Source organism: Neolamprologus brichardi, chromosome 7 (genome assembly GCF_056152115.1).
Source record: "Neolamprologus brichardi isolate AB-2024 chromosome 7, ASM5615211v1, whole genome shotgun sequence".
NCBI classification, from domain to species: Eukaryota; Metazoa; Chordata; class Actinopteri; order Cichliformes; family Cichlidae; genus Neolamprologus; species Neolamprologus brichardi.
This window is the reverse complement of record NC_142110.1, coordinates 56,148,983-56,293,161: the sequence shown is the minus strand read 5'-3', so window position 1 is coordinate 56,293,161 and position 144,179 is coordinate 56,148,983. Positions and strand designations below refer to the sequence as shown.

The window sequence follows — 144,179 nt, the reverse complement described above, 5'->3', positions numbered from 1 at the left end:
CATCAGCACATTCCGGGAACTTCTGGGAACCAGGGTAAGGAAAAAACGGCGGAGAAAATCAAAGTATCCGTCTGTTAAATCGAGTGTTAAATTCGGGGTCTCGGAGAATACCTGGAGAAAGACCGTGTCTGTAGTTTTTGTCCAGTTATATATATAGGGTCAGATCCTGGGAGCTAGGCTAATTCATATCCGCCATTATTACTAATGTAAAAGAGCGCCATCCGCGATACAAGTCGGCGGAGAAACACGGTGGGGATGTGAAAGGAGTCGGCGGCGGTTCCTACAGTGTCGATATCCGTCGTCCGGGGTCGCGGTCCCGCCGGGTGGGTGCCGTTACACGGTGACAAAAATGTATCACTTATGTCTTCTTGAGCCAGCCTTGTTCCGTTTCCTCCATGATGCTCCTCGGTCGGAGCTGCCGATTGATCTGCCTCGAATTTTTTTTATGTCTCTTCGAGGACATCTCGTGTTGGAGGTTGAATATTACAAGCGAACAAAGCGACAGGGGAGCGGTGATTATGGAGGTGCATGTGCGTGGATGGAAGTGTTCAGATCCCCAGTTTCTTTATGTTACCAGCCTAAACATAAAACAATACAAAAAATCAATCTGCTCAAATTAAAGGTATGTGTTATATAGAGAAATGTATGGAAGAGTAGTGGGAAGAGTTAAGAGTTAAAAGAAAGAAGAAGGAAAAAAATAACAATAGGAATTGTCGTTCCAAGTCAAGCTAATGGTGGTGTACAGATTGCTATGTAGGTATTTGGTAAAATCGTAATTCAAAAATTCTATTAGTAACAAGTGAAATAATTTCTATTTTTAGCACATGAATAAAGTGCAAAAAATGATTTTTTTTCCCTGACAGACATTCTCTTATGAGATTGTTAATATTGATGTTTCAGTGCTTTTGCAACATTTTACCCATTTTACTTCTACTTGCTTTACTTTAGTCCAGAGGTAATGGGTCCAGATAAAGGTTGCCAGATACATCTAAAGGTCAATCCTTCTAAATTTCATCACCTCTCCATTTTCATAAGACTCTGGCATACCAAAAATGATATCACCTATGTCCAACATAACAATTTTTAAGTAGTTTTTATGGCTTCATAAGCTGCTGATTAGCTTTATCTTTAATAGGACTGACAATTTTTTTAGTAGGTTTATATTAATCTACTGTACTGTAGTCTTAAACCACCCCTCATTTCTTTATATTTTGCTAGGAAAATGGGAAATGGATGTAGAGATTTATTGAATCATGTGCAAACATACATGGGGATACAGTATATAATGCAAAAAGAGAGTTTATATAATTCCAACAATCTCGAAAGTCGAAGCTTTGTTCTTCAACACAGCCTTAACTCTCATAGGAACTAGGAACATAGGAACACTGCTTCAGAGTAAGGGGAGGTCAGACTGACTGTGTTCCAGTAAATGTTTTTGTATCCAGGTATGCTCTACTCCAGTGTGTTTGGAACAGTATCCTGGTGAAAAATGAAACGTTTGCATAGTGGATCAAAATCTGATGGTACTTTTCTCCGTTCACAGTCCATTAATTTTGACAAGAGCCCCAACATCACTGGCTAAAGTGCATCCCCAAACCATGACAGAGCTTTCATCCTGTTTTATAGATGGCTGTAGCGCTCTCCTGACCTCGGTACACAAACTAAAATTTTGAACGCCCTGTTGCTGGTGATTTTCAGCCCAGTTCTTGTGTAACTTGGCATACTTGAGCCTTTTCCCCCAGGTTCCCTTCCTTAAGAACAGCTTCTTGACAGCTACGCTTCAGCTGAGCCTGTTTCTGATGAGGCTTTGGTGAATAGTAGGTGGATCACCTGAAGGGCCAGATGCATCTCTCCTGTGACAGATTTTTTTTCTCCTTTTTCTTAAACACATGACATTCAGATAAGATAACCCAGGCCTAAAAATAGCTCTTTAGGCCTTTGCTCCTCTTTTGTCCTCTAAGTTCTCCATATTGGTGTAAATATACTCTAATATACCTGACAAACTGTGTTATTGTTGGCATTTTTCATAGTCATCTAAAGATGTTTACTTCTGCAGCAGGCTGCTGGTAAAAAAGTGCCTCAAGACAGAATTTAAATTGGTTCTTTGCTAAGTCCTCTGTCATGTAGTAACAAAACTCCTTGATAATTTAAGTTTTGTGCCTTTTTTCAAGCTTGAGTGATTCATAGATCAGTGTTAGGTGGCTTTACAAAGAAAAAGAAAATTCCTTTGAAGGTGATCAGGTACAAGGACTGGACTGAACTTTAAACAACCTTCATTGTTCAAGATGACTTGATAAAAATACTTATCAAAAATTTGATAAAAATGATAAAGTCTGTCTTCTTGGAAGAAAAGTATAAAGATTCATTGGTATACTCATCTCTTTTCTTCATGTCTGAGGTCACTGAATGGGTGGTTTGATAAAGGTTTTGAGTGTGATGACAGTAACAAGCACTGCTGCTGCTGAAACTAGAAAATCACTTCACCCCGCCTGGGCTCACTTTCTTGCGGCGTTGTAATTTTAATGTTTTGTGTGTGTGTGAGAGAGAGGAGATACTACACCTGTGAGAAGAATAATTGTGGTGAATGCTGTAGTATATTTCATTCGCACACATGTTCCTAAAAACCTTTTACAGTGTATGCATCTTTTCTTTAACTGTAATGTGAAACATATGCACTGTCAAGCCCTGCACCATCAGCATCACCTCCCTGCTGTTTCCCACACCACAAACACTGAAGAGCTTCCTTTGTGAAACAGCTGACTATAAGAAAAAAAAACAAACCCTGCTTTACTGCTCTGATAATACAATTTCCATTAAAAAAATCTCTTTAATGGCAAACAGTTTCTATTTGTAGTGCCTTTTAACCTTACAGGTTCTCTAAAGTGCTTTAAAAGTTGAGCAGTTGGCTGAGGCTTCTCAGCTGTGAAAGTTTTCTATTTTTCGAATATATTTGATTTGTGTGTCTATTTTGATGTTGACAGGAGTTGTTTTTGAATTGTCCACAGTTGCAAACCTTCAGTCTCCCTCAGCAGCTAACCTGGCCACGCTGCAGTCCTACAGGCCCCTTCTGAGTGACTATGGACCTCCTTCTCTGGGATTTTCACAGGTAACTACTAAACTCACTGCATACCCCAGCTCGTAAAGGCAAAAGCAAATAAACATACTTTACCAGTTTTTCCATTTCCTACCAAGTATCAAACTGTACTGTGTCGATAAGGCTCCATTTTGCATACCAGAAACCAGTTTAAATGTATTGAACCTGACTGATTTTTGCTTTAACTTCAGGGCTCTACTGGCAGCCAAGTGCCTCAGAACAAATATGCAGAGCTGCTGGCCATCATTGAAGAGCTCGGAAAGGAGATCAGACCCACATACGCTGGAAGTAAGAGTGCAATGGAGCGACTGAAAAGAGGTAACCTTGATATGTAGAGCAATACAAAAGCAGCACGCAAGCATTAACATTTCTCAGACTAAATGTGTATTTGTTCTTCTTCAAAGGAATAATCCATGCCAGGGGGCTGGTGCGTGAATGCTTGGCTGAGACTGAGAGGAATGCAAGGTCCTAGCTAAAAACGCCCATTCCTCCCTGCAAGAACTACCTTTCATGAGGAGAAAAAATAACTTGCATGGCGTTTCCTTTGCAAGGAGGAAGTAAATGAACAAAGGATGGAACAGCAAGCTCCTCGAGGGAGAGAGAGAGAGAGAGAGAAAAAAGAAATACAGTAATGCAATTTGTGACTCCTGAGAGCTCTGGAGGATAATTTCAATCATGTGTGGGTTATTGGAACTAAAATGAGAGATATCATGTGTTTGTTTTTTTTTTGTTTTGTTTTGTTTTTTGGTTGTTTTTTTTTTTATGCCCCATTTTTTGGATCATAGTTTTGACTTCATATTTAAAGCATTGGTTTATGCATGCAAATGGGCCCATAGGTTAATTGTAGACACTGCATGGAGTATACAGGTGTAGATGGGGAGGACTTTTTCTTTGAATTTTTTTTAAACTTTGGGGTTTTTTTGGTAGTGGTTGGTCTGTTTTTCAGACCCCTTTAACACCTAGCTAAGTAAGGGAGGGACAGAGACGTGCCAAATGCATCAGTTGATTCGTGTTGAGGTTGGTTTTGGTATTAAAGGGAGGGAAAAAAAGGAAAATGCTGTTAACTTGCATCTTTGTATGTATTTATTACTCAGTGTAATAAATTGTATTTTCAATATAGTTGTCAACATGATTCATTGTACTCTGGGTTTAATAAGTACATTACTTTTTCCCATGTACACATGGTTCAAGAGACTACTGGTGTATTGTACTATCCATCCATCCATTCGCTTCCGCTTGTCCTTTTCAGGGTCGCGGAGGGTGCTGGAGCCTATCCCAGCTGTCACAGGAGTACACCCTGGACAGGTCACCAGTCTGTCGCAGGGCTAACACATAGAGACAGACAACCATTCACACTCACATTCACTCCCACATTCACACCTATGGGCAATTTAAATTGATCAATTAACCTATCTCCACTATTGTACTAGTTATAGCTAATTATAGAGGCCAATGATGGTCTGTCAATTAATTAAATTTAACCTACTAATAAATCAGCACCTACCTATAATGACACATCTCTTTGGATGAATGGATGATGGACCAGTAAACCATTTTGGTCCAGGTTGAAATATATCAACAGTTGGTTTGTTTGCCATGATGATGGACATAACCGTCATGATATAACACATTGTAATACTATTAAAAGCTAGATGAAAGTAGGCTGAATCAGAAAGTCAACTGCACCGAGTGCTCATGTGGTGGTGACCTGCCAATCACAAGGTAGGTTGTACGCCTGCCTGAGTTCTGTAGACTTATCCATGCCAAAAGGGAGAAAATATTTATCTCAAACATTTAACAGTTATTAACAATTAATCTGCTATTCACAGAGCATTAATTGACAAATATTTTGATGACAAAGTGCTTCTGAGACCTGATGAGTTACTTCTGTATGACAATAAATCACCCCCAGCTTTATCTTTAAGCAGTATTTTTCATATTCTCGAAGGCCTCTAATATATAAAATGAATTCTTGTGTGACATATTTTATGTTCACAGATATTGTGAAATACCCATAATTAAGAAACCTGCAAATTAATGCCTAGCCAAATGGGAGATGCAAGATCGGAAATCAAAATAGAACATCTGACTTGTTGTGACAGTGGACATGGGGTTCCTCCACATGTTTGAATAATTAAAATTCAACCAAACAAACAAATAAGTACAAAATTTCAAATACATTTCAAAAATGAGAATGTGATGAAACTTTTTACTCTGGTTGTTCCACAAACACACAATATGATTTGGTGTACAGGTCTGTGTTGAAACCAAATTATATTATATGCAACTGTATATACGGTAGTCACTGTTTTACATTCAAAAGTACTTTAAAAAGGAGCGACTCTCCTGAGTAAAATGTGTTTTGTTTGACTACTATATAAGTTGCTAGTACCCTTGAAACAATACTAACAAAACTATATTTAAAAAACAATACAATCAAAGATGTAGTTTAGCAACGATGGAAATCATGCATCGTTGCTAAACTAAAATAAATGAGAAATGTCTAATATGAAACCCATCACACACTAGTTCAAAAATCGAGCTAACTGACTTTAAAACACAATAAGGCGTATAAAATCAGAAACTCTTCATGACTTAAGTTATCTGGCTTAAAAGCCACACTTTAAGTCAAATAAACATTTTTCTTTTTCCCGTTATCGATAATTTACAATCCTCATGCTTTTGGTTTATCTACGGTCCCAACAGATGCGTACGCCTCTGTCCCCCACATTACCAATAGAAACACTGAGTGAAAGTAACGACCAATCACAGCTCTGTATTTCAGATAATATTTTGACCAATAGCAATGTGGGCTGTGAACACTACAGCAGCCAACGACCACTGCAGTGCAGTAGCCAACCAGCAACCAGCTAGCCAGCTAGACTACTCACAGAGAAATATGGATGAAATAATGATACAAGTTAACGGGTAGGTTAAATGTTTATTATATGTAGCCAATCAGCGTGACACAGTTTTCTGTTTTATATAATTTATTATATACCCGCGTGCGCTATCGTTTCACCCGCGCTCTCCTGTGTGCCTACGCTGTGCTTACAAACCTGTCATAAACCAACTTAACCAAACTGAGCTAGCTAGCTAACCATTTTGAACTGCTAGTCAGAGGTAGTTATTGTGCTAGCTTGGTAACTTAGCCTGACTGACCCAGGCTCCCGTGGAGTTTATAGGCAACTTCAACCGTCTGCAGCATCCGTTGCGCTGGCCGACACCATAGCTAAAACAGCTAATGTAGCTTCTTACTAAATGAACCAGCTCACCGCTTGTGGATCTCTATCTCTGTTGATTATCTTGTTGTTGGCTAAGTTAATTAGGTGTCCAATCAAAGCTGCCCATGTTGGACGAGCTCTCACATATGGCAAACACAGGTCATGACAGACAGACTGACAGAAGAGGCTAAAGCAAGAACAATTACATATTATCTTAAAAATCTGCATATTGTGCACGGCTTTTGTTTATGTCTTATTTATGTTGCTTATATTTATGTCAGTTACTGAATGTTGATAGTAGATCTAAGAACAAAACTAAGAGTTGATTTGGTGTCTTTTCTTGGCTTTTACATGTATTATACATTAACGTATTAATGCATTGTCGTGTTCACAGTTCAGCAGCACTTCCTGTTGTTGAAGCTGGAAATACAAGAAGTGTGATTAACAGCACTCTGAACTTTTCTCCTTTGGTCCCTAGCTGTCAGAGTGACTCCCTCTGCATGGGCCCATAAAAATGTCCACAGATGACAGTATCTCAGAGGATGTGTCCAGCTCAGGGGCTTTGAGCCATTGCCATGTCAGTGCTGATGGGGATGTGGGCAAGGAGAGCGAAAACTCGCTGGTGTCTTCTGAGGGGACATCAGCCTCAGGACTGGCTGTCTCTGAGGGGAGACGCACAACCTCCCAAACAACAGGAGGCACTGTGGAGTGCAGGCCCATGGACATCACACCAGCATGCAACAAGATCAGGTACCGTAACTCTAAGTTCCTTACTGTATGAGGAAGTGTCTGCATAAAAAAAGAAACACTTGCCCCTTTTAAAATATTAAATATTTGAATATTTTTTTCCTAATGCAGGTGTGTTGTTGCAGTTTTTTTAAATTTAAATGCTTAAAAGGAAATTGATTTACATTTACTACCTATTTATGCAGAAGATTTTCTCCATTATTGTGACAGCTCTCTTTAAATGCTTGTGGAAATTTGAACATGTGTAGGAGTGTTGAATATGAAGATGCATTGATTGCAATTTTCTGTGTCAATTTAGATTTATGGTCTTTTAAAACTCCTATTACAGTTTTTTCTTTCTTTCTAAGAACTACAATTGACCGCATACATGATTATTTCTCAGATTTCAATGGAATGGAAAATTGAATAGGTGCTGATATTACTCTGTTGTGTTCAGTGGACCTTTTTGTGTTGTGTTTGGAAAACCTCTGAACAGATTGAGTTTAGACATGTACAGACAAAGCTATCTTTAAGCAGTATTCTATCAAAAGTAGTAGAGCACGTGGATTACTGGATCTTTCTATACATACAATATACATATTGGGTGGTATTTATTTATAGTTACACATGTAGAGTGTTAAACTGGAAGAGGAAGTATAGGGCTATTTTGTTAATTTCCACCAAAACATTTCAAAGACTAAAAGATAACTTCCAGTGCTTGACACTGCCTGCTGCTCAGCTGTGACGTTACTCTGCTGCATGTACTGCAGACAAACGTGTCAGAGCTATTCTTCAAGATATACACTGTTTTTAAATATACAGATGGATATTCTTCTGCCTTATGTTGCATAAAAATATTTTTAATATTGGCGCATGTTGAACAAAATATCAGACACTGAAAAGTCTGTGATAGGCCAATATCTGCTGCAGATATTGGCTGCACTAAGAAGTAGAGATCTTTTTTGACTTTTATAATTTTATTTAGTTGTCTCTAAAATACTGCTCAGCTATAATAATAATAATAATAATAATAATAATAATAATAATAATAATAATAATAATAATAATAATAATATTGCCAGACAGTATAAAATAATACTGGCTGGAGAAACATATCTAATATATTCTAATCTAATATCTAATATTTTAATACTTGATACAATATTTTAACAGTATCCAATTTGTTTTACAGGAGCCTATGTCTGAGCACAGATGAAGCCTTTGAACAAGGGAAGACCCTACCATTCATCAATCCAAGCTCCCTGGAGACCCTTAGGGCCCTGGTCCAGGAGATCCAGAGCAGTGGAGAGACAGACCCTGAGATCTGGAAGGACTGCGAGGTAGGAAAATACCTATTGAGACTAGAAGACAATAGGTCTTGTAGAAAGGCTGATGATGAAGTGTAGTTAGTGTTTGCTGCTTTAGCAGTTTGTTCTTGTGTGCTGTATTTGGCTGCTGGTAGCCTCAGTTCAGACTTGTCACATGTATTTTTTGATCAAATCACACCTGACAGTAAGATAGATGCACACATACACATTTACAGACCCCAACACCCACACAGCACCACTCCACAGCTGATCTTTGCAGACACAGGATGTGATTTGCAGAGAACAGACAACTGTGATGCTCTACAATGTGAAGGCACTTTATGGCACAGTTCATCAAGCTTGAAGGCTTTCAGTTTGTACACCTGGGTATAACACACTCTGTTCTCAATCTTTAATTACTGTATGGGTAGGTCACAGGGAAATTAAATTCTTCCTATGTCTTATTTCTCTCTAATGGAAGTTTGTATCATAATTGTTGTGCACAGCTTGGTTCTCTGGCACCTTCATAAATACACATAGTATTGCAGTCTTCTAGTGTACATAGAACTATTTTTTTTGTGTTCTCAACTCTACTCAATTCAGATTTATTTATAAAGAGCATTGTTTGTCTCGGTGTAAGTTAACCCGTCCTCATGTGTTTCATGCTGCTCTGGATTCATTTTGCCTTTGTGGATATTATATTCTTTGGACTGCTTAAACAACCCTATTAAAAATGTATTTTGAGTTTAACCCTTGGCTGTTTTGGTGTTGTGCATTTGGGTCAGTATTCTGCAATTCATGGGAGTGGGACCTGGAAAGGAAGCAGGTTTGTAGGAGGTTGGTGATGTAAGAAGGGGTCAAACCATGAAGGGCTCTATTGACAAAGAGAAGGATCTTTAAATCAATGAAATCAATTCTAAATTTTTCAGGAAATCAAGAAGCTAAAACAGGTATAATATGATGTCTTTTTTGAGTCCGTGTGAGGATCCTAACAACAGCATTTTCGATAAACTGAAGATGGGACAGAGAGGACTGAGACAATTGTAAAGTGAATTGCAGTAGTTGAGTGGGAAGAAATCAGGGCATGAATAACAATCTCCAGATCTTTCACATACAGAAAAGGCTTAATTTTTGATATGGAACAGAGATTAAAAAAACAAAACAAAGACGTTTTAACCACTGAGGTAATTTGCTTGTCAAACTTAATCAGAAAGTGGACTTCTCATTGGGGTTGAGGCAGAGGTGCAGCTGAATAGTGTCAGTATGAGAATGAATAGAGATTGTGTTTACTCATGATTTGTCCCAGAGTAAGCAAAACTGGGAGACCAGAATAAGCCCTAAGATGGAATCCTGAGATACCCTACAATAAGGTGCAGCTGATGTAGAAGAATTGTTTTCATTTTATACTTTTTAAAGATGTTGTTTTTCTGTATGCAAGGAATAAGTTGCTGAAGAATTTTGGTAGTGGTTGATTGTAGAGGTTGGTAATTATTAGGTAATTTGGAGTCTAAGTTGTACTTTCTCAGCAAGGGCTAGATTACCTGCTTCAAGAGAGATGGAACAGTACCAGTAGATTTAGAAGTGTTGATAATGGAGAAGGTGCTTGGATCAAATACATCTTTCAGAAGAGTGGAAGGCACAGTAACTAGAAAGCAAGTTGTAGATTTCTATGAGAAATCTCTGTCTTTGTAAGAGCGGGTAGTGTTATCTGTTTAAATGTCTGTCTATTTGAGAGAGTCAGTTAAACTGTGAAAGGGGTGGGAATGCTATTAGTCTCAACTTTACTAGTAAAGAATTGTAGAAATTATTCACATTTTAAGAGTTGATGGGAGAAAACATACATTGAGCAATCATCAATCATTGAGTCAGGATGACTGTTTAAGTCCAGACTTTCTCAATTTATACAGAGCAGCAGTATCCATAATTGAGGAGCAAGTGCTTTTGAATAAGTTAGTAAAATCTTCATGGCTGAGATAGAGCAGGGAAGCTGCTACGGACCAAGCATCTGTTGCAGCTTTGAAGGACTCACCAAAATAGTTAGCAGTGGAAGAATTAATATAATGTGATTGGTGAAAAGGTAGATGCTGTGTGGCAGGGGGAAGAAGGAGCAGCATATCAAAAAGGATAATATAGAATTCAAATGAAAAAGCATCAGTTATATCCAGTTTACAAATTGAAATACCAAAAGACAAATCTAGGTCTAACATACGGTCCGGTCTTGGAGTGGGTGCAGTAGTGAGCCAAGTGAGATTAAAAGAATGAAGGAGGTGCATTAAAAAAAATTACCGTAGGTTTATCAGGACAGCAAACATGGACATTAAAATCACCAAGAATTAAAACTTGATCAAATTTTGTTATTGTTCTTGAAAGAAAATCACAGAATTGATTGATAAAGCCCTTCTGAAATGGCAAATGGAAGCTATCAAGAGCAGATTGACCATCAAGTTACAATCAGCTGGGCAGAGTTTGATGAGCGGAGAAATTTTCCGATGATTCAGGAGGTCTGCTTCACGAAGTGGAAGGAAATCCAGAAGTCAGTGGCTTAGCCCCTAGGGATAGGTTGGAGTAGGGTTTACCTGGGCGCAAGAATACAGTGGTAGACAAGTTGACAAGGCTGGTCAGATTTGTCTTCTTTAATTAATCAGATAAGCTGATATCAGTTTGAGACGTGCATTCTCAGCTGAACACTTCTTGCACCTTTCCTCTGATGGCAGCCACAGGGGTTAGCGCAGGGCCCTCTAGGTATACTGAGGGGTAGTTAGCGGAAAGGGCATTTCTGACTAAATTCAAATTTGTAAGTGTCCCTGAAAGAAGAGAGTTGGGCAGTTATAAACTATGGCAGCTTGACATTATTTATTCAAATTTACATAAACAGAGACCTGACAAACACCAAGGGCAGCAGGTGGTGAGACGCAGCCATACACAAAGGCGCGGCCATACTGATATGGTGGATGTCCAGAAAGCTGATTTCTTGACCATGCAGTATAATAGCGAGTATATAGATTACACATGTGGTTATGTTCATGCTGTTTCTTCATACATATAGCATGTTCACACATGTTTGATTCACATAGGCAGAGGTTCATTTTCATGTCATGAGGACCTTAGTGGCACATGGAAGCATCTGTCTGACAAGACATATTTAGGGGAGGGAATTTATGTTTTATATGGGTTTTCTTTGTTTTAAATAAAAAAGTAAAACTTGAAAAGGTTAACTTATACATTTTCTTTCATGGAGAAATCTAAAATTAATTAATTAATAAAATCTCAGAAATAACTGATGGACTGTGGTTTCAGTGCCCATATCTAATTGTGTACGCTGTATACTGAACAACGGTTGACTCCTAAACTGGGTTGTAAGGTTGGGCAATTGGATGAATTTATTTTTTAGTCTTTCGCTGATCATTTTTACAAGAGCTATTTATTTATTTGCCCATGAGTACATTTGCTAATAATGTTGGTTGAAGTTAAGAGAATCAGTCAACCGAAAAAATAATAGTGCTGTTTTAACGGTCCCCTCTTCCACCTGTGTGCAAATGCACCCACAGTGCGCCTAAATGCAGCGATTCATTTACTTAAACTCATAACAAAAAGAAAAGTAAGCAGCAGCCTATGTTCAGAAATAAACAAAAACATTTTATTTAAATAAAAATTCCACAGTGGTGGGGAGGGAAACAAAGAGAAACCGGCTTCTTTTTTCCACTATAACAGGCTGTGTTTACAGGCCGTTCCAGTGTTTATCTGTCTTACACACTCGGCCAAACAACAAATACAAAATTAAACAAAAAGTAAGTTAAAAATAAAAATGTCTCTTCCAGCGAGCATTAAAAAAACCAAACCAAACTTCAATGTAATGCTAAGTCTTTTGTGCGATTTGGCGCTTCTCAAATAAATAAATTAATAATACAAAAAGTAGCTATATTAAAACTGAAACAAACAAGAAAAGAAAGTAAAATATTCCCTCTAAACAAAACTATAAATTCTAAACACAGAAATCAGTCTGTGCATGATTACATTGCTCTGGCCATCAAAAAGTCACCTGTGTGGACCTATCGGCTGTCGTCAGTTATTGGACTGAGAAATGTCGGTTGGAAAAATTTTACATATCGCCCAACCTTACTGGGTGTGATGTCAGATGATTGCAGGTGTTTGTGTAGAAACTATGAACAGACGCTTTCCCTTAAACCAGGCAACTCCAGGACTCGAGGGCCGGCATCCTGCAGGTTTTAGATAACCATTCATTCTGCGGTTTTAATCCCTACTTGCATTTTATATACCCCCAAAACAGTTATGTACAAAACGAAGGAGAACACGGCAGGTCCGTACAAAGACAGAATTGACGAAGAGGTTAAAAAAAAAAAAAAAAAAAGGTACGAGGAAAAAATCAAAGGAGTGAAAGGGTTAGACTCATACGAGCATACAGAGTAGACTAAAGACATTAGCTTGCTGCCCAACTTTCATCACACTCATATTTATAATTATATGGTCCTAAGTGTGAGTCCATACACTCATGAAGTCTTTAGTAACTTCAGGTCCCTGCAACAAGCCCAGTTCCAGTTTACTGACGGATGGGTACAGGACCTTGAGATGTTCCGAGTAGCCAGATATGTAGGTGGACACCATGTTTTATTCTAAGTGAAGGGCAACCCTTCAAAAAACGGACAGAGCAGTGGAATAGCCAAGGCAATAGAACAATACAAAACTTTGTACTAAAATATAATGTATTTCACAAAAAATATTTAAAACAGATAAAAACATCCCTGGCCAGGGGGAACACACAGTAAAAACATAAAAACAACACTAAAAGTCCAGTGGTGTCAGCCACAGCATTAAAATCCACTTAAATTGGAGCGGGGCAAAGAAAACCCGGCAGCGACCCCGGCCATCCTGTCTGTCTCTTCGCTCAGGAGTACTGGAAGAGAGAGGGGGCAGCAACAGTCACTGTTCTTTCCAGTGAAAGGGATTTCTTGTAGCACAGTGTGTCTCGGGACTTACCCTGCAATCCAGGGGATCTGTCGCCTCTTCGTGACTTTGGAAAGATGACTTGAACAATTTTTCTTCCACGAAGGAATCTGATAAAAACCGATCTCTTTACCCGTCGGCTTCCCGTGGCTGTCATGCAACTGGCTATGGCAGTTAGTAATACAACAGCTTCTTGCCATTCTTTGTGTCTCTGTTTATCTCTGTGTGACTGTTGTCTTGTAATAGCCCGCGCTTTTATTCAAAGTAAGACAAGTAACGATGTTTGTTTTTCTGCAACAGGGTCGATGGCTGCATCTGTTTCAGCTGGTTGAGAAGCAATACCAAGAGCAAATACTTGCTCAGCAAGAACAATACCAGTGCCAAATACAGGTAAGCCTGCATTTAACATCATGTCCTGTTTTATGAAATTGGACCACCTCAAAAAAGAGATGGTGGATTACAAGGGGACTATCTTAATAAGTATATTGAAAGCAGTTTCTTACAGTAAAATAATTCCTCTTTTTCAGTTGATTCAGGATGAAATTAAGGCCCTGGTTCAGCTCCAAAACCGCCAGGCTAGTGTCCAGCATGGGGAGTTCTCCCCAACTCCTGTGAGCAAAAGTACCACAAACATGAAGGACTATATTTTCCCCCCTGTCTCCAGTGAATGTACTGTTCCCAAAACTGTGTCCAGTGACAATGACAGTCTGGCAGCTCCCGTCCATACCCCTTTTAGCTCCCCATCGCCTCCACTCCCTAGGTCTGAGACCACAAATCAGCGAGATGAGCGTGCAACCACAGTGCTCAGCAGTGGATATGGGACTCTTTCTACTTGGGAGTCAAGTCTGGAACCTGCAGGTTCACCGGGAGAAGATGAGGTTGTTGGTCAAAGAAGCGAGAAGCATCACTGGTCCTTTAACTTCCAGAAAGACACAGAGACAAGTATGCTTGGTTGCCAGCAAGATTTCTCCAATGAGAGGATGCTCGGAGTGAATGAATCACTAGTTTATCAGCAGAAAATCTCTGGGTATGTAAGGTCAAACACATCCACGCTAAACTGAGTTTGTAAGGATGTACTGTGGTGTTTTCTCAGCTTTTTCAGACATAAACGTCTATCTGTTAACCCAAGAGCATCTGAAAATGGCTATAGACAAAGTCTGACACTAGTCCATAAACATTACAGACATGGTAAAAGGCACGGTTTACACATGTTCAGCTGGCCAACAGTTTATTTTATATGTTGAGTGTTTAAAATAATGGCAAAGTCTTCAATGTGATAAAGACAGAGTTTGTGACAGGCCAAATTAATGAGATTTAGTCGGGAGCCAAAGTTATTTGTTGCCTGCAGCTGCCTGTAGAAGTCTTGCCTCTGAGTTTCCAACACCTGCAGCATCAATCATTAAGCAAGAGAGCTGAGCAGATTTATGAATGTGACACAACAATAGTAGCTTTTACTATAGTAGCGCCATTTACTTAAAATAAATGGCGCCCAACATATAGACACCATTGATTAGGATCAAGCAGCTAGTGACTGTGTACTTCACTTCAGATCTGTCACGCAGTCAGTTTATACCCAGTTTATACCCTACAGTGAGGAACATGAATGTAAACATGACCTAAAAGAAAGACACTGATGAAGCCATCAATGTTAAGTGTTCTGTGTTTGAAACTGGTTTTATAAATACATTTAATATCAAATTTAATTGCCTGTAGATGTTTTCTAAAACATTTTTTGAAACTAAATGGCCACCCAACATGACATTGTCACATGAGAGTCTCTGGCTGGCAGATGATCGGAAGCCTAAATTCAAACAAGAAAACAGGAAATATGTCTCAAAAATTGAGCATATCCTGCCAAATATCTAGATCATCATATGTAGATCATCCCCCCTATCACACTAGCTACTTTAGTAATACTGTTAGGAATTAGTAACTTAATCTGGAAAGTACTAACACAGTATTACAATATAAATGCACTTGGTAAATGGCTCTAGAATAGTGGTTTTCTTAAGTTTTGATAAATGAAAACAAAATTAAAAATGTAATTAAGGACAAAAACATGTGTATGTGTGCTTACCCAATTATTTTGGACATGTTTGCGAGTGCGAGTCTTTACTAAGCTTTATTGGAATATATCATTGTGCTAGTGTTTCCTTTCCCCGTCTCACTTGTGTGTTCACCACGTCGCACTCTGAGTGGAGCAGAGGGCACACAGGTGACTCATTCTCAACAAGCGTTAAACTGAACATACTGTAGTGAGAGAAAGAGAAAAAATGCTGTTGTCAGAGCTTTTCAGTTGTGTCAGCGTATGCAACCAGTGTTTTAATCACAAATTGTTACAAACAAACAAAGAAATCTTTGGAATGCCTCCAAACTGCTGACCCTTTGCTGTAATATTAAATAAATAGTAAAGATAGAACAAAAAGGCACTGAAGTGACTGGATTGGCACCAGTATGCTTGTTGTAACAATACTCATTCAACCCTTTAGATACCCTGCAAGAATCCTGTTGAGGTTTAGGCAGCATTTGTCTGAGAAATTATAATTTTACTTACCCTAAGCAATTCTGTTGACAGCACCAGTCAACAGTTGACCTCCTGGGCCCAGAGGCAGAAACTGAGGCCCAAGAAGAGCAAAGCAGGACAAGCGTCATCCCAAATACCAGAGTACCAGGAGCAGCCTCGCAGCCCTAGAGAATCCCACAGTCAAAACACTGTGGAGAGCACAGAGTCCCAGGACCAGGTATAACCCAGGAAGTGGTGACAGCCTCTTCTCCAGGATTAATTGTCCAAGATTTTGCATAGATAAAATAAAATAAAACAAACAAACCCAAAACAGCAACAGTGCATAGTGTTTATTTGTAGTATTTTTTCTTTTTGCTGTATTTTTCTGTTTTGATTACTTTCCTGCTGCTGAATCTAATCCACTCATCTCTATTGGTTTTCAGCATCAACCAGCTGGGCCGTCTTCCAGCTCTTTTCCACTGAGGAGGAGTGATAGTTTAGCATCTGAAGCCTCAGGTAGGAATTCAGTGACTTGAATTCAGACACACAGTGACTGGATTTGGCTGTAAAGTATATTGAAAGTATATTGAAATAAATCAAATACAAAACATGAAATAAAATAAAAAAATACAGGATATTACACTTTTTCTTTTAGAAGATGAAGTCCCTGGTCATATCAAAAATTGAAAACATACATCTCTACACATACCTGGAGAGCTAATTTCTGTGTTTCTTGCAGTTAAACATATAGTAGAGTTACAATAGAGTTGCATTTTTCTCAGCCAGTCAACCATTTTTTAAACAGCTGTTCACTCCAAGGTTTTTTGTTTTTGTTTGTCTTTTTTTTTTTGGGGGGGGTGGGGGGGGGGGTGTTACTCCAACACTATGGTGCAATTATGTGTTTATAATATTATGTAGATTACACTAAGGCTCAGTGGAACAACAATAAGATATTTTATGTAGACATACACACATATTTTTCAACTAAATTCTTTCTTTAGGTGTAATTTTGGTACTTTTAATAGCTTTGCTAGTAACAAAGAAGATATAAAATATATGTCAGCTGAATATTGGTATTGGAATTGATCCATGTTGGCTATATCCCATCCATATTGATAATGGGATATTAACAATCTTTGGTACAGAAACAAATAAAAAATGAATAGTATCAGCACTGGCTATCAGCCAAATTGTTATTGTAAACATTGCCAGTGGTGTCAACCAATTGAGCAATTAACTAAATATCAGACTTCTTGTTTATATTAAAAACATATATTTTAGGTTGGCCAGCACTGCCAGAAATATGTGATAAAATTGTAGTTTCAAACAATGTTTCCAAATTATTGCATATAGCAATTAGAGTAATCCTTTTTCTGTTTTAGGCCTCACGTATTGGCGTCTGAATGAGTGTGATCTCTATCACCCACTACCTGAAAGCTTTGACAGTGGTGCCTATCTACTTCTGCAAGAGGCATCCATGAGTCTGGTGAGTTACGTTACGGTTTACTGTGGCTTCTGAGACTGATATAAAATACATGGTTTGCTTATAATGCGGAGGTTTGATGCCTAATTTGGTCTTCTTTAGACTCCGGGAAGCCAGGAACCTCAGCTGTCTCTCAGAGAGATCTATCAGAACAAGCAAAGAGCAGATTGTAAGCGTTCAGATTGGGAAGGCTCTGCTACTTCTTTTCCGTTGTCACCGCAGGTATGTCACATGATGCAAACTCTGCAATCCCAAGATTGTAGAAGTGATTTACAGAAGATAGATAATGACACGATAAAACATTAATTATTAAAAAATATAATATTTTTAAAAATATAACTGACTGGTGACGTGTTAATCTTGTAATCTTGTAATAAATTTTACATCCACAAGTTTAAATTTTCTTACAATTTGTATTTTTGTGCTTCAGATGTTGACACTGGATCCAGCAGCTAACATGCGGCAGTCAGATCGCACCTCTGGCTTCACTTCACCCTCTCATTTCAGCAGCCCATCATTTGCCAATCAGCCCCACCGCTACCCTAGAGTCGGGACCCCCATAACCCCTGACAGCATGGTGGATTGCAGCCCCAACCCTGGAGATACAGACTGTATCTCTGATACCTCCAGTGTCTCTGCCCCATCTAAAGTGCAAAGCCCATGGGGAAATACAACCCAATTCCTGTCTACCTCCCAACATAAGGCTCAGCCCTCCCAAACAGACAGCCATCAGCGCAGAGCCAGTGCTCCGTTAGCCAGCGAAGAGGAGGGTAGTCACACCCACACCAGCACCCTGAAGCCTTGTTCAGCCTCTGGTGCTTCTCTGCGACATGGAGTCAGTCCACACATGGAAAGAGCATCATCACTAGAGGATCCTGTTGTCCTCTCTCTGTACGTACATATGTTATAATGTATAATGTTCTGCTCAACCATTTTGTTGAGCACATTTTGAGTCCCTATATCTTTCCAAAAAAATGCACTGATATTAACTTTAACTTTTCTATCACTTGTTTTTGATATGTTATTCTCAAACAATCCACTGAGTGTCGATCTGTCTTTGAGTGGTAGATCTTTTCAGTTTCCGTTAGCAACGCCACAGGAAAGCTAGAAACGCTCTGTATGGTGAAATTTTTTTAAAGTTGGGTGGTTTTTTTTTTTTTTGGGGGGGGGGGGGGGGGGGGGGCCATGACATAACGTTAGAGACTTGATTGAACAGAATTAAATAACATGAAAATGAAAAAAAGTTTTATATGTGTCAAATAATAAAAAAAAAAAACCCCAAAATAATTTCTAAGAACATCTACTCTAATGCCTGATTTGGCCCTTTATGGTAAATGTTGACCTGAAGCTAAAGAACTGAAAATGTCTGTTTATAAAGTATAAACGATTAGTATTTGAACAATATGAATCTCTAAAGACATCAAATAAATCCAAAATACTGCCAAACACTATTAGCACTTTAGCTACACTTCATGTTTTCTGTCTAGAGGACCTGAAATAAGGACATGGCAGGTCATGTGTTTCATAGGACCCAGAGCCAGTGAACAGAAATCTCATGTTTAATAGCTTCATTTCATAACAAGATTGATTATGTTAGCACATATTTAAAACTTTTTACCTTTGAGGTTGGTTATAGTTCCCCTTTTATTCCTTTATTTACAGGTGAGTATAATCGTTTCTGGCACTGTCCAAGAGGCTTTAGCCAGCCCCAAAAGGAAAGCTGCTCTCATTCCTATTTATTGCTTCTTTTTTTTCCCATTATCTCTTTGTACTTGTAAAAGTGGAGGTATGTATTTGTGATTATCAGAAAGTCAGAAGTAATGGATAAATAAGGTAACAGATGAATTCGCTTCACTTTGCATCGTGATCACATTACCATGCCCAGTCACCTCCCAGAGAACCAAAAACTACTTCAAGTGCTGTGAATAAAGTAACATTACACATGACCAATCTTCTTTAAAAAAGTTTAGTTTTTCTTCTCCTGTTTTTCAGACTAAGGCAGAACCTGAGAGAGAAGCATTCTCGGCATGTGGCTGACCTGAAAGAATATTATGAGTCTGAGATCCAAACCCTGCGAGACAAACTCAAGCTCAGAGATCTGCCCCAGGATTTAGAGAAGAGCAACCATGTGCTCACAGAAAGGTTTGCATTTATGGACTATATTTTCAGTTAAAATATTATTGTTCATTATATTGAGTTGGAGTAAAAAAAATTTGTTTTATATGTACAAGAAAAATAAGCAGGGATGTTACAGTTAAATGTCGAACCAAATCACACTCCCCCCCAGCGGGTTAACAGTCACTTTTGGTTAGGAATAGCCAATAAGTGAACTGTTGTTTTTGATGTCAAGGGGTTCAAAAGTTTAACACATTTCTACATCTGTCAGTGCATTAACAATAGGGGACATTAAAATAGGTACTCCATTTAGGATGATGCAAAGTTGTGGTTAAGATGCTGAAATTAAAGGGGAAAAGGTGTCAAATCAAACTTGAATGATATTGAATTCATATTCTGAAATACCAAGATGCATAAAATCCCGTAGTATTGCTTTTTAGATTATTTTTATGCTTTCATTGTTTATTGCTATTTATTTACAGGTGCAGGCATCTAGAACAGGCTTTGGCTGAGGCCACCACCCGTATTCAAGAACTAGAGGCAACAAACAGCTCACTGGAAAAAAAGCTGGTATGCTTTGCTATTTATTTTATATCATTTTTACCCCTTAGCCGTAAAAAGGTGATGTGGTATTGTCATCACCCAGCAGGGGACATGGACACCCAAGTTGTAAATGCAATAACTCGTTAACCAAGGAACATAGAAGTTTCAAATTGATACCATAGGTACACTACTATTCTCAACAAGTTTGGTCATAGGTCAAATTTTTTGAAAATCTTGTGAATGCATTTATATTTATTGGGTTTCAATTAGAATGTCTTTTTAATTTGTCACTTCATCAAGGATGTTTTCTAAAAATATGTCAATGGCTATGAAAGTAATCTTTATTCCATATCTTCATTTTGATGTCCTTTTTTTGTCATTAGGCAGAATGGCCGGAGCGCTATGCTGTAGCAGGTGCCACTGTGAAATCTTTGCAACAGCGACTGGAAGAAAGCAAACATTCGGCCAAAGAAAAGGACGCCCTGGTGGCGCGTTTGAAGAACCGTCTACGGCAGCTGGAGGAGGCAGCACAGAAAGCCTGCAGAGAAGCAGATGAGAAGGAGGCCAGGAGGGAGAGAGAGTACAAGATGCTGCAGGATGTAAGTGTGAGAGAACAAAATGACATGAAGACATGATAACAGTCAGAAAACTGTCACATAAACATAAACATCCTCTTATTCACTGGATGCTGTTAGCATCAGTACTGAGGTATTTCCTTTAATCAGGCAAGTGCACTGTTGTTAATGGACTTGATAATTTGTGATAGTTTACTTTATCCGCAGTCAGCTAGCTCTAGGTGTTGAGGAATTAGTTTGCAGCTGAGGATGTATGTAAGAGTTTTAAGAGTGTTTTTTTTTCAAGGATGCACCAGTCAGGTTCATCTGATTACTATCTGCTCCAGTATTGATCATTTTAACCTCATGTTGGCTACAGCCAGATGTTCTCCAAAGCAGGGGAGTACAAGCAAAAGTCTTTCACTTTATAGTCTACATATAATTTTCGTGTAATACAGTTTCTGCCACTTTCATGACTGGTCTTTTGAAACACTGGACAGTGTAGTATCGGTAGATTTTTTTTAAAAACATAATTCTGAAAGTACTATTAAAAAATATTAAGTCTGTCACACAACACAGTTAGAGAACTATTTACACTCACATTCACACTTTTGGGCAATTTAGAATCACCAATGAACCTAACCCCACTAGGTGCATGCCTCTGGGCTGTGGGAGGAAACCAGAGTACCCAAGAGTAGAACATACAAACTCACACAGAAATGCCCTGGCTAGATGGTGGATTCGAACCCTCATATTTCTGCTGTGAAGCAACAGTACTAAAAACCATGTCACCATGCTGATCTAAAACAAAAAGTAATTGTATTTTTTGCATTTATTATCAAATTATAACATGTTATAAATCAAGCTCACATTATTATTTACAGAGGTGCACTTTTTGCACTAAAAACTAAACTCCCCATCAACCAACAGACTATGTGGCTAGATAACTTATGCGTAATCTATCTAACGGAACAAATGACATACTCCTTTAGATTTCATAAAGATGTATTCATTTAGTATTTAAACAATGAAGAGGCAGTGTTAGAAATTGGTGGGGTTTTTTGTTTTGTTTGTCTGATTTTTTTTTTAATATTATTTTAAAAAAGGACATTTGCCAGTGCTATAGTATGTATAGAGTGTTTAAAAATTAAGTTAAAAAAACCCAAACTATTAAATGACCCTGTGTTAGCCATCACATCCACCTCATTTTTCATTGATTTTAATATTGATTTTTCTTTTGTCTGAAGTATTGTCAGTACTACTGTCACATTCTCAGAATTTTGTTTTAAGAGCAAAAAAATAAATCACTCTTTGTCAGCACTGCAGTAATGCTGGCGTCCAAGGTTAAGATGTCTGTGGTTTTGTTTCCTCAGCTGCTTGGAGAATATGATTCTCTGATAAAAGACCATGAAGGATTGAAGGTAATGATTCTCTCACTGAAATTTACATTTAAAAAATTACTGTGATTATTTGATTTGTTTGGCTTCATGGAGTTTCCCCATTTATTTATCTACAGAACAACCTGGTGTCAGCAGAGAATAGGCTTGTTGATTCCAATGATCAGATATCTGAATTAAAGAGGTGAGTGAAGAGAGTGACTATATGTGAGCTGGATCTAAAGGTTAAAAAGTCAAGACTACCAGCTTGTTTAAAGGTCACTTTAGGTCAAGGTCAAAATGTTACAGTGTTATTGGTCTCCGGCCTGTCAGTGTTTCATTGTCACTTGCTGGTTTGAGCATTTTTGTGAAAGGGCTGCAGTGGTGGGTGGTATTCAGCAGGGAGACGGAGAAAAGAATATTAATCGATAAAGCCTAATGATGATCCTGTTAAAAATAGATAATAGTGCTGGCCTCCAATGCTAGACAGCATTGTCTCCTTGCAGTTTCCCCTTTGCCTGCTAATTGATGCCTATAGAGGGAGCACATTGATAAAGTGTGCCAAGTCAACAATAAGAACAGATGGTAGTTATAAATTGGAGTACTTTAGCTTATCTGTTTTTGAGTTAATAACCTAAAGGGTAAGGCCTACATCAGCATCCACTGAAATAACATATGCCCTTGTGTGTAAAGAGACTTTGGGGAAACTAAGAAATGTTTTATTTTTTGAATACACAGAAGACTTTAAAAATAGAAAATGTGTAAGCTGCTCTAAGCGTCAAGGACTAATGGAGTCACAGTGCAAATGTTAATTACTATGATCTGTAAAACAGAAGAGCAAATTACAGCCCGGCCTTGATGGTTGAGAGAATTTTTCTTGCAAAATGTTGACATTAAAGAGGACCTAATATGCTCATTTCCATTTTCATATTTTTATTCTTGCACTGGACTAGAGTAATGTTGTATGACTCACAGTTCAAAATAATCCTACTTGAGCTTACAGAGATGTTGTACAGCCCCTCTGTCCATCCATTGTCTGAAGTAGCTGTCTGTTCATGTGATTGGTGGACCCTTGATTTAAAATTTAAAAAGCAGATGGGTGAAGCTGCTGTGTGTTTTATAGCCTCACAATAAGTACAATTTTTTTGGAATTTATTTACAGTCATATATTATCGTTTGCACTTATTAACATTGTTTTCTGTTTTCTGATCACAGCTACTGATTGCACATCTCCATCAGTCATTAAAGTAAACAGCCTTGTGCTGTGTAGTGAAAAAAGAAATAAATGAGCCAGCATGGCTTGTTGTACCTGCCTTTGAAATACTTCTATAACTCTTTGAATCTAAACAGCGTTGGTTTAGTTATTCCATGTGTATGTTTGTGATTAAACCCCTCAGAGTGATCTCTAAGCTGGAGTCTCAGGTGAAGCAGTTGGAGCATGAGAACCAGGCCAGGGCCCGTTATGTTTCCCACAGTAACATACAACCTTCTGGAGCTGGGTAAGCACAAAAAGTACTGAAATCCTTCACAAGGTGTAATCATTAATGTCAGGGACTCCACCCATTAAATAAAATCAGAATCTTTACCTGGTTTAAATTTGTTTGATTTCCTATCAAGGCCATCTTCTCTGATACATTTGACGAACAGAGGTGGTATTTTTAAAGCATTCCATGGACGTCCTGTTGAATGTGCCACTGTGATACCTTCTGGTCTCTGGACGACTATTTTTAGTGCTGCTATTTTTAGTCCCCTCTACATATGCCCTACTTATGTCCTTTCGCCACCTGGTTTGGCCACTTTCATTGATTATAATGTTGCAGGATGTGCTCTGCAAACATTTAGATGCTTCAGGACTGTACAGTAGAACTCCAATGTGATATGGAACAGATTTGATATGGGACTCTGTAACTGTTAATAAAACAGTGAGCATGCTCCTTTGTATTGATCGCCATCTTGGGTCTTTGACAATGTGAACTCTTCTACTGAAAATTCTTGTTTCAGATGTGGTTTTTGCTTTAAATTGCCAGGGTCACAAAACTTGATGATTTGAGTTTTGAAAAGCACAACCAGGAACATAGATTACGTGAATCTTTACTTTTTTTTACAATAAACAAAAGTATGCCATTAGAATAAGAATGATGAACTAATAACTAAAGATTTTCTTTAATGTTTTTAATCATCTCTCTCTTATTATATCTTTCCAATTTAAGCTCAAATATTTTGTAAGTGCAGTGCTTACAAGGGGTGTATAAACTGATGCGTGCCAAATTCTTAAGCTTTTAACGTGTCCACAGCCTTTTCCACCATCCGGACCTCCTGCTGTCACCCAGTAAAGGCAAAGCAGAGCCAGATGTCACCCACAGAACGTCTCCTCTTCTATCAGACCAGCTAAAAAGTGTCAGAAGACCTAATCAATCAACAGTCCACAAAAGGGCATCGTATCCATTAAATGATTATTCATCGGGAACAGGAAGCTCCGTGGACACCCCTTCAGCTGCTGGGAGCTGGAGGTGTGTTTCTGATTGTTGAGGATGTTTTTTTGTTTTGTTTAGTACAACTGTAAGTGATTTACAGAGATCTTCTCCAACAGGTGTGCATCTCCTCCAGAGTGTGAACAGTCTGTTCTTCAGATCAGACACCAGGAGCAGAGTGCTGGCCACCAGGAAGCTAGTCACAGAGAAGGATCCTGTGCCCTGACACCCATGATGAGGGCCCTGATAGAGCTGGAGGAGACTAAAGCCACAGATACCCGGGCACCCTGTAAGAACAGCTCCACCAACCATAGTATGACTCTCACTCACACATTTACAAAGGCCACTTTATACTGAGGGACTGTCTGAAATTCTAAGCAGCTAACCATGAAAAAAAATGTTCCTCAGTCCTGTAGCTTAAATCAGAAAGAGAGACTCCTGGAAAACAAGCTAATTGAGAAAAAATTAGAAATGATACAGCTGCTATATAGCCCAACATGTCAAACGAAGATTTGTGGCCAAACAGTTAGGTCAGACCTCAGTGTTGGTTTTACAAAAGCAGCTACAATTAAAAGGGGGTTACTTACTGTAATCATTCCTCTATTTAGTACACTTTCAGTACATGTGACAGAGGGAATGTTTTTTTTTTCCCCCATCTCCAGGCTGAATATGTTCACGTGTTTTGATATGGATGTTTATTTAATTTGTGGTGATTCACATTAAGTTCCAGGATTTTATTCTTTACTTTCAGGTCTTCTGTAGTCACTTGTCATTTCTTGCTTTTCTGTCTGGAGATGGCTCAGCTTATACCTTATTACACATCCTGTTGTTAAATCTTATACTGGATGCACTTTTTAAGCTGCTCTTGGATTATGTTTTATGTTTTTGTCTCTGTAGGGGTCAGTAGCCAGAGAACCACTGTTGGGTTTGTGGAGAGGAGATACAAAGAGCCAATTCAGGAGCGCGCTGGGCTTCTTCACAGAGAGAAGGAGTTGGTTAAACCTCGAGGAGTTGTGGCTGGAGCTGAACATGGAGGATCGAAAAGTCGCAGTGGAGCAGAAAGAGCTGCTGCTCTGCTAAGAGCTCAGAGGAGTCTGTCTCCAGAGGGCCACAGATCCTCCTCACTGCCTCCTCCAGCACACCGAAGCATACCCACAGCTACACCCAGTAAGAGCTTCCAGTCATTCTACCTCCATTTAGGGGTGACGGTGGCTCAGGTTGTAGAGCAGTTCACCTACTAAATGGAAGGTTCAACCCCCGTCTACTCCAGTCTGCATGCCAAATAGCCTTGGGCAAGATAAGAACCCCAAGTTGCTCTCCGATTCATCCATTGGAGTATAATTCTGTGTGAATGTTGGATAGAAAGCACTCACATAGAAAAACATATATGAATCAGGCAAGTTGTATTTAGCGAGTGCTCAGAGTAGAAAACAACAAATATAAGAACAGTTACCATTTAAAGAGGAATCAAAAAATGAGTAAAATTGAGTGTCTTGTTTAATATTTTTTGGTATGACTTAAGATATTTATACTGTGTCTGAACTTTATGGTAGCAATCAGATGGCTTAGTTGCCTTTGTTTTCTGTATTGGCTTCACTACTTGCTGCTATAATTGGTTGACTGGTATTGTGATTACTGTAATAAGTTGTACACTGCTGGAGTCCACTGTTTGTCTGTAATTTGAATTACTTTCATTAATTGGAAACACAAAACACAAAGACATTGTTGTTGGCTCTGTCTCCTGTGACACACTCAGTGTGATAGTGTTAATAGGGCTGTGTGAGCTTTACTTAGTGGTACGCTCTTTTCTTCCATTCAGCAAAGAGGGAAACGTTACTCATGCCTCTGTCTGCGAAGTCCAGCCCTAAACGCAGCCCGACTGAAAATTACTCCACTGCTTTTGGTCACCCAATGCCAAGAGAGGAATACCTTCTCCACAGGTAAGAAACATACATCACATTACCTTGTATTGTTGCGCAAGTTCTCCGTAAGCCGTGTTTGAACAGCATTAACATTACAGGGAGAGGGGGAATTAAGTATTCACTGTGCTTCACAATATTTTAACTAGTGATTCTTTATTTTAAACCATCTAGAAATAACATAATATGAGCTCTCCCATATGGGCACGTTTTTACATGACCTGAACTTTCTTTATGTGCCAAAATTGATGTCACAAAAAGAGCACAACAAAATAATTCAAAAAAGATCTCAATAAATGAAAACCTAAATAAAAACAATAAAATAAGTTATTCTGCATCTGTCCTTAAGTCAGTGGAGTTGAAACAGATATTAGGGAAAGTGTTCTGCTGCCTGTGCAGTGAGCTGTACTGAGGTTACACAGTTTATTTTCTATATCCATTCATTATACATTCACTACCTGCCTTTTAAGTCTGATGTCATTAGCTGTTTCTGGGTCCAAACTCCTCTTCAGTTCCCAAACTCAAACAAATACTGTGGCATCACAGAGTTAAAAACTGTCGAAATTCCTTCATCTTTAACAAAATGATCAGTGTGGCAGTTCTACTAGGTGTAACAAAGTGTAACATCCAGGCGTCCATGAAAATAGGATTTCTAAAGTTTAAAAGAGTTAGAAGTTAGCAGGGAGTTAGCTTGCTAGTTTCTATTTAAAGGTGATATACCATATTCTGACTGAAGGATTTCTGAAAAATTAAAACATAAAGCTCTACTATCACTTATCACATAAATGAAGACAGAAAACTAAACAGCAGTGATGATTGTAGGGGTACTGAAGTTGGGGCTAGCTGGAATATGCTATGGTTAGGATGATATAAATACATTAGCACAGTAAAGCTGGAGGATGAACACTATTTCCCCCTCATTAGAAGGTAACGTGAGGGTCCCCGATGGCTAGAGACAAATGCAATCACATGGCAGATAAAAGACGCTGAAAACGGGCCAAACTGAGATAATCCATTCACAATATGAAGTTAGTCATGTGAGGCCGACAGTGATCGCTGACTGTTCAGATTAAGCAGAACAAGATACAAAGCATTAAAACGTGTTAAAAAGACAACAGCTTTTATAATCCCAATGTAGTTTGGACCCCGAAGCAGGGTTCATATGTCATCACTTAACAACCGGATAGCCACAGTGATTCTCTGATACTTTCCTCTGGGAAGTAATATGGATGTATTTTACAGCCTGTAGGTCAATATTCAGGCCACAGAAAAGTCCCATTGCAGTAACCTGTCTGGTGTTGCACCATTTTTCTCAAGTGGTGCAGTCTCTGTACATTTCTTTGTGCTACTCGGATTAATATGACTATCATTCAAAATGTTCTGAAGCCAGGTACAGTCATAATGTGGTCTGGGAAGCAAGTGTAAGATCTGTATGAAACACATCAAACTACACTCAATATGTTCCCTTTGGGTCCTAAATTGAGCTCACCAAACCAAATGATAGTTGGAATACTGGAAAAAAAAATTTCACTGCTACTACACAGTGGCAGGCTAAAAAAAAAGAAAACAAAAAAACCCCCAAAGCCAAATGCTCGGTTATCTCAGCTCGGATCTTAGTCAGCTTGGAGAGAGATGTGTCAAAGATTTTGGTGAGGGTGAGCTACCGTCGAGAAATATTAGCAGTGGAGCTCTGGCATCTATTAGTGAACATTATTAGTTGCACCATGTCACAGAGGACAGAGTAACCCTCGCGTCATATATTTGTCGTAAACACTGCCTGCTGAGATTTACCACCAGGTGTCATCCCACTGCTCCCTACACACATTAAAACCTTGTAAAGAGTGTCACACAGAACAGGTTTGTTCAAAGTCAGTTAGAGCATGAAATGAAATATAAACACCTCACTGCTTCATCACATAAGCCCCTGAACAGCAGCTGTCACACTTGTTTTTTGTTGAATTAAAACCTCATTGTGTGCTGTCTACAGGCCTGACGGACAAGTTGACAAGAGACGTCACTCATTCCACAGCAGCAGTCCCAAGAAAAGACTCCAGTTTACATCAACAGGCAGAGAAGATGGTAACATATTTATACGTACAGATACAGTTTTTTAGAAAATTCAGTTAAGTACTGCTTTTTTGTTGTTTGACCAGATTTATTGCATTGTTTTGGTGCTGTACTCCTACCATAAACCAGTTTAAATGATACTGAATAACAGGGTGATTATTTATACTTCTTATCTTTTATTGTAAGAATGAATGGAGGATGACTCTTTTAATATGCGATGTAACAATAAAAATTGATGCTTGATTGATTTGAATTGATTTTCTGTTGGGCATTATTTATGTTAAGGTTTTGCTTTAGAGTGCGAGAAGGTACATTGTAATTAATTTGTTATATTAATTACACTAATCTTCACTACTTCTGTTATTGCTGTAGTAACACTTCAGTAACTTTCTTCTTTTTTCTTCTTTTTTTTTGCACACATAGCAGACAGTAGATCTAAAACAGTGACCAGTGAGTGTATTTACTGGGAGCATATTAATAATATCTTTTTTTCCTCTCTCTGCCAGAGTCCTCTGGTGGTGAAAACCCACAGGATGAAAACTCCCAGCTGGGTTGGGAGGAGCAGGGAGGCTTTAGTGGACCTGACCCGCAGAACCCCTGTGAAGACTCAGCCTCACTTGACAGAATCCAGTCACTGGCGGAGGCTGAGAAACTGTTTGACGAGTTGACGCAGGAGAAACAGCAGGTGAGAGTTCAAAGGCATGTCACAATATGCAGTAGTATCTGCTTTTTTATCAAATCAATGTATGTAAGTGGAACACTGGTGTCTTTTCAAAAATGGTGTAAAAAGGTAAACATGTGCGTGAAGTTTTCTGATGAGTCTGTAGGTGTGGGGGGGCTAGTGACTGGTATTTCTCAGTGTTATCCCATTAATGAACTGGTAACTAGTTAAGGGTGTACTTGGTTTTACCCTAAGATAATTTAGTCTCCCTGCCTCTAGATTGATGGTTATTAACAAAAAACAAACAAACACATGAGCGTAGTAACATTCCAAATTTTAGCTTCCCTTATAAGCTTGTTGGGACATGGCAAACATTGATATTAACAGCCTTTATCTCGCCACTCTACAACAAAGAGTACATGGGGGAACACACCCAGCACTGGGAGAACATGAAAACTCCACATAGAAAGTTCCCAGCAAGCCAGTGGATTCAAATCAGGACTTTCTTGCTGTCAAGCAACAGTGCTAACAACTGTGCCACCCTGTTTGCTGTCCAATTAACTAGAACACCTGTCCTTCTGCTTTGTTATTAGGATTTCCTCTTCCTCTCATTTTGGGCAGACTTTGTACTTATCTCTTTGATACACTTCCAAGTCATAGTGATTGTTTCATCACATTCTCCTGGTAATTACAAAAGGAAATTTGCAATTATTTTAAAAACCAGAATGTCCAGTAGTTACCTTTAAAGACCCTTGCATCTCTTGACACAGACCAGGATTCATTGTTTTTACAGAGCTGCTAAATGACTTGTATTTTTAGGAGGTTTATATCCGCCCAGTCCCCCTCCCTCCTGTCTCTACCTTGCTGACATGGGAATATTACTCTGCGTTACACATGAGTCCATTGAATGTGTTTCATGTGAGGGGTATTTAATTAATATCATTATTTTGGGTCATACATGATTAACCTCTGAATGTGTGATGTACAGATTGAGGCAGCTTTGAGCCGGATGCCTGGTGCAGGCGGCAGAGTGAGCCTACAGACCAGGTTAGATGAGGTAAGGCTCCACGGAAACCATCCAAATATTTATTATTATGTTTCTAGGATTTATTTATGGTGGTTGTTGTTAAGCAGATGGTGTTTAGATTCTTTATTACAATCTTTTTACTAACAAAATTTTGCAACCTGTCACTAGTTCTTAAATTTGAACATTTGTGTAATGCAAATCACATGATTTGAGGGGTTGGGGTTTTTTTAGGTTGTGGTTAAATAGAGTGTTTTCACAGTTTATGAGTTTAAAAGGCTAGGCTTACAATGTAAATCTGTGGATACCAGTCTACCACTTTGGTGCAGATAGTTCAGCCAGCTTATTGATACATTTTAGATTTAGCCACCAACTGCTAAATGTTGTTCAATACTTTGTTTTTTATTTTAAAAAATAAAGACCCAGAAAACATTGCCATCAGTCTGAACTGTGTCGTATGCAGGGCTTTTTAACAAACGTTAACATACTGACACTTTAAATAAAACTGCTAAACCTCAACATGTTAGTATGGTAGTATGCTTTGTTAGCATTTCGCTCAAAGCTTACCACTGTGATTAGGTAGAGACTCTGAGCCGCTGTCAACCTTGTTCAGTAGATTCTGCTTTGTGGACCAAACCAAATGCATTAGCCAATTAGAATCATTGATTCTACTATAGGGCTGTTCGATATAATGATATGTTTCGGATGACAATATGAAAATGTCTATCATTTCATATTACACGATCGTTTGTTTTGTGGTGTCACAAACTGTTTATGGCAATACTTTTTCATTGTTTTGATGGTCACTGTAGTGGCTATATAATTTTTTTTTAAAGTTCTATCTTTCTCTTATATTTAAAATAACCACACTACAGATGGAAAAGCGACGTTTTTTATGCTTTGTCGTTAGCAACCACAATGGTAAAACATTATGCAACCAGTCCCAACCTCAGAATCAAACATGGCAACCCTCTTCTATCACCTACGCAAGAAATACGTGAAAGCGTATGGAGAGAGTTTACGGATGAGAAGCAAAAAAGAGCCGTCAGGTGCTCAAAATAAACCTTAGAACTTAGAAGAACTTAGAACGTTTATTGCCAATGTTCATTTGCTTGCACAATGAAATTACGAAAAAAGACCACAAAGGTGTGAAAGAAAAGAAAACAATATACAAGAAAGAAGAAGAAAAACAATATAAGAACACTATATACACAATGTTTGTGTTACAGGAAGCATTGTGGGGGTGTGCACAAGGCGTTGTAATAAAATATAATAAATAAGGGTAGAAGGCCTATGGTTGTTAAGGGATGGAAATTGCACATCTGCTGAAACATTGCAGAGGAAGAACAGAATATTGCATGGAAACAAAAAGACACACACACACACACACACACACACACACACAGCAACATAATAAATAGCAAGTAGCAGCAACAGAGTGATTGTAAAAAAACTCTTAATTTGCATTTATTTTTCTGACTGCCCACGGGTAGAAGCTGTCCTTTAGTCTGTTGGTTTTGTACCTGATGGATCTGAACCTTATTCCAATTCAATTCAATTCAATTTTATTTATATAGCGCAAAATCACAACAAAAGTCGCCTCAAGGCGCTTCATAGATACAGAGAAAAACCCAACAATCATATGACCCCCTATGAGCAAACACTTTGGCGACAGTGGGAAGGAAAAACTCCCTTTTAACAGGAAGAAACCTCCGGCAGAACCAGGCTCAGGGAGGGGCGGCCATCTGCTGCGACCGTTTTCCAGAGGGCAGGATGTTGAATAGATGGTGGTTAGGATGGAGGTGGTCTTTTATAATTGCCCTGGCTCACGAGAGACATCTAGAGCTGGCAATGAAGACCAGGGTGAAGAGTGGTCAGCCGATCACCTTCTCTGCAGTTCTGATAACCCTCTGGGGTCTCTTCTTATCGGCTGTTGTGCAGCCAGCGTACCACACAGGGATGGCGTGCACCAGCACACTCTCGATTGTGGCATGGTAGAAGGACACTAGTAGGTCAGTCTGCAGCCTGTTCCATCTCAGAAATCTCGGGAAATGGAGGCCCTGCTGGGCTTTCTTCACCAGGGCTGATGTGTTAGTTGTCCAGGATAGGTCCTTGGAAATGTGGGTACCGAGGAACTTAAAGGAGGACACCCTCTCCACGTAGCCACCTTTTATGGAGAGGGGAGGGGGATCAGTTAAAATAGTTAAAAAAAATTCTGCTGGGACCTCCCAGACAGGTCAACATCCCTAGAGTTAATAAAATTGCTTAAATCAGATACTAATGTATTGAACCTGCTAACTTACTTTTGAAATGGCTGCCACTGAACTTTCTGCTCCACTTCCACCCTCAGGTGGCTTTAGAGAATCGTCTGGAGAGGCTGAACCGTGAGCTGGGATCCATCCGAATGACCCTGAAGAGATTCCACGTCCTCCGTTCCTCGACCAACATATAGCAATGTCTGTCTTCTTACTTTAGTATTGATTCTACAACTTAGTGTCTTGGTTTTATACACAGCACTGATTGTCCTCCCATCTTTTTCTGTGCCATAAGCCCATCTGTACAGTGACTCCACAGCATCTTTTTATACCTCTTACTTATTACTCGGGGATATTTTGTATATGTATGAGAGATATAGCAATTTTTTGGAGTATATTTTTTAGAAAAGCACAGATTTGTACAGTCGTTTACTTTTTTAGCCACAGAAATATCAATATTAATATTCTTTACTTGCCATATTCAGGAGTAGATTTTTAAATCGGCTCATGTTTTAGAGTAAATGTGAACAATCAAAACAAATGTTTCCAGCAAAGTCATTTATCCACTTTGGAACTATCACTGCCTTTCTTTTTCTTTTTTTTCTTTTTCTTTTGTTGTGGCTCTTTTGTTTTTTAAGTTTTGAATGTTTTTCCATTTGACATGTGTTAAGGTAATTTTCTTCAATTTGTTGCTTATTTATCTTTTGCTTTGGGCCAAACTTATTGATCTTGAAGGAAATATTTAATTGAGCCAAATCAGGGTTTTTTTGTGTGGCTTTCTTGCTTTATGTCTGTAAATTATTTTACAGTAATGGTCCATTCCAAAATCGAGTGAAACCAGCACACACACATTTCCACAGAGTCAAAACTCGAGTCAGCTGTTTTTCAATGATGCTTGTGCATGGAGGTTCTTGCACTGCTTCCTTGTTGTCCTGGTTTTCCTACAATGATATGAACTTCACTGGAAATGTAATATTGTTGCACAATAAATTATGCTTTTTGTTAAAAATAAACCAGTATTTCTCTTTGTTTATGCCTCATCATATGCATAGCCTAGTGGCTGTTATTCAGTATTATTTACAAAATTTATCTCAAGGCACTTTATATTCTCAGGTAAAGAACTTACAATATTAGAGAGAGACTCTCCGTTGATCTCCATTGAGCATGCATTTGTTGATGGTGGGGAAAAAGAACTCACTTCTATGAGGAAGTGCTCAGTGTACTGTGGAAAGGCCCCTGGCAACCTAAACCTATAGCAGCACGATACATTTCAGGCTTCAAAGCTCGTGCATAATGGGGTGGCATCATGTGATGCTCAACGGAACTGTAGAGCTGTTGGTTCCAATGATTTGTGCCGCTTGTACTGAAAAGTTAAAATTTTCAGAGGCAGGAATCAGCCAATCAAATCAGATTTATTTACTCTAGTCAATCAAATCAGTTTATGATATCGTAAGAGAGTGAGGTAATTGCTCTAGAAGTTTAGTGTCAAAGAGGAGATTCTGGCATTGAGGATTCACTCTATTTTGTATACAATGAATAACAGGCAGTAATTTAAGACTAATGAAAGATCGGTTAGCTTGCCTGATTAGATTGTTGTTGCTAGGATTACTGTATCTACAAAGCACCACCATCCCACAATTAAGCACTGAGGAAATGCCTATATGCCTCCCGAGTTTAACTAGGAGCATGGTCCACGCCATGGGGGCCTGACAGTCGTATACTCTGTGCCATTCATTCTCACTTTTGCAGGGTTCCTATGTCCTTAATTTCTGTCCTCCTTTTAATTTTCATCTATTTGCAGCATACTCACTGTGTCTAAACCCTATTCTTACACATCAGCTAAAATTTCATACTGTTAGTGATAAGAAGTGTGGGCACCAAGAAATATGTTGCTTTCTACCTGTGGCACACTTTGTATTTTACCATTTTGTAAAAGTCAAATATAAAATGATGTTCTAATACTGTCTGGATGAGAATACAGGGCTTCATATAAATACCCATATTTTCAAAACTGTGGTGTCCTAGTCCCCTTGTTCTTGGTCGATCTCGTGCCACTCCACTTAAGAAATCCTGGAAACGCCCCTGCTTACTTGAACACTCTTTCAGCAGTAATTTCGCAGCTGGCGCAGGTAACCCACTAGAGGACGCCTTTCTCCTCTGTTGCTCTGCAGAAAAATGTCCTGTTCTGTTATTACTATTTACCCGGCATGTTATCAGCAGCCACCGGCAGCACACTGCGCTGCAGCGGAAAGCCCGAACAGGATGGCCGGGTAGTCCGCTGTGGCGTTGACAGCAGCTTTGACAGGCGGAAACACACCGGGAATGAGCGCTGTTTGTGGGGGAAAATCAGCAGAACGAACACCGCTAACACTTCACTGTACAATATATGAAAGATAACGCTGTAAGCCGGCTTGTCTCCTCTGAAAATCCTCTGAAAAGTACGGAGATGTGCGCGATATGTTGTCTGCAGACAGACCGTGACTGCAGGTGAGCCGCCGATCGCCCTGATGCCGCAGTTGTTGACCGATTGTACGGTGTCACTGCTAATTAACGCTCCTATCTCTCATTAATTCCACTAATGGAGGCGATACAACGTTTAATTTAATTAATTTGTGGCAGCATTGATTTGGGCTGCAGAGGTCAGGTGGTGTCCGTCATAAGCAGTGCAAAACAGCTAAGCAGCATAGTCTACATATATTATGACGGTGGTGTGAGGGGAATGATGTTAGTCTGTCTACTGTGGCAACTTGCATGACATAAGGGACACCTGTGGAGACACATGTAAAACGTTGTAAGAGCTGCCCCATGGCTGCTGTTGTGTTGTGGGTTGATCTCCTTCCATCTGCAGTCATTTTGTGTGTCTTCGTGACTATCTTTTTTCTCGATTGCATCTCTTTTTGGTCATTTTGTGTAGGTGCTTTGCATCTATCATCATCGTTATTTAGTGCGTTGTTGTGGTCATTTCCCTCTGTTTTTCTGTGTCTACTTGTCGTTGTTTTGCAGGTTTTTGTCTTCTTCTTCTTCTCTTATTAAATGCGTGATTGATTAGATGGTTTTGTGTTTTTTGTGCTTTGTTTTATGCGTTCTTGTAGGTGTTTAATCTCTGCAACAGTTTGTTGTTTCTTTGCACACCCTTTGCTTCTCATAGCTTTTACCTCTTTGGATTTGTTTTTGTTCTGTGTGTGTGTATATATATATAATATATATATTATCTCTGTGTGTATGTTTGTGTCTCTTTTTGCCTCCATGAAGCTTTTTGGAAGCTCTGATTTCTTTGCAGTGTTTTCCTTAGTTATTGTATCTCTATGTGTCTCTTTAACATCTTTTGTTACCTACTTTAATTGCTTTCTGTGTATTTCTCGCTGTTGGATAATTGGGCATTTTTGTCTATTTTCTTGCTAATCAGTGAATTATGATATATCTCTCTTTGGCTGTCTCTCTCTCACTCACATATACACCTTTACATTACACCTGTGAAAATGGAGAAAAATGGATAGATTAATGGAGGCCAGAGAATGTTTTTTTGGCCATGGCAGCAGCATAATGGTTCGAAACGTTTTTGGATTTCCAAAAAAGTTTTGAACTATTATGCTGCTGCCATGGACAAAAAACCCACAAACAAATAACCCATCTGCTTGTTATCACTCCTATCAGCAGATCCAATGCCAGATGCATACTGGTTATGGATGTGCTCGTCCTATTTCCTCCCATTTTAGGTTCATTTTGAATGATTTGAGTGTGTTTGTTAGTGTGTGTGTGGCAGGGAGTGAAAGAAGATGGAGCCTCAAAGGATTTGATTATCTAGCCAAAATGATTAGGTTTGCTTTAATGAATGCTGTTAGGAAGTAGCCACTGCAGAAAGAATGAGTCATATTATTGATTGCCACTTGCTCCTTCTCCTCCTCCCTCTCTCTCCCTGTCTTGTCGTCCATCCATTCACTCTTCCTTTCTCTTTTTCTTTATGTCATCTCTAGATATTCACATTATCACTTCCTTTTTTTCTTATCATGTTCTCCTCCTCTGTTTTAATTATTCGTTTCTTTCAAAGGATATGCCACATTCCCTCCCTGTCCTATGTCTACAAAGATTTAATGTGAAGTGTCATGTAGCCAGAGTGACAGTTGCATACCAGTAAGGTGGGAAGAGAGTGGCTGGGGAGTCTTGGAAGAAGGGGGAGGCTGGATGGGGGTCTTGTCACAAGATGCCACGTCATCACAGTGTGTGAAATCTATTTTTAGCAGCGTAAACAGAGGGATTCCAGCCCACTGATCATGGCTTTGCAGTCAGGGCTTTGATGTGGGAGACTGCCAGAGCGTGAGATGCTGGATGTGAATGAACGACACCTGTATTAAGCCCTTTTTGTCTGCCTCCACCGTCACTCCCCTCCCCTCCCATCACCTCGGCCTGTCATAATGAACACTGCACCACAAATAGACCAACAATTCTTCTGGCTACTTTTGCAACACTGTTTTGCTTTACATGCATTCACATGCAACATCCTTTATGTTTTCGACTGAAAAATCTGTCTCAGTTTTTTTTTCAGCACTACAATCAGTGATGAATCTACCATCACTTGCTTCCATTTTTGTGCACACACACTCAAGCCCAGGGATTATACGAGCACACAGTTGCCAATATCCCTGGCTGTTTTGTAACTAACTATGTTGTCTGGCATGGATTTATCAGTTTCTTTGCCTTGCAGAACCATAAAAGTACAAACATAAAGAAACAATCCAAATGCATTTGATTTTTATTACCAGGAACACAGTAAAGTGTTTTGCCAAACAACACTAGAGACAAGCTGAGGGACAGAAACCAATGAATAAATTGGACATAAAATAATATAGAACCAGTTGCTACTTTATTAACAAATAAACATGTGGTATTATACCATTACAGAAGCCATTTTAGTTTTGATTTTAGTTTTTTTAGTTTACTAAAGTCATGCTGGTGAAATGTGAGGACTTTTACTCAGAACTATTTCTGTATTCTGGTGTTAGTATTTCACTGACATAAAAAAAAACCCTATTATTACACAGCTGACACAAACACACATATAGGAAATATTCAAAGTAGCCTGACATTGTTAGGGTTTACAGTGAATTGATGGTTCCCTGAACACATCTGAGACCATGTTGGCAGGCTAGAGAGGGGGGATTGTTCTGGGAATTGAAAGCACTCAGACTAATTAACAGTCCCCCAGCTTTGTTCAGATCTAGTGAGGCGTTATGTCCTCGTTAAATATTCACACAGGTTCAGGGGTACGAATGAGACACAGAAAAATCAATAGATTTTCAATACACTCTGCTACTTAGTTAAGAGTAGTCTCTGTGAATCAGTTTTCTCAAAGCATACAATGAACATTCTGTTTTGCATTTGGCATAAATAAGGATTGCAAGACAGAATTATGGGGTGGCTGTAGCTCAGGTGGTAGAGCAGGTCATCTACTGATCGGAAGGTTGGTGGTTTAATTCCTGGCTCCCCCAGTCTGCATGCCTTGGGCAAGATGCTAACCCCTCACTTGCTCTCCAATGCACTGAGGAAGCATAGGGTGTGTATTTGTATGGATGAGTGTGGCGTATTGTGTAGAGTGCTTTGAGTACTCCAGGAGAGTAGAAAAGCGCTATATAAGAATCAGTCCATTTACCAATTACAGCTGTTTTGTTATATAGATTGAAATTTATTTTTACTGTTCTGTCTTATTTTCCTTTGGCCTTTTATCTCCTTAAATCTTCCTGTTGTAATAAATGCCTGTTACTACTTGGATGAGGTTGTTAGACCAACTAAACACCAAGAAAAATAATTCCCTATCCAAGGTGCCTTGGTGCCTTTAGGGTGATCCTGTGGGTTCCATGATTGTGGATACAAAAGAAGGCTTTTACCACCTGGTTGGACTAGATGAAAAGTTGGAAGTAACATCTGGAGCTGAACAAAAGCAAATGCACAACTGGCAAGAACTGCAGTTCCTCTAGCAGCCACTAGAGGCTGACTCGAAAAGGGAGTTGATTGGCATAGACTCCCATTACACAAATGTCCAACTTTACAGTATTTTTGGCAGCAATAAACATGACAGTTTACTTATTTTAATTTAAGACATGTTTTATCTTAATTAAGTTTAAAACTTTTTTATTTAATGTAAAATTATATTTTGTTTTAATTTACTTTCAAATTCTTCAGTTGCTGAAGGGGCTGCATAGTTTTCATATATTGCATAGTTCAGAATAGCTATAATTGTACCAGATAGTTGCATTCAGTTAAGATGGACTAGACTGTAATACAAACCGTTCAGTTTGTCAACAATAAAACTGAAATGAGAGAAAGACTGAGTGCGAGACTGTGATATTAGATAAAATGAATATTGATAAAGTTTACCTTTATGTACAGAATCTGAATATCGCAAAATATTTTAAAAAATTGCAATAATATCGTATTGTGCGTTAAGTATTGTGATAATATCATATCGTGGGATGTATGGTGATTCCCACCTCTACTATCCATGCAATTTCCCAACCAAGCTTGCTAGCACAGCAATTTTTTATCCATATGTAGTCACTTCTGGTTTGAAAAACAAAAAACAACTTGGTGGTGGCTAAAAGACAAATGTTGAGTTTGGTCCTGGTGGCTACGTCCATGTTTTATACAATGAATGCATAAATGTCTGGAGAAAATTTCAAGTTGGGAGTATGACATCGTCCAAAATGTGTTGGTATGCTGAAACATTAACAGTTCCATTCACTGGAACTAAGGGCCCAAGCCCAAATCCTGGAAACCCCCCCCCCCACCCCCCCACCCCCCCCACACACACACACCCTTCACCAAACTTGGAACAATGCAGTCAAGCAAGTACTGTTCTCCATCAGACTGCCTGATGGAGAGGCAGAATTCATCAATCCAGAGAGCTAATTTTGAAGCCCACATGAATTTCATGACTGGACTTCCTATCACAGTATCCGCACTGGAATTTACTTCCATGATTAATGAAATAGTCATAGCTCATGGAAGTGATTGGAACACCTGAATACAATGATTTGGATTGGCAATATAGTGTAGGTGTGATCTCTGTCCTACCTGCTACTGCTGCTCCGTGTCACCCCAACTTCAGCATATTAGTCAGCCTCTAAAGCTTGGAGGTGGGTCAAATGCTAATGGCCCTGTACCGAGGTATACCATCCTCTTCCCTTAATCTGTAGGCTTTCAAATCTTAACAGCAACCTTGCACTTCTATTTTCTTTTCTTTTTTAGTGATATCTGTGATCACCCAGCTACCCCCTCCAGAGCCTTACACTCTCTATCTGCAAGTAAGCCGCAAATCAACTTCTCACTAGTTACTGCTCTCCCTACACTCTCCCACTGTCCTAATGCACATCCGGGAGGGGATAAATGGAAGAGTGCATTCAACGCAGCCCTAAGTCATTTCGAATATCTGGTTATGTTGTTTCACTAATGCCCCCTGTGGTTTTTCAGACACTAGTTAATGATGTATTGAGGGACAACGCCTCTTGGAAAATTGGTTATATTTCAAGGTAAATGTGAGTTCCACTTTGCTTCAGTAACCTTTTTTGGTTATATTCTGGCAGAAGACGGGTGAAGACCGACCCAGCAAAGATTCAAGCAGTGAATGAATGGCCCACTTTCGCTAACTTATACCGTCACTTCCTTCGGAATTACAGCTAGGTAGCTGCACCACTCACTCACCTCACCTCCACCAAGGACCATTTCTGGCCTCCTGAAGCTGAAGCAGCCTTCATTGAATTAAAACATTTGTTCACTTTGGAACCCGTTCTGATTCACCTCGACACCTCAAAACCATTCATAGTGGAAATAGCCTCAGATTCAGGAGTTAGAGCCTTTCTCTCCCAGCGTTCAGGGCCACAAGCCAAGCTACAGCATTCTTCTCACATCGCCTCACTCTAGCCAAGCGAAATTATGATGTGGGCGACTGAGAGCTGTTTGCAGTAAAATTAGCCATTGAGGAATGGTGTCACCTATTAGAAGCAGCCGAACAACCATTTACCCTTTGGACTGATCACAAGAACCTAACTTAACTAAGAACCGCCAAGAGACTCAATGACAGCCAAGCCCGTTAGCTTTTTTTTTTTTTATTGCATTTTCTCTATTTCTCTACTTCCTATTGCCCAGGCTCCAGAAATGTCAAGCCTGATGCCTTGTCCCGCCAGTTTGCCACCAACAATGACCCACCCGAGACTGCCACCATCCTACCTGCCACCTTCTTGGTGGCTTTGTCTCCTGGAACGTCAATCCACCAGGCTCTTCAGGATGAGCCTGACCCAGGTACCAGTCCACCTAATCACTGCTATGTCCCCATTCCAGCCCTTTCAGCAGTCATCCATTAGGTTCACACCACCAAGTAAGTAGGTGTAAGTAGGACTATTTCATTAATCAAGTGTCACCACTTTTGATGGGGAACAGAAAGAGATGTTAAAGACTATGTGGCCGCCTGCTCCATCTATGCATGAAGCAAGAACAGCACTCAAGATTCAATTTAATTCTGTCACCGGCCTGCCTTCCTCCAGGAAGTCCGTAATTCTTTCAATATTTAATAGGTTTTTCAAGTCAGCCCATTTTATTGCTCTGGACAAACTCCCTTCTGCCTCTGAAACTACCAGGCTCCTGGTTGGTCATATTTTCAGTCTCCACAGTTTCCTTACATAAATTCTCCCAGACAGAAGTCCTCAATTCACTTCACAGGTCTAGTAGACCTTCTGCACCGTTCTTGGAGCCAAGGTCAGCCTCAGCTCTGGATATCGCCCACAATCCAACAGCCAGACTGAGATGCTCATCCAGGAATTTGAATTTGCCCTCCACTGTGTCACCACACTAAACCCGGTAACCTGCTCTTTGCATCTTCCTTGGGTAGAGTGCGCACATAATTCACTTATCTCATCTACAACTGGTCTCTTGACTTTTGAAGCCTCTCTAGGTTATCATCCACCCCTGTTCCTTCAGAATGAGGTTGATCTCGCTGTTACTTCTGTTCAACACCACTTGCAACGCTGTCGTCACATTTGGACTCGGACTCGGGAGGTGCTGCTAAAGGTTGTTGTTTGAAAGCACCGCTACGTGGATTGACTAAGAAGACCTGCCTCTAATTTTACTCTAGGAACATTCCCCTCAGGCAATTTTCCAACAGGCTCGCCCCATGCTATATTGGACCCTATGAAATCGAGTCTGTCATCAGTCCTATGGCAGTTAAACTTAAACTCCCTGCATCCATACGCATAGATCCCATGTTCTACTTTTCCCAAGTCAAGCCGGTGCACTCCAGTCCTCTGTCATCTGTTCTTCACCAGTTTGTCAGCTACCTCATGGTGGTAACCAGGCCTCATTCCATGTTTATGCTATGTGCTTAACTTGATCACTTTGTGCCTTCAGTAACCTCGTCAAGCCACTGCATAACTCCTCGGAAGTTAAACAACTCACCTGCCTGCCAGGAGGCTGCCCGCTGTCTTCTCAGGAATATAGGAAAAGAAAGGTCCTAACCACACTCTCCCTCTGTTACTGTGCATCCACGTCCGAGATTCCCCACCAAGTACTCACGTCTTGTCATTGCTCATCTCTGTGTTTATAATAAAGCTTTTGAAAACCTTAACACTGTTCTGTTTGTGCCTGCATTTGGTCCACTCCCATGTACTGGCCTCTGGGACCCTTGACACCTAGTTTCTTTTTAGTACATCTGAAATGTAATGCTGATTTGTAGACTTGCTTTGACTTTCTATCTTTATATTAGTAGTTTTGTACTAACTGTGTGCATTGTATGTGCTGTGATTTCCATGCTGCGTGAATTTCTCCTTTAAGCATTTCTTTCAATTGCTTCTGTGGTATTTTATTCATACTGTTGTGTCGTGTTAATCACTAATGTAACACTTGAAGATTTGTGCTTATGTGAGCACAAAAATAAGCAGAAGTTATATTTATAGAATAACTAGAAACAAGGGGAAAACCAAACTGCACACTACCTCATACTGCTACTTTGCTCAATTTCATTTGGAAATACCACCGTTTATTAATCTATTGCATTTATTATATAGTCTTTTTAACTCTATATAAATTCCACGCAGAGAATAATAATGACATAAAAAACCAATAACATTATTTTCATTCAATGGTGTGACTTGATGCATGCTCAATCATCCAGGTAAATAAATCCCATAAGGTTGATTCTGTTCATTTGGACATAGTGTTTTCAGTGGGAGAAACGTTTGTTCACTCATCCAAGTGACTTCTTCAGTCTCTGGAGACTGAAGCCTCAGAAATTGCAAGGTAACATCATCTCAGATTACAGCCCAGATAAATGCCAAACAGACTTCCAGTAGCAGCCACATCAACTGTTCCGAGGAGACAACGCAAATGAGCCTTTATGATCTAATAGCTACTAAGACACCACTACTAAGGAAAAGCAACAAATAGAAGAGATTTGTTTGGGCCAAGAAACACAAAGACTGGACATTAAACCAGTGGAAAGCTGTGTTTGGTCTGATGAGTCCAAATTTGAGAGCTTTGGTTCCACCTGCTGTGTCTTTGTGCAACATAGACAAGGTGAACGTATGGTCTCTACATGCATGGTTCCCACTGTGAAGTATTGAGGAGGAGGTGTGATGGTGCGGGGGTGCTTTGCTGGTGACAATGATGAAAAAATTGAAGGCACACTGATTCAGCATGGCTACCACAGCATCCTGGTTTGCATTTAGTTAACCCTCATTTATTTTTCAACATGACAATGACCCCCAAACACACCTCCAGACTGAGTAAGGGCTATTTGACCAAGAATGAGAGTGATGGAGTGCTGCGTCAGATGGCATGGTAAATGGACTGGTTTTTATATGGTGCTTTTCTACTCTCCTGGAGTACTCAAAGCGCTCTATACAACACACTGCATTCACCCCATACACACAAGCACTATTATCTATACGGTGAGCGCTTTTCTAACTATCATTCATACTCTGGATGCATTGGAGAGCAAGTCGGGGTTAGTATCTTGCCCAAGGATATTTGGCATGCAAACTGGGGGAGCCAGGGATTGAACCACCAACCTTCCGATCAGCAGCTGACCTGCTCTACCTCCTGAGCTACAGCCACTATGGCCTAGCATCCGTAGTCACCCGACCTAAACCCAGATGGTTTGGGGTGAGATGGACCGGAGTGAAGGCAAAAAGGCTCAGCATCTCTGGGAACTGAAAGGCTGCTTAAAACCATTTCAGGTGACTACCTCATGAAGCTCATGGAGAGAATGCCAAGAGAATACAAAGCAGTAATCAAAGCAAAGGATGGCTATTTTGAAGAATGTAAAATACAAAGCATGTTTTGAATTATTTCACGCTTGTTTGTTAACTACATAATTCACGTGTTCATTCATAGTTTTGATGCCTTCAGTGAGAATCTACAATGTAAATTGTCATGAAAATAAAGAAAAACCATTAAATGAGAAGGTGTTTCCAAACCTTTGACTGGTAGTGTATGTCAATAATTTACTGTAGGGCAGGGGTGTCAAACTCCAGGCCTTGAGGGCCGGTGTCCTGCAGGTTTTAGATGTGTCCTTGATCCAACACAGCTGATTCTAATGGCTAAATTACCTCAGCAACATGTCTTGAAGTTCTCCTGAGGCCTGGTAAAGAACTTATCATTTGATTCAGGTGTGTTGACCCAGGGTGATATCTAAAACCTGCAGGACACCGGCCCTCGAGGCCTGGAGTTCGCCACCCCTGCTGTAGGGTCAATCCATGAAAAATCACTCTGTGATTTTGAACACAGTGAGCTGAAATTTGTTGGTTTGGTCACCTTTTTTGTCAGCATTTTTGAACCTTTGTAACTTCTTAACCATAAGTGAGAGCCACATTTAACATTCAGGACTAAAGAAAAATGTATGCAATTTTACATCAACTCCAAATGTCACTATCTAACGTTAAAGATTTAGATTTTAGGTAACCAATTAAAAGAAACTACTTTCTAAACCCTGGTTATGGCCCTGCTTCTGTTGTCCAATGTTGACAACTCTGTGTGAACTTGTGTTTTCTGTTCTTAGCTGATGGGATTGGCACAGGCGTGGCCTTCTGCTGTAGCTCATCTGCTTCAATATTTACCATGTTGTAGGTTCAGAGATGCTCTTTTGCATACCCCGATTATAACAACTGGTTATATCAGTTACTCTATAGTCACTCTCCTCTGACCTGTAGCATCACTATTGTATTTTCACTCAGAAAACTGTTGCTAACTGGTCATTTTGTCTTTTTCAGATCGTTCTCTGTATACTCTAGTGATGATTAGATATTTGTGGTAACAAGCAGTTGAACACATGTTCCTAACAAAGTAGCTGATGAGTGTATATGTCTCTGTATATATCCAAAAGGATGTTAACAGTTCAGCTGTTTGTCAGCTGGTTAAATGACACTTTTTATGAGATCTTTCATTTCATGAAGTCGTTACAGTTGAACATGGGGCCGCATCTAAAGTTATTTTTTTTATATTCAGTCTGTGGCAGTGATTAATATTCTGCCCAAAGGAAAAAAATTAGCAGTTTTCAACTTGTGTTTGTTTTGTTTGTAGCTGCAGCTCTGTGGCATTGTTTAAGTGCACTAAACAGCATTGCAAAGACTGACATGAACTAAGCAGAGGCTCAGATGAGTGCTGAGAACACTGATTAGCTCCCCTCCCTCCTCAGGCGGTGATGCATTGCCGTCATTTACAAATGCACAGGAAAGCAGAACAATTTGAGAAATGCCACAACTAACTCCAGCTACAGCAGCGCCATCACTTTGATCCCTGGACCCGCATCACTTCCATTTCCCCCATGCCCCCACCTCCTCCCTCTCCTCTGACACCCTCATCTAAAAATAGCTTCTCCTCTTTCATCACCCAGCCATCACGTCAGGGCTGCTCTCATTTGCTGCCCATGCCTCGTTTTTTTTCTCTCTGCTGTGATATTTTGACAGTGTCAGATGACCACATTAGCTATGGATGAATACATTTGGCGTCAAGGAAAATAAACCTCCAACTAATTGCAGACACCCAAATCACTTTTTAAATAATGTAATATGCAATGCTTTTGCAACTAAGCATTACTCAATACTTTTAATGCTCTGAAACTGGATTGAGGAAGGAAATGGTTTAAAAACAGTCACTTCTCCTCCGTAATGTGATATATTTGACAGCACTCTCTTTCTTGTGCAATGCTTCTGCATTGTAGGTTCCTTGAAACACACACCTGCTCTCTGAGTCTCATTTCAGCTGTTTCTCGTTCACAGGAAGAAAGGTTGAAACCTCCACTGGGGATGAACTGCAGGTCAGTGACACCATCTTCTATCCGTAGTAGTTCTGCAAACCAAACCATCAACTGATGGAGGAAGAGTGATAAAATATCATTTTTGTTAAGTAAAAGGAAGAACAGAACACCAGCCCTACTTACCGTAACTATTCAGAAAAATCAAAGTACTCTGCACTATAATGTCCTTTGCATTATGTGTTGTTATTAATGCTGACTCGTCATGTGTAAGCAGCATTATTTTAGTGTTTCCAAGTCCTTTTGTTTCCACTCTTATGATTGGAACTGTAAACAATCTCTATAAAAATGATTAACATATTGACAGTAGTAAAGTGATCAACAAACACTGCCGGGACTGGTAGGGGGGAAGCACGCTGTAGAAGTAATTTACACTAATAAATAGCTTTTAGCTTTAATTTTGTTTTTAAATTTTTAAAAAGGAAAAACAAATGGACACCTCAGGTAGCGGGTTCTTTGAATGGCTACTTGAGGTCACTCCAGTGTATCAATCCTCATAGATTCTCTAGATTCTCATGTTAAAATCAAATTTTCACCTTCATGATGGCTGTACAGTATAGGGAATTTCTGCACACTTACTCCATCCATTCATTGTCTTCCACTTATCCTTTTCAGGATTGTGAGGGGGCTGGAGCCTATCCCAGCTACCAGAATACAGAGAGACAGCGATATATACTAACTTATATTTTTAAATTGTATTAAGGCTTAAAGTTATGGAATATTAAGGGTGTGGACACTTTGAGAGACGGAGAACTGCCTACTAGGTGGGGTCTGTCACATTACCAGCAGCTTCAAGTCACTGAACTACACTACTGAAAACCTATGGATGAGAGGGTGTGCACATTTTGGCAGGCTGTTTCTAGCACTAAGAAAAAATGGATAAAATGTAATGTAAATATAAATAAATAAGTGCCTCACAATTGTAATTATGTAATGCTTCAAAGGATATAGTGTTGGAAATGACTCAGCCGAGATAAATGTGAAATATAAATGCAAAAAGTCTACTTGTAATGCAGCCACACACATGCTCAAGTGACGTCCACATAAATGCCGTTAGTTGCATCACAGCAACTGACAGTGAGTAGCCACACAGACCTCTTTTTGATGAGTGCAGGATGGGTAGCAGGAGTATCTGGTGAGGAAAGATGTGCTTGACAACATCACAAATTAACAGTCACAATGACAGCAGATGTTCATGTTGGGTTGTGCGTGTGTAAGTGGTGTTTGCTTAGTAGGGGTTGTTTCTGTTAGCGTCTGCTCTGCTGATGCTCAGATAAAGAGTGTGTGTGCAGCGGGCGGAGCACCCATCAACAAGTCATTTCATTCTGAGGATGTGGATCCCTGCAGCTCACAGATAAAATGCGAGGCTGAGAGCAGTGAACCTGCTGCTGGTGTGACTGTACAAGCCTCGAAGCTTGTTTTCAGTTGCCACTGACTGTAAATTAATTTAGGGGTTGGCTTGGCTTTTGAGATCTCCTGTAGTGAAATGTCTCAGGATGTCTTTCCTCTCCTTCCTCTTGTAAGTTATAGTCTTTGAAATGTCCTTTAAGCCCAAGCAGCAGCTACATAGTCCCCTATAGATCACTACGAGCTGCAGGTGGAGTATTTTAAACGGAAACCCTCTGAGAAAAGTCATAGATAAATTGGTGTTAACTTGAAGCTCAATGGGGAAAGTGCAAAATAGTTCATAAAATGGAGCGTTAGTGGATGGAAATGCTTATTCAGACTGGCCAAAAGCCAAACTGAGCCATGGTCTCTGCAGATCAACTTACTCAATGCCAGCTTAGGCAACATCCTGTTGCAAGTAGGGTTACCACACTGTTTAAGCTTATTTAACCTCCACATAGTTGCTAGAGGGGCAGAGCCATTGGTGGTGGTGGTGGTGGGGGAATTAATAAAAAATAAAAAAAAAAAAAGCTTAGACACTGCTAGCATAATGGACAGGTTTTCTGCGGGGCTCCCACACAAATGCAAAGCTGAGGATGAGGCATCGCCAAATACTAGAAAATATGGTGAAGCATATCTTCCCTTTGGCTTCACCTGCACAACTGCCAGGGTAGGTCTCCCCGACAGAATTGGTTTTCCCTGCGTCGGAAGCACACGCTGGGAATTGTATTGTATTAATAGCAATGTTGAATATTATTACACAGGAAAAAAAACAACTACATGTAAAATAATTACACCACGACGAAATTCCTCTCATGTAAACAGTAATGTGGCGCAGAGTGTGAAAAAAGGCACATACCTTTGACGTTGCGTGATGAACTCTGTATTCCTCGTCCACACATAAAGGCAAAAACTGAGTTTTCGAAAAACTCCAACCTGGCAGGAGTTTTAAAAAAAATCTCAGTTTTCGGTGATTTGAAACGCCGTTTACGTGTGGACAAAAAATGTCTTACAGGCATATGCCAAGCCAACGAGCGCAAAAAAACAAACAAACCCTTAAAAGCCTCTGGAATTAAATAATGGGACAGAAATAATGCCTCATCTGCACAAGAAAAATTACCAGTACTGGGCCGGTAAGAGGGAAATTTCTTTTGCAGTTCATCTGACATGATGCACTTGCGCTTTGGGATCTTTTAAACATCGTTAGGCGTGTTGCTGCGCACGGTCTGTCCTGTCTGTGAGCGCAGAACAAGCGCTCACAAAGCAGCAGTTCAGGGATGACTTCAAACACATGGGTCCTCTGTCGGACTATAGGAAAAACATTTTCATCAATCTCGAAAATCCCCCGTACGTCCCGGACAGAACGTGAAAAATGGACGTCGGTTGGTCACCCTAAACTAACCTCAACGCCAGCTGCTCCTCTGGTGCTGCTTAAGTTTGAATTTAATGTCATGTAGATTTTCTACTGATGCCTGCACTGTTCTGTGATTGACTCTTGCAGCTGCTCTACAGCTGAGCCATATGCCAAATAAGGTGACTATTGACTATAGTCAATGTTAACCAAGGTCATTCAGGACGTTTATTCAGCTCAGCTTTGTAGCAAAAGAACAAATCTTAAATATACCAATCAGGAATAACATTATGACCACGACCTGTGTTGTGGTCTCCCTTATTGCTACCAAAACAGCCCTGACCCATCGAGGCATGGACTCCACTAGACCTCTGATGGTTTGCTGTGGTATCTGGCACCATGATGTCACCAGTAGATCCTTTAAGCCTTGTAAGATGTGAGGTGGGGCCTACATGGATCCAACTTGTTTGTCCAGCACATCCCACAGATGTTTGATTGGACTAACATCTTTGAAATTTAGCTGAGTCAACACCTCAAACTTGTTGTTATGCTCCTCAAACCATTCCTGAACCACTTTTGCTTTGTTGCAGGGGGCATTATACTACTGAAAGAGGCTACATGACCCATGGTTCACCACTGTTCCTTCCTTGAGCCATTTTTGATAGATACTGTTGATTGCGTGGCCCATGACCCCAATACAGGAAGTCTGTCTCTCGACAATACTAACCACTGCAGAGCCGAAACACCCACAAATGCTCCAGTTTTGGGGATGCTTTGACCTGCGCTCCCAATCTAAATTTGGCCCATGTCAAACTTACTCAAATCATTATGCTTGCCAACTTTCCCTGCTTCACTGTGTAGTCTGCTTGACTAAAACAAATTCTGCAAAAGCTAAACATGCAAAATTGCACCAGGCTCATTAAAAGGAAAAATGGCCCTAATAAGAGAGCTGTCATTTAAAACAATGGAAAGGATTATAAAGCTTTCTCGAGAAGAAAATCTGACACAGTTCACACAAATGATGTTGATTTTTTCCACTCAGCTGTCTAAAATTTGGAGGAAGTACAAAAAAATGGAAAGGTTATAAAAGGAAAGCACATATGGGTAGATGGAAGACAGAAAACTCAAAGGACAGAATAAGAAATTCAAAAGCAGTATACAGGAGTCACTCTTTGTGACAGAACTGTAAAAAATAAAGGGTATGTATAAATTAAAATATACCTTCTATGCACATCAAATTTTGTGTGCATAGAATGTATATGATGATGATGATTTTTGAATATCTCAGAAGGCTATTTGCAGTGTGGAATTACCTGTATAAATTGTATCATTTTGCTCAACCAAAAGGAAATACCTGTGTTCACAGCACTCAGTTGACTCATTCTGAAGCTGTTCAAAATGCACCTCAGAGGCTGAAGCACAAGCAAAGCACCTCACCAAAGGCAGGACAGTCACGATGCCTTGCAAACAAAGGCATAATCATCAGAGCAACCAATCTGCTGCTCAGAGCTCCCATTAAAACGTGATGCACACACATTTTCTTCACACGTTGACTCCTTATCACCTCTGATGTTGTCTTTAAAAGAGATCCCATCATCAAGGATTTGTGAGAATGTGTCAAATGCACAAAAAGAAAAAGGGATTTGCAAAGCCATTCCTATAAAGGTTTATAAAAATGACTGAAAAATGACACTGTCGTTGAATAATACATAAGCAATTAAAAGATGGTGTCTTGGTTGCTATTGGTGAATGCAACTTCAGTCTAGGGCAATTTGCTGCGAATGAAAAATTAGACTGAAGTTGCACTGATCTTGTTTCTGAGTTTGTCAAGTCATTTTTAAGTCATTTTTTTAAAATACAAATGGAAAATTGCGCTGGTTTTTCCTCTGCTAAAATGGGACTGTTTCACTACAAACTCATCTTTGTTTGTTGTTATGTGATTGATGGCTGAAAAAAAGTTGCTACAATAAGTTATCTGTAAATTGATCAAAAAATTAATTGCAGTCTTTTTAGCAAATAGGTTAATCATGAAAATATTTTTCAAAGCAAAAATGGTTTGCCTCACATCAAGAAGCTTGAGCTAATTTGTGTGGCGTTTGCATGTTCTTCTGGTGTCTGTGTGGGTTCTCTGCAGGTACTCGGCTTCCTGCCACAGTCCAAAGACATGCAGTTAGTGGGATTAGGTTAATTGGTGATTCTAAATTGCCCATAGGTGGAAATGGTTGCCTGTCTCTCTGTGTTAGCCCTGTGACAGACACTTCCCCTATTGAGGCTGAATTGGATTATTCAGAGAAAATGGATGGATGATTTATTTCCATCTTCTGTACTGTGAGCATTTATTGCTTTAATCTGCTTCATATCTGGAAAAAAAAAGGCAAAATTATATTTATTGAAATCTTTTCAATTCTTTTCATAATTTGTGAAAACTGGCTTTCTGCTTGTTCTCCTTTTTTAATCCAATAAAATTAATCAATTAATGTAATAGACAAAACGTGCTGAGTTAGTCTTTTATGGATTGCTAAATTACATTGTAAAGTATGTATTTTAATTTGGAGTTAAATAAATTTGACATTCACAGTCCTCCATACTTTCCACCACGGGCTTTTCTGTGATACACAACCAAGTAATGTAACACTGAAAGTGAATTGTAATCCCCCGCTTTACTGAAAATAAATTCCTATATATCTCCACTTAGTAAGCTTATTCTGGCTCAGCGTTACACAACGATTCTGACTGAAAAGGCAATCAATCTAGTGGGCTGCACTGCCGACTTGCTGCATCACAACAAACTCCACCAATCAGGCCACAGCCTCATGCGTCTCCGTGGTAACAAAGCTTCCTCAGTCCCAAAGAGGTGGAGACGGCAGAAAAGGGAGCGCAGAAGAGAAATAGAGGTGGATGGGAGGAGAAAGGAGATAGAGGAGAGACAGAGAATCGATATCTTCTCTGATTTCACTGTGAGAATTTAGAAAGTGAAGCTCCTTACCAGAGCGGGGGTGAGCCGGTGAAGATAAGCTGACCAAAGACGGAAGAGGAAGGGAAGCGAGGGTGCGTGCGCTGGGATTCTCTTTAGGATTGGAATCTGCAATGGACCCTAAGCCTGTATTTAGTGGATCAGTTGGGTAGCTTTGAGGTAAACACCCAAATGATTTATTTGATTATACATGATTATTTGCTTGTATACATGAAATACTGCCAAATGGAACATTCGTTTGTTTTCTCCTCCAAACTGCACTGTTATGAACGTAAATGACCAGATGGTAACATAAAAGCTGCCTGCTGGACTGTGGTTCACTGTGGTCAAGGCTGACTGGAGTGAGGATCTGCAGGTGGGAAACTATGGCTGTGAATAAGTAATGGATTCATGTTTGATGTGTGGGCTGTAGCAGTATTCAGCTTTCTTTATCAAATACCACTTTAAAAAAGAAAGAAAAGGAAAAACTTTATTTTTTTTAACGTTTCTATAATCAAACACTGTAACTCTGTGGATGTGGGGAAAATGCCAGTTACAGGTTGTAGCCAAATATCTGAAAGAAAATTACCTCATCTTGCAAATTGTGTGAACCAACTTGCATGTTGATTATTTAGCTTGAAAGAATCAAAATATAAACCTTTAGATCTGGTGAAACATCATGTCATTAACATCCTGTGGCTGCAAGCTGGGTGGTGATGATGTGCTGCACGCTGAGTTTTTCATGCCTGAGTTATGATAATAGATCATCATATGAGACTCTGCTCTGTACAGAGTAGCGCAAATATCGTTTGCTAATTTCTTACTGGAATATTAGGCAGTAAATGCGGTCTATGAAATCCACATCTGCAGCTAGTGTGGAAGGAAAACTGAATTACGCAACGAGCGCACACAGTACAGTACTTGACTCTTGGGGTATCTCATGAAATCAGGGGGGAATCAGACTTGCTGTTGATTTGTCTGTGTGTATGTGGCAGATGTTGTGCCCCAGCATGTGTGTTCTCATGTGAAGACTGTTGTGGTGTGTTTTACATCAGTGTGTGCTATGATTACTGAATGTAGAGCACAATCCCATCGGGGGATCTTGTCAGTGTAGCACGACTCCTCTAAGTGCCAAAGAATCAAATCAAATGCATCCTGATGCATCAGACTGTGATGTGTAACAAACAGATGATGCACTGGCCTCCTGCTCTTAGATGTTGTGTATGTGATTGTGAGAGAAACATTATTCATATCATGGTCGTAGGGTTTGTTTGAGGATCTGTGAGGGAACACGTTAAGTAGGGGATCAGGGGATCAGGGGATCAGCTTACCCCCCCCCCCCCCCCCCCCCCCCCCCGAAGTAAGCTGAGAGCATCGGACGCATAGCTTAGATTTCCATTGTTTTGAGTCAGAAATCGTATTTTTTTGTAGAAAAAGATAACAAAAAAGATAAGCAAAAGGTAACAGTTTGCCACACTGTTCATTCTAACTAACTCTTCTGCTTCTTTTATATCTTTATTAGGAGAACAAATGCAGTGGAGTGGATGTGTCATGTGGATTCCCCCTATGGGTCACCTTCATTGGCCATGTACTTTGCACAGACTCAGGGGACTTGGCAGAGGAACAGGAACTTAAAAAACTTCAATATGAGATGTGCATACAAGTAACTGAAAGCTTAAAACGAGCTTCACAAGAGGATTTTTTCCCCTTAAATTAATCTATCCATTTTTCTTAACCACTTCAATTCAGGGAGGCTGGTTGTGAGAGGTGGCAGGTGGGGTACACCATGGAAGGGCCAGTCCATCTCAGGTCTGACACTGAGAGAAAATTTAGAATGAGCAGTTAATGTTTTTGGACTGTAGGAGGAAGTCAGAGTACCCAATTATTTGTGGGTCTATTATTCATGGTTTTTTTTGTTAGAAAATAATCGCATAATAACAAAGCCTGTAATAAAAGTATGAAAACACTGACAGGAGAATTATCTCCTGAAACTGGATCTGCTCTTGGCTCTACAGAGCTGTTTGGCTCCAGCTTCACTGCTTCTGTTGGCTGTTTGGCAGCAGGTTTAAGACAACTATAAAAAACAAACAAACAAACAAAAGCTGCAAAAAGCAGACACACACAAAGACCAGCTGGTGACCATCATGCACCGTTTAGTAGCTACAGAGCCAGAGATTTCCCCTCAGGTGTTTGTGAGGCCAAAATAAAAAAAAAGTTGAATTCTGGACTTGATGACAATGCACCTTTCACAAACTAAACATTCTCAGCTGAATGAAGCAGCGCTCATTAAGGTGGGTTTTAAACAGCTTCTTTGAATTGTAGGCATCTTGGTTTTGAATCGAATGTGCAAAAGTCCCAGTAAACACTTTCTACAAATTGAACTGAATTACCAGTAAATCACAGGAACAGCCATGTTAATGTGTTTTTTCCTGTTAGATACAGAGCCTAAAATATGAACGATCAAAAGAACAGAATCAGGATCAGGAAGCTAGTTTAAGAGGTGAGAGCTTAAGAGACTAGAGAAATGGTGCATATGCAACATAATGCTTATGTTATTGGTGCCTGTTTGATAAAATGTCTATCTTTGATCAGTTTATTAATAACTGTACAGTTAGTCTCATGTATGCTACATTTGTCCAGGGCATCTTCCATGAGGAGCCCAACATGACCCTGAACATTGTCAGTATCTTTAGCATCAATCTAGACTTACTGGCGGATCATCTCATAACCCACTTCCACTCACTGGGATGGAATGGTTCTCAGTGAGGGGGACCTTCCACACGGACACACAAATGAAGTGGAAGTGGGTAGAGAGAGGGTGTCAAGTTTGAAAAAACCTAATATGTTCATGTTCTGTTAATTTCTATTGACCCTAGTGCTCAAACAAACTGGTTGGAGAATCAGTCGAAGTTGTTTGTCAAACTCATCAACATGTGCTGTAAGTAGCCTTGTAATCTTTTTGGTTTTTAGCACAAGTGTGTGATTAGCTTGTGCCATGGCGAGATGTGTGTCTGTCCATCCTTATGTCCATCACCAATTTGAAAGAAACACAATTTTTCATAGATTATTCATTAGTCTGGGTCTTCAACCTAACTGTGCTCAGGACCAAGGTCACATTTGCCATTTTACGAGGAATAACCTGTAAGTTGTGGCAGATCGTGTCCCATACGTTCTGGTTTTATCTGCAGTTGTCCCAGAGATGAGCTGTCGCAACCTTTGTCATTCAGGTTGAAACATCAGCATCTATTGTTGGACTGTGGGCTAAAGACTTAAGTTAGATTCGAAGGGGCTAATGGTGGGTGTGCCTTTTTCCAGACAGTGGCTTGTGCTCCAATTTGGTGCACAGGAACAAGCTGCTGTTTCTATTTGACCAGAGCTGCTTCAGCTGTAAATTTAGTACAGTTTAGCTGTAGGCTTTCTCAGCCTCCCATCACATAGGACTTTGATAGATGGCTGCTGGCAGCTAGTCATCCTCTCAGAGGTGCAGATGAGACATTTCTTTTTCTCTGCATAGGCAGGCACAGGCTCTGACCAGCTGTAATTTTCTGCTTTGAGCTCAATTGGAAAGCTTCTGAATCTACCCAGGAAACGTCCTAGCTGCTGCACGGAGTCAACACTCTGTTTGAGTTTACTGGTGATTTTGATTATAATAAATGTTAGTTGTACAGTATTTTTAAAAATAGAGTTTGCAAAGCAATTTGGCAAACAGAAAAAGCAGAATACTCACACGTGGTAGTTCCAGATAGAAAGCCAAATATTAGGGCCAAATAAGGTCAATACAATTAAGTTCAAGTGAAGACATAATAAAAAACAGAAAGTAAAATAAAAAAAAAAATTAGCAGTAAAAGAGTAAAATATAGGGAAATAATAAAGACAACAAGTGAAAGATGATAAACAGTTAATACAAGACTATAAAAGACGAAATAAAATTGTAATGACGTCACAAAGAAGCAAGCCTGTAAAAATGTGCTTCGGAAGAAGTGGTTTCAAGGAAGTTTCTGATTTTTCAAGCCTTATTTCCACAGTTATATCTTTATCTTTCTGTAGATTTAAGTTTGGGCTTTGAAACAGCCAGACAGCCCCACCGCTCGGTACCAAGCTGGTGCCTAAAAAATGATAATCTTAGATGTTAAAATCAACTCTAAAACATACAGGAAGCTAATGTAGAGAAGTTAAGACTGGGGTGATGTGATGTTGTCTGCTAAAACTAGCAAGAAATCAATCTGCTGTTTGAGAAAATAAACATGGATCGCTTGTTCTAGTTCATAACTTATTTGATGTCTGGTTTAAAGCTAGAAGTTGAATAAAATGTTACTCTAAAATGTATGAACAAGAGACAACTCCATGGAGTTGTACAAGAAGATTTTGTATTTTTTTTAGGTACTGTGTTGAAGAAAATTTTGTGCCATCCAACATGCAGCCCTTCATGGTGATCTGGGAACCATGTGGGATTCTCACTTATTGGAGTCTATAGAGGATAATCTTTCTTTATTATGTGGTTTTGTCCTGGTGCCACAGTGAAATGTTGTGTCTGGTGAGCAGATGTTGATTGGGGCTTATTATAGCATTGCTCTACGAGTTGTAAACTTATAGTTGAAAGATGCTAAAATGCCCTGCAAAGACAGTGGCAATTAGCTTCAAATTCACCACTAAAAGCAGTCCCTCTAATAGGAAATCATGTGACTTATTTGTTTGTAGGAGCTGCTGTTTGTACTGTAATTAATAAAAGCAACTTTAGACTATTTTAACAACTTACATATAAACCTGAGATTTGCTACACTTGTGCACAAGACCTATGCAAACCCGGAAAGATAGCTAATCTGTTAATGACTATCCTTATATTTAAAACTACTTGAAATGATTTTGTTTGTTAAGAAAAAGCGTCTCCCATTCTTAAAATAATTGATTCATTTTCTGTCAGTGAACTAATCATTTCCCCTACAGTAATATCCTGGCAGCTCTCCTCTATAATTCACATCCTTTTGCCAAAAAAAAAAAAGCCAGTTTATCATACATGACACTATGCGTCTGTTTATGTCTACATGTCAGGGCTCATCTGCCACTGTCTCACATTTTGCATTATGTGGATTTAGTGATTCTTGCTGCATAGCAGCTGTTCTGTGGGCCAAGGACTCACTCTTCACAGGAGTCAGTGAGAAATGTCACTCAGTTTCTCTGCTGTAACTGCTCCGGAGCACAAACTGTCTCTGCATTGTAAATAAGGTCATACATTACAGCCTCTGGAGGGCAGCTTGGATTTCACTGTTCGTTCTGTTGTTGAGTCAGACAAATATTTTATACCTGCTCCTGTTGTTTGTTATTATTTATCCATTGTAGATGTGTGTAAAAGAAATCAATCTTTGAATGAAATGATTTAAAAGTATAGTATTGGGCATAGATCTGAATCATGTAACTGCTCCTGGGGCATGGACTGTTCAGACAAATAAAAGAACCCTCCTGCCATGCAGTTGTTTTACATCTTGTAATAGTTTTTCTGGTCAGATTTTCCTGTTTGCAGTGCTGGCAATCAAATTGGAATATTAAAAATATAAGCAAAAACTTAGAAGCAAAAACTATTTAAGGTTAGACCATAATAAAAGCTTACATTTGTTTTTTCAAAGCTTTGTATTCTTGGTTGCCAGGGTGACACATCTTTGCTAAAGACAATATAATGTGACCTTCTTATAAACGTAAACCAAAAAAAAAAAAAAAAAAAAATAAATCCATAACTATTTCACAGTTTCCTGTTTTCCATGAGACTGGGCTGGAACTTGTATGAACCTGCCATCTGGAAAAAACACAGATGGCGTTTTGGATTTTCTTCCCCCCAGAATTCTGACATTAATTGCAGAATTCTGAGTTTTTGTTTTTAGAATTCATTTTTTTCTTTCTCAGAATTCTGCCGTTCCAAAAAAAAAAAAGTCCAAATTCTGTGGTTTATCAGCTGGGGTTTTACTGTCATTTGGCAGATTTTAAAAATGGCTGTAACTTAAATATATTAATAAGCAAATGAAGACTCCAGGAAGTCTTTAATGTCAATCTATACTTCCTGACCACTGCAGTTCATTTGCTATAGAAGCTTGAACAAACACGCACAGCTTAATCGTGCACAGATGGACAGACACACACTTCGCATTTGACATCAGCTCCTTACCTTAACCCTTTCCCCTCTCAGCATTAGAGTTACTGTCCACCATCATCTGCCTAAGATTAAGCATTCACTGTCATGTGACCCTCCTCTGGTTGTTTAACGGCAGGTGGAATAATCGGTACATCACCCTCACTCTCACAGCACTGTTAGGATAGATGGATAATGATGTAAAGTAAAGATGGCGGTTTTGGTTTATTTTTTAATTTTTTTTAATGGAGCACTTGAGTCAAAACACTTGGTTCCACCTTCCTTGCGGACACAGAGCTGTCAGACTCATAGAGATTGGATGAGCTGCCTTTTTGAAGTCTAAAGTTACTTTTGCAATTAAAATTCCCACATTTAAATGGTAATTTAACTGCAGAAAACTGGTTATTTAAAAATGTATTTTAATATGCAAGCCAACAGATCGATTCGGTTTTATATATAGTGTAGCACCAGTCAATAGTATCAACAATAGTCACCTCAAGAAGCTTTGTGTTGTTGGGGTAAAGGTAAAGGTGCTACAATCGGAGAGAGAACCCCAGCAAAAGCACTTGGCGACAGAATAGAGATCACAGGCTCAGCGAGGAGCAGTCGTCCAGCATGTCAGTCTCTCTAAGGTACACATGGGAAAAATACAAACCATAGCCTGGGCCCATCTCGGATTAGCTAACACACATGTAAAAGAGAAACAAAAAGAATGCGGCCTTTTGCTCACTTCATCTAAATCAGTATCAGTAGAACTCTGGAATTAAAATGTTGGCCAAACCTGCTCTATGGGGACAAGTGAACCAGATAATGCCAGGAAACTTTTATGGAATGCATTATTTTAAATGAACAGCTTATATGTTTTTCCCCCTATATAATAATGTAAGTAAAATTTCTAATAAGTTTAACTAGTACAACATTTCAATCTGAAATGCACTATAAGTAGAAGTATAATACAATAAGAAAATACCTCAGCGCTGTGGCTCCCTGATACTTGAATACATGTGCTTTCTATCACTAGACAAGAAGAGTAATTTAAAAGGCAGCACTGAACACAACTTGGTTGCATCTTTGGTCTGTAGTCAGAGTTGGGATTTAGGTTGCTGGGGGATTTCAGCGCGTTTCCTGGGTCAGTGGATTACCTTGTATGTGTTGGCTTGTGTATGTAGAGGGAGGGTGGTGGTGGTGGGGGGGGGTTAATCCTTGAGACAAACATGCAAACTCTTCCTGTGTTTTGTCTGTAACTCTGGAAGCTGAAAGGACATTTTTCCTCTGTTTCAGGTGTGAATAATGAGTCCCGTTCTTCCTGCTTGAACATGCAGCTTGGGTAGCAAAGCCGACTGACAGGAGCATCTACCTTTACGCGCTGCTTCCTCTTTGGACACACACACTAACTGTGTCGGCTCAACTCAAGCACAGCCATGCTGATCAAGGAGTATCGGATCCCCATGCCTATGAGTGTGGAGGAGTACCGCATTGCTCAGCTCTACATGATCCAGGTGAGTAGTTTTCCTCACACAACCTTACAAAGATTACACATGTATTTAGGTTCATTTCACCTGGTTTCACTTAGATGTGGCGCTGCTACGGCTGGACACTATTAAAAACTAAGCATTTATATTAAAAGACGCATGTGTCATGCAATTACATGTTTATACACAGGCCCACATTTTCAGAGATTCAATTAAAAGTGGAAAAATGAGCATCATTTTAAATATAAGGTAAGTCAGTGAACCAAATGCAAATACAAGTGAAACACTACCCTACTTTACCTGCTTAAACGGCCCTCACCTGGCTGTGACACTCTTGTTTATCAATTCAGATGCTATTACCTCTGAAAATAGTGCACTGTGTTGTAATTCCTAATCAATTAAACCACGTTTCTGGTTGTTTGGTCTAGGATCCATTATGGTTGGTCCAAGGCAAAATAAAAAAATGTGTATTTGTCCAAACACTTGGTATGGACTGAACTGTGAACAGTAAAAATAAATTAGACACACTACAAGTAATTTAAATACTTTTTTATTTTCTAATTATTCTATATTATTTTGTTATAGAATTTGGAAATAAAAGCTGCAGACAAGGTGTGTGTAAAATAAATAATGGCATCATTTTGGCTTCAGAATCAGAAATTACAACCCATATAACTTGTATGCTCCAGTCTAGATGTCTTTTTCCTTTGCTGTAAAATCAAAACTTTAAATGAGAAGTTGCATTGTGTGATTTTTAAAATTCATTTATTTTTAAATAATTTATATTCTCAAATATTTGTGGAGCACATTCTCTAATTTTTCTGTCTTCAAAGAAAATAATAAGTATACCTGAGAGGAATTAAATTAAAAAATTATAGTACAGGGCGTAGAGTATTTTTCTTGACCTGGGGCACTAAACCAGGTAGAAGTTCAGGTTTTTTATGTCATGGTGGCAGAGGTCAGCTGTGTGGGTCTGTACCAGGACAAGAGCACTAAGGGAACATGAGTAAATGGTCACAGGGGCAGTGGAGTTCTGCAGAGCAGATGGTGCTCCATATGCCTGTGACTTGTGTTTATCTTGGTAATTGTGTGAAAATACAAACGCAGATAGTTACGAGGGCATAAAAATAATCTCTCTGTGAGTTTTGTTTAGTAAACATAAGCAGGGAAATATTCATAACCACCATCTAGCCCTTATTGTGGTGTCTCATTGCTCTGTGTATTGTATTCTAACAAAATGTTATTCAATATTCAATATGCTTGCAGTCTGGTACTAAAGTCCAAGACCACCAGAGGTCAGGTGACGGGGGAAAAAAATCTATAAATCCAGAGTTTTGTGGTTGTCAGGTGCGTCTTGAACGCTTTGTGGTGTGTGGCCTGGCAGCAAAATTGTAGAATCATCTAAATCTTTTGTACCCGCAGTTAGTTGTAACTGTGGATACACTACAAGTGTGCATGCATCCAACAAATATACTAGAAACTAGTATAATAAGAACACCTGTTCATCTGCAGTGTCCAGAGCTAACCATTTGCGAGTATTCTTCCCTTCTGGGAATCAGTTCAGAGACCACTGAGATGCTCTGAGACTATTAGACAGCCTTCTTCTCCAGCCCTCACCTGTGCTGACTGGAGTCAAAATGTCTATCTGAAACGTAACTGGATTTTTGTCTCTCACTGTACAAAGCCTGATGTATTGCTCTCTGTACGATGTGAAGCCTAGCCATGTTGTGACACACAGAAAGGCTTTTTTACTCATAATAACTTTTTCACTCTTGTGAAATTCCTTTATTTATTTTTATTTATTTTTTGGCCAATGTCACTGTAGAGAGTAGACGGGAAAGTGGGAAGATATGTAAAACAAATTGAATCAAACACAGCTTTTTAGAATATGGGTCACCTGCTCAACCAAAGGAGCTATAGCACCACCATGTTCCTTTATTGCTTCAGCTGTGTTCATGAGATACAGCCATTTTTCTTAGATGTGAACAATAGCTGTGGATTGATTTAGCTTAACAAGGGTTGATAAGACAAATTGTAAGTGAATTTTACAAGTTACGACTTGTATTCCTAAATGTTTTATTAAATTAAAGGTTTAGTTGGGATCCTCATACCTTCAGATTATTTCCATTTATACATGAAAGTGTCGCAGCTGTTTGATGTAGTCTCAGATATGCTGGACCTCACGGCATAAAAGCAGGTAGTGCCTGTTTGATATTTATGTTTCCTCAAAACCCTCTAAATGTATTGCCACTGGCACATTAAGTAAGACACACACACACACACACACACACACACACACACACACACTTGTGCTGGACGTTGCCTCTTGCTCACTTTCACAGCTGGGCACTAGTTGCCTTGGTAACCGGTGACATCAGCTGCAGCAAGGCAGCAGCTGCCATCATTTTGTTTTTGAGAAAAACAGCAAGTGAAAGGACAGCTGTGATTTAGTGAAATGTTGAGATATTGTTGGAAATTAAGTCACAACAGACAATTAAACAAGTAATACCAAAAAATAAAACAATAGATTTTAACTCCTAGAGTTACCTTCCACAAGGTAAAAAGCATTGAAATATCAGTTCAATCCCATCATCATGCATACTACAGGACTATTATCTAACATTCTTAAAAAAATCATGTTAAGCTTCTCAAATGTGGAAATTATTAGATCAATTTATACAAGGTTGTAAGTTTTTTCCTGACTATCTTCTGCTCATAAATACTTAAAAAAAAACTTGACAAAAATACACCAAAACAACAGGCGGGTTAGCAGCTCATCTTAGAAGACATTAAGCTGTGTATTTGTTCTGAAGACTCAGTTTTAGGAGACCTTTGATGGTGTGATTGGAATCTACTGCAGTGTCTTTCCCAGGGAAATGGGAATTACGGCCTCTAAAGCTCCTATTCCCACTGGGATCATATCTGCTCTGTGATACGTTTTCACTTGTGCGTCTAAGTGTGGAGGACTGCAGTTGCAGAATATAGAAAATACATATGTAGCAGTTTTTGAATATCGAATGATTGTCTGGGTTTGTGTCAGTGCCAGTGTCAGTTTCTCTAGAAGCCATCTCACATATCATCCCTCACTTTTGTTAATTAGAGGTCATTAAAAACTATCTACAGGGAAAGTTAGGGAATTATCAACCCCTGGGCTTTGTCCTCTGGGGACCATGATTTGTCCACAGGAGATTATTACAGTTTTGTCTACTTGTTGGTGCTGTGTGGGATTTTCCATTGCATTTTTGTTTTACTTCAGCAGCAAGCTGACAGTAACCTTTTGTTTGTGGCCAGTGTCAGATTGACGCACAAGATTTGAAAAATGACCAAGGTAGGAGATGTGTGAAGCCTTTGAGCAGCCACTCATAATGTTTGATGCATGAGGTTCTACTAAGGCACCAAGAGCTGAGGAGAGGAGTTAGCTACCCCTGGTTTATGCTAACCTTGTGTTGTCACATAAATTATTCAGGGACACTTCAGCCTGGCGGAATCACGACCCTCAGCAAAGCTGGGTTATTACAATTCACAGAGGGAGTCGTCCGAGTGTCTGCATAAGCTAGCAGCAGTTCTCAAACTGGACATACAGATAAAGTCAAGGTCAAATTTATTTATATAACACAAATGTATTTATATAGTGCATTTAGAATAACAGAGTTCAACCAAGTGTTGTAAATGAAAATATATAGCCAAGTAAAAGTTTTAAAATTCAGTAAAATAGAATCCAACACACCACATTAAAAGACAATAAATAAAATAAGATCAAATAAAATAAAATAAATGCAGACCATAAAATGCAATAATCTAAAGTGATGTCACACTGGAGGAAGAACTTGAGCCTATCCCACCTGCTATAGGGCGAGAGGCAGGGTACACCTTGGACAGGTTGGCAGTCTGTTGCAGGGCAAACACAGAGATACAGACTAGCATTCACTCTCACATTCACACCTATGGGCAATTTGGAATTACCAGCCAGATGTGATGAAAATCTGAAAGCAGAAAACACAACCTGATCAACATTACACCGCTTCTCACCAAGACAGAATTAAAAATACTAAAGAGCAATTGAGGCCTGTGACTGTTATTAGAAACAATATTTGAGAAGTAAGCAGACATGACTGTTAAACGGTTATGTAAGATCTCCAAGGAAACCTGGAGCTTGTCCTTTTTCTATTTACTCAGTATGTCTGCACTCATGTCTGCGGGTTGTGTTATTCAGCAAGGGCTGAAAGGGGGATATAGTCCAATACAGCAGTGCAGGGCTTCAGCTAACAACTCTGAGTTTGTTAAACCTGAGTAGGGGGAAACTAAAGCTTTTCTGTTCTAGAAAGAGAGTTATCTTCAACTCTGAAGATAAAACTGATAAAACTGAACTCTGAAGTGACAGAAATATATTTGGCCCTGTACTAGCCAGCTCAACATATCCAGGGTATCTTTTTGTTAGCTGTATTCACTTACCCTATTGTTGACAATCAGGATAAGCAGTCAAGTTAAGCTGGTTATCAATTCGGTAAATTAACCCAGGGTTTTCTTGTGCGCACATGAAAGAGGTGGTGTTGGCAGTCCCAATCTAAAAGGATTGTTTCATGGGTAATATGATTTTTCTTCCACAGAAAATGATCCCTATGAGTGCCACCTACAACATGATTAAAAATCTATAAGAAACATAAAAATATAACAGTCAAGTGCAACACTATTATAAAAAGGACAAGAGATGAATGCTGCAGAAAATCGTTAGTCTGGTGGTTTAGTTCACAGAGGGGTAAAATAAGGATTTTTAAGGGTTTGATAATAAAGATTAAAAATAAAAACAGAATTCAAACATAGGCTTAGTCTATACACAAATGATATGAGGTCTCCAAGTAGAGTGTATGTGTCCTGTTTTAGAATCAGATATTATTGCTAGTAAAACAATAAAATTGTTTTAAAGTTTTTTGCAGAGCAAAGCTTAGTAAACTATACAATTTTTTGAATTTGAGCTGACAAATGAAATGCATTCAAATTCTGAGTTTTCACTTATTAAGTTTTCACGTATTAACTGCTAATTAGATGCAATCTAATTAATGTAATCTAATGTTGTCAAACTCCATCAATAGCACCTGTAGAGACTCAGTAGTTCAATCACCACTGACAAAGCCATTAATTTGGCTTTTCAGACACTTTATTACAGTCAGTTTAAGTAAAAACCATTCATGTTTTTCTGTGCATAAACTGTATCTTAAAGATGGCCCCAGCTACCCATTGTTCAGAGAAGTCCTGTTGTGAACCCTCAAGTTGAGTATTTTTACCTTCACTGTCTTAGATGCTGTGTAAAGGAACAGCTTTAACTTTATGTCAGGCTCAACATTCCCCAGGATTACCTATGTTTTAATAAAGATTCACAGAGCACCCTGTATATTCTACACTGTACCTCTTTTCTGCTCTGGAATTGAAGATGAGTGTTATTAATACAGATCCTGTGTGCTCACTTCCCAGAAGGTATGCAGGCAGAAGGATGGTAATTTGAGGCTCTTAGCTCCTCACCTAAATTACATTACCTGCTAGATTATTACAATTTTCCAGCTGTTTGCCTCCTCTGACCTTCATTACTGATATTACCTCCCTAAAGTCTTCAGTAGAGAGAGCTCATTTTGCAATCTGAGCTCTCCTTCTTGACCCTGAACACCCCACTCTTGCCGTTAGTAATGATCATGATGATTTGTATTCATGTTGTGCGTTCCTCGACCTGCAGCATATTACAGTGGCAGGAATGAAATGCCTTTTCAATCATGTTTCAAAAATTTTGAAATATCAGTGCTCTTACTTTTGCCGTGTTAACTTTTGGAGCCAGATAACAGAGAGCAAAAGAGCAGATGACTTAGCAGGAAGTTTGGGTTGCATCGCCATCCACAATCTATGTGGATCCAACAAAGAGAAGCAGATTGGTAATGGTGCATTAGTATCAGACAAATAAAATCGTAGAATTTCACTCAACAAAACTGAAGTGCAGCTGTCTTTTTCTAGCTGTGCCACACAGCAAAACATTCTATTTGTGCTCCAAAAGGTGCTATCGCCACAAACACATCAACATGTCCATTTCAGTGACTAGAATTAGCAAAGATCAGGCTTAGCAGATACAAATCAGCGATACTGTTGTTCCCTTTGTTGGCACACCTGTGTATTATAGCAGCCATGCCCTTTATCAGTGTCCTTATAGACATATAGAAGTATAAAAAGATAAACATATTATCACATATTCTTTTGGAAAGTTCTTTTATTTTCCAGTATTGTAGACTATTGTTTATATGAAACATGTATGCACCCATGGTGTCAGTGCTGACTTGGATAGTTATTAGCTGGGGGTAATAAAGTTTCTTTTTCTTTTTTTTTCAAGACTCCAATTTCAATGTTTTCTGTTCCAATATGAGTCTGCCCAGCTATAGTTTTGCACCAGTGTTATTATGTCTGAAATATTCAACCAAGCATGGCAGGTTACATGAAAGTCGCTGACCCTCTGGAAAACTAAAGAACTAAATCCAGTAATATGGATATCTCTCATGTAATCACGGCAGTCATTTTGGAAATTAGCTTCAGTCACAAGCCAAAGGATGGTAAAATATAAAAGTGGTTTTAAACACCAAACAATCCTTTACTGTGTGAATGTGAACATTTGCCTGCCAGTGGCTGGCAGATGTTAAAATTTTAAGTTCACTTTCCACCCTGGTAGATTGTGATTCTTATGTAGGTAACTGAGCTTCTAATATCAGATCCTGTAGGGTTTTCATATATTTAATAAGCCCCATAAAGGTGGATGTGTACAAAAGGAGAGCCTTGTAAGGAGATGTAGGCTCTTTATAAACGGAAACTGTAATTCCAGACCAGTTGTCTGTAGAGCAACAGGATTAATACAACACTCGGTGGGATCTATGTGGCTGAACCATCTGCTGCCTTTTATTGGAGGAAGTTACATGCTGATTTTACCTCCCCTATGTCTGTCTCATTTAGTCTGGATTAGATGAAAAGATGCGAGGTTTATAACAGATTCAAAATATTACTGTATGATCTACTGTTATGCACTTCTCAGATTGTTATTATATAGATGCGTAAAAAATACAATTAGAAATGTATTGTTTTGGTTGGTATTTCAGGATATTCTATTGAAATCCAAACCTTAATTTGTAATGAACTGACTTTTTTGGTAACAAATATTTTGCTTCCCACTAAGTGACCTGTGAAATCGGCTTTTGATCAAAAGTGGTTGGCCAGAGGTGTTGTGTTGCACGCTCAACTTCTGGGTGACTAGTTGCTTTTTGCAGCTACTTGAAATCATTCACCAAATGTGAAAAGAAATTTGTGCAACCACCCGGTAACCAATGAGTTTTTATTCAGTTTTTTGCCCTAAAACAATATTTTCTACAAACCTATTATCATCTAGAACAGGTCGAAGACTATCCTACTAATATTCCCATTTAGCATAAGGCATCAGATCAGATAATCTGCTCAGACTAGATCACGCTGACTCAGCTTTCCTCTTTCAGTGATGAGCTAGGACTGAGACTTCATAAAACACCTGAAAGCTCCTCCTAATGAGGAGGATCCTCCTAACCTGAGGAAAATCTGCAAAATTCTGCATTTAAAGCAAGATCTACTCAAAATACGCAAACTGAATTTGCTGTTAACATAACTCTTATAAAATTAAAGTGAAAAAGAATTTCACAGTGTAACGTCAAACAGAGGTGTCGTTCAAAGCCAAAGAAGATGGAAAACTCTGAAAAGTAGAGGGATAGAGGGGGCGAAGTAGAGAAAACTGGTGTCTTATATAATGGAGAGGCAGACCTTTCTTGTTCCATGTGGCAGCTTTTTCTTTCCACCTCATCACATCGGCTCTGCTGCATCATCCAGCTCTGTGATGTAATCACAAGGTTGGGCAGTGACAGACAGGAGTGCTGCGTAAGGCTAGCAGGGGTTTAATTGGAAGTTTATAGAAAGAAGCGAGTGTGTGGACACCAGCCCCAGCTGCAAGTTGTTCATTAATCAAAACCAAGGTCTGAGCCAGGAAAAGTACAATTTAAGGACCTTTATCATTCAGCAGTATAAAAAGCTTGTGATACCAGTTTTTGCAAGTGATCTGTTATTTCGATTTATTAGTCCCCTAAAAACATACCATAGTTGACAGGATATTAATGATAAGAAACACTCTTGGCTCTTTATAGAATATGAAGGAACAGAGTTATTTTCAAAGAGACATGCTTATTTAAGCCATTCATTGAAATTAACAAAGAAAAAAGTGTTTTTTGAAATTACACCACTCTTAGTTAACAAAGGTGCTCTTTTGGGATATGTCTTATTTCACTGAGGAGAGATCAATAGAGAGAACTAAACATAATTCATGATGATTTTAAGTTATGGTATTTGGCGATTAGATGCCGATGACCCATCACAGTAGAATAAAATGAATTAGGACTGGATCCCTTGGAGTCTAGACGCTGGTGGTGATGAAGATAAGTTGAAAACTTGGATGAAGTGACTTGCGTAAGGCAGAGATGAGGGGGAGTTGGGTTGCACGAAGGAGTCTGCAAGGGAGAATGAAAGATGAGTGGTGTGATTTAAAATATGCAGAGAGGAGACTGATTGAAGGTGGGCTGAGTTCACTCAGAGTGAAGGGAGGCAGAAAGATGATTGGACTACAGCAATGATGTCAGCACTGAGTTTTACAGCATGGGAAAGTGGAAGTGAAGTCATGGAGGTTTTGTATGTTGGAGGCAGGATCTAAAGTGTACAATCACACCCCTAATAAAGAGGAAACAGAACTGTAACGTGTAACAAATGAATTCTTGTAATGTCAGTGATGATAGCCATTGTCATAATATTCAACATGTTCAGGCAGGTGGAAATCTCTTTCTGTTACTGCAGTATATTTCCAGTGTTGGACATTTTGTTGGAAATACTGCTGAGGTGGTGTACAGAGACAAACTGTGTCCTTATGGACCTAACTGTATGTGAGCTTCTACCTGAGCTTCGTCTGAACACTGCTTATATAGACAAAAATATAACTTGAGGGAATCTGACCTTTTGTACTAAGGAATTATGGTCACTGAGAAAATTTGTTTTAATTGTCTGAAGTTCTTTTTGCATTTCATCTCTTGTGTTTTGAAATATTTCTGAATTCTAGGCTCACAAATAAATATCTTGGGTTTTGATGTGATCCAACACTTTTGGAGTCCAGTAGAGTATAACATGCAAATACATGTAAAATTAGCTGATGCTACATCATTATTATTAATATAATGTTTGTATGTGATACTAATGTAATACTCTAACGTGAACACCATTGTGGCTGTGTATTGAGTACTTTTACACATACTATTTACTGACTTTTTTTGCATCTTGATTAATCTCAACAACTTTATACTTTAGACCTCTTCATATTTGCTGTCTTGCAGAAAAAGAGCAGACAAGAAAGTTGTGGTGAGGGCAGTGGGGTGGAGATCCTGGAGAACAAACCATATGAGGACGGCCCTGGCGGCTCGGGTCAGTACACTCACAAGGTCTATCACATCGGCAAACACATCCCATCCTGGTTCTGTGCCATTCTGCCTCAAGCTGCCCTTCGAGTGGAAGAGGAGTCTTGGAATGCTTACCCATATACGCGAACCCGGTGAGGGAACTACAGATACAGAAAATAAAATAAGTGATGGAACACAGCATGTCTTTTATCCTGTCTTCCTTCTCTCACCCCAACCGGTCGCAGCAGATGGCCGCCCCTCCCTGAGCCTGGTTCTGCTGGAGGTTTCTTCCTGTTAAAAGGGAGTTTTTCCTTCCCACTGTCGCCAAAGTGCTTGCTCATAGGGGGTCATATGATTGTATGATCTCTGTATCTATGAAGCACCTTGAGGCGACATTTGTTGTGATTTGGCGCTATATAAATAAAATTGAATTGAATTGAATTGAATTGAATTTTATTTCCGGGGAACACATTATAAAACTGTCCCCCTGTGCCTCTTGTAAAACAGTCGCTCCCTCTTAATGCTTAAGCATACGTTACATCTACTTTATCTGAAGTAGAAATGCTGACCTTTCAGAGATAAAATGTTGTTAATGGTTTTTATTATGTTCTTTTTATTATTATCTGCTGATGGCAGTGTGTTCTTTCTTTCTTTCTTCTTTTTTAAATACAACAACTTCAGCTGCATGACCACATATTCATTTGCTGCCAACTTTGAATATCATCCTGATGACTTAATGTGTTGGAACCAGCCACTCCAACTGCTTTCTAAGCCCATCAAGTGTTAAGGGAATTTTATTGGCACCACTTTTTACTTTACAACTGATGCTGATTTGCAGCATTTTACATGAGCTCTGCAAGTACTGCTTACAGGTGCTGCACTTTACTCCAGCATTAAAATGCAGTCCATTGCAATTTCTTGAAAGGATGCTGAGCATGGGATATTCAGTGAATTGTTGTGCTTGGTTTCTGTTGACTTTCACTTGAAGATATCTAATTGCCTATGCATCATTGGGGGGGTCACGAGATCTAATATTGACTTGGGAGGAAGGATCCTGTTAACTGATGCATGACACCACCAATGACTTCTAGAAAAGAACCCAAACACTGGTTCTTGTATTGTTTCAACCATGTGAAGATGCCAGAGCAGCTTTTCACTATTGCCTCTGACAATCCTAGATTATGACACTGCATTCACACTTCATATGATTTTGAAGTGGAAATTAGGATTATTACTTTCAATAGCAAATACTGGTACAGCGCTTTTGTGCTCAAAGCGTTTTCTTACTACAAGGCTCATTCACCCTGTCATATACACTTGCACTACTAATACTGCTTTATATAAACTGCTCTTTTCTGCTTCTAAGCACTTAATAAACATTCTTACACATTGACACTTACACTCTGATGGATACTTTGAGGTCAATTCAGGGCTTGGCATCTTGCCCAAGGGTACTTTGATATGTAAACTAGGGGAGCATAGTTCCCCTAGAGGGATTGAGCCATCAACCTCCCATCTTGTAGATAACTGGCTCTACTTCTGGAGACCCAGCTGCTCATATTGCTTTTCCATCCAAAGCAACAATTTCTTTTTCTTTCCTCAGGTATACCTGTCCCTTTGTTGAGAAATTTTCTATAGACATTGAGACTTATTATAAACCAGATACTGGAAATCAAGTGGATGTCTTCAATATGTCCTCTGCTGAGAAAAGACAGAGGACTATTGGTAAGTTTATCGTCATGCACACTTAAAAACTCACTCTCTCTGCACCATTACGCTAAAATTGTGCCTCTGGGATCAACTGCCTGGTCGTCGTCTCCTCATAAGCAGGATCAGAAATCGAATTTACACAGAGTTATTTGCAATGAAAGCGCTGACAGTGTGGTGCAGAGGGGATGTAGGCTGTGGAGTGTAAGAGCTTGTGTTGAGCCTCCGCATACTAAAATTCACTGGGGTGCAGGGAAAATGTGCAGTCAGCTCCAGACACGATCCCGGCAGGGACTGATTACATAAAAGACACACACATAAAATCACATTCTTTTCTTGAGGTGAGTGAGGACATTGAGACATACCTGCTGCTTGAATCTGCCTCAGTTTAGCAATTCATTATGTTTTTGTTTCCCTTGTAGACCCCATAGACATCGTCAAGGACTACATACCTCCTCATGAGTACCTCGTGGAAGAAGACCCTAAGCTGTATCAGTCAGTCAAGACTAAACGGGGTCCATTGTCAGAGGACTGGATTGAGGAAATTGGCCTGAACCCGGGTCAGAGTTCCGTCATGTGTGCCTACAAGCTGTGCAAAGTAGAGTTCAGATACTGGGGCATGCAGTCTAAGATTGAACGCTTCATTCATGATGTGGGTAGGTATGGCTTGCGTGTATGCATGTTTTTATGTGGTTCAGATCTTACAACCTACAGACATATATTTTACTGAAAAACAAGGAAAAACCAAAGTCTAAGATAACTGTAGAAGCTAAAATAAAAACAAAAAAATCCCTAAAGATCCTTAAAGATTAGCAAAAACTATGACTATATCAATATTTGGGAAGACTTCTGCAGTTAATTAATCCCAGTGTCCAATAATCCTGCAAACTGTGACATCCTAAAGAGGACTGAAATGCAACTTGGAAGACCAGATAAAAATTAAAATTTTATTTGTTAATTCAAGATTTGGTACATAGGTAGTTATTCTATTCATATAACAAATTGCATAACAAACCAGAGGATTCTGGCTAGGTTGGCAAGATATGTCGAGTTTATAATCTAAGTTTTCAATGGCTGTTTTTTACCTGGCTAAATCATGCCGAACACATAATCTTAAATTTTTATTAAATCTTTTAACTAAATCAAATCTATAATTTTTTTATTTAGAGCATCTTTCGAGTGCTGGGTGAGTATGTTTTATATGTGCAAGTTCTTAAGCTTTACTAACATTGCAAATGAAACCCATCGGTAAACAGCAATACAAACTGTGCATTGTAATATCTCTAGAATTTGCACGTAGTTAGTTGTTGATGCAGAAAAAGCATAAAAGTCTTTATTGTAATAAACTTAATTCTAGTCTGCTCCAAGTTGCTTTCACACTGCTGAAATTGCAGCTACTAGAACACAGAACACAGGCCGGGAACACCTGTTCAATCAATAAAATTACTTTCACTTTGATTTGCCGACAAACTAAAACAATTTCCACTTCTCCTTCATTAGACTATGAGACAGTAAACTTTGACATTTAAAGTATTCAGCTCTCACGATAGGAATAAACAGCAGGATCAAAAATTTACTCAATGTTAAAATAATAAACCTGAGTTATACTTTAGTTAATTTAGCGTTTTAATGCTATGTTTTTTATAGTCTTTTTATGTCACCGTTGAATTATTTTCCTTTATTAACATCTCTGACTGGGGCAGGTGACATGAACAAGGAGATCATTTTGTGTGGAAGAGGAGTTATAGGACTCGTAAAATGTCCCTTTTATGTGAGCATGCACAGAATATGAAGCAAAAAGCCTGGGTTAGGAAAGAAAGTGATGACCGCTGGTGTGATACACCAATTACCTTTGAGACACATTATCTCTGACAGAGTTTTGAGGATTTCTTTTAACCCAGCTAACACAAAGAAAGCCGAGCTCTGTTGGGCTGTGTATAGACGTCACAGACCTATTAAGGTAATCTGATAGAGGAAAAGGAAATTGTTGGGTCTGCGCTTCCACAGGCCCGCTGGTTTAGAGACTTATTCCCGTTAATGAAGCAAGACAAACAGCTTAACCGGTTTTTCACATGCTATAGCAAGGGAAGGATCTCAGAGAAGCCCTTCTGCCCTCGGTGTCAGACCACTTCGAAGAACCATCACCCCACAGCAGCCTTTTATTTCTGTGACATACAGTTTACACAAACAGAGCTGACACAAAAGACAAGCCTCACAACAACGCAAGTCAGAAAGTCATAAACAAAATGTAGTCTGTGTCACGGCAGTAGAACGGACTCAGGCGCAGACTGAGAAAGCACGGTTCAAACAGTTCTTTATTAATCACACTGGTGTGCTATATACACGTGAGGGGGGGGAACACCAGGGTCCCAGGGGTCAACAGGTTGGGGAAACACATGCCTTCATACTCGCTCCACTCCTTGTCCACACAATCTCCACACAAGCAGCTCCACTCTCATGCACGGGGTCCAGGGGTCACAAATGAGGGCAGATCCAGATAAACCTATTTACAGAGACGAGGATTAATCCAAGGCAAGAACGGGAACAACAGAATCAGGGCTTGGCATCTGACAGAGTTTATAGAGCTGGGCAATACTCACGAGAGTTACTCAATATTCCAGCAACGAGTAGCTCAGAGCCCCTGCCTTAAGAAGAGCCAGAGATCAACTGCAAATCACCGGTGATCAGCTGCAGGTGCGTAGGCCAAGGGCGGGAGCCCAATCTGAGCCCCGCCCAGACAGGCAAGAGAGAGAGAGAGCAAGGCGAGGAGAGCAGAGAGAGCAAAACAACAAACACTTGTGGCCAAACTGGGCTGGCTGGGGAGGCACCGGGACCATGACAGTTTGATGGGTTTTCCCAGGAAACTGGGAGTCATTCTGAAAAGTGTTTAACAGTCTTGAAAAAGAATTCTTAAATAATTCTGTAAAATTAATTCAGAAAATGATGTTGAATAACTGGTATAAACATTTAAACCTTTGATTTATTTTTAGTCTACAATGTTCCTGATGACTCCTGTGAATCATTTTGAAAAACATCAGTGAAACATCATTCAAATTTGGCATTAGAAATTAATCAGTCATGGATTAAATATCAGAAATTAGCCTGAAAATTCAGGCAAGAGTACACTGAAATGTGGCTTTCATTGTTAAATGTCTTAGTGAAAGTAAGCATTTAAGAAAACATCTTATTTCTGTTTGCAATTAACCACTGATAAAGTAAAAAAACAAAACAAAAAACTATGTTGGAGTGCCAGATACTGAAAAAGAAATGAACCAAGTTAAAATAGAAGGAAGTATCAAAGAAAAACTAATAAAAATGCAAACGATACCTGGTGTAGAAAGTGTCAGAGAGGCAGGAGCAGAGAGAGGTTTCTGGCTTCTCGAGATAACAGAGCAGGCTGGATTAATTTCCTGCCTGTGTTGGTGAGTTTCTGTTTTATTGCTGTGATCTAAGACTGTTTATACACTTTCATGGCCCTCAGGATGCTGCCTCACAGCATTTTACTTCCAGACTAGCGAAGCAGCGGCTGCTCTATCTTCATGATTCTCACTCAGTGGTCCAATCAACACATCTTCAATCACAAAATGTGATTTTCCTCTGTGACTCTCCCGTTTCAGCCTTTCACTGAACTTTATGTTTATGCTAATGTTATCTGCACTTGTTTACTGGGCTTCCGCCCTAAAATATTCATAGGGTCTTCATCTGCATCTCCCCTGATTCATGAATACTATCACACACCAGCTCCAAGACACATGCCCTTTTTAAACTGTGCCTAACAGGTGTTTGAGTTGCATAATATGCTTAACTTTTTTCATCCTTATTTTGAGTGTGTATACATGGAGTTAAATTGCTTTTGACAGACCAATCCTGACTTTTGTTTATATATATGAAAACTGAAAAAAACAAAACAGAGGCCAGGATTGGTCTGTCAAAAGCAATTTAACTCCATGCATACACACTCAAAATAAGGATGAAAAAAGTTAAGCATATTATGCAACTCAAACAACTGTTAGGCACAGTTTAAAAAGATATGGCTGTTGAGTTTTTAAATTTATGCGCATGTATAAATTGAAAAACGTGACTGTCCAGGGCTCTAGAGTGCGACCAATTTGGTCGCAAATGCCACCAAATTTTTCCGTGGTGCGACTAAAAACAAATATTTGGTCGCACCTGTGCGACCAACTGTTCGGGTAACAAAAAAAAAAAAAATCTCTGCAACTCTCCGTGGGGTCAACAACAGACACACATTATGCCCCTATCGTGGACTAAACCAATCAGAGATAGTCAGGGGCGGGACCTCTCTGATTGGCCGTGGTTCAATTGAAAGTGCAGGTGGAAGAGAGAGGTGAGTAGTCTGAATAAGGCGATATCAATTCATTAACGGCTTTGTCTTTCTCGGCTTTCTCACCCGACGGCTCGTACACGGATACGCTGTCGGAGCTTAGCGTTTCTGATGCGTCGGGTCCGCTCTGTGTTTACGTCTTTTGTGCGCTGATTCTGAGCTGCAGGTTTTGTCTCTCTCCAACTAAAATTCGCCGAGCCAGCAGCAAAAGAAGCAGCAAACTACGCTTCACATTTGATCAATGTCGTCATGAATTCCCTCTGACTTTTGCTGTTTTGCTTCCACCACAATAAAAATCACACTTCATGCACAGCTCTCTGTGTGTACTTCAGGAACAGTTTCCCGTCTCAAATCTGTTTTCTGCATTATTCATTCGCTTATTACCCACCAGTCTACCGTTGGTTACAGCGCTGTCTTTTTCTTTTTTCACTTAAATGACCTCCGACAAGAAAGCCTAATTTCTGCTGTTCAATACTGAAGAAATTTAAACTTCTTAAAATTATGCAAAATTGCAGAATATTTTTAAGGTTATCTGCTATAAAAAGCCAGACCAGGAAAATCTCCTTCATGTTTTTCTGTGTTTTATTCTCAGTTACTTTCACACAAAGGCATCTGCTGTGATGTTCACAATTCTGATGAAGTCTCACATGTATCAGTACTGATAAATAATCAGAATTATAATATTTCTGACTGTCTGAGGTTAAATTGAATCGAATCAGGACTTTGAGAACTGGAATCGAATGGATTATAGAAATCAGTGATGATACCCAGCCCTAGTGAGTAGCCTAGGCCTGAGAGAAGTGGATGTAGCTGTGGGTACAGTCATCACCTAACTGTTCTTTACTGTTATTTTAGCATCAGCATTATTATTACATCAGAATCATTTAACAAGCATTGCATTAAAACATTTATTGAAGCTATTGACATTACATTAAAATGTGTATTACAGTTATTGTTATAACCTCATGTTAATCTTCTATTTACAGGTGTCAGAATGATCATATAATCTTTCATTGCAGGTGTAACCGTGGTCATCTTTATACATATTGCAGTTTGGTGCTCATTATAGAGTTGTGCTCAAGTTAATAAGGGTTAAAAGCTACAGTCAGCAGGATGTCTGGCTGTTCTATGGAGGGGAGTGACTTCGAGCATAGAAGGCCGCACGCGCTTGCATAACACTGATATCATGTTATTCTTTGTGATCTTTTATTCAGTTATATCTTTTGTTAAGTTTTAAGTAGTGGCAGTTGATTAAACAACATTCATTTAATATTACATACCTGATTCAGAGTATTACACACGAGCTAAGAGGTAAAATAGGGTGCATTTGAGGTTAGAATACACACACACACAGTCAGTGAGTTCAGGTTTAGGTAAGAGATCAACTTAACAATCTGCAAAACCTTGTAGCTGCAATGTTGTGTCTCCATAAGGGACAGTTGGCTCCAGGAGATAAGTGGGAGTCAGTGCCTGTCCTCGAGACGGAGAGAATGTTCCTTTGCTGTGTCAAAAGTAGTCAACATTGATTGTATTGTACCTGCTTTACGCATGACGGGGACGTTCTAATACCCTGATTTCATAAAACTTTTTTGGGGTGACTGCGTACAGTGTGGATCTCCCACACGTGTGTTCATTAAAATCATCGTTTGACTTGACTCGGCCGGACCAGAGTTGTTATTGTGGTTTTCCTCTGGTATCCATCTCCAATACTTTGAACTCGTAACATTTGCCATCACTGCTCTCTTTCCAAAAAAGATGAGTAAAGATCACTTATATTTCAAAAAAGCAGTAAAAAAAAATCAGCTAAATCAAGATGAAGACACAAGACAAACCTATAACAAATAGCTGACCGAGAATCGTAAATACCTGAAGAAAGTAAATTGGATTTATAATGATACGGATATTCAGCTAATCCACTTTTGTAGATTTGAGCCCTTAAAATAAGGGCAATTAGCGCTAAATTTTGGTTGCTGTTCCTGCAGGCCTTCGTAAAGTCATGGTTCGAGCCCACCGGCAGGCGTGGTGCTGGCAGGACGAGTGGTATGGCCTGACTATCGAGGACATCAGGCAGCTGGAGCTGGAGACCCAGCTGGCCTTAGCAAAGAAGATGGCCCAATACAGCCTGAATGAAGGAGGGGGAACAGAAGCCAACAACTCCTTCATTAGCCAAGAGCAGGAGCAGGGAGCAGAGACAGTGGGCTCGACTGCAGAGGCAGAAGGAGCAGGAGGGAAGCTTGGAGATTCACTTGAGACAAGAGGGGAGCTCACAAAACAATGGTCAACGTCCTCTAGATCCTCCAACAGGTCATCAAAGCGAGGAGGTGAGGATGTCCTTCTGATTTCTGTGTGTTTCACTGGCTTTTACCACAGTCTGTGGTACAATATTTGTATTGATATACCTTGAATTACAGTGTGACTGTTGACGTGAGTGCAAGTACTTATTTAAAATATTGGTCATGCCATAATTTTAGGTAAGGCTGTGAAACACCAACGTTAATCTTTGTTTGTACAGGAAGTCCATCTCATCAGAGCATTTCAGAGTGGAGGATGCAGAGCATTGCCCGGGACTCTGAGGACAGCACAGATGATGAGTTCTTTGATGCTCATGGTAAAGATCAGCAGAATAAAACACATTATAAACAGCTCACGAGCCAATGAATTTATTCAGTATTGTACCCATGCGCAATTTCTATCGCAAGGGTATTGCAAGAAAGATTTTTGCATTTCAGCAGTTCCCACAGATTCAATTTAGTATTTGGACATTATCTTGAAAGATGAATTGATGTGTTTTCATATCTGTGTGTCTTTGGGATGATAAATATTAACAATGGAGAAACTCAAGGTTGTTAATCCTGCTTGCTTCTTTTAATGTTCTCGTTTATCCCTGTGGGTATTTATCCTTAAGAATGAATGCTGAAATGTTAATTAATGAATGTTATTAAAGTTGAAGCCAGAGAAATTATTCTGCCAGACAGTCTCACAAATTAATTTTTAAATGTCTTAACTTGCTTATTATATTCGTTTTTAGAATGAAGTTATTAGCAATGTGTGATTTCTGAGAAAAGGGTATAATAGTGTGTGCCAACAGCTTATTACTGTGCACTAATGCCATATACACGGTCACTTTATTAGGTACACCTGTTTAATCGCTTGTTAATGGAAATATCTCTCACATGGCAGCAATCCAGTGCACTGAGATATATAGACATAGTGAAGATGTCTTGCTGAAGTTAAAACCCAGCATCAGAATGAGGTAGAAGAGGGATTTAAATGACTCTGATTGGTAATTATTATAATTATTATTATGTCACATGTCAGGGCATATGTCAGAGACATGAAAATCAGAACAGGTATTACAAAAAACCCCAGAACCTTTTGAAAGGTTCAGCTAGTTTAATTTTCTTTCTAGTTTTTAGTTTAGTTTTAGTTAACTATAATAATTATGTAACGTATAACCTTGCTTTGAACTTAAAGGTCATCTGCCTTTATATCAAATACAAGAAAAAAAAAGTATTTTTTAAATAGTGCTGCAATCTGTTTTACTATCTGTTAAGTCTTAAAAAGGACAGCTCTGTTAAGTAAATGGTAAATGGACTGATTCTTATATAGCGCTTTTCTACTCTCCCGGAGTACTCAAAGCGCTCTATACAACATGCCACATTCACCCAGTCACACCCATTCTCACAAGCACTTTATCTATACTTAGTGCTATTCTAACTACATTCACACACATTCATACTCCGATGGACGCATCGGAGAGCAACTTGGGGTTAGTATCTTGCCCAAGGATACTTGGCATGCAGACTGGAGGAGCCTGGGATCGAACCGATCAGTAGGTGACCTGCTCTACCTCCTGAGCTACAGCCACCCCCAAGCAAACCAGACTTTTCAGATAACATATTAACTCAACCTCTGCCATTCACAAGGACACCCACAACCCTCCTGTGGCAAGTGTCATGGGAAAGGTTGGCTTAGCTCCACCCTGAATGTATAATTTTTTGTGTTTCTGGAATATCCAAATACATTTTTTATGAGAAAAATTGTAATTTCAAATGAATGTGTTAGACTTCATTAGATCGATCGCCTTCTAGTTTCTGGAAAAACTTGTGTATTTACCATGTTGCTAAAATCAATTCCATCCCTAACCGTACCCATAAACCTGGAGGGTTAGGGGGTAAATTCAGAAACCTTCACATGCCTCTCTGAAGGTCCTGCCTAGTGAAAGTGAATGCAAACAAAAGTGCCTACATTTTGCTCAGTACTGGGTGTGATGGAATAACAATGACCTTTGAAAGAGGACTTTGCAGGCACATCTTTAAAAAAGACCTGTGGAGACTTTGAGGAGGTTTGAGGTTTCAGGGGAATCAGCCTTTAGAGAACCATAATAGACAGACTGATTTTTCAAAGAGTGCATAAACAGGAGTCACCTTTGATGTAATTTAGGTTATTTAATCTGTGTTATGAGGCTGACTGCTTTGATCAGATCAGAGAAGTGCCTCCATTATATTAAAATCCCTCTGTGTATCTTGCAGAGGACTTTTCTGATAATGAAGACATGTTTTCCAAGGAAATCACCAAGTGGAGCTCAAATGATCTGATGGACAAAATAGAAACAATAGAAGTGGATGAAGGACAAGGTAAGTGACTGCCTCACTCTTAATATGCTTTTGTGTACCAAAACAGAACAAGAAAACACTGGGCTTCATTTACTGATATACATAAAGTCATGAAAGAGATGCACCTACCAATTTTGTTCTTATCATCTTGTGTGCATTAAGGAAATTTATCTTGTATTGAAAGGTGGTATTCTCAATGAGAAGCATGCCTACTAAAGCACAAATCAAAAAGATTTCAAAAGTGAAGAACTGAAACATTAGTGTTCCATGTGGATGAGGCACAGAAGTGTTTCCTGTGAAGTGACAAAGGGGCTGTAATAACCAGGAGTTGGATGTTTTTCCCCTGAGATAGGGACTGTGGGTCACTTAAGAATAAGAAAGGTTTGACATTTAAGTCCATGCCAAGAAAACTAGGAAAAAAAGAAGGAAGAAAAAGAGAAAAAGACCAGAAAAAAGAAGGAAGACAAGGCCTACGTGACCAGCATGACAGCAATTACATCAGACTGACGGCAATTACTGGGCAAACATCCAAATGGAAAGCTTATGGACACACACACAGTTTAAGATTTATGTCTATGCACTTTTTGTTAACTCAGACTGTATATCAAAGATGGACATAGTCACCATGACATCACCCATTGGTTGGTGGGCTACAAACATTTTGAATCCCTCGATGATTGCCATCATGTTTTATCTATTTATTTTTCTCATTTTTTTTAACTGAATGAAGTGACACATGAGGACTGGAGAATTAATACAAAAACATCACCCCCCCCCCCCCCCCCCCGGCCCCCCCGCAGAGGGAACAGTGCCACAGTTTACTCTGTTTGTAAATGAAGCCCAGTGTATCCTGAGGACTACAGGACTCAGAATTTATAGTTTAGGCCATCTCTTCTGTCATCAGTGATAAAGTCCATAATTTGTTTTCACAGAAACCTTGTACCAGGAGTCGGTCGGGGAGTATGCCGTCAATCTGGAGACACAGATAGAGGTGCCATTTTTTCAGTGTTTTTGCATTTAATTCCTGTCTTTCTTACACCGACACCTATAATTAAAGGGCTTGTAGATGGTACTGTTCCTTCTACATTATAGCGTCTTGTCACCGCGCCAGAGAAGTGAAGCTAGAATCCAAAATAAAGCTTGACCCTAGAATTTAATTTCAGGAGTGACGTTTAAGATTTTTCCTCCTCTTGTCTAGTGTTGTGTCCTTAAAAGGGAAAAATCTGGTTAGGGTTTATTTTTTCTCTTCAAAATGAAATGTAAATGTAGCTAGCTCACCACTGGTCTTCTCTAAAGCAAAGTGTGACTTGATTATTTTGAACTCATAGCTCATTTAAGCACAAAATGTTGTCTTTTCTTGCTTTTTTTTTTTTTTTTTTGTTACAGATAACTAATTGAATCTTTGCCATTGAAGGTCCAGTTCCCAGTTCCTCCTCTTGCATTCCATAATGTCCTTGTCCTTTTAAGTAATACTGCTTGCAGCGTATACCTTTACTCCCTTTTGCCTCTATCCCTTTCAGCCCACCTTTATTTTCCTGCTTTTTTCCTGTTTCTCTTACCTGCAGGATTGTTCATCTCAGCAGTGTGTACAGCCTTCCAAAATCCATGTACTCATTTTGGTCCTGCATGGAGGCAACATACTGGACACTGGCTCTGGTACAGAAAACCTAAGTCAAACCTTCAAAATTCTTCCCACAATCCAACTAACTACTAAGTTCATTATAGATTACATTATAGACTATTTTTGGATTAACTGATTGTTTAGTACAAGAGTGAAAATAATAAGAATACATTCTTAAAGCTAAAATTAGCATAGTTAGGTTTTCATTTTTCTGTGTTAAAAATATCATTTACATCAATAATCAATAATAATTAGAAAAAAAAAGGAAATTAATTTATTATCAAAAAAATTCAACCATTATTAAATTTGATCAAGGATAGAAAAGATTGAAAAATGATTTTTTTTTTTCATACTAAGTACCAGGTGATAGGATCTCTTAAAGCCTTATAAAGTTTTCAAATGAAATAATCTAAGCACAAAGACATTAACGGCTAGATACACTTCATACAGTCATAGAAAAAATAACAACAATTGCCTACCAGGATATTTACAGGAAATACTTTTACACTATAAAATATGTCATTTTAAAGAAAACAAAAACAACTAAATAATGAAAAGCAGTTTGTTTTTAGCTAGGTCAGATAGTTAAAACAAACAACATGTGAAAAGTGAATTAAAACAAAATTATAGTGGCTAGTTATGATTAGCTAAGACTAGGAAAGTGTTATATATGTTATATGTATATATTTATTTAAATGAACGAGCCCCCACCAATAACACAATCGGTATAGGAGATGTTCATTTATGCAGTACAGTAAGTCTTTTAATTTTCAAACAAAATGTGCAAGGCCTTATGATTGTGGTTTATGGCAATGATTGATAATGAGCCTTTGCTTGTCTTGAAGGAGAACAGAACAGCAAACAGGGAGATGTAAACACGCTAAGTGGAGCTTTTGAGGCTGTGATGAGGGTCCATTACCCTTCAGCACTGGGCCGCATTGCCATTCGAATGGTACCCTGTCCTGCTGTGTGTGTCGAAGCATTCTCGCTTGTGTCCAAGTGAGCAAGCAGCATTTTAATAACATGCTGTCATACACGTGCAAGCTGATTATAGACATAAAGCCACTTCTCTCTGCTCTGCAGTCTTAGCCCCTACAGCTACGATGAGAGCTGTCTATCCAGCAGTCAGGACCACATTCCACTGGCTGCGCTTCCTCTTCTGGCTACTTCTGCACCACAGTACCAAGATGCCGTGGCAACCGTCATCTTACGAGCCAATCAGGTTTACAGCGACTTCATCAGATCTTTGGAAGGAGCTTCTTTTAATGGCCAGGTTGGGTTTCTGTTTTTTTTGGATTGGCACTGCTTGTGCAGATAAAGGCTGATTTAGTGTGCATACTCATGTTTTTGTGCTTTGCTTTATAATACAGGTGTGTGTTATTGGGGACTGTGTTGGGGGTATTCTGGGCTTTGATGCGCTGTGCAGCAGTTCTGTGACGGTATCAGAAAGCCAAAACAGCAGCAGACGGGGCAGTGCCATTAGTGTCCAGGTATCAACTTCAATTCTTTGATGACATACCAAGCTGTTGATACCGTAGACTGTATATAAAAGATGGATGTAGCTTCTGGGTCTAAAAAATGAAACAAATGCTGAAGTCTTAAAAAGTCTTAAAAAAACAAACCTGCCGATGTACATTATGGTCCCCACTGGTGTCAAGAAGGACTGTTCAGTGTCTCTCGGTTTATCGGTCAGCTTCACTCCTTCTTAGTTATTTTTAGGTTCAGTAGCTCAGATGCCGATGGCTAAAATGCTTAGCTAAAGACAATGTAATGTAACAGTGGCCACATCCATCTTTTATATACAGTCCATTCTTGATACCAGAAGCTGTGTTTAGCTATGCTAAAATACGTGGAAAACTAGCCAACATGTTCAATGCATTGCATTCTTACATTCAACTCCATCCTTGCTTTATATGAACTTATCTGACAATTTTCATTTGTGTATGTCCATGAGCGCGCAATGGTGTGGCTTATCCTGTTTTTACTGTAAGTGATATGTTGTCAAATGCAGTACAGTGTGCTAAATGTGTGACCCTTGGGGCAAAATATATGAAGAAATTGTGTACATTAGATGTAACAAGACTGTGAAGCCATGCTAGTGGGTCTGCAAGACAATACACAGTGTGGCACAGCGGTGCCTGGAACTGAATGCTAAACTAGAGCAGCCTAGTTTAGCATAAATTAATGTATTACATCTATTAGTAGGTAATACATACAAAGTAGAAGTAATGCAGTGATGTATGACATCAGTTTTGGAGGTGCATGTTCTGGTCATAAACTCAGTTAAAGGTTATTACAATTCATACAATTTCAGCCTTGCATGAAGAAAAGGTAAAGAGTTATCACAGATCTTATGTCACATTTAAGGGTACTGAGGCAATTTTTGATATCCGTACAGCTAAAGTTAAAGCAAAATCTTGTAGTCCTTCAAGTGCAATGATCTTGTAACTTGTTACAAAATAGCAACTGTAAAAGCTAAACCATCCTTGATTTTCTAAAACATAAACAATCAGCAACTTAAAAATAAATGGGGTCACATTGCAGGTGCAGCTCACTATGGTAACATGTTTTTCTGCTGGTCTCATTTATGCTAGACAAAGACTCTGGATATTTCTTTTTGTGAGGCATCTCAAGACTATGAATGTTAGTGCAAAATTTTATTACCATTCACCAGATAGTTGCCAAATTATAGTGAGTATAGTCCTGGCAAAATAACCTACAGTTTGAGAGTGCTATCCATAAAACTATAAGGCTATTACAAACACCTAAGTCATTCCAAAGAACTAAAGACTTGTGGGAATAATTTCGATCACATATTTGACAGTATCCTCTTTCATCCCTCTCTCTCAGGACACAGAACTTCTTTCTCCTGGTATCGTCATAAACAGTGTCTCTTCTTCCTCGCCATCCCTCGAAGGAAGCCGCCATCTGAGCCGCAGCAACATTGACATCCCTCACTGCTCTGGGCCTGACGACCCCAAGAAGCAGCTACCACGCAAACGCAGTGACTCCTCCACGTACGAGCTGGACACCATCAAACACCACCAAGCCTTCCTCTCTAGGTGAGACACAGAACTTAAAACAAATGCCACGAATTCTTCAAAGATTTCTTCTAGTGTATTTTGTTTCTTTCTGGGCAGCCTTCACGCCAGCGTTCTCCACAGAGAGGCTGGATCCCGGCATTCCAGCAACAGCACCATGTTGGAGGGAGGATCTCTGGGGAAGTTTGAATTTGAAGTGACTGACTTCTTCCTGTTCGGCTCTCCACTCGGGCTGGTGCTTGCACTGAGGAAGACTGTGGTGCCCACTCTGGATGGTGGGGAAGGATTTTCTCCCTTTTTATGCTCCTATCATTTATTTTGCTGTTGGTCTAATTTGATGTTCGTCACAGGTCATAGTAGGAAGTGGTTATTTGTAGCACATCGTGTTTCTTCCTGTGTGAAATGCATGTCTCCAGCAGCTGGGAGGCAGGTGTCAGAGGTTAGAAGTCATGCTTTTGAAAAAGAGAAATATGTGATAGAAGTGCTTACACAGCCACACTCTGACTGCACTGTGTCCTTTGAGGTTTTAAAGAAACAGATTACTGACCTGCAGCTGTTGGCGTAACATGTGGACTTTAAAAAAAAAAAAAGGAAATCATTACAGTTGCTGTCGGATGTTTAGTTTCATTTCTTTGTTTACACAGCCATTTATTTCTCATGGTTTTCCAAAGTAATATCGGAATAACTTTAAAACGTTCAATATTATGAAAATAAGTTGTTGGTAGATGCAGTTTTATCGGTCTCTTATACTGATAAAATACATAAAGAGTCAAATATTTTTGTGCTGCTTGCCTTGAAAATGTCCTGGAATTACCACCGGTGAAGATATTCTTATCTATCAACTAAATAACATGCCACTTTGGCAAAAGTACAGTATCCTCCATACTCTCGAAATATGACAGTACAATCACACATCAAATTAGGGCATAAAGATTCATATGGATAAAGGTATGATTTCAAAAAGGACATACTATAGTAGTTTAAGTGTAAAACAAAGTGATTATGATGGGATATAAACATTGATTGTTTGTGGTTATACACATTTTCTTTTATTTTTCATATGGGCATAGTTTTTTATTGCTGTTGTTTGTAGACACTGTGACAAACACTAGAGAGTCTATGGTGTAGTCAGACCAAGACCAGTGGAAAGTTTACATCAGCAAGTAGTTGTCAAGCTTTATATAAAGACGACAGTCCTATTACAGTTTTTATCAATCACTTTGGTGCAATTCTCACATCAGCTATTGTTTCTACTTATAATTTAGTACTAAATGGACTGGTTCCTATATAGTGCTTCTACTTTACCTGAGCACCAAAAACTTGCCTCATACACACATGCACTTTTTTCTGTATATGTGCTTTCTATCTAACATAAACACACATTCATATTGTGATGGATGCATTAGAGAGCTCAAGGACTGTGAGAAGCCAGTGATCGAACCTATATAATTCTTAGAACTCTACATCTGTCACTTTCTTGAATACTGTCCAGCACGGCATTAGTGTTTTCAATCAAGCTACTTGGAACTTTTTTCAAACATGTGTGAAAGAGCAAATCCACTCACACACTCTCGGTGTTAGCAGTGAAATTGTCCTTTGGGTAAAAGCAAATAGAAACACTTTGTCAGAAGAAGTTTAGTTGAAACAAATAGAAATAAATACTCACAATCTTGTGTTACAGGTGAATGCCATGGCACTGCCAATTACACACATGTGTATACTATACATCCTGTACAAACTCACTGACCACTTTATTAAGTACACCTTGTTAGTACAAGTTTCAGAGCAGAGTTGTTGCAGATTTGTCAGCTGCTCATCCAAATTTAGTAATGACAGTGACTTTTCTGATGGGAGAATTGCACCAAAACGATTGAGTAAAACAGTTCTTCCACTGACAGTGTGTTACTGGCCTTAGTCTTTCATACAGACTTTGAAAGAAGTTTGAAGGGATTTGATTAAAAACAATAATGCAATGCTCAGTGTTACGGAAAATGTTTTGATTAGTTATGAGATTCAGATGAGAAGTGCTTCAACACAATAACAAAATGTGTGTGGTACTAATGGGTAGAAACAATAGCAGTGTGTGCAAATACAATAAGAAATTCTCAAGTTAGTGGGGAAGTGTGTTACAGAGTTAAGAGCTGCATTTCAGCCGGGACCACATCCTCATTTAGGTTTTACAGCAGTAGATATAGTAGAAAATGGCAGATGACTTGAGCATGAATTGAGGCTGAGGTTTGGGGAAGGCCTCAGGGCCTCAGAGGGGACTGGCGGCAAATCCCAGACTGGAAAGATCCCAATGTACTAATGAGAAATGAATCAATTGAAAAAAGGAGACAGGGTAAGGCACAAAAACAAGAACAAACAGCTTCTCATTTTTGAGAAAGGGTGTGCTTCAAGGTGTGGTCCCACTAATGAAATTCAGATAAATGATCTCCAAAAGGAGTGGAGAGAATTACATCGATGATGTGAGAACTGCATCAACTCAGTAAAACTGTAATGTATTTTCCAGCCTACTATCTAAAGTTATGGTTTATATACACAGTGTCCCGTGTTACTAGTCACACCAGTCTGTTTATTTAAAACGTCTTGCTGTGTTTCCTGCTCTAGTGTCTGCGCTGCGTCCAGCCTGCCAGCAGGTTTACAACATGTTTCATCCAGCTGACCCCTCCGCCTCTCGTCTTGAGCCTCTCCTAGACAAGAGGTTCTACCTGCTGCCTCCCTGTAGTGTCCCCCGCTATCAGCGCTTTCCTCTGGGTGATGGACATTCGGCTTTCTTGGGTGAGTTGACACACACGCAAACACAGACAAAAAAGAAAGGCACACTTCCTGAGACATTTTGCGGCAGAACTTTATGTAATACAAGTTGTTGACTTTTTTTTAACCCCTTGTCTGGCTCAGTTGAAACTGTGCAAAGTAACCCCCAGCTTCTGATAGAGTCTGGCAGTACAGCATCACATCGCAACCAGGAAAGTACTGTCAGTGAGACCTCCATCCCTGTGCCTGTCCTCAACTGGCAGACCTCCCAGAGCAACACAGAGAGTGTGTATTTGTTCTCTTTATCTCCTTTATCCTGTTATTTTTTTTTCTAATGTGGTCTGGATTTGGTTAAAACTAGAGCTTCTAACAATATAGGATTTTTTAAGACCATTACTGATATTTGGTGATTAAAAAATACAATATTCCAGTATATTGACTGATTCATCTGTTGATGTTTATGGCTCTTTAACATTAGTTATGGCTCAGTTGCTTTTTGTGTTTGTGGGGTTCAAAACACCTGTTTTGCCAACAGGGAAGTTGCAGAGTAAGGTAAACCCCTAAAATAATATTGAGAAAACCCCAACAATCAGACAACCTTTTATGAGTAAGCACTTACTGACAGTGGGGAGAAAAAAAATCCCTTTTAACAGGAAGAAATATCCAACAGAACCGCGCTTGAGGAGATGCAGCCATCTGCTGCGGGTAAACCTGTACTTACCCACTGAATTCATTTTGAGGTTCTATTATTTGATTAGCGAGCTGATTGCAGTTTTATCATTTTGGTTCACTCTAATGACTCTAATTTTTCTGCCACTTCAGACTCCTGTCTCTTCTCAGACAAATTAAGCACTAAAAAGCAATTTTACACTAACTGCTCAGCAGCAAATAGCAAACAGAGTTCTTTGACTATTGGGTGAAAATAGTGGAACATGTAGTAGCTAAGCAGGAAGATATCTGGAGGAAACCAAAAGCAGAGTTAAAAAAGTGAATGTGAGACTTAAATTTATCAAATGGTTAAAACTCAAAAGGTAACATGTTGTATTTACAACTTGTTTCTCCTTGCATGAGTGATTAAAAAATGTAATTATTTTATATTGGTGTTTGAATTATTCATAATCATAGAAATAATTGATCATATGTGAATAAAGAATATGACTATAACTCCTCTTTATCCGCAGTGGATACCCTTCACTCGCATACTCTTGTTGATGGTCAGCATCCATCATCAACATCACCAGGGATTCCTCACTTTCGCTGCACCCGTAGAGCCAGTGAGGCCAGCATAGCCAGCCAGGTGTCAGGCTTAGCTGACTCTTACACCGCCTCCAACATCGCTACGAGTAAGCTGACCTCTGACATTGTGTCTCTGATCTAATTTTTGGTCCAGAAGCTGGAAGTTTACATGTTGACATTCTCGTTTCCTCCCTCCAAACATCCTCTTAGCAAGCAAATGTGAAGTGAGCCACACTAAAAGGCCCAGTCTGCTGTCACAGCTGCATCTACCCTACCATAGATTTGCCTCTCGGAGCACACCGCCTCAGTTGCGCAAGAAAATTCGTCAGGTTTTTCCGAGATCCAATGGTGTGGAGTCCGAGCACAGCTCGGACGTTAGCTCTGACATGACTTCTGACATGACCTCTGACCTCACTGATGTTACGTCTGACATCACTGACATCAGCTCGGCACCCCCGTCGCCCGGGGTGCTGAAGAACATAGAGAAAGGTACCCTGGGAGCTGTAGTAAGAGGACCTTGAGGGAAAGATGCTACAGTCTGTATTCATTCCCTGTGTTCTTTCCTTCCTCCTCTGGCTTCTTCCTTTCTCTCAGATAGTACTCCCAAGTAGTTACAGTAATTACACTGGAGGTCCATAATCCTTCTTGTGAGCCTTTCTGAACTTAATTCCTTGAGAACCACTGTTTTCTTGTCCTGGTGGTGATTCCCAATCAGGCTTACTTGTACCTCAGTAGCTACTTTTGGTGTTGGCAGAAAAATCTCAAAAAATATATACTGATGTTTTATGACACGATGGATTTTGATATTAAACATGGTCTAAGTTTTAAATAACAAGGTCAGTGTACTATATGTGTAAGTGATCCCTGTGAGCCTAAAGCGTCAGATTGCTCTAAAGACTTTCCCCTTGCTGCTACATCTATATGACATCACTGAGAGCAGATATTGCTAATGTGATCATCTCAGGCACGCAGAAGCCCCACCCACCTGTTGATCACACCTTCTGGTTGCGAGATGCAGCCAGTCAAAAGAAAGTTATCTCAAACAAAGCGTGAAGGAAGTTAAACACTTTGTTTAAGACAGAGACGGCACCAAAGCCCACTATAAGTAAATTCAGATGCTTTAGCATTATGAATCATGAATACACTAGTAGTGGCTACAAATAAGTCTGTGGAGATAAAAATGAGTATTAAGAGATCCCATTTATGTGGGAAAATAAAACAGCCCAAATAGTAGTAAAAATTGATGTATACTAATTTATTTCTATATGCGCTAACTAAATTCATCATATCAAATAAATTGCTGTATCCAAGTCATATATTGCAGTTTAGGGATGTTAACAGTTCATAGATAAAACAGTGGACAAATACAAGTCGTGGATAATAATAATAATAATGGATTGCATTTATATAGCGCTTTTTGAGACCCTCAAAGCGCTTTACAATTCCACGATTCATTCACTCTCACATTCACACACTGGTGGAGGCAGCTACAGTTGTAGCCACAGCTGCCCTGGGGCAGACTGACAGAAGCGAGGCTGCCATATCGCGCCATCGGCCCCTCTGGCCATCACTAGTAGGCGGTAGGTGAAGTGTTTTGCCCAAGGACACAACGACCTAGACTGTCCGAGCCGGGGCTCGAACCGGCAACCTTCCGATTACAAGACAAACTGCCAACTCTTGAGCCGCGATCGCCCTAAACAGTAGCAACAAACATTTTTTTACTTTTGCAACACAAAGAATGAACGAATTGCTTCACTACAGTTAATCACATGTGTCTTTTAAAACATCGTAGAGTTTAAAATAGCATTCATTGGGATCATGTTTGGAACACACTGTGGAATCGGTGGAGGTATATTTGAGGGCTTTGGGGATATATCAGTCAAAAAGGTTGGGAACCACTGCATTACAAGAAAAAAAGAGAGGGAACAGTGTGCACTTCAAACCTTTCTACTACTCACCACTGTCCAGTTTTAACCTAGCCCTAGTGCCTTTTAGTCAAACCTTCAGTGAAAAACACTAAGCTAAAATCAGCACAGTGGATGTTCTGACTGTCTGTTTTTCCCCTCACTGCTGTAGTTGCCTCTCGGTGGTGGGGCAGTAAGAGGATGGACTATGCTCTTTACTGTCCTGATGCCCTGACAGCATTTCCAACCGTGGCTCTGCCTCATCTTTTCCATGCCTCCTACTGGGAATCTACGGACGTTGTCTCATTTATACTCAGACAGGTTCTCTTTCAATTGATTTTATTTCTTTGATGAGACTGGAAATGTCTTGAGAGCTGTAATCACTAAAGTGTTTTAAGTTGCATAGTTCCAGGGATGATAATCTCAGTCATTGCTTTTTTAAAATTAAATATAAGACCCCATTCCTTTACAGAAAATTTGGTACAATAGGTTCACCAAGCTTTCTACATTTCTTTTTTTCCCCCATAAACATTAAAGAGAACAGAATCTACATCATAGACATTCATACTCAGCATTTTCATTCTTCTGATTAATGTTAATTTCATTTCCTGTTGCAGGTAATGAGACATGAGAATTCTGGTATTTTGGAGCTGGATGGTAAAGAAGTGTCTGAATTTACTCCTTCAAAACCTCGGGAGAAGTGGCTTCGAAAGAGGACTCATGTTAAAATTCGGGTAAGAGGTCTTTATGGTATCTCCACCTGACAGAGGCAATGCTGAACTTTTAAGATGTGGATACAAAAGAGAGATTTTTGACTTAAACATCCATAAAGTATCTCTGTTATATTTTCGGAGGGCATAGGTTTGGCTTTAGAAGTATTTCAGGCAGCAGCAAAAATGACACAAAGGGAGAAAAATGGATGTTTTATTTACCTGAAAGGCAAATTTACAAAGAAAATCTGAGTTTCTAATGATCCAAACTTTGGAGACCTCAACATCATTCCCTAAAAGACTAATTTATCATCAGAAAATGTCATGTCACACATACTAGAGCCATCCATTTATCCATTTTCTTCTGCTTGTCCAATTAAGGGTCATGGGGGAAGCCTATCCTAGCTACCATAAGGCGAGAGCCAGGAAACCCCCAGAACAGATCGCCGGCCTGTCACAGGGCCGACACTGAGAGACAGGCAGCCATTGTCATACTGTTCACGTTCACATCTAGTTCACATCCAACTTTAATTACCCCACTAACATGCTAAGCATAAAACATTTGAAATAATGCCAAGCTAAATTTGTTCCAACTAAATATTAGATTATCATTGCTTTCTTTTGACAAGGCTGTGTATAAGCTATTGTTAAAGATTAAGCAAGTTTTTTGATTTTCATACTTCAGATATCTGTTAGTTACTAGCATATCTACCAAGAAAACATTTTCTCTCTAAACATTTACTAGAATAGAATAGAATAGAATAGAATAGCCCATAGCCCTGCATAAGATATAAGCAGCAAGACATAAGTAGAGGATTTCAGTTATTCTGGAAAAAAAGGTATCCAAAAAGTTCTTGAAGACAATACGTTAGTCCCAAATGTGCCAAAGAGGCATTTCACAGGACAAACAATTTAGGAAAAAAGCACCTCCAATGAGCTGATTAACATTTCAGTCAAGTTCTCGTCATCTCATTTTGGCAGCAAAAACAGTAAGAGAAGTCTCAAGAGAGGCTTTAGAGAATTGAAACTGATTTCCTGTTTTGGTTGCTTCTCAGAATGTGACAGCTAATCATCGCGTGAATGACGCCGTGTTCACAGAGGATGGAGTGCAGACACTGACGGGACGTTTCATGTATGGTCCTCTGGACATGGTCACACTAACTGGAGAAAAGGTAATGACTGACATGTTTGGCTGTTAGGAACAAAAAGAAAAAAGAGATGGTTTGTATTCAAGCCATGTTTTGTTTTTTTTTTTCTTTTTCTTGCAGATTGACATTCACATCATGACCCAGCCTCCCTCTGGAGAGTGGGTGTACTTTGACACGGAGCTCACTAACAACAGTGGACGTGTCTCTTATGTAATTCCAGAGAGCAAGAGGCTGGGTATCGGGGTATATCCTGTCAAAATGGTGGTCAGGTATGCTGAGTTGTAGTAATTTCACAAGGAGAGACGCATACTTGTATGAATTTCATCATATTTACCAGTTGCTGTTTCTCTAATAGGGGCGACCACACATTTGCAGACAGCTATCTTACTATTGTACCACGAGGAACAGAGTTTGTTGTATTCAGCATTGACGGGTCATTTGCTGCCAGCGTCTCAATAATGGGGAGTGACCCTAAGGTTCGAGCAGGGGCTGTGGATGTGGTAAGGTAAGGAGAACACCAGCATGCTTGGTAGGAATACTACTCTGCAGTAATATATAGTGTAAAACGTCTAGATAGTACAAATCAAAGTTGTGGACACAAACAAAAACTCCGTGGCAAAGACCAAAACAGATTGTTGTGGAATGTTGTCTTGGCAACTTGTTCTCCATACTTCATGGTGGAAAATTCATATGCAGATATGAGCAGTTCACTACACTCTGCATCTCACATGGAGCCACATATCTCACATTTGAATCTGGTCTAAAGTCTGCCCCTTTTGTATGTTAGTAAGACAGAAGAAGCAACACAAGAATTGCTTCTCTAGGTCAAAAACATCACACAATGCAAAACATTCCTCTCCACAGTGAAGGCATAAATGGATAAATGACCACAAACACATGGTCTACTTGCTGCATGGACAAAGGTACTGAGGCTGGGGTTCTCCACTCTCTCAGCTCAGGTACTTGCAGGACTAATTGTTGTGTGAAGCTTACACATTACTGTTACAGCCAAAGGTGAATGTTTTGAAAAATGTAAAATTGAAAAACACATTTTCTTTCACACATTTTTGTTATTTTATAGTTTTCTTCTAAACTATTGAGAATAAATACTACTCCCCTGGTATTTGTAGTTTTTACATGTGCTGCATCTTGGGAATATTTATGTGAAGTAATGGCAGAATATTAATTTTCTGAACAACATATCACTCCCTTTTAGCATGGAAGTCAGCTAATCCAAACGTGACTCCTTCTCAGGATTTTTATTCTTTATTGTTTGTAGGTACTGGCAGGACTTGGGCTATCTGATAGTCTATGTCACAGGTCGTCCTGACATGCAGAAGCAGCGTGTTGTTGCCTGGCTCTCCCAGCATAACTTCCCAAATGGCATTGTCTCATTCTGCGACGGCCTGGTGCATGACCCTCTCCGACACAAGGCCAACTTCCTCAAAACCCTCATCAACGAGGTAAGTGAGGGCAGGGAGAGTCTGTAATAGCAATGCAGCAAAATCCTTCTAATGTCTAAAAGTTTAAACTCTTTGTATTTGATTAGGCCAACATGAGGATATTTGCTGCCTATGGCTCCACCAAGGACATATCAGTGTACACTTCTATTGGCCTGCCTCCATCTCATATCTATATAGTGGGAAGGCCCACAAAGAAAATGCAGCACCAGTGCCAGGTCTGATAGTAAATTAATTGTGGTAAATTAGAAATTAGCCCACAATTGATGCATTGCATTGATGCTGAGTAAACCCAGTTTAATTGACTGTTAATCTGTTCCAGTTCATCCTGGATGGCTATGCTTCCCACCTATCTCAGCTGGAGTACAACCAAAGGTCTCGCCCTGCCAAGACCGCCAGTACCCGTATGGTCCTCCGGAAGGGCAGCTTTGCTCTGGGCACAGCTGGAGGAGACTTCCTCCGGAAACGGAACCACATCTTTCGCACCATCTCCTCTCAGCAGCCTGGAGGGTCGGGGTCATGCTCACCCAGCCAGCCAGGCCGGACTGAGCGCACGCTCAGCCAGTGTGAAGTGGAACGCGATAGAGGGGTCACAGCAGCAGCACAGAGGAGTATGAGTATAGCTGCGGGGTGCTGGGGGCGCAGCAGCAGCACCAAGGAGGGCAGTGTAGGCTTACATGGCCCCAAGTAATGTTTAAATAAAAGCTTTGGTATAAAGGACCCTGGCTGAGCCACTATGATCTCTGGACTAAGATAAAAGAAAGGTGAAGAAAAGATGTGAGCGTGTGGATGATGGGTCTGTGGAAGGAATACACATACATGGTTTAGCATAAATAACCCATAATTAATAGAGATTAGGAAGGAGCGATAAGTAGGGATCTGTCCAGGAGGAGTGGACTAATCAGGCCAAGTGGGATCTAGAGAACAAAACAGTTCTGTAGCATGACTCTTTTACAGTAATACTTTTATAGGATATACCACTATTTAAAAAAAAAATGACAAAGGAAGGATTAAAAAAAAGAAATTGTAAGCCTTAAACTAATCTCGTCTAACGGGAAACCCTCCCTTCTCCTTTCCAAACAACACACTGTCCAAACATTCACACTCATGAGCTCAGGACAAACTGCAGAGCCAGATTGATCTTCAGACAGTCAACCATGGGACTGAGGCTAAGTTCGTTTGGCAGCCGTGGCAAAGGGCCAGTGATTTACACTTGAGTTTCTTTTCCACTGTTTTGGAACACAGCAGTGACTGGCAATAAGTATAGAAAACCCTCATGATGCAAAAACAGAAAAGCAAATCTATCAAAAAGTAAGTAGAGACCAAATGGAGACCTTACTGTAAAGGATCCTTTCATCCAAACTCTACCAAAAGAGATTCTATTAGTAGCTATTTTAACTAGCCACAGCATGTTAGTGTAAACAAAATCCATCCAGAAGGTTGTTAGGTTAGATGCTTTAGTTACTCTCTTCCCATTTCTTACCATCAGCCTGTCAGCTGGCTTCATAAAGGATTCGCCAATTTCATTTTACTCCACCCTATTTATCTGGCTGGTACTTTTTGGTTTTATTTGTCCAGAAGTATCTAAACATTAAGATGATGTAAATGTAGGTGGAAGTATTTTCTGTCATGAAAATGTACCTGAGAGTCTGCCAGGGTCCAAACTCTCTTTGTTACCACCTAAAATCACCATGCTAACAAGCTAAACCAGATTAGGAAAAAAGCTTGCAGCGTTGTTACTGGAGAAATGATAGCATGAGAATGCTAGCATTGAGTTAAGTGTAATGGACCACAAACGAATTACCTTCATGGTATTGTGCTGGCAGAGATTTTAAAAGAATCTCTAAATTTTCTATTTTTAGATACCAAAAGATATGAATAAAGAAATGTGTATTTTGGATGAATTGATCCTTTGAACAATAAGGGCTGGATTTGTGAAATATACTGCATCACAGCGGAAAGTACTTGTCGTCTTAGTCACAGATCAGTCCTGTTCATGCTTCTTAAAACATACTGATAGCAGATCGGCCATTCAGTTTTCATTCCACCCTGTGTGAAACTCTATAGTATTTTCTGTTTCCGTGTGGCCTCTGGGCCATCCAAGGCCTTAATATCCCACAAGACACTTTCTTTGCAGAGGATACGGAAAGCAGAAAAACAGGGCATGCAGCATTAAAGCAACAACTGAGACTCTGTACAGTCCACAGCAACTATCCCTTTATTTATATATATATCTATATATATATTCATCTGCTTGCAATACCTCAGATCCACCTGCTGGTGGTGTTTTGTTTCCCATAGTTGCTGCTGCTGGGAGACACTTTTGTGGTGTTTCCTGGGTATTTGCTCTTTTTTCTCATAGGATATAATGCAGGCTGGACCTGGAGCCTGTTTCATTTCAGACTGAACTGGAAGGGAGCGCTTTCACTTACAAAGATGTTTCAGTATTTGTACCAAATGGACTAAAGAATGAGCCGAAGTGATTCAGCTCGAATGTTGAAATGACTGAATTATCAGTGTGTGTGAAGTATGGGAGATGAGTCCCATTGGCCTCTCTTTCCCTTTAAAGAAGATGAAGCCACCTCACATCTCTGACCCAAATCCAAAAAAACCCAAAAACTATGGGCACATAGCAGGCATAAATGTCACTGTTTAAATAATAGGTAAAAACATTTACAGGTATGGTAAATAAAAAAGTCAGGTGCCTGTGTGAACACTGAAACAGTAAAACTAGCCATGAAGACATACCCTACACAGTGTGCTTCCAGTTTAGGTGATAGTGGACAGAATCCACTATGCTTATTTTTGGCAAATGTTAACAACTAAACAACATCTCTTGAAAAATTTTAGCCAGTGTTCAGGGTGTTCTACTAAGGGCTGCACAAAACTGAATGAGAAGACCTTTTAATGTATACCTTTAAAATGATCCAAATTCAGTCAATAAGAGCTAAAAATGTTTTTTAAAAAAAGTGTTTATGAAGATAGTTAAAAAAAAGGCCATATACTCGATTTTTAAAATCAACCCTTCTTATATTGCAATAGAATTGTTTTAATATAGCTAGTTTTTAAAGTTATTCATTTTTATACACACCCTGTAATAATTTGACTTGACCTGACACAAAGATGAAATTTAAAACCTTGGAAATCATTTACTTTAATCTTTTAAGCCAAATTTTCAAAAGAATATTTATAATAGTAATAACAAGCATAAATCCTAATGTGTTTTTGCATGAACTGGAAGTCTAAGTCTAAACAAATTATACGTAGTTCTACATATGGATGCTTGGTATAGACTTAAATAATTATAACTACAACCGTTTCAGTGTTCAGATGAGCATCTGGCTATTTCTGAAGCATGAAAAATTGTGAATCTGTCCTTTAAGCCTTCGTGTAAGGATGTATGGAGCAGCCGCACTGCTTGTCACCCTCATTTTACTATGCTGTTATTTCACATGCCCGGTTTCCACACTACACAAGAGTGCATCTGTTTCCAGTCTGTGTGATCCAGACCGTCTTGAACCCACCACAAAAGCCAAAATCATTCTCTAATACTGTAGTTAATCAACAGCGTAACCTCATTATCCTTTTTTGCACTAGTTTACAGTGGAATATACTGTAGTTACCATCTCATGTTGCTGCATTTGAACACCTTTGTAGTGCATGACATTTTTTATTTATGTCAGGATATGATATATGTGCTGGTATGCATACGTCTGTACATTTGGTCACAATATGAAAATGATGTACGTATATGTGCCAAATAGTTAACAAGGAACTCTACAGAAGTCTTTAGACCAGGAGTTTTCAAAGCCTGATATTGTGCTCCCCCACTGATGCATATCTGTGCCCACACTCTGTGTTCTCTTAACAGGCATATTTTTCTGTTTGGTGGATGATTATTCTCAAAGTTTTGGAACTACAGTAACTGTAATTCTTTAAAAATTAGTGCAATCTAATGTAGACTCCTGAAGTTTACCTTTAAAAGCGCACTTTTCCTTCTTATGTTATGTTATCTTACAATAACATGACATACAGAAACCTGATTTCTTTGTGCTATTGGCTACATACACAGCACACCCAGAAATATCCTCCTGAGAAGCGAGGAAAAAACAATCTTTCTATTGAACTTTTTTGTGATTTCCTTCCTCTTTGGAGATAAAAGACAAAACCCATGAAATATCAATGGAAATCCCAGGATGTCATCTATTTAGCACATCAGGACTTAGTAGGTTAGCTCAAATAAGTCAAAAACAAATGTCCATTACAGAGGACACATAAATGAATGGGCTGGTTCTCAGGAGGATATAACTCTCAGATAATCAGTGCTGCTCCTCAGCAAGCTTCCAGCAGTTGGGCAGTCAGAAGAAAGGGGGCTTTTTGGGGTCCATTTAAGGTGTCCACCTTAAATGGACAAACAGGATCTTCTAGTTGTGAAGCAACAGTACTTACTGCTCTACTACTGTGCCACCATACTGCAAGAGGTGTCTCTTCAAATCCATTTCCTAATTTTCCTACTATCTACTGCTGTCTTTGTTTTCATTTGGTTTCAAAGGTGCAAAATGAGAAAGATTTCAAGTTTAAAATCTTCTTTTTACTGAGTAGACAAGGGTTTTTTGTTGTTGTTGGTTAACCCAGATACTTAGAAGACTCATTGAGGAATCCAGAAAATCATTTAGAACAATGGTGACTATTTTTTTAAAGGAATGTAATTAGCTTTGTGACTTGACTACATGCTGATATCTGAGAAGCACAGACTATGGCTAGAGGATTAGGAGTTTTTCTTATCTTTGTTTCTTTTCTTTAAAAAACAAAATAAAAGATTTTGGCCCCATTAAAAGCATTTTAGCAATTGTCTTAGCTATTAGCTCTTCCTGTTTGCACTGTACCCATGAAGAACTGTCTGCTTATTAGTCATGGGTACTGGATATAGCAATGTCTTCTGAAAGTCTATGGCCCATTGAATCTAAAGATACATATATCACATAGATCCACTCATTTTTAACTTGGAAATTAAAGGGCCAAAAAAGACAACTAGTGCTTCCTGTTGCTCTCAAACACCTCTGTGCACCTGTACAATCCACCTGACACAGATGGGAGGTTGTCATAGTTTGAAAACCCCTGATGCATACTGTATCCAGCCTTTCGTAAGAAGGGGAAGTGTGTACTGAGAGCAAACGTCTTAATGCTTTGACTGGATTTTGATTTGCTGACTACATAATATTAAATTGAATGTTGCATGTGAAAAAAAAATGGGCAAAATGTTTTGACCTTGTAGAACAGAGTCTGAGCGTGCTGCCAAAACCTTGGACAATATGCTAGACTGAAAGAAGTCCTGGAGTTTAAGTGTGACTGCCTGTCGTGATGTGGGTGGTTTTATGGATGCAAACACTTTTTCCCATTTGGCCATTTTGGCTGCTGAGTTGAATGTCTGTCCATCTGGATTCTGACACTGTTCAGGAGCCAAGGATGTGTCACTGTACATACTGTAAAGATATATATGTAGGAAATATAGGGTCGAGGTTTATTTATTTATTTAAGGTTCATGACGTTACTCTGGAAATTTCAGGTGAACTATAATGGAAATATGTAGCATTTTATTTGTCATTTTGGCAGTCATTGAGGCTATGGACCAACACAGGAAGCTTTTATGTTCCTACCAGTGCAATATTGTTCTTCACATCACAGCAGGGGCACAATCTACCACAATACAATCTACATGCAGTCTGAAAGCATACATGTCCATACACTACGTGCAGCTTTTTCACACCATGTGAAAACTGTTTGTATTTGAGCTGCTGTAGACATCTGCTGTCTCTTACAACAGTCAAGTATGTTTTATAGGACTATTGTACCTATTTTTCAAGCTGCAGTATTTTACAAAACCTTTGCAATATAACTCAAGACATTTTTCTCAGCCAGCAGTAGGTGCATGGAAAAGTAAAAGCCCATAACAGAGAACAATATTTAACAAACTGTTGCTTTTTGTCTAATCCGACTTAAAATTACATAACCTACACTGGTAAGAATAATAAATGCACTCTTCTCCACTATGTCCTTACAATTAAACTGAACACTTACATATAAAAACAAAAACAAACAGCAGAATATATTTCCTGTAATCACAATTATTGCCACTTTGGGATAAGAATGATTAAATATAGAGACCTACATCTTTAGTTTTAAAAAGTGCATTATTAGTTTGTGGTTTCACTTTCTAATAACACACCCTTTGTGAAAGGGTAAACATTATTGTATGCTGAATAAGTCACTGGACACGTTAGTCCAAAGAGACCACTTTTCATTTCAGTCTATGAGATGACTGCTCAGTTTAGCTTTAATGCTGACACTGTGAAAAATGTTAGCACCCACTGTTGCTTCTATGAACAGCATTTTAGCAAACTAATTATTTGGCACTTATTGAAAATTCATGTTTAAAACCTTCCTACATTTTCTAAAGCTAATAAAAGTATTTGTAATGACTTCTGTAAACTCATACCTGAAACATGTATGTATTGTACTGAAGAGGTAGTCATGTAAAATGAAAGCATGCCTACTGATTAAAGTTCTTAATTGATGACTATTTAGTATTTATAATAGGATTACAAATGTTTTTAAAAGCCATTATAAGTGAAACAAAGCTGCCAAATAAAAGTCGGTTTTGATTAATATCTTTAAATGAATAAATCTTTTAGAAAAAGTTCCTTATTAGAAAGTGGGACTGACAATTTATTGATGTCCACCTTTAGCGCCATATCATATTTTGTATGTACACATCTGAAATATAATGCCGCAGATGCTGTAGGACCGTGACAAAGTGTATAGTGGCAATAATTAATATACACTTTCAATATATGCATAGTATGGGATTAGAGTCACATGCACAAAATTTATTTTAACATCATCTAGTTTTTATAAGCAGCACTATAAACACTTAATGGTTTATAACACATTAAAATGTAGCTCTACATATTCATTTATTATATTTGTAGCAATTTTAATTGCCCTGTAACCATTACTGCATCATTAATTCTTGCTTTATGTGTGATTTCCATTTGTTTTACTTTTTTTTATATATATATAATTGCAGGAATAGACAAACACTTTGTATCTGCTTACAGTTTCATTATTGCATTGTTAAATGTTTATATACTGCTTATATTTGCTAGGAAAGGGTTGCATAAAATAGTACTTCTCTGCGCCATGTTAGCTGTTGCATAGATTGTCATTACCCATTTTATATGTTTTAACTGATTCTTTGATCCATGACACTGACAGCCAGTAACTAAGATTCCACATGTACTTAATTAGGGACACCAGAATTACTTTTCCAAGTGATTTAGACTCACATTTTCAGTAGGTACAGATGTGTCCTTGTTCATACAGTATGTGTTCTGGTAGATTTATGACCCCCAGCACTCACCATTATCCTCTGTACTGTGGAATAAATATAATTGGATGATAAATTACCATGTGTTTGTGTGTTCTTTTTAGCCTAGTCTTAAACGTTTACATACAATTATGTATAAATCCGGGGCTTACAACCAGCTGAGGAGTGAGATCCCACTGTGATGTCTGAAGCACAGTGTTTCAAGCACTGATGTCTTGGTATTTAGAAATAGGAAGCACCGAGTGAGAGGTAGATCTGGGCCTAACTTTGAGTTTGTTAACTCTGCAATCGGCAACTCTGAGTTTTTTTTGTTCCAGAACAACTAATCAGCTTTGGAGCAGATACTGCAAGGCTTGTAAAGTAGCGACTAGTCAATCACAAGTTTGGCTCATCCAAATGTGTACTCTGCTTTCTCCGCCTCTAATGGGCCCATAAAGAACAAAATAAACACGTTGTATTCAATAAGACTTGAAACTAGCAACTGAGACCTGAAATCATCAAGAAAAGTATTTACTGAGGTTACACATCAAAGGAGCCAAGTGACTCCGGACTGTGATTTTTTCAGCTCACCGAGGCTTTCGGGTAGGGGTGGAGGACTTGCGGTGGTCTTTAGGAATAAATTCTGGATACGGCAGCTGTCCCCACCTATGTTTGCTAGCTTCGAAGCACAACTATTGGAACTTCCTGGTCCCCCCCTGGCTCTTTGTGTTGTGGACTTTTATCAATGATTTTGCTGACTTTTTAGGATCTATTTGCTTAAATTATGACCGTCTTCTTATTGCTGGTGATTTAACATTCATATCTGTTGGAAAGACGATAGGCTTGCCAAAGACTTTCTTGTTTTAGCTGATTCTTTTAATCTTACTCAGTGGGTAAATGCTCCAACTCACTCTAAAGGTCACACACTTGATTTGGTTTTCTCTCATGGAAAACCACATCCCAGTGTTGCTAGTGTCAGGGAAACTAGCAACACTGGGATTTCTGACCACTTTCCAGTCATTTTTGATGCTGATCTATGCGAAACTGATCTGAACCTTCAACGCCTAGGCCATTTCATTGATTCTGGGACTGTGGCTGAACTTTCTGCGTTTTTCTCTGAATCTGTGCTCCCTGATACGGCTGGCATCACACAGTCTTTTTTTGATGACTTTGCCAACTCCCTACTTGCTATATGCACCTCCATACTGGACTCTGTGGCCCCTATAAAAGTGAAATGTCCTAGAAGCTGTTCCCGACCTTGGTTAAATGACTCTACACGTGCCCTACGCCGTACCTGCTGTCAAGCTGAGAGGCGGTGGAAAAAGGATAGGCTCCAGGTGTCCCTTGATATTATACAAGCCCCCGCTTTACGCTGCTCTATGACACTTGCTCAGTTTGAACCAGTGTCACTTCCTACCCTTAAGGGAATTATTGATCGTCCAAAAAACTCAAATTCTGTTCACGACATTCTCCCATCTCGCATTATTAAGGAGGGATTTAATGTAATTGGGCCTTGTATATTATCACTAATCAATCTTTCCTTGTCAATGGGATGTGTTCCGGCTGCCTTTAAACATGCCGAAGTGAAACCTGTTCTTAAAAAGCGTTCCCTAGATCACTCAAATCTCGCTAATTACAGACCTATCTCGCAACTTCCGTTCCTGTCAAAAATCCTCGAGAAGATTGTCCTATCACAACTTCAGACCTATCTGAATGAGAATAACATCTGGGATAAATTTCAAACTGGGTTTAAACTGCGCCATAGCATGGAAACAGCACTTTTGAGGGTCTTCAATGATCTTCTTTTAATTACTGACTCTGGGCGCCCTGCCGTCTTAATTTTGTTGGACCTGTCTTCTGCTTTTGATCTGGTGGACCATAATATCCTGTTAATGAGGCTTGAACTTCTGGTTGGCATTACGGGTATGGCTCTTAGTTGGTTTAAATCCTACTTATTGGAGAAGTCCTTCTCTGTCATGATGGGTACCTACTCCTCTTCCATTGCCCCCATTACCTGTGGTGTCCCTCAGGGGTCTGTGTTGGGTCCTATGCTGTTTTCTCTATATATGTTACCCCTTTGTCGTATTATTGAAAAGTACAAACTCTCTTATCATTGCTACGCGGATGACATTCAAATTTATTTTGAATTGACCGAGGATGAAACTTCCTTGGTACTTTGCTTCTTCGATTATATAAGTGAAGTTAAAGACTGGCTGTTGAGCAATTCTCTTATCCTTAATGACAAGAAAACGGAAATTTTAATATTTGATAGTCATACCCCTAGAGCCCATCTAACTGGTGTCCTCGGGCCCTTCGCTGATTATCTTTCCGATTCCACAAGTAATTTGGGTGTTTACCTGGACGGCTCCTTTAAGCTTGACAAGCATGTGTCCTCTGTTATTAAATCTTGTTTCTATCAACTTTGTTTAATTTCTAAGGCCATGCCATACTTACCACGTGAGGATCTAGAAAAGCTTATCCATTCCTTTGTCACATCCAGGTTAGACTATTGCAACTACCTATACACTGGGCTTCATTCTGCCCTTCTTCGTAGATTGCAACTCGTCCAAAACGCCGCGGCTCGCCTTCTAACTGGTACTCGTAGGTTTGAGTCTATCACCCCAATTCTCACTGGCTCCCAATTAAACACCGCATTGATTTCAAAATCTTACTGCTTACTTATAAAATCATAAATAACATTTCACCCAGCTATCTTATTGATCTCCTTAGTGTGTATACTCCCAGTAGAATGCTGAGATCGTCTGACCAATTGCTCTTGGTGCAACCTAGGTCAGGGCTGAAAACCAGAGGTGACCGTGCCTTTGCTTCAGTTGCACCTAACCTCTGGAATAACCTCCCTCATATTATTCACACATCTGACTCAATCCAGACCTTCAAGTCTTGATTGAAAACCCACCTTTTTAGCTTAGCCTTCCCGGCCTCCTAGAGCAGGCCTTTTAAGTGTTCTTTCTTGCCTTCCCCTTTCCTCTCTTTTGCCTATATTGTTTTATTGTTTTTATCGTTAAGTCTTGCTTGCTTATCTGCGTACTTGTATGCTTGGTTAATCAATGGCAGCCATCTGCTAGCTTATCTGCATTTGTATTTTACTACTGTTTTATTGGATTACGTGAAGCACTTTGGCTACCTCTGGTTTTAAATGTGCTATACAAAGAAAGTTGTATTGTTTGTATTGTATTTCATGTTAAACTGAAGGCTATGAAAAGATTTTCATGCCTTTGAACAGCGTGAGTAGTTAAACATATTTTAGTGATAATTAGTAACTATGATCAGAGAAAATTAGCTAGATGCTCCACAGAGCCCTGAGGGCTAAATAAATACACATACAGCAACAAGAATTAATCTTTTATTATGGCAAATGAAAAAAACTGTTTCTGTAAATGTATCCTGAAACACCTTGATCATAGTGCACCCTTTAGTGCAGTTAATGTCACATAAGGTTAATTTTAGGCTTGTCTCAATCAAACCTTAATTACATACAGTATCAACACAAACACATGGCTCATGTTACAAACTTGACATGCCCTGTTCATCCGAGCTGAAACAGGAAGAACAGGCAGAAAAATTCCTTCAAATATTGCACAAAATGGCAAAGGTGGTTTATAAAATTGCCCTGGTGAGCATGACTGATCTGATAAAAAATAATTTAAAACAATGTCTGAACTTTTTTTTGTTTTAAAGTCAAGTACTTGGGATTAAGCACACAGAGAAAAACTTTATAGATACGCTTTACAGGAACATGGCAGAGCGTGGGCGGTACGCTCTTTGGCTTTGCAAATGGATGGATGGATGACAGGAAGCAGTCTGTACAGCAGAGAGGTCAGGGAAAACCAAACACACTAACAGGAACTCACACCATAAAATCACAGCTGAGTTAAATCAGCTGCTTCATCAGCACTGACCTCCTTATGGCCTTCACCTCTCTGAGGACCAATCAGTGAAATAGCACATGTTATGCGTCTATAGCGCCCGAGGCCTCTTGGGGGTGATTTGTTTGCTAGCTTGTTCCTCTTCCTGGAGAGCACAACGGAAAGACTTGACTTTATCTGGAAGAGGAGAGAATATCACACAGAAGGCACTATTTAAATTATGATCTTTGTCTTTCAGGATAACATGAAATCACGTCACTCATACAAAATTTGATACACCAGTGGAAGCTTTTTTTAAAATATTGTGAAATATTCTGTAGCAAAATGTGAATTTTATAAAAAGTGGAGGTGAAATTATAGGATAAGAGCAGAAACTGGTGAAGAATAGGAAATAAAGATTTATCTCTCTCCTATCATCATGGATAATCCTACTGCTGGACAATTGTGTTGTCTTTGTTGGGTCTCTTGTATTTTCATATATTTCGTAGCTTAACTTCTTTCTTTCATATAATTAGCTATTTTGCTCATCAATACTGACCTTGATTGAAGTATCAGATTTTTAAATCACCAAATATGGGTATAGTTCTTAAAAATCCTATATGAATAAGTGTAAAACTTATTTGAGTTGCTGGCACAAAACACATTTTGAGTTGATGTACAACTGAAAATGTGAAGATATATTTAAATTTTACTTGCAAGTTTGTTGATGGAAATGGCACACTATCATAGAAACTGCTTAGCACTCTTGCACTGTAATGAATTAGTTTGGATTGAAGCTTACGCACTGAAGCACAGCACAATAATACAAACCAACCAATACCAACAAATCAAGGCTGCAGTAGATGAAAAATCCTGTGTTTTGTGAGATAAAATTGCTGTTTCTGAGTCTGGTGGAGAGCAACAGATTCATTTCCTTGTGGGAAAGAACTGCTGGAAGAGGAAATGTTTTAAATGTAGCTTGCACATAACATAACATCGGTACATTGCTTTAATTATTGTAGCAGCTGGTAGTTGTTTGTTAACGGTGTGTCTGTTGCCATCTACAGTTATTCATTTATCAGACTAACTTGTAGAATTGATACTTTCTTAATGCAAAGAGGCTGAAAATTTGGAAACTGCATGATGTTTACCTCTTAGCTCAGTAAGAATGTCTATCTTCTGGTCCAGGATTTGTTCTAACTGAGTTGCATATGATTCAACATCATAGTCCACCTCCTCTGTCATTTCCAGAAGCACCTTCTCATCCTCCAAGCACCGGATCGACTCCTGTAAGGGAAAAAGATGCAGTTGAGTTGGGCTATGTGGTTTTAAATTCATATTGCCTATGAACGCAAAAGTGGGTCAAAGTTGTGTTATGGCACGTGGTTCCTCTTTATAAAAATATGGCAAATTCTATGGTATTTACTTTAAATTACTGCACTAAAGATAAGATAAGATAACCTTTATTAGTCCCACACGTGGGAAATTTGTTTTGTCACAGCAGGAAGTGGACAGTGCAAAAGTTATATGGCAAAAATTAGAATGCAATAAAAATAAAATACTGTACACCGCTGTACAGAATAGAATAAAATACTATATACAGTAGAATAAATAGAATAAAATATACAATAGGATAAAAATAGAATACAAACACTTAATACAACTGAGTAAAAATACAACTTTGTCAGATAAAGAGTATTGCACTTAGTGTTATTGCACATGTGTGGATGTGTGTGTTTGATCAGTTGGAGTTTTTGTTGTGCAGTCTGACAGCAGTGGGGAGGAAAGACCTGCGAAATCTTTCCGTCCCACACCGTGGGTGCTGCTGTCTGCCACTGAAGGAGCTGCTCAGTGCTGTCAGAGTTTCCTGCATGGGGTGGGAGATGTTGCCCAACAGGGATGACAGCTTAGCCACCATTCTCCTGTCACTCACCACCTCCACTGGGTCCAGAGGGCATCCTAGAACAGAGCTGGCCTTCCGGATCAGCCTGTTCAGTCTCTTCTTGTCCCTGGCAGAGATGTTGCCACCCCAGCAGACCACACCGTAAAAGATAGCTGAGGCCACCACAGAGTCATAGAAGGTCTTCAGGAGTGGGCCCTCCACTCCAAACGACCTGAGTCTCCGCAGCAGGTACCAGCTGCTCTGCCCTTTCCTGTAGAGGGCATCTGAATCATGAGTCCAGTCCAGTTTGTTGTTCAGATGAACACCAAGGTACCTGTAGCAGTCCACAGCCTCAATGTCCATACCTTGGATGTTCAGTGGTTGCAGTGGAGGATGTTTGTGCCTGCGGAAGTCGACCACCAGCTCCTTGGTTTTAGTGGTGTTGATGTGGAGGTAGTTGGCACCAGTCCCTCTGTACTCCTTGTCGTCCCCATCAGTGATGAGGCCAACTATTGCAGAGTCTTCAGAGAACTTCTGCAGGAAGCACTGGGTGGAGTTGTGGGACAAGTCTGCAGTGTAGATGGTGAAGAGGAACGGAGCCAGAACCGTTCCTGAGGGAAGAATAGTGTTGAAGGCACTGGGGAAATCAAAGAACATGATTCTCACAGTGCTTCCAGCGGTCTCCAGGTGAGCGAGGGAGCGATGTAGGAGGTGAATGACGGCATCATCCGCTCCAATGCCAGGCTGGTAGGCAAACTGAAGTGGGTCCAGTGATGAGCTCACCAGGTGCCGAAACTGAGCCAGGACCAGCCGCTCCAGGGTCTTCATCAGGTGGGATGTCAGAGCCACCGGCCTATAGCTGTTGAGGTCCTTGGGGTGTGAAGTCTTTGGCACTGGTACAACACAGGAGGTTTTCCAGAGCTGTGGGACTCTCCCCAGCCTCAGCCTCAGGTTGAAGAGGTGCTCCATCACCCCACACAGTTGGTCCGCGCAGGACCTGACGACCCTTGAGCTGATGCCATCTGGGCCCGCTGCCTTCTTGGCTTTAATCCTCCTCAGTTCCCTCCTAACCTGGGTGGTTGAGAGAGACAGGCTGGAGTCTTGTGTTGAGTGTGTATTGGATGCTGTTATTGGTGGTGGGGAGGAGTGAGCAGGGTGAGTAGAGGAGGTGTGAAGTGTCTGACGGACACTAAGCTGTTATCGCGATAACATGCGAGAATTCCCGGGGCAGGTAATATGGACGCATGCTAACGGCTAACAGCTCAATGTCTCTGCTGCAGAGTTGTTCTTTAACAGTGATGTGCCCAGGGTTACACCATCTGTCATTCACAAACACTGCCAGTCCCCCTCCTTTCCTCTTACTGCTGTCTCTCGTCCTGTCCGCTCGCAGCAGCTGGAATCCCGGTAGTGTCACGCTTGTGTCCGGAGTTAGCGGTGTTAGCCACAACTCCGTTAGCATCATGATGCTAGATTGCCGGTACTCCCTCTGTGACCAGGTTAGCGACGTGAGCTCATCCATCTTATTGGGCAAAGATCTTACGTTTCCAATAATTACAGAAGGAAGAGATGGTCGATAACGTCTCCTTCTCGGGCGACCTTCGCTCCTTCTCAGCACGACACCCCCGTCTTTTCTTCCTTAGCTCGCAGGGAATGTCGATGTAGCTTTAAACAGGTTAAAGCTATCAACAAAGGACTTCATGGAAGGACTTCAACAGAATAAAGAATGACAAACTTCTGGTGACCAAAGAAGACCAGGATGCTTGTTGAGTCAAACACTTCTGGGAAACACTGACCAGCACATACAATTTTGAGCAACAAGAAGCACTGGGAGCTCTTCAAGTAGAAGAAGGCGCCATATCTCAACATGAAGTCTGTTTGGCGATGAAAGCTCAAAAATCAACAAACCAGCCGGCATGGATGAAATCCAATCAGAATTGTTGAAATATGGAGGGCCGATTGTTACAAATGTGCTCACAAAACTGTTCAATGAATGTTGGTGAATGGAGGCCGTCCCCGAAAACTGGCAGAAAGGCATCATCCTCAAACTACCAAAGGAGGGCAACATGATGGAGTACACAAACTGGCGTGGAATCACCCTACTCTCGGTCAAAGGAAAAGCCTTCTTCACCATGCTACTCTGCCAACTTAAAGGCGCTGCCGACCAACACCTCTGCGAAGAACAGGTGGGTTTTCGACGTGGACGATCATGCACTGACCAAATATTCACCCTTAGGAACATCATCGAACAGTTAGCGTTCAATGATGTGTGTTAATTGAGAGCGATCACTCTCAATAAACTTCATCGACTTCAAAAAAGCCTTTGATAGCATTCACAGAGATTTGCTTTGGAGCATCCTCCACCTGTACGGTGTCCCGCGAAAATTCATCTCAATCTTCAAGTCACTCTACTGCCACCCCAACTGCTCCATCAAGATGAACATGGGCCACACCGATCTCTTCGCCATTGAGACTGGTGTCAGGCAAGGACGCATCCTCTCGCCCTTCCTGTTCCTAATGGCCCTAAACTTCATCATGAAGAAAGCCTTGGTCGGGCCAGATGCAGGCATCACCTTGGACGGGATCAGTTGACTTACCGACCTTGATTTTGCAGATGGCTGGCGGAAGATGGACACCACCTCCAGCATCCAACGTCGAACCTGGCTGGAAAAAGTTGGACTTTGCATCAGTGCAGAAAAATCAAAAATCATGCACATCAGCCACCAGGTCGGTATGCCTAAGATCAAGATCGGTGGGCAAGAACTCGAGGTGGTTGAGAGGTTCGCATACTTTGGCAGCGTCATTGGCTGGGACGGAGATTGAGAGACTCATTTCAAGAGCCGCACTGGCAAAGCCTCGGCGGTATTCCAACAAATGTGAAATATCTGGTCATCTGCCTCCATCTCAATCAACATCAAGGTTCATTAGTACGCCTCAACCATCATCCCAATGGTAATCTATGCATCTGAAAGGTGTAAAGCATCGGCCAGTATTACCAGGAAGGTGGACGTCTTCCACCAGTGCTGCCTTTGAAGGATAATGAAGATCCGATACTTTGATCATGTCACCAATGAGTAGGTGCTACAATGAAGCAACCTTCCTCACCTCAGCGTGATTATCGCATGCTGCCGTCAAAAACTTGCCAGGCACATCATTCGCATGGACGACAGCCAAACAAAACATACTGATGGGTTCCACCTGGAGGTTGTGGCAGGGGACGGACATGGCTGACCTGGCGCCGGACCTTCCATTATGACCTCAAAGCCCTTTGCATTGCTTGGGATGAAGGTGAAGAGCTTGCCGGAAATCGTGATCGATGGAGAGACCTTGTCGCCCAATACGCTCGATAGCTTGGGTGGAAGGAGGTCTGGCAAAGGTAAAGCCTCTTGAGAAAATAGGGTAGATGAATTCCAGTGCTAGCTGTGAGCTGTTGCTTAGGATATCACATTTTTAAAACGAAAGCTTTACCCATTATAATATATGATTTAGCATTGTTCAGAAACAATCTGTATCTATACTAACATGCCTCAAAACAAATGATCAATCAGGTATGTGTGGCTAGGCATAGCAATTAGCTACAATTGGTTATTAATTTCCTATTATTTTTAGCTGTAAATGGAAAAACAGAAATCTTCTGGCCTACTGTACCTGAAAAACAGCCCTGTGATCCTCTAGCACCTGCTCCTCCATCTCTACCAGCTGAGAGACGGCTTCATGGAAAGTGAAGAGCTGCGGGGAAACCTCTTCCTCCTACAATAAACAAAGCCAGTGCTGTGATTATGAATTTAAAACTGCAGGAAATATATGCAAATTTAAACTAAAAACAATTATGCTAGATAAATTCCGAGAAATAAAAATAATGTACCAAAACCCACAGGTACTTCTTTTATTAAATCCTAATGTTATTCAATATTCAGCCATGACCCTTTTCCAGATGAGGCACCATCAGCCACAATGTGAATGAGGGTTATGACATAAAAGTTAAAAAATAAGGTGACTGCAGAGGAAGGCAAGATCTATTGTTTATTTTGTTGAAACTGTAGTTTTATATGGAAAGTAACTGTGCAAGAACCTGCAAGCAGACTTAGTGCTGAATTGAACTGTGAATGTGGCAGGGAGCTAGAGTAAAGATATGAGAAGGTAGGAGGTATTTTGAATATTATTGTTTTCTAAGGGCCACATTTGTGGAATAATGCAAGTTATCATCTGGCTCAGCAGTTCCCAGCTGACTGAAGTCAGTTTGTGAAAACCTAGCATCTATATTTTTCACACGGAGCTGCTGTGGGTTCAGATGTTCTCTGTCACGGTAGCGTGCGTGGGCAGCAGATGTTCTTACGTTCTGTTCACAGAGCAGCTTCAGATCATCTCTCTGTGGAGAGCTCCCCACTCCCCACTGAGCCTCCAGCACCTCCAGCTGCGTGATGTGTCCTCCCTGATGGCTCTCCATCATGGCTGCCGCAGGGTCCACTGTGAGCTCCTTCACCCTGACAACACATCAGCACTATAGGTAAACCAACAGTATGACAACTGCAAACAACTGCAGAGGTGAGCTACAATGGTGTGTAGCTGTATATGAGAAATATACAAACGTGTCGCGTCGGTGACAAGTGGTTCAACATGCCAAGAAAGCAGTGATGAATACTGTGAGTTATGAGAAAGAAACATGAAGATGAAGATGATGACGAAGAACTTCATGCAGGCTTTGGGAACTCACATCTGGAAAACAAGTCAAGTCAACAAATGACTGATGAAAGAAAGCCTAAAGAACAAAGAAAACCAAAAAGTTTACACTTCTGGTGAATTTGGGATTTAGAGATGGAACAAAGTAGGGCACATGCATCATGATAGGTGACACAAAACTAAAATATATTGAATAGATTGGATGATACTGGTAAGGCGATGTAGTGATTTTTTTTTTTTTACTTTTTGCCAAAAAAATCTTACAGAAAGATCAGAACCCAGAGGAGGCAGTTGTCAAATGGTATGCTGAATGGAAAGATCAGGATGCGGTGTAATTTTTTATTTTTTTTGCCAACCATACATTATTGTAGTACATAGTTTTATAAATGAATTGTTAACGTACTCTTCATTTTAGATCAGTTTTATTAACGGTTTCCTGAAGATGCTTATATTTTAAGGTAAAAGCCCACAACAACACTGAGAGAACCCCAATGCCCTATGAACAGCTTTGTTGAGGATCGCTCCTTTAACAGGAAGGTTATATGTGTTGTTAATTGACAGAAAATGCCCCCCCCCACCCCCCTTTTCTTTTTTTTTCGTTTTTACTGTGAACCCATTATAAAAACTTGAAATTTCAACAAGATCTTTTCTGTCATTTAACAATTTATCAGTTGTGTCATTACATTGGTGCAGTATAAATGGCCATTAGGGAAGGTTGTGCTGGGCCAATTTCTGCCCCCAGGCCCTATATTTGATACTGCTGCTTTAGTGAATAATTATTTGCACTACGAAGACATGTATGTGGGTTTAAAACACAATAAATGACTATTAGTTTTTACAGCAACTAAAAAAATTTGTCATTCAGTCCAACAGTGTATCTCACTGGAGTGTTTTGGGATGGAAGTGCAAAATATATAATACTTATATAATGTAATACTTCATAGAAAAGTACAATTGTTATTGGGGTTTTTTTCAAAAGGATTTGTTGACAAAAATAAAATAAGACTAACAAAAAAAGTGAATGACCCAACCTCCTAGGACCTGGCGTCCACATATGTGGACATCACATTTTGGGTTATTTAGACCAAAATACTCAATTTTGCTCTACAAGGGCCTGATATCCACTTACGAGGACATTATACAGCTACTGTTCTATTAAAATTTTAAAAGAATATCCCCATATGTGGTTCTGATTTTTCTTAAAAACAAAAATAAGGTAAAAAAAATAATAAAAAAATCTGGTAATTCTTTGTTTTTACATTCATAGGGCCCCAATCAGCCCAAATATCAAAGAGAAACTAAAAATGCATTCTGTGGAAGAGTTTGGGTCTTAGGAGGTTAAAGCAATAAAAAAAACTTAAATAATAAAACTATAAATAATAAGTCAAGTGAGGCAGACAGTGAATGAACTCATTTTAACCTTGGTTCACATGCCAACTAAACTGAATTTAATTCAGTTTTATTTATATAATGCCAAATCACAACAACAGTTGTCTCAAGGCACTTTATCTTGTAAGGTAAAGACCCTACAACAATGATTGCATCATGATTATGGTGACTGATGATGTTATGATGTTAGGACCCTCAATGATCTTTTTGGAAACAGACACAAAGCGGCTGCCTGGGTTCATGTGAAATGCCAATATGGGGGTAACTAATTGTGCAGGACACTGTTAAGAGACATAGCAAAATGATCATACTCATAGGTAGGGGAGAGCTCAGAGCGACCTCCTCCACCCCCACTCTGGGAGAAGGGAATGTCTGAGGGACTTATCCCAAATTCCTTTACTCTGGGAAAAAAATAAAAAGCATGACAGGGGAGAGAAACACACATCAACAAGTGGAGGCAGGAGAGGATCATGTTATGTTATGTAGTCTTTTCTATTTTACATTTTTATAAATTCATTCAACAGAGGAGAAAGACAAACGGAGCATACAGATAACTAAGAGTATTCCTCACAATAAGTCAACATTTTCAAGAAAAATGAGATGACAAGATGCGTGTAATCTGGCTTTATGTTTCATGCAAACTCCTCAAACACAAAATTTTAAATAATTCTCTATACTGTTACAATGGTAAATGTGCTTAATAAACAAATTTTCCAAACGTCTGTTTGTGATAGGCAGCCAATCAGAAGAAAGCTGGCTTAAAGTGAGAGAAGTTGAAGTTGAATTGAATTTTTTGACAGTTGAATCTTCCATAATAGATAAAACTATGGAACTTGAAATCAGTATAACAGGTCCACTTTAGAACTTTATGTTGATGCTTTTGACAAAGACTGAAAGTCAGGTTAGTTAGTGGAAAGTGAAGGTGTATAAATTTGAAATTATAACTCAATGTGCATTCATCTTAATGTTATATCGGAAAACCTTTTTTTTGCCTTTCAGTAGAATCTTTCCTACCTGTTGGCATATCTCAATGTGTTCAGTGTGTTTTCACAAGATGCCATCCCAGGAGAGATGGTTGCAATCTGTAAAAAGATGAGAGAGGGATTATCAAAACTGCAACCAAATCTGTAATCACTTTCTATTGTGTGCTTGTCTATAGTGGGTACATGTTGTTTTCTTACCATGCATGTTCTGGAGTTTTCTCCTATGAACGAGTCCCGCAGCACTTGGGTTAACTTGCTGGCTCTAAATGGAGTGTGTGGTTTATTTCTGCCCAGGGCTCGAATACACTCCTGCAAACATACACCATGCCCAATTATGCAAAAATTATGGCTATAGTCATTTTCAAAAATAATTTTTAAGGAGAACTAGGAAATATTTACTATTTTTCTTTTCTTACATGATTTGCTGTTTCAAGTCAATGAAATATATCTGGGATTTTCTCGAGATTGCCTGCCTCCATCTCCTCCTTTCCTGTAGAATCTTCCAAGAATCTTCTTTGCTGTCTTAAAGTTTTTTTTTTAATATCTATAGCCTATTTGTTGCATTTTCCTTGACGGATGTTCTTCTGATTATACAGCAGCAAAATGCCCCTGAAAGATATTCTTGATCCCTTTTTTCCTCCTGCCTGCTGTCTTCACATCCATCGCTTCATATAGCCACTATCCCTCCTCTGACATGTCCAAAAATCCCACCCCTCAAAGCTGCTCAACCAGAGCACCTTATTAAATCCTGTCCCATCTGCTTACTCCTACAAAGATCTTAGCACCTTCAACTCTGCCACCTCCAACTTGGCCTCCTATCAGTGCCACTGTGTCCAAACCATACATCATACCAAGTCTCACTACCACCTTACCTTTCACTCTTGCTGCTATTCTTCTGTCACAAATTACCCCTGACAGTTGTCTCCATCAACTTCACCTTGCCTGCACTCGCTTCACCTCTCTTGTGTACTGTCACTTTGCATGGTTAACCCCGAGTATTTGAACTCATCCACCTTCACTACCACCTCTGCTGCTTGCTTTTTCACTGTTATACCTGCCTTTCTTTACCATCAATACTGCTCAGGTCAATGTTAATTAGATTTGCAGGACATTCAGGTGCTCCACCTACAGGACTCGAAAAAATGAAAACCTTCACTAGGACTTTTCTGTTCTACAAAGTATAATTCTTTTTTTTAGCAAAGGTATGGTGTGCAATCATTTCACCCTGGAAAATGAACAGTTCAAAGAAATCTTTAAAATGAAAATGACATTAATACCCAAAATGAGTGTATGTAAACTTCTGAAATCACAACTATATGAGAAGCACAACACTAAAGAACAGAATATCTGTAGTACTAAAGCAAAGACCTTGAGTGCCAGCAGACTTTTGTTGATCTCTGCTCCCTCGAGGCGAGTCTGCCGGTCAGCGCTGGACGTGTCTGCCCCTCTCTCATTCCCTGCCAGGTCGATAAGAGAGAACTTTCCATGCATCTTCCCCCGCCGACGCAGGATGATCTGGAAAACAGCGTGACTCCGGGAGGAGTGAGCGTTGGCCGATGTCTGCCCAGACGTCCTGCAAGAGGGATGGTGGGGGGTGTTCAGGGGGTTCATTCAGCAGCTCTCCAACTCAGATCTTGTTACTGTTTAGTGTATTTTAACATGTCCATATGTGAAAAAAAAAATCACGTTTACCTGCAGCTGTTTCCCACTTCGATGAGTTTGAGGACGTCTTCTGTGCATTTCACCTCCCTCTCCTGCAGGCCCACCACCTGCACCTGCTGCTTCCCGTCTTCCAGCACCCGTAACTTGGCTTTACGGTTTAACAGGTCAAACACCTTCAAACACAAATATACTCAACTCACATTCTTTACTGAATCAGAGTAGGAAACAAATACATCTAACAGTAGCGTTAGCAGTTTAACCTTCTCTCACCTTCACAAAGACAGAGGACTGGACTTTGGAAAATTTCTCCTGATTTAATTTCCATTACTTGTGCTGATGGTTCTTACCCCATGTAGTATTTTCCTAGCAGCACTTCTACCGTGAGAATCATTCACATGATTTACCACCAGCCACTTATGCTGAGATGTGTTTAACATGGTCCCTGATCTGCGCTGCTAGCATCTGGTCAAGGAACATGACCCACCTTTCCTAGAGCAATTCTCATTACAGCTAATTTTAATCAGAGCCGGTCCTTAAAAAAACTTTTCTGGACTACCTGTCTTTATCCTTTGAAGTCATTCTTGTCATAATATTAACATTTACAGCATACTTCCTCCTGAAGTAGCACCATTTATTTTCAATCCCTCACTGCTGACAAATAATACATATAACTTGCGATATCATGCCCAGATGTGATATGACTCCCAGGCTTGCAGCTAGCTCTTACAAGTTCACAGTTCATCTGCTCCCCGCCAAGAAAGCGGTGCCTACTTCAGGTCAAGTTCCATGTTAGTCGCCTTAGAGCAAAGGCCCACTCATGAGCCTCCACGGGGAGTGGAGAGGGGCTCACGTTGCATGTGAGGAGGAGGGAGATCCTGAAGTTCCTCTGTTGCTGCCCAAGAAGTGCAGTCTAAGTTATAAGCTCTCCCACTCGATTATGGAGCCTATCTCCCTGGCATGGAGCACCAAAGGTGCCTCAGGAGGCAAAACAAGACCACAACTGAGAGTATGTTCCACCTGGTGAATGCCAGTGTTCCATGCTATTTGTGTTGTTCTGAATGAACCGACTGAAAGGGAACAAAGTGTTATGTTTAATACTTCTATTGCCTGGAGAAGAGGAATGATGTAAAACACTAGCTTGCTCTGTTGTGCAGCTGGGCTTGGTGAAGAGCAGCTATCAGACTGACTGTGATGACAGGGGTGTGTATGTGCAAGTGCGGCCGACATGTTATATATATATATATATGTATATATGTATTATATATGTTCAGGGAACAGAAGTTATAAACATAACAATTTGTTTTCCAGTGACTGAGGTACCTGTCTGCTACAGAGAATCAAGCACATTGGCATAAACAGTTAAATATAAATATGTGGTATTTTTGAAGTAAATTGAAGTAAATGTCTCATCCTTCACCGTGACTCTATTCATCAGTTATTTAACCTTTTTTTTATTTTTATTTTTTATTATATATTAACATACAGCTTAAATGATCAGTGATGATAACACACTTACCTTCCCACTGTAAATTTCAAAAAATGTGGCAAAGACTTGCAGGTCCAGCTTCTTATAATTTGGCTTCTTTAACATGAGAAAAACGTCTCTGGCTGCAGGGAGAGAAGGACACACCTAAATGAATTTTGTTGACAACAGAGACCAGCAATAATAATGATAATAATAATAATGATCAGTAAAGCAGAAACTAACCAGACAGTGCATAGATCCCTTTGGAACAGTCCTGGTTCTTTCCTGAGAAGTCCCCTCCCATTGTCTAAAAGGAGACATGAGTTAGAACATGACACTAAAACCAAACTTCTCAAATCAAAGTCAAAAACTCACATGTGTTTTTCCACTTCCAGTTTGTCCGTATGCAAAGCACGTCGCCATTCCCCTCTCAAAAATGGTCTCAACCAGCGGCTGAGCAGTGAACCTGCAGGTGGAGTGTTTACTGGCAGCAGAATATTTGACTCAAGTGCTACAGCATGAAGAAAAAAGAAAAAACAGTGTACCTGTAAACCATTTCATTGGTGGAGTTCTCATCAAAGGCATAGTCAAATCGGAAGGTCTGGTTCTCCAGGTAGCGGGTCAAGTCAACTTTCTGCTTGGGCTCATGGACCATTACAACGTCCTTACTGGGAATGGTGATGACATCCAGATCCTTTGTTGATAACTCTGAAGAGACACAGTCATTGTTATAGACATTTTCTATTTATGGCCAAACACAGGCTACAAAGATGTACGAGGGCAAGGACAAGCAGCAGTCTATAGACATCCCTGTTACTTGTTTTTAATTAATCGACATTCAGAGATTTTTAGAAATAATATTTAAAATGGACATAATTGGCACCACAACAGAAGAAATGACCCATGAGTGTCAGGCAGATCTGATTGGTATAGTGGATGTAAACAATAAAAAACTTTTAGGGAGGCTTTCCACCTCCTCACAGGGGTCATCTCTCCAATTCTAAACTACTTTGATTAGCTGTCTGAGCTTGAACACAGGCTTCACAGTTTCTCTGAATACAGCTGCTCCATAAATATGCTCTTGCCTTTTTTGTTGAGGGGACGTGCACGAACGCACACGCATATCCTGTGCTCCTCAATCTGAAACATGAGAAGACATGAATAAATAGTGCGGTTCACACCTTTGTACTGGCCATATGACCTCCTCGTTCCTCCTTTCTTCCAACATTCTCAGGTACCTCTCTCTCTACTGACTCCTTCTGACCAGCAGATCTAAATTGGACTCACCAGATCGTTTGTGGTTAAAGGTCTGTAGTCCAGACTGGCTCTGAAGTCTCTGATCATACACATAATTTCATAGTTTGGTAAATTAACATCCACCTCCTGCAGTGGCACAGAAAACAAAAGTATTGATCACATAATGACAAAGACAATAAAAACATTCAGGAAGCATTTCAATTATTCGTGAATTAATTAATTAAAAATCAACATCCTAACATTTTGAGTGACACGTCACGTACTTTTAGGTCTTTTGTCTAAATCAGCCGATTAGAAGCTACTTTCAGCCTGAGAATACTTTTTGTATCCAGACAGTGCTCTCTAAAATGATGCTAAGTTTGGTAGATCACGTTTTGATTTTTAGTTCCAACTAACTATATGTTTTAACTCTAGGGCCACCTGCTCAGAACACTGTGAACCGAACACAGCCGCAATAATCAAAAGAAAAAAACTGAAGCATCTGATTCCTTTAAAAGTTTGTGTTGTTTCAGTTGTTTTCAGAATTTAAACGTTTTTATTAAATGCTACATGAGCTGACTGATTAATTAAAACAGTGCTTATTAAATCTTCTCACAGTTTCAGTTAATATAACTTGATGAGTAATGTTTCTTTTGTTTTGTTTTTTTGGAGTATAATTATCCATGTTTTTTTCTTTCTTTTTCATTTCACTCATATTGTCACAGTTTTGCTTATTTAACATGAGGTGAAATTTAAAAAACCTTATTAATGGTTCTGTGAGCATAATGGAAGAGAACCTCTGAGGATGACAGTGCATGCATTATAGTTTCAATAATTTGCTACTGCAAATCTGGAACATTACCAGCACACTGTGAAAGAATGCAGACTACAGCAGACACACACAATAGAAATAAGCACAGAAAAAAAAACTCAGTCCACACATCCACATTAATTAAGGTCAAAATATTCAAGAAAAAATATATACTGTATATTTAATCTTGGGTTAACAGTACAGAGTCTAGTTGTTTGTGCATAATTCTGTTGACCTTTTTTTTTTATAAAGAGACAGTACAACAGTATAGTGGGTAAAACTCCTCTTGTGTGAGAGGCAGCATTATTATCCATGTTTTATAGTTATGACTATAAACCATAACTTTCAGCATTTAGGTTTGAAAATTTGGGACTTTTGTTTGTTTGTTAGAGTGGTGGGGTTGGTCAAAGCTCAAATACTGAACTTTGAAGTCATTTAGACGAAAAAGTGAAGACAGTAGACATTTTGCATTTTTGCAAATTTTGGAAGTGTTACAGTACAAATAGTAAAACAGGTGGCCTCCAGGAGATGTCTTAAAAACCCTGGGAAAATGTGTTGGCAGGTATGCTATAAATCAGCTTCATATCTAGAGATAATTCTCAAACAAATGGTTCTCCACTTCACACTGTGGTAATGTGTTTGTTGATGTGTGTATAATGTAAAGTACTGTAGTGTATGCTTGAGTTCTCACTTGTGCCCTCTTCTCTCTGAGCTCTTGTTGCTGAAGACGTCTCTTCTCTCTTTTCTCCTGCAGTTTCTCCACCTCCTTCACACAGTTCGATTTCCTCCGTGCTGAAAAAACAGGAGCACAGTGGCCTAAAATATCAGCATCAAAATATATATACATATGGTTACAGGCTGAAGTAACAGGGACTATTTCCTCTGATACATTAACAATTATTTTTGATGATGCTGACTCATAATGCCTTACATTTAATTTTACACACACAAAACAAGAGCTGCAGTTTTGCTGCTCTGACTCAGTCATCTGGCCACCACATCGACAAAACACTTCATACAACAAAAAGGGAAAAAAAAGAAATAAATCAAAAGAACTGTGTGTAGCTGAGTAGTTACACTACACTTTGTACATTTACCTAAAATCTAAATGGTTTCATAAATTTAATCAATTTTGTTCAACTTTTATTATATGTCCCACTTTCAAATCTTGAATTAAAAGTCAGTTTTTCTACTATACAGATGCATCATGCATGCATCACCTTAAATCAGTCATTCTCAATAATCAAGTGTAAAATGTACAATATCTAAAACTTTATATTATAAAGACTACATCCATTTACCCAATTCATAAGTTGTAAAAAATAATTTGTTGAGAATTGTGAATGCCCCCTAACCTGGATGTTTTTTTAATTGGCAACCAGCATTATTTTAAACGTGTTAAAAGTCCTGGCGTATTCCTAAAACACATGGCAGTGATTTGATTGATTCAGTCCCTCAGCCCATATCTTGCCAAGCTCCATTTGTCATTCTGTGTCTGAGTTCATCTGTGTCATGATGTCGGCTCTGTTCTGCTCTTGCTTTCAGCGTATGCACATAGCCCGGTGGGCAGGTCTACAAAAAACTTGCTAGATTTAACTGATTTTTAAAAAAAAATTACACTGAATATGACTTTTTAATTACAGTATTTCTTTTTTCAAATGTTATGTTTTGAGTGCTATTTGAAGGCCTGATCTTATTTACATATTTATGGTCATTCAAACAGCAGCAGAGGAAAAACTTAAACAAGTGCTGCAGTATGAAGCCACAGCGAGTGAAAGAGCCTTTGACACCCTTAGAGACACAGCTGTGTGGGAGCATGACATCACTGCTACAGAGAACAACAACAGAGATGCTGGAAACTCCCTCCAGAGAATTTCAAACAGAGCCATGTGGACATGAATCCTCTCTCATATGAAGTTTGCAGACGGGGTGACTGTGTTACCGTTCTGCTGCTGTATCAGTGACTGGTTTACGGCAGGCTGGGGAACGATGGTTGGTGGGGGTGGCTCCGCAGCTTGGCTGTGCTGACTGGGACGTGCCCGGGTTGTTCCCACTGAGGCAGCTGAGGAGCACACAATCCATTGTAACTGCTCATCTCAAAACATTAAAAAGGCAGTTCACCCAAATTACACAAAGTTAAACCCAAATTCTCAGGAGAAGTGTTCACAGTTACCCTCTTAGATTTTCTGCGAGGTTTGTTCATGCCAGTGTTTCTATGCTGACTGCTTCAAACCGACTGCACAAATGTAACCATTCATTTTGTCATAACTGACAGACTCGTGAAGCAGGGGATTTTATCATTAGAAGAGTAAATACAACCAAACATGACTCTTTAATTCTAACAAAATATTAAAATTTTAAATATTTAACACTGATTTTTTTTCTTGTCAATTCAGTTAAACATTCATAAGAAAGAAATTTCAGCACACTTATTGGATGTTTCTTCCTAAATGCACACTGGGAGTCATTATTACATTCTTACAAAACCCTGTTGTATACAAATTTCTATCTTTGACTTTTACAGTTATTAATCACTTGGACTAATTCTTGTATTGGGAAAACTTTAACTCACCTTAAAAACTGACTTTAACCTCTTAAGTCCCAAGCCTAACTGATCTCCTGCCTTTTGCCCCCGTATCAGGGGGCATTGGGGCTTAAGAGGTTAAGGTGAGTTAAAGAAGTTGTAGTGAAACTGTTCTACAGTAATTTCCGAGAAAATAACCCTCACTCACTCTGCTTCCCATAAACTCTTTTTTTTTTTTACATGATCGGGCAGCACCAACTGTAATAAAGTAGAAAATTATTAAATTATAAGCTTCATATCTCAGAGCTGTTAGTGGGTCAGGTTTAAATCAAACGTACCTCTGTTCTCCCGTGGGGTATTTTCAGCCTTGGGTATCGCTGTAGTCCGTCTGGTCTATACAGACCATAATCATTAGAGTTGAATGTAGAATGCAAGAAGGCAGTACATAAAGTATGCAAGGAAAAATGTCTAAACTGACTTATAGCTTATAGCAAAAAATACAGCATAGTCACTTCAAATCAGGAATAATAGTAATATTCTGTTAAAAGGTCATGTGCAAATTGGAGTGATTGATTAATGATGGCTGGTGTTGAGAAGCAGACCTTGGGTACTTTGCTGGTTTTGGCAACATTGGAGGGAGGAACAGGAGCCTCGGGACTCTGTGGTATCTCTTCATCAGGAGCTACATCTGGATTCAGAGCAAAGACGCTCTCCAGATCAATCTAAATCAGAAAAAAGAAAGAAATTCCTTTGTTATCGTTACAATCTTTGTTTAAACAGGGGCTCAAGATCACCTCATCAAGTGCAACAGGGGCTGTATTTGCTGAGAACATCAATAAAGATGATCAATAAAGTTTATCTTTGGAACGTATGTGACTGCTTAATTTGTCGTAATATCTTTTATCAATAATGTTTTTTTAATATTTGTACTCTTTTAGAAGGCGGTAATGATGTAAAGGTGAACTTAGCCTCCCAAATGAACACCCAACATATAAAAAAAAGCTCAGATAATTCTGCCAATGACAAAGCTCGTTAAAATCTGTGATCTTTCTGGTTGCCAGCAGGAGGACATGCTTTAGCTTTTTAAAAAGAAGTTTGATTGCATAGAAGCCTATGGGAAAATGGCCTATGAGTTTCAGGTCTTATTGCCCACATACATGAAATTATGGTCCTAATTAGATTCTAAAATGAACAATAAAGCAGGTTTTGTCTTAAAGCAAACCTACATTGTTTTTGTGAATGTAGCATTGCTAAATCTTCCAGTCTTTCCTAGTTTTGGTAAAGCTTACTTATCACATCTGGTTTCAAAACATCAACATTACCATTCCAAAAAAAAGCTCACCTTTTGACATGAGGACTTTATTAAACTACGGGTCATGTGACGTTGTCTACTTCTATCTTTTTTAAGCATTCTATGCTTATACACTTGAGATACTTGTAGTGCACTGCATCGGGTACAGCAATACACCCCATATGTTACAACAGCATTACAACATGTCCAGGATAAAGCAAGTAATAAGATACTCATGTCTATTTCACTGATTTCAGGTGCTCCAAAAAGTGATTTCCAGTGTTTCTTTGTGTTTTTCATCTCTAACATATACTGATAAATATTGTGTGGTCAGGATTCACTAAGCTGTTATGTATAAAATAAAGAAATTACCTATTTTGCAAGTATCTTCATGATTCTGTAATATTGTATCTGCTCCTTGTTTTTTATTATGATCAATCCAGTCCTTTTTGGCTACTTAAAACATATTTACAGTACTATGTCATGTTTGTTGCAATTTCTGCTTCTCTTTTTGCCAGATCCCTGCTTAAAAAGCCATTTTTAATATGAATAAGAGTTTTTACCTTGATAAATAAAGCGTATATAAAAGTCACTTTGACAAAACTGATTGCAGCATCTGACATCTGACAGGGTTATTGTTTCTAGCTCAAAATGCTTTGATATCATTCACAAGAGATATGTTTAAGATATGTTTAACAGGTTATAGGTCAGCAACTCATTTACAACAGTTTAAATACCAGCTATCATTTTGTGGCAGACAATCACTTTTTAGTCATTTCGCAACACAAATAAAACTACAGACAGGTGCCATATTTGAAAGTTAATTAAAGTTAAATAAAAGAGTTTAGGTGGAACCTCTCAGGATCTCTGACAACAATTCAGGAAGAGAATTGCAAATTACAAATCACTACATTTCAGGACATAATGAATGAAACCGAGTGCAGAGGTAGATGTACCTCTTTCCCTTTGGTGTCTCCGTTCTCAATCCATTCCACTGTCACACTCTCATTGTCTTCATGCAGTGATGTGACCATCGCCTGGTGTATTCGTCCTGCAGAGAGGATACAGAAGGATGCTAGGCCTGCGCAGTGCTGGACCAGACTGTAGAGCCAATGCTCATACAGACACCAACGTATGAGCCATAAAGCTAATGTTCAGTAATTAGGCCTGAAGATTTTGTGCATTATCTTACAACAAATAAACTGATCCATCAGTCATTCAGTGTTTACAGGGAAAACTTAAACCCTAAAATAAGGATGCTGATATGCTAAATGGGTGTGGCTGATGAAAGATGATGTTGAGACTGTCAATCACACTACTGCAAGAGCTGCGTGTAGTGACTGTTGACCGGGTTCATAGCCAACAGACAAATATTAAAATACACAGAGCAGTTTGAAAGTCGTGCGATTTTTTTACTGAGATGAAATACAGTTGGAGATGAAAGGCCCCCCATCAGCCATCCATCAGCCCTGGTTAACAGGCCACCGCTGCATGGTGCATGATGCAGTGCAGACTTGTGCCTGCATCCCGTCCTCTAACCGGAGGTGTTTCGGCCATGAAGCAATGGACGGGAGGAAGGAGAAGGAGGGCGGCAGGGTAGGTGTCAACCGGACAGCAGGTGGACGGACCCGCCCGCAGCCCTGCAGTCAGGTCGACCCATTGCCGTATGTCTGCATCACTGACAGACACAGCAGCACCGTGTCAAAGACTATTTGTGTCGTTTTTGAGTCTCTGACACTTCGCTCGCCGACCTTTTTATTGCGACATTCCTGTGAATGACAGTGTAGCAGCCTGCTAGCTAGCAAAAACATCCGGCTGCGTTGAGCGGTAACGTTAGCTGCTCTCATGCGGACCGGCCGGATGGAGAGCGGTGTGTCTGAATGTGCATGTGTGAGCGGAGCATGCTACGTACCGTCGCTCCGTTTTATCTCCACATAAATGCCAACAAATATCTTCCCGAACATCCCGGCCATCGCTCCCGGTATGCCGTTTATTGAGCGCTCCAGTCTAAGTTGTGTGATATTGCGGAGACTGAGGTCATTTGCGGTCTGTCAGGAGAGAAGACAGGCGGAGAAGAGCAGGTGCGCATGCGCCACTGATGTTTTCCCCTACAATTTTAACCCAATAAATAAATAAATAAATAATTAAAAAAAGGACTACTGTCGTTAAATGTATAACAAAAATTCACGTTGTAATTCTGTTGTTGTTAGTACTATTAACGAAGTATTTAGATACTTTACTTTTATTTCCATTTTCTGTAACTTGGACATTATAATTATTATAGGGCAGAAAATTAGATTAATATATCTTTTTTTTTTTTTATTTAAAAAAAAAAATCAACAATCTAAGCTCAATAAAAGCTAATAAACTTTTCGATTTTGGACTGATTCAGAACCTTAGGAGCCTGACAGGCGACATTCTGTCCTCTCCGGTTTTTTGTGACTGTGAAACAGGACAGGAATTAACGAGTACAGTTTATACCAAAATGTGCATCTGTTTAAAATATTGTGGCAATTGTGTTCATTGTTTTTTGTGATGTTTTGTCATTGCTAAAAGAGAGAGACTGTAAATCTATATATATCACATAATTTCTTTTTAATATAACGAATTAAGATGTATTCATCCAGTTTTAGGCATATAAATAATAATAATAATAATAATAATAATAATAATAATAATAATAATAATAATTTACAAAAACAAGTTAACTGTGACTGTATGAAGGCAGACAGAAGACCATAACACATATGGTGACATAACTGATTGACAAATATCATTTTTATGATTCAATACTTTCATTAAAAAGTGCATCTTTTTTTAAACCAGCATTATTGTAAGGACAATCACTGAACATTAAGTCATATTTTTAAATCAATGCTATATCATTTTTATGGAAGCTGAATTTAAAGCAGATTTTTCAAAGTAACATTTTCAACCAGGACTGTTTATTCTTGATTTTTCCTTATGTTTACAGAAACCCCAGGATTGTTTACTCACTTTATTCTATTTTAAGCCAGTTTGAGCTTCTGACAAAACAAAAAAGTTGCTATTGTTCCCAATCACTTGACCGTAGAAGGAAATTTTAGAACTGAATTTGTTGTACGAGTGGCATCTTATCAAGCTGGAACTCCTGAGAGTGACCCATTATGTTTGTAGTAGTCTGTAATCTTAGTAATCTTTCATTTTATACACTGGTGACCATGGAAGTGATCGAAACACCTGAATTCAGTGATTTTGGATGGGTGAGTGAATAATATACTGTAATGTACATGCTATGATACACTTATATCCTCTAATACACAGCTGATTGGAGGTCACTTGTGGGGCTCCATAGGGTAGCAATGAATCCTATGACAACTATTCAAATTTTCCTTTATTTTTTGATGATTAAAAATGTCTATATATCTATATCTATATCTATCTATATATATATATTAGAAAGGTTCTGATTCAAGGGGAATAGAAATGCTTTGGTTCAATATACATAAATTATCACTGGATTATAGCAGTGTGATTGTGGTTACAATGTTTTTGTTCAGTCATGTTTATTTGCTAGTAGATAAGTATACATTTATATATGTTGCATGCATTAACTTCCATGACATATTAAAAACTGACTCTGGAGGAAGACTTATTACACAAAAGGCAAGTCTTTATTTTGACTGAGTCACATTTCTCAGAAACGTTATCCAAACTAAATCCAAAAACTAAACACACAAACTTATGAGTAGCCCAAAGGTGTATACTAGGAATCAAACTGAACACAGCCATGATTTTTGTTGTTGTTTTTTCCCTTGCATAAGCTGGCATGACAAATCACAAAACACCAGCTGGGAATAATGGGCCGCATGATGATTGATATCAACTTTCTTTGTTAATCAGGGCTTTCTGCATCAGGCTCTGCGTGTGCTCACAGAAAAATGGGGGATTTCATGCATCTTTTGACTTATTTTCCACACAAAATGATCTCTATGTGACACCTACTCCAATTAGAGATGTCATCAGATGATGACATGTTAGTTAAAATCTATATAGGATATAAAAGGATAACAGTAAAATGCAACATTTAAATTAATTAAATGAATCCCTTTTATCCACTGCTAAAGGAGGTAACAAAAAACCCCACATAAACATCTTTTCTTAGTATTTGCAAAAATTCACCAATGACTTACTTGTGGGTTCTGTTATCAATTATATCTAAATTCCCACATCATGTTTTTAAATGACTGAATTTGTGTTTTAATTAAGCTTGTGGTACTTTCTCTCACTTTCTGTAAATTTTTTCTCAATCGCTTTGGCTCAGTTCTCACAGCAGAAAAGTCAAAGCAGTGTTGTCATTGTTTCTACACATACTTCAATACTAAAGATATTTATTACTGTGTTGATGCACTTCTCATTTGAGTCTAACAGCTCATCAAAACAGTTTGTACTTTTGTTGTTTACAACTCTAGGTCTGTCACTTTCTTGAATACTGTCCAGCATTGCATTTGTGTTTTCAATCAAGTTACTGCAAAACTGCTCATCTAAATTTCCCTTTCTAGTATGTACTAAGAATGCCTCAGTTTCCTGTTCTTAACTGACAGGTGTGGCTCCCAGAGATGCTCTTCTGCATAGCTGGTTTGTAATGAGTGTTTTTTTTTGAGTTACTGTTTCCTTCCCAAGAGCTCGAAGTAATCTGGCCATTCTCCTCTGATATCAACAAAGTGTTTTCACGCAGACAACTGTCGCTCACTGATTGTTTTCTCATATCAGCCCATTCCCTGTAAACCCTGCAGGGGATTGTGTGGGAAAGTACATCTACAGTGTCTGAAATATTCACACAAGCTGACATCAAAATCCATGCCAAAAATAATTAGCGTTCTTCCTTATTCTGATGCTTAGTTTAAACCTCAGTTCTCAACATCTGCTGCTATGTTCTCAGATTGTACATACTTTCTTTGTCTGTTTTCGAGTAGCAGTATTTTGCTTTTCTCCATTTCATCAGTTTTGTAAAGTTTCAAATAAATCCTTTCCATTTCTTTTTTGCTGAAAACAAAGCACTCTACATTGGCCTTCATTTTTGCAGAACTCTTTCCAAAGTCAGTATGGTTTTGACAAAAAAACCCAAAAACCAAACAAACATTTTATTGACTCAATCTTTAAAGGTCAGTGAATGGTTTTTATTCATTTACCACCAGAGATGGGCAGTAACGCGTTACTTGTAACGCGTTACTGTAATCCGATTACTTTTTTCAAGTAATGAGTAAAGTAAGGGATTACTATTGCAAAAACGGTAATTAGATTACCGTTACTTTCCCGTAGGAACGCTGCGTTACTGCGTTACTAAAACCGTGATTTTCTTGCGAGAATGTCTCATGACAGTGACATAAGCAAGTGTGATGTTCGTGACAACAGCTGTGTGCAGATCAACAATGGATCATATATCGAGTGCGGAGAGAGTATGAGGTGCAGCGTTTAAAGCGTGGAAGTACTGACCTTATTTTGAGTTTGATTCCGTAAAAAGTGACAAAAACATTAGTGTCCGCTGTGTGTGGGAAGAAAACTTCTTTTTACAGCGAAAAAACCCCCTAAACTTCCAAGCAAGCACCGAGTAGCTACAACGTAATGGGAAACTCACAGAGAAACTGCGGTATCCTTCCACTGACCGCTGCAGCACACCTGCACCAGGATAAACCTCCGCCTACCCCACTCCTGCTTTACAGGTGAAAATAGAGCAAAAGGACCGCTAGTCTTTGACTTTATTTATTTTCTGCTGTGTTTTACTTGCATCTGAAAGAGTGAGTGTAAACACAAAAAAATAATTAAAAAAAATATATATATATATTTATTATGTGCTGGAATGTGCAGAAAATAGGTTTAAATGTTAAACTAATTTCTTCCAGTCAGATAATGGTGCATATAATTAAAATTTTGCTTCATGCATAAAGTTAAAAGATTAAAACTAACAAAACAAGTTTTAAAAAGAGACTTTTCCATTTGATTACATTTTGTATGATGGATTATGTAGAAAAAGTAGAATTGGGCTGAAAGATCTATCGCTTTATCACCTATTTTAGGTTGTAAATCATGTTTTTAAAAAGTAACTAAGTAACTAAGTAACTAAGTAATTAATTACTTTTGAAAATAAGTAATCAGTAAAGTAACAGGATTACTTTTTTGGGGAAGTAATCAGTAATTAATTACTGATTACTTTTTTCAAGTAACTTGACCAACACTGTTTACCACAGAGTTGATGTGCTTTATTGACCATTCATGTTTCAACAAAAGTGAAAAAGATTTTGATCATTGGAGCATCTTTTGCACAGGTTACGCTGTGTTATGAAAAATCCCCTAACTGATTTTGAAAACTGGATTATGAGTGGCGAGAATGACTTTTCTGCTGTGAGCACTGGGTCAAATTGATTGAGTCGAAACGAATTGGTTTTAATAAAGCCTTGAGACTTTATTACTACTTGAGACCAGTAGAGGGAGCTGCTGCCTTAAAAAAGATGAGTCTTGGGTAATTATCACATAAAATGATGCCAGTTTAGGGAGCTGGAAGATTTTAGATAAGGAAAGTTGAGATTTTTTCTACCAAACTGTATTGGCATCACTAGAATATTGTATATTGTTATATACATCAAATTATTTATCATACAATACTACTACTCTGGAGCCTGATAACCTTTGGTGTAGGGATTCATTTTTTAAAGGGCAGTACAAGCGCACCCAGAAAATGCTACCTTGCATTATAAATCATTAATAATTGAAGTGATTTAATATAATAGAACAGAATAGCTCTTTATTGTCATTGTACATGCACAATGAAACTGTGGAAGAGAACAGAAGTATATTTGTATATTTCAGCAAAAAGGTTCTTAGTGCTTTTTAAAAATTAAAAGTAAATTACATGAGAGCAAAAACGCCTTAAAACACGAGCCTTTTTAAATGTACTATTTCTTTTAAGAACTGAATTTAATTCAATAATTAATCAACAATTTAAGATAAAAAAAAAAAAGTCAGTACTTTGTTCAAATGTTGGCACAAATATGTAGCCAGCCAATCACATGGCAGCATCTCAATTCATTTATCATGTAGATATGATCAAGATAACATCCTGAGGTTCAAACCGAGCATCAAAATGATGACGGAAGGTGATTTTAAGGCTTTAAGGTATCATTCTCTCAGAATGGCTGTCACAGTGGAAAAAAAGTATGCAGTACTGACAAGTCTGAACTCACAAGTCGAACTTTGAAGCAGATGATTTACAGCAGCAGAGGATTGCACCGTGGTGCCACTCCTATCAGATAAGAACAGAAAACTGAGGCTACAATTCAGAGGGGTTTACCAAAACTAGGAAATAGAAGGCTGGAAAAAAATTGGATAGTAGGGTCGGAATAAAAGCATGGAGCCATCCTGACTTGTATCAGAGGTTCAGGCTGCTGTTGGAGTAATGGTGTGGGGCATGTTTTCTTGCCAATTTTGAGCCCCCTATTGCCAACTAAGCATCGTTTAAGTGCAACAGCCTACCCGAATATTGTCTGATGTCTGCTTCCAGTACAATAATGCACCATGTCCCAAACTTTGATAATCTAAAATTGGTTTCTTGAACATGACAATGAGTGCTCAAATGGGCTCCAAAGTCACCAGAGTTCAGTTCAATACGGCATCTTTGTGATGTGGTGGACTGGAGCAGCTGATACATCTGCAGTAACTGTGTGATGCTATTGTATCATGGACTAAAATTGCTGAGGAATTAAGGGAGTTCTGAAGGTAAAAGGGGGGCCTAGCAAGCCACTGATGAGTGTTTCCCTGTAATTGCAAATAGTTAAACATAGTGATTAGGGGGCACTTTTCTAACAAATAAAATGTGAGAGTGCAGTATAAAGTCACAGTTTATATTTTATGGAGTTCTGTTTTGAAAATATGAAACGAGATTACAGATGAAGCTCATATCAAGACAACTTTATAGTTGTATGAATGTAGAAGTATTGTGATCTCCAGAGCAGTCATTCTTTCTCTCGAAGAGTGCCCAGGTTCTCCAAAGGACACAGAGCTCACACCAGAAACAGCCAGCAAAGAAGATGCTCATGGTGGTGTTATGTACAGTGGGGCAAAAAAGTATTTAGTCAGCCACCGATTGTGCAAGTTCCCCCACTTAAAATGATGACAGAGGTCAGTAATTTGCACCAGAGGTACACTTCAACTGTGAGAGACAGAATGTGAAAAAAAAATCCATGAATTCACATGGTAGGATTTGTAAAGAATTTATTCGTAAATCAGGGTGGAAAATAAGTATTTGGTCACCTCAAACAAGGAAAATCCCTGGCTCTCACAGACCTGTAACGTCTTCTGTCAGAAGCTTTTCTGTCCCCCACTCGTTACCTGTATGAATGGCACCTGTTTGACCTCATCATCTGTATAAAAGACACCTGTCCACAGCCTCAACCAGTCAGACTCCAAACTCCGCCATGGCCAAGACCAAAGAGCTTTCGAAGGACACCAGGAAAAGAATTGTAGACCTGCACCAGACTGGGAAGAGTGAATCTACAATAGGCAAGCAGCTTGGTGTGAAAAAATCAACTGTGGGAGCAATCATCAGAAAATGGAAGACATACAAGACCACTGATAATCTCCCTCGATCTGGGGCTCCACGCAAGATCTCATCCCGTGGGGTCAAAATGATCATGAGAACGGTGAGCAAAGATCCCAGAACCACACGGGGGGACCTGGTGAATGACCTGCAGAGAGCTGGGACCAAAGTAACAAAGGTCACCATCAGTAACACACTACAACGGCAGGGAATCAAATCCCGCAGTGCCAGACGTGTTCCGCTGCTGAAGCCAGTGCATGTCCAGGCCCGTCTGAAGTTTGCCAGAGAGCACATGGATGATACAGCAGAGGATTGGGAGAATGTCATGTGGTCAGATGAAACCAAAGTAGAACTTTTTGGTATAAACTCAACTCGTCGTGTTTGGAGGAAGAAGAATACTGAGTTGCATCCCAAGAACACCATACCTACTGTGAAGCATGGGGGTGGAAACATCATGCTATGGGGCTGTTTTTCTGCCAAGGGGACAGGACGACTGATCCGTGTTAAGGACAGAATGAATGGGGCCAAGTATCGTGAGATTTTGAGCCAAAACCTCCTTCCATCAGTGAGAACTTTGAAGATGAAACGAGGCTGGGTCTTCCAACATGACAATGATCCAAAACACGCCGCCCGGGCAACAAATGAGTGGCTCCGTAAGAAGCATTTGAAAGTCCTGGAGTGGCCTAGCCAGTCTCCAGACCTCAACCCCATAGAAAATCTGTGGCGGGAGTTGAAAGTCCGTGTTGCTCGGCGACAGCCCCAAAACATCACTGCTCTTGAGAAGATCTGCATGGAGGAATGGGCCAAAATACCAGCTACTGTGTGTGCAAACCTGGTAAAGACCTATAGTAAACGTTTGACCTCTGTTATTGCCAACAAAGGTTATGTTACAAAGTATTGAGTTGTATTTTTGTTATTGACCAAATACTTATTTTCCACCCTGATTTACGAATAAATTCTTTACAAATCCTACCATGTGAATTCATGGATTTTTTTTTTCACATTCTGTCTCTCACAGTTGAAGTGTACCTCTGGTGCAAATTACTGACCTCTGTCATCATTTTAAGTGGGGGAACTTGCACAATCGGTGGCTGACTAAATACTTTTTTGCCCCACTGTAGGCTGGAGAAGATGAAGAGGCAGTGTGTGATAAAATTAACTAAATTCAAATTAAAAGCCTTGCCTCCCTTCCTGTTCATTTTAAACAATACCTTGTTGATGACTCATCTACAATTTGCATTAATAAATATTTTCAGAAGAACTCTCTGTGCACACTTTAATATGCTGTGGGGGGAAAACAATTAAACAAAGTGTTAATTCAGCTGGGCACCATAGTTTTTAAAACACAGTACTGGGAATTATTTTCAGCAGTGGTTAAATACCTATTTGTTCCTCTTGTATTTTTGAATGTAAGACAGTGACGTAGTGGAGCAATGTGTCTGTTTATGATTAGAGAACCAGTGAACTTCAGGACTAATTTAAACTAAATGTTAAAGTGCCTTTCCACAGATACTATGCAAGATACTTCACATTGAAAAGTGAAGCCACCAGACATTCATTAAACCTGGATTCTTGTTAAGAGCCAATAGGCTAGTTTCACATCACATTAAATAAAAATCAAGTTCAAAATCAAAAGTATGATCATTATTAGAGTAAAAAAAGATTATAAACTATACATTTCACTGTCAGTTTGACTGTCAGATTCACCCTCTCTCAGATGATTTTAAAATACAAAGAAGGTGACAATGAAAAGCTTCTGCTCATTCATGATGCCACTGCATAATTAGTCTTTTTGACTCTCGATAATTTACAAAATGAAAATGTTGTATTCAGTGCAGTGTGACTGCAAACGTATCAGGAGAGCCTTTACAGATGTTATAGATAAAGTGAGAAGTAGGGATTTTTTTTTCTCTTGTAATTTTTAATAATTTGATTTCTTTGTGCAATCAGTACAGTTGCCTCCTGCTGGTTGTTACAAAGAATGCAGATTTTGGGGTGAAATCTTTCTGGTAGGAAAAAACCCAAGCTTAATTATCACTCAATCGTTGCTGCACTGTCTGTAAGATAAAACAACAAAACAAACAAACAAACAAATAAACAAAAACAACTTTTATTTACATCATACATTAACTAGATAATTATTTTTCTATATATTGAAATTTTAAGCACCTTCATTGCAGTCAAATACAATTCTTGTTTCATGGACTGGGGGATACAAGATCAATACCAAACCTAAAACACGTAATAAATATAGATTGTTCTACTAAAGTTAGATGTAAGTAAATGTTTTTATGAAAAATACAAAGGCTTATTTATTCATTTATTTATTTTTTATAGAACAACTCAAGGAACACAACTTAAAAAGCTGAGCAGCCATTCAATTTTATAGGATACACTTAAGCATTTATGATACCATAAACAAATGTGGCAGCCCACCACATCCTTGAAGCTGTAACCACAGAGGGTATGGCATTATTTCCTGAAAAGCAATTGATGATTGACTAAAAATGTATTCTCTTGATTATTTTTGCATACTTACAATACATGCCTGTGGTTGACTGTGGTTTGGCACTTGTATTTTATAATAAATATGAAGACATATATTAAATTGTTTTCTTATTACCTTTTTAGTGTCTCTACAGTGTAATTTTAAGACATCTGCCTTACACACAAAAGATCTCCAGTTCAAAACTGAGAGGAAACACAAGACCTTGGGAGGGTTGCGTCAGAAATGGCATTTGGTGTGAAAATCTGTGCCAAATCAAAGCTGTAGATCCATCATCATTCAATTCAGTTCAGTTTAGTTTAATTCATATAGTGCCAAATCACAACAACACTCACCTTAAGGCATTTTAAATTATAAAGCAAAGACCCTACAATAATAGAGAGAAAACCTAAACGAACAGAAAATCGTTCATGAGCAAGCGAGTGGCAACAGGGGGAGGGAAAAACTCCCTTTTAACAGGAAGAATCCTTCAGGCTCAGGGAGGAACCATCTGTCATGACTGGTTGGGCATGAGGGGAGGAAAGCATCAACTTTTTTCAAGTACAGTATTTTATCTTGCCTGATCAGCACTCAGCTTTGGACATCTAACTGGATTGTGATCATTAGTTTGATCGATCTTTTGTGATAGAAGTGAGGTGCTCCAAATATATCAGCCTTCCACTCAGCAGTCTTCAGTCCTAAGCATTTAGCCATCATGCAACAACACATCAGTCCACAGTAGACTTCTTCACACTGTCCCCCTTTTCACCCCATCATTAGCAACACACTTTTGCTCTGCCCCTCACACAGACGGACAGGCACAGAAACACATCCCCTTGCTTCATCCTGTCCTTGAGTTGTCGGCCATCGCTGTCTCTTGTTTCCCCAGCAACGGCAGCCTGCCCTGCCAGACCTGTGAGTGTGCTTTCTTCTATTTGCTTTGGTTTCTGGAGGATTTATGGGCCCACATTATTTTGCTGGTGTTGTGTCTAGCTGTGTAGATGAATATTGGGGTTTAGGGAATACACTGCTACATGTTCTACAGTAAGAATGCAATTACATTTTTGAAAGCAATTATGTTTCTATAACAAGATGCAAACTCTGGTTATTTAATCAAAGTTCTCTGACATTTGAGTGTCATAGGAAATGTACTCCTTAGCTTGGAAATGCTGATTGAACCCAGACAGACTATGCTTGCATACATATTTGTGCAGATAATTCGCATTATTTTACATACCAATATTCCATGTAGTGCAGCTTCTGCAAGCAGGAGATCTATTTTGCAATCATGGATAATTCATGAAGTGCACAGACACCGCATATGAAAGTCCTCTGAAGATGTTTTGGGGCAGGGAAACTCCCCTTTCTTCCACTTACTTTCACTTAGTTAATGCCTGGCTTTTTGTGTTTACTGCCTGGAAAATCACACATTGAAGAAATGTCAAATACATGACTCACTGAAATCAGCCATTGGTGTTCATGTTTTTCTTCCTGCAGTTTTGTTCAGATGTGGAATGAACAGTGTTGACATCTCTACCCAACTGAATCAAGGGGTGATCTACAGAAAGATAGAGTGGTGGCTGTTTATTTAATTTGGTTTTCTTTATTGGCGACAAATATTAAGACACAATATAGGGCAAAGAATACGGCTGCAAATAAGAAAAAGGGTTTGTAGTATCCTCTTACATCTGCCATAAAACTAACAACATTTCATAAAAAGAACATTACACCAAGAGTCAGACACGGTGGTGGTAGTATGATGGTCTGGAGCTACTCTGCTGGATTCATGAGAACTGCTACTCATTGGATATTTGCTCTTTTTCAGACCATTCACTGCAAACCTATCTGGATGTACAGGAAACACAGGAAGTAATTTAAACACAAAATTAAAGTGATTGCTAAGGTTATTATGCCGTTTTTTTCAAGAACATTTTGTTTCTTTGTTTTCTCTTTCCAGCTGTTTTTTTTTTTTTTTTTTACCATTTGGGTATCCATACCCTTTTGATCGATCGCAGATGCTCACAGCCCTGTTGCCAGCTTGATTATTTGTACCAGATTTCATAAATTGGAAAATACATGACCCACTGAAACATTCTTGTCCTGTGCTACTTAAGTTGGCAGGATTTTGACTCAAGAATGAAGATTTAGTAACAGTCACAGGGACAGTTATATTTCAAAACAGGCTTTTAGTTGCTAAGAATGCTTATGCACTTTAAAAATCCAAAGTTTGTTTGTAATGGATTGTTTTCCCAATGCTGTGTTGATACTTATATCTAAACACTAATTTGCCATTGACAGTGATGTGTATGCCTGTCATGTTAGTTGTCAGCACGTTGTGCACTCTGAGCTGACCCGTGAGGGCACATGTGATTAACGGCCTGCACTGTAATTGCACCGATTCCACTGCCAATTAAAATTCCCTGTCAAATCTGAAGGTCTGTGCTCAAGTTCCAAGCCTGAAAGGTCTGAGCAGTTCTCTGTAAGGACAAAGGGGCCAATCGAATTACCATCCATTTTACTGATTTCATTGCCACAGTAGAGGCCACGGGAGCAGAGCATCTTCAGCAGGTAATGGTTTCTGGCAACGATGGGCCCCTTCGTCTAGTTCACTGGAGCTGCAACATCACCCCAGGGTTTTATTGGCAGTTAGAGCAATCATTTCTCCTCTTGATGTCATTTGATGAAAAAAAAGTTATGCTTTAGTTAACCTCATTCGCTGCTCTTTTGTGCATAAAAAAATCTAGGCTATTGTATGTCTGCTCAACCAAACAATGTCCTGTGTAACTGCATAGGTCATTTCAATGTGAAATGGGATCATTTAGAAATATATGAGAGAGATTTGCTTTTATTCAAGCCAGAAATTCACTGAAAAGATGCACTACATAATGGGGATTGTCAGGTAGCAGGCCAGAGACCTTTAATTGGAAGATTAGAAACTGAAAGGAGGAGGAGGAAGAAAAAGAAGAAGGTAGGAGGGGGAGGATGCTGCTGCAGTGTTTAGGGGTGAGAGCAGCGGGAGACCTCTCCAGGGATAGGGTGCTTTACTTTGAAGTGCGTGGTAGAACTGTGCAGCACAAAATCCCCCAGTCCTCAGTCTACCAGGCTTTTCTTTGCTGCTGTATTTGCTCATTATGTTTTCATGGGCTGATTCTCAACGCCTGAGTGGAATCTTTTGGCTCAGGAGAAACAAACTCCAGGGGAATAGGAATGAGGCAGAGACGCTCGTGTATTTTCAGGTCGGCTGTCTACATGGATTGATATGACTGACATCAAAAACGCTAAGATGACATATTAAGAATATGTTACTGTGATTCTTTGATTGAAAACTCACACTGAGCTGCCTTATATGAACCACTCTATCTCAGTTCAGTCTATAACTAGAATAATGAGCCCTGATCATTAGCATCGCTTTATATTTCTTCATGCTCATTTGGCCACATTAAATGTTCTCATCTTGGGTCTTGTCTGAGTGCTCCTGCCTCCTTATCCAGTAAAGCATTTTCTTCAAATTATGTCACACAAATGACAAATGAGAAATCGGTAAAATTATATCTTATTTTAAATGATGCTGAGCAGACAGTTAATGGTCTGAAATGCTGTTCGTCACAACCTTCATTGTTAGTCTTCAAATCATTGTCTTTGTTTACTTTAATATCCGTCAAATGCACTGATTTGCAAAAAGAAAGAAATATTGCTGATGCAAAAATAACATATCAGTTCAGTAAAATATATTCTCCCTTTTATCATTTTATAATTATGATGATAAAAGTAATTTATATTTTGGATCCAGTTTTCCAAAACTTTCTTTTCAAAACTTATTTTAGTTCTAGTGCATATACAGTGATTATACGCACTGTGAAGAAGTTTATTTCCATGTATATTTGCAGATGTTTCAATAAATGCTGCACCTATATTTTACCAGCAAAATATAAAGACATGAAAGGTGTAAGATACAAAACCAAAAAAAAAATTATTCAATTATTCTACATTTAAATTTGAAATTCTTTTTAAAAAATCTGTGTATTTGTGTGAATTGCTTAAATGCAAATAATACTTTATTTACATTAAGTACCTATTTTTTGGAAATTCAAAATATGAGACATATATGCTTCAATGCCAAACAAAGCATATATATATATATCTATATATATATATAGATATATATATATATATATATATCAGGGCCGTGCAGAGAGGTTTAAAGGGGCGGGTGCTCAAAGTTAAAAAGGGGCACATTGAACCAGGCTGAATAACAACAACACACATTCATCAAGAATCTAATATGGGAAGGGCAGGGCTGTGTTGATCTGAGACTGTAGACATTAAAAAGTCCATAGGAGAGATGGTAGCTGATTAAACAAGTGTCATGAGATAATAACAAAATGCAAAGATTGGTGACAGCACTTGGAACCATAAGGCAACAAAAAACTGTGAGAAATAATTTAGGCTCTGCCTGTGAATCACCCTTTGCTTCTCTTCTTCCTTCCATCCCATCATCTCATATATCACTCTCCACTTGCTGTCTATCTGAGAACAAGGCACAACTTGCTATTGCAATAAACTATAATCTAATTATCCACACCTAACAACTCTTGCACTTAATCTATAATAAAATGATGACAGAAAAATGTTATAGCACTGCCTTTAGTAGCCTCACACAGCTCTACTGTTCCCTCCTCATGTCCTTACCAGCCATGTCTGGACAATGTTATATCATGAGTAATATTTTTTTTAAATCCATCTAAATAAAACACACACATGCACGCAGACACAGTGACATTTTAGACCTTCAGAATACTGTGGGCATCACGGTGCTGATCCAGAATCCTTACATTATTATTTATTACTAGAGCTACAATAATAAAGCAATGAGGAGGGGGAAGTAATAAATATGAAATAATGTATTTATGATGATTCCATTTGTTTCACGATCCACTCTGTGCAGGGGCAAAGCTTTTTTAAACTGTAGAGATACAATGATTTTACTGCTGTAAAAACCAAATTTTGTCTTATATAAATCTAATATAATCTGCTTCTCAATGTATGTTCTTTAAAATACAGCGTGTGTTTTTTAATATATTATAATTATAATAATGCATAATTATGTGGACATGCATATTAGATCATTTTTAGTGAAATATAATCCCTCCAGAAAGGCAGGAAAAGCCCGGAAACTTACTTTAAAACTAAATATGTTCCCTAAAACGGTGACAGAGCTTTTATTTAGCAACTGTGATTAATAGTTAAATATTATTGTTGAGGGGCACAGACAGGACTCCGCACGCACACACACATTAAAAAAATAAATAAATAATTTTTTAAAAAAAGTTAAAGTTTTATATATATATATATATATATATATATATATATATATAAAGAAAAAATTCCCCGCTCGCCCCTGCTGGCAGTCAATCCTTCAAGCTTGGGTCCTCTATCGGAGGCCTGGGAGCTTGAGGGTCCTGTGCAGCATCTTAGCTGTTCCTAGGACTGCGCTCTTCTGGACAGACATCTCTGATGTTGTTCCTGAGATCTGTTGGAGCAACTCGCCTAGCTTGGGAGTCACTGCACCTTGTGCTCCAATTACCACTGGGATCACCGTTACCTTCACCCTCCACATCTTCTCGAGCTTCTCGTGTTCCTTCTTCCTGATGTTGCTGTCGTTCGGGACTGCTACATCGATCACTATGTCCGTCTTCTCATGTTTGTCTACCACCACTATGTCTGGTTGGTTATATATATATATATATATATATATATATATGTGTGTGTGTGTGTGTGTGTGTGTGTGTGTGTGTATATATATATATATATATATATATTTGTATTATTTTTAGATTGCTGAATTACTGAATTACATCACTGTATTACAACTAGATAAGAAAATACATAAATTACCACAAAGTGCTTGTTTAAATCACTTGGTACAACAAAAAATAATAATATATGATTGTTTGGCAATATTTAATATCCATTTGTGGCCAGATCTCTATTTTTGAAATTCTATTTTATATCAGAATTAAAGGATTTTTAAAGTTTATTTATCTGCATTGCAAATTAAAATTTTCTTTTAAGCTCAAAATTTAGTGATGGAGTTTCAACTTTTGTTCTTTTTAGATAACATTTATTGTGCATCTAAACCATTTAAAATACCTTAAAACATTTAAATGCATTAGTTCATGGTGTGAAGCCCTGATTTTGCTTGTTAATTAAAGAATTAAAGTCATCCTAAGGGTACATGTAAGGTTATTTAGTAAATGAATTCCAGTTTGAGGTACAATTTCCATTTGGCATGCAAATCCCTCAAAATATATTTTGTTTACATCTGAAAACATTCCAGATTTTAATTTAAAGCAATATCATAATGACTTATTAAATATACCATAAACAATTACTTGTCTCATTCTTTTTAAAATAAATATATTTAAAAATATGATTAATGATATGTTTTCCAGTTATTAGTTGAACCAAGTGCTCACTATGTTAAAAATGTGCATTTATTGTTGTGCATGTTTAAAGTTTTTTGATAAAGAGCAAGGTTTTAAGTTGTAGTAAATTCAGCCTGGTGAAGTTTCATTTTCAGAGGCAGCTGATTGCTGATTATTTGGTTTAGCTATAATGAGATGCATTAGAGTGGTGTGGCACAGAAATTTAATACTCCAAGCGATCCTTTCTCCACCAGGCAACTACCAAGTGTGAGCTAAATTTTGGGGAATCTTTTTTTTCTCTAACAGCTATGAAATCTTATCATTTTTACTTCTAAAACTTGTTTTTACTTCTGACAATTGGTGTCTTGTCAGATGATGTTTGCACAGTTTTTCACATGATTCCATTGATTCTTCTCTGCCAGCCCATCCAATATCCGCAGCTCTCGTGCCCTTCGTGTTGCACTGCTTGTCACTTATTTTAATATAGCTGTTTTTCATGGTGCGATGATAAAGCCATTATCTACCCTATTCAAAAACTGTCACACGCTGCCACAGAGCGGGTAACAATTAATTTTCTCCAGTGATGATACCTCAGCGATTCCCTGGTTTGAGATAAAATTTCTTTGTCAGCTTTTATATGAAAATGTATATTTCACAAACGAGTGTGCACCATTCAATTTGGCACACATAGCTGTGCTCACAATCCATCTGATTCCCTTCAGTGGGGTCCCAGAGCTGTCAGCTGGTGAGTCAGTGGGATGCTATGGGTTGTGACAAACTGCAGCAGATGATAGCTGAGAGGTGATGGTGAGCGATTGTGGTGCTCTGTTGGCAGATGAGAATTTGCCATTATATAAGTAATCCACCACATTTCACCTAAATGCAATTTTTTGTGTTTGGCTACACTTTGCAAAAAAGTTAAAACGTGGCTACCATTTTTGTGAAAACACTCAAATTTGGCTTTTTGAATCACACTGCATAAAAATAAAATAAAATAAAATAAAATAAAATAAAATAAAATAAAATAAAATAAAATAAAATAAAATAAAAAATACACAGTAAAATAAAAACCAAAATGTAACTGCTGCATAAAAGTTGATGATGGGTCCATGAGTTTAACATATTTAGACCACTTGTCATAAAAACAAAGAAACTGTCATGGGACCGAACAGACTCAAGTGCAGGCTCAGAGTTCTTAGAATGAAAGTCAAAATTTTATTTACAATCACCAGGTGAAATATATACAAAGTGTGGGGGTCGGGGTTGAATTTCAAGAAAATAGGTCGGGGTTCCACGGGAAAGATAGGGAAGGTCCATACACAAAGTCACTATCACACACGCCATGCTCCTCTCCAATGTATACTCCACAGTCATCTTCTGCGAAAACACACTCTCACTCCACACCACCCTGCCAAACTCAGGAATCCAGGGAAGGTAAACAGGAGCAGGTCCAGGGTACCTATGTACAGGGAAACACACAGTCAGAAACAAGCAAGTGATTCGTACAGAGCCTAGGATTTGCTGGGGCTGCACTGACTCAGGTTACTCAATGATCCAACGGCGAGAAGTACTGAGCCACTGCCTTAAACAGTGCCCAGAAAACCTGGTTAATGAGCGGCTGGTGGTTAATCACTCCAGGTGTGTGGGCCAAAGGCAGGAACCTGTGACGAGTTCCAGCCAGGCAGGAGATAGGAGAGTGAGATAGAGAGCGCGGAGAAAAACAATAACAACATATGGGCTGACGCTGAGCCAGTCGAAGAGATGCAGGGGTCTTCTGGTTACCCACCAGGCTTGTCAGGATACTGGCGATGAGAGTCCCGCAACATTGTCTTATCCAGGACAACAGCCCGTGGGATCCAAGAGCGCTCTTCGGGGAAGTGCTGAAACTCCCTAACCCCACCTAAAGTCCATGATGCAAGTAAAGGAGCAGGTTGGAAGCCTATCCACGACCTGGGTGGGTGGAGGGAGCCTGGAATGAGGGCACAACGGACTGGAGAGAATAGACTTCACTTGTGAGACGTGTAAAACATTGTGTATTCCTCATGTTGCGTGGGAGTTTGAGTCTTACAGAGACAGGATTTACCAGAACTGAGACTTCAAAAGATCCAATATAGTTTGAGGTGAGCTTCTTGGATTCTGAACGTACCGGGAAGAAACGTGTGGAAAGCCAAACCTGGCCGACGGAGTATTCCGGTGCGGGAGCTCGGTGCTGGTCTGCAATGTGCTTGTTGCGCTCCTTGGTGCGCAGCAGCGCTGCCCAAGTGGCCCACCATACCTGCGCAGATGAGACTGAAGAGGCGGAACAGAATACTCACCTTTGATTCTGGGAAAAAGCAGTGGTTGAAAACCCAAAAGGCCTAAAATGTGGTTAGAGCAGTGTTATAAGCATACTCAGTCCAAGGCAGCTGCTCACTCCAGATGACCTGATTGGATGAGGCGACTCAGGGCAGAGTGGCCTCCAGCTCTTGATTGGCGTGCTCCGTCTGCCTGCTACTCTGTGGATGAACTAAGGAGCAGAACTCCTTCCAGACCTGAGAAGTAAACTGCGGTTCCCGGCCCAAAACAATGTCCTTCCATGAAGGCAAAAAAAAAAACCCATGGGTGGTGAGTAGCTGCGCAGTCTCTAAGGCAGTAAAAAGCTTGCGTAGGGCCACAAAATGTGCTTCTTTGGAGAAATGATCAACAATAGTAAGAATTGTGTTGTTACCTGCTGAGAGGAGTAGGCCTTTGACAAAATCCAGGCCAATGTGTGACCAGGGCCGGGGAGGTGTTGACAGAGGTTGCAATAATCCCGCGAGTGGCTGATTTGATGGCTTATTCTGGGCACAGGTTGAACAGGCAGTCATATATTCATGGGCATCGGGGGACAGTGTAGACCAAAAGAAGTAGCGCTGTAAGAAGGTAGTGGTGCGGTGTACCCTAGGGTGACAGGTCAGGTGGGCTGTGTGAGCACAGTGAGGTACCTGAGACTGGATGGAGACAGGACTGAAAAGCCGCCCCGATGGACCATTTCCAGGGTCCGAGTTGGTTTGCTGGGCTTCCCAATTCTATTTCCCAGGTGACAGCTCCGATTACGCAAGAGACAGGCAGTACTGGTGCTGGATCCTGTTCGTTGAAAAAAATGGTGTGAGAAGGCGTCTGGCTTGACTTTGTGAGATCCCGGCCTGTAGGTAATCGAAAAACAGAAACAGGTGAAAAACAGGGCACATCTGAATTGCTGGGCGTTCAGTCGCTTAGCTGACTGCAGGTATGCCAGGTTCTTATGGTCGGTACACACGATGAAAGGTTCAGCTGTGCCCTCCAACCAATGCCTCCACTCCTCCAGAGCAAGCTTGATGGCAAGCAACTCCCAATCCCCAACGTCATAATTCCACTCTGCAGGGGTAAGATGACGAGAGAAAAGAGTGAAGCTTACCATTCTTTTGCTGAGAGAGTACAGCCCCCACCCCAGAATCAGAGACGTCCACCTCCACCACAAGCTGCAGACTCAGATCTGGCTGGGACAGGATGGGAGCTGAGGCGACAGTTCCTTAAGGTGAGTGAATGTAGTTTGGGCAGACTGATCCCACTGAAACGGAACCTTAGGAGATGTTAGAGGGGTTTGTGGTAAAGCTATCTTTCTGAAATCTCTAATGATCTCTAACAGTGGTAAAAGTTTGCGAAATCAAGGAAATGGTGGAGCTGCCGGCAGTCTGTGGGTTTGAGCCAGTCTTTGACAGCCTTAACTTTTACTGGGCCTGGTCTCAGATTTCCCTGTTTAATGATGTAGCATGAAACTCACATTTTTCCCCTTTTATTGTCATGAAACGCTGTGTGGCAGGCAAGAGATGAGGACTCAAAGTGCAGGACTCACAGACTCAGGGGATGAACTCAAAATCACAGCTTTATTTGCTGGTCACAGAAAAACGAGCATACAAAGTAAACTAAGCTAAACTGGGAAACAATGACCTAAAACTCACAGGGAGATCCACACAGCAAGAGGGACGACGCGACACTGACTCAGAGAAACACAGGGTTTAAATACACTGGGAAGTAACGAGGGGAATGAGACACAGAAGGAGAGCACAGCTGGGAGAAATCAGAACTGACGAGACAAGGGAGCAAAGTAGGATACACTCACATGAGACACAGACCTTCAAAGTAAAACAGGAATTAGCACAGACGCAAACTAGACTAGGGGAGACAGAGCAACTAAGAAACACAGACAACACCAACAACAAAGAGACACAGAGGGCAGCTACTAAATACTCAGAGAACTAAACAGAATACAGGAAAACCAAACTAAGACACTACACTAAAGAATAAGCTGGGACAACAAAGAGAACTAAGAACATAATACAAAAAACTCAGAGGCACAAGAAACTCAAAACACTGGGTCACTGACCCAGGACCGTGACATTTATAAAGAGTCTGTTCTCAAGTAATCGTTGGAGTACCTGTCTGACGTTCAGAGACTGACCTGGAGAAGATCAAGGCGTCGTCTAGGTAGACGAAAACAAAAGGGTTGATGAAATCCCACAGTTTACCAAGGCCTGGAACACGGCTGCCACATTGGTTAATCAAAACGGCATCACCAAAATACTCAAAGTGGCCCAGGTGAGTATTGAAGGCAGTTTTCCACTCATCTCCTTCACGGATGCCTACCAGATGATAGGCCAACTTGCTG

General features: G+C 39.4%; 4 protein-coding genes across 8 annotated transcripts in view; 3 read left to right on the top strand and 1 right to left on the bottom strand.

Moving 5' to 3' along the window:
* Nucleotides 1-4,209, top strand: part of cdk2ap1 (cyclin dependent kinase 2 associated protein 1) — a 4,976-nt gene extending 767 nt beyond the window's left edge. Inside the window, exons 1-4 of one of the 2 annotated variants that reach the window (XM_006804719.3) lie at nt 1-34; nt 3,006-3,106; nt 3,286-3,412; nt 3,499-4,209. The exon at nt 1-34 is cut by the window's left edge and continues 125 nt beyond it. In XM_006804719.3, coding sequence (XP_006804782.1) covers nt 1-34; nt 3,006-3,106; nt 3,286-3,412; nt 3,499-3,566 — 330 coding nt within the window. In that variant the 3' untranslated portion in view covers nt 3,567-4,209. The remainder of the gene's footprint in view (nt 35-3,005; nt 3,107-3,285; nt 3,413-3,498) is intronic. The other variant, XM_035913863.2, reaches the window with a different exon arrangement.
* A 1,710-nt stretch (nt 4,210-5,919) lies between these two features.
* Nucleotides 5,920-33,295, top strand: mphosph9 (M-phase phosphoprotein 9). 2 transcript variants are annotated; one of them, XM_006804721.3, is made up of 24 exons: nt 5,920-6,022; nt 6,797-7,068; nt 8,237-8,384; nt 13,614-13,703; nt 13,841-14,340; nt 15,889-16,054; nt 16,260-16,332; nt 17,199-17,302; nt 17,402-17,521; nt 17,730-18,190; nt 19,292-19,441; nt 19,897-19,984; nt 20,341-20,556; nt 21,885-21,932; nt 22,028-22,092; nt 23,285-23,386; nt 24,182-24,397; nt 24,478-24,647; nt 25,256-25,525; nt 26,178-26,298; nt 28,265-28,356; nt 28,851-29,029; nt 29,994-30,062; nt 32,380-33,295. In XM_006804721.3, the coding sequence occupies exons 2-24, from the start codon at nt 6,833-6,835 to the stop codon at nt 32,479-32,481; spliced, it is 3,786 nt and encodes a 1,261-aa protein (XP_006804784.2). In that variant the 5' UTR covers nt 5,920-6,022; nt 6,797-6,832; the 3' UTR covers nt 32,482-33,295. The 2 variants fall into 2 exon arrangements, with proteins under 2 accessions (XP_006804784.2, XP_006804783.2); XM_006804720.3 differs by having other exon boundaries at nt 24,478-24,671.
* A 17,881-nt stretch (nt 33,296-51,176) lies between these two features.
* On the top strand, nt 51,177-100,332 carry pitpnm2 (phosphatidylinositol transfer protein, membrane-associated 2). Of its 2 annotated transcripts, XM_006804722.2 has the most exons (27): nt 51,177-51,448; nt 58,668-58,885; nt 68,275-68,489; nt 69,941-70,062; nt 70,467-70,700; nt 76,369-76,707; nt 76,899-76,994; nt 78,919-79,023; nt 79,935-79,993; nt 80,568-80,658; nt 81,469-81,622; nt 81,707-81,896; nt 81,994-82,113; nt 83,474-83,685; nt 83,764-83,939; nt 86,275-86,445; nt 86,566-86,706; nt 87,603-87,764; nt 87,868-88,146; nt 89,734-89,882; nt 90,179-90,295; nt 91,327-91,443; nt 91,540-91,688; nt 91,775-91,924; nt 92,699-92,882; nt 92,969-93,097; nt 93,202-100,332. In XM_006804722.2, the coding sequence occupies exons 2-27, from the start codon at nt 58,808-58,810 to the stop codon at nt 93,568-93,570; spliced, it is 4,308 nt and encodes a 1,435-aa protein (XP_006804785.2). In that variant the 5' UTR covers nt 51,177-51,448; nt 58,668-58,807; the 3' UTR covers nt 93,571-100,332. The 2 variants fall into 2 exon arrangements, with proteins under 2 accessions (XP_006804785.2, XP_006804788.2); XM_006804725.2 differs by lacking the exon at nt 87,868-88,146.
* Nucleotides 100,333-103,621: 3,289 nt separating this feature from the next.
* LOC102780646 (kinesin-like protein KIF2A) lies at nt 103,622-124,097 on the bottom strand. Of its 2 annotated transcripts, XM_006804726.2 has the most exons (21): nt 123,944-124,097; nt 122,988-123,082; nt 121,343-121,462; nt 121,079-121,133; nt 120,159-120,278; nt 118,908-119,008; nt 117,457-117,552; nt 117,255-117,309; nt 116,715-116,877; nt 116,545-116,635; nt 116,413-116,476; nt 116,221-116,312; nt 114,735-114,877; nt 114,411-114,615; nt 113,241-113,351; nt 113,074-113,141; nt 112,371-112,460; nt 110,327-110,474; nt 109,639-109,740; nt 105,263-105,398; nt 103,622-104,309 (listed from the first exon to the last, which is right to left on the bottom strand). In XM_006804726.2, exons 1-21 carry the CDS (start codon nt 124,002-124,004, stop codon nt 104,224-104,226), a joined length of 2,202 nt encoding a protein of 733 aa, XP_006804789.1. In that variant the 5' UTR covers nt 124,005-124,097; the 3' UTR covers nt 103,622-104,223. The 2 variants fall into 2 exon arrangements, with proteins under 2 accessions (XP_006804789.1, XP_087700039.1); XM_087843913.1 differs by lacking the exon at nt 112,371-112,460.
* Between the last annotated feature and the right edge of the window lie 20,082 nt (nt 124,098-144,179).

What these genes read in the sequence shown, in the direction of transcription:
- LOC102780646 (XM_006804726.2), bottom strand. Translation starts at nt 124,004, where the DNA reads ATGGCCGGGATGTTCGGGAAGATATTTGTTGGCATTTATGTGGAGATA. An exon ending in AAACCAGCAAAGTACCCAAG is followed by an intron (nt 121,134 to 121,342) that starts GTCTGCTTCTCA and finishes TGGTCTGTATAG; the next exon opens with ACCAGACGGACTACAGCGAT. An exon ending in ACCAATGAAATGGTTTACAG is followed by an intron (nt 116,636 to 116,714) that starts GTACACTGTTTT and finishes CTCCACCTGCAG; the next exon opens with GTTCACTGCTCAGCCGCTGG.
- pitpnm2 (XM_006804722.2), top strand. Translation starts at nt 58,808, where the DNA reads ATGCTGATCAAGGAGTATCGGATCCCCATGCCTATGAGTGTGGAGGAG. An exon ending in ACGCTTCATTCATGATGTGG is followed by an intron (nt 70,701 to 76,368) that starts GTAGGTATGGCT and finishes CTGTTCCTGCAG; the next exon opens with GCCTTCGTAAAGTCATGGTT. An exon ending in GGACTCATGTTAAAATTCGG is followed by an intron (nt 90,296 to 91,326) that starts GTAAGAGGTCTT and finishes GTTGCTTCTCAG; the next exon opens with AATGTGACAGCTAATCATCG.
- mphosph9 (XM_006804720.3), top strand. Translation starts at nt 6,833, where the DNA reads ATGTCCACAGATGACAGTATCTCAGAGGATGTGTCCAGCTCAGGGGCT. An exon ending in TATCAGCAGAAAATCTCTGG is followed by an intron (nt 14,341 to 15,888) that starts GTATGTAAGGTC and finishes TTCTGTTGACAG; the next exon opens with CACCAGTCAACAGTTGACCT. An exon ending in TACAGACCAGGTTAGATGAG is followed by an intron (nt 30,063 to 32,379) that starts GTAAGGCTCCAC and finishes TTCCACCCTCAG; the next exon opens with GTGGCTTTAGAGAATCGTCT.